Below are 144179 nucleotides of genomic sequence, written 5' to 3'. Positions count from 1 at the left end.
GCCCGAAACTGGCCCCAGAATTCTTGTTTCCGGTCCAGGGAAGACACGGCTTGGCAGTTCGGGCTGGACTGCTCCCATGAGGCACAGGGTCAAGACTGATTTGAATATGACTGTGTCTGAACTTGGGTGGCGAAGTGAGCTAAAGAACGATGATGGATTCAACCCAGATCTGTGACTGGGGGTGACTGTCTGAAAAGTTTCAGTGCTCTGTCCATCATCTCCTTGTGTTTCCTTTGTTCGCCCTAAGTTGGCAGAGTATGCCCAGACGTGGGTCCCTTGCTCGCTTTGCCAATGGATTCAAGCTAGCCTGGCTGATGATGATGCAGTTTTTGGTGTGATTTCTTTCAAGACTCTTTTTACATGTGTTTGATTTCTTGTACCTGTAGTTAAACGACACAGGCTGTTATGCAGCAATGAAACACAGGCTGTTATGCAGCAATGAAACACAGGCTGTTATGCAGCAATGAAACACAGGTCGTTATGCAGCAGTGAAACACAGGCTGTTATGCAGCAATGGAACACAGGCTGTTATGCAGCAATGGAACACAGGCTGTTATGCAGCAGTGAAACACAGGCTGTTATGCAGCAATGGAACACAGGCTGTTATGCAGCAATGGAACACAGGCTGTTATGCAGCAATGGAACACAGGCTGTTATGCAGCAATGGAACACAGGCTGTTATGCAGCAATGGAACACAGGCTGTTATGCAGCAGTGGAACACAGGCTGTTATGCAGCAATGGAACACAGGCTGTTATGCAGCAGTGGAACACAGGCTGTTATGCAGCAATGGATTTTCTCATAGGCACAGAGAAGATGTATTTAGCCCACAGAAAAACTAACCAAAATAAAGCACCTTTTCTAGAAGAACGACATTGGTGCGATTGGATTCACAAACCAGTAGAAGGGAAATTATTTTTTAAAATCTGAGAAAGCGGTTTGACAAGCAGGTTTTGTCCGAACCAGTCTGTAGTAATGTAGTCCAGGCTGGTAGATGTAGTTTAAGTAGGTTTATTCAAGTAGATAACAAGTAGTAGTTAAGCTCTGTAGAGCAGCCTCACCAGGAGCAGCCCGCTAGCTGTTCAGCCCTACCACTAACTGTCACCACTCACACCAGTCACTCAAGCATTCCACCCATGGCCAACACACCAGCATTCCACACCGAACACTCGCACTGGCTGAGCAGCTAGGAACAAGATAACATGGTACATAATAACACAACATGAAGATATTACAAGTCTCTCACAATTACCTCTCACAATATGCTCTCACAATTATGTCTCACAATAAGCTCTCACAATAAGCTCTCACAATAAGCTCTCACAATTACCTCTCACAATAAGCTCTCACAATAAGCTCTCACAATTACCTCTCACAATAAGTTCTCACAATTACCTCTCAAATAGCTCTCACAATAAGCTCTCATAAGCTCTCATAATTACCTCTCACAAGAAGTTCTCACAATAAGCTCTCACAATTACCTCTCACAATAAGCTCTCACAATTACCTCTCACAATAAGCTCTCACAATTACCTCTCACAGTAAGCTCTCACAATAAGCTCTCACAATTACCTCTCACAATAAGCTCTCATAAGCTCTCACAATTACCTCTTACAATAAGCTCTCACAATTACCTCTCACAATAAGCTCTCACAATAAGCTCTCACAATTACCTCTCACAATAAGCTCTCACAATTACCTCTCACAATAAGCTCTCACAATTACCTCTCACAGTAAGCTCTCACAATAAGCTCTCACAATTATCTCTCACAATGGGCTCTCACAATAAGCTCTCACAATTATCTCTCACAATTAACTCTCACAATAAGCAGGCTGGGTCAGGATTTTCTGAGGTGGGCTTCTCTGAGCAGGTGACTCCACTGAGGCCCATCTGCCAGCTGCTGTTGTTTTTGTCCTGGGGGGCTTACCCACCCTGCACAAGTGATCCCCCTTCATCAGTGGACGTGCCCTGACGAAAGAGCAGACCCTCGCGACCAGCCCACCGACACCTTGTAACTGGTCTGATGTTCTGTCCTCTGATTGCCGTCGGTCCGGGCGGCAGGAGATTTATTTTTCATCACGCCTGCTGCTTTTTATTGTATTTCTCGTGTTCCAATGGCTGCCCCTGTGATTGTCTGTCGCTTGGAACCACGAGCCGGGGACTTCAGCGCTTTATTCGTTTTATAGCTAGATAGGGCTACAGGCTGAGGAGGGCAGAGGGGAGCGGGAATGAGATACCAGGGGAGGCAACAGGCAGACTTCCATCACAGACGCACACAGGCACATGTATGACAGGCACATGCGAGGCAGCCCTCCGGCACCGGGGCATATTTACGGCGAAGCATCATTTCCATGTTTGGTGACTACATCCGTTAGACAACAATGACTCACACTGGATGCACCCAGGTGAACCCCAGGCCCTCGGCGCCCGTAACTTTGCGCCCAGCAGATTGCTTCATCTGGTTAACTGTCCTGGGGGTGAAGCCAAAGAGGCCCATCGATTTCCTGTTGGAACTTTGCTCATTTGTGGCAGAGAAACGCCAGCACTGATCCGTGGCACATCTCACAGCAGCCGGTTCAGGCGGTGTCAAAGGGCCGCTTGATTTAACGGTGTCAAAGCGGCAGCTGCGTTTGACGAAACAATCTCTTAAGAACTGGCAAAGGCGCACGTGTCCGCTTCTGGTTTTTTCATTACTGCCGCTTTATTGAGTTTTAGTATTTAGTTGAATTTACTGCACTTCTGGGTTTGTCGGAAAAGGTGCCTGGAAACAATATTTCCATCAGTGGTGGGATACAGCTAATGCATCAGTTTTTTTCTTTTCTTTTTTTTGTTTAAATTTTTTTTATTGATTTTAAAAACAAAATAACATTACAGATCATTAACTTGTCCCGCCCCCTCCCCCCACCCCCTAAACAAGGAGAGAGATGTGAGTCACACCGTGCGCGAATAAATATAAAGGCATACATAGCACCGGCTCACTTAAACAGCATAATGGGTACCATGGTTTCAAATGCATCTAAAATAAACTATTCTCGCGAGATCTTTACAGAAAGCAACACATAAAACGTGTCGTCACCTCTCGAATTGCACGTTTACTAAGGGCCTCTTTCTGTCAATAAATGAACATTTGGTGGGAATCGATTGAAAACTGAATTAAATTTGATACCAGAGTCAACACATCTGTGAAAGGGAGAATTGATTTCAGAGGGCTGGAGTTTCTATTCATAGACATTTCTGTCACCATCAATTTCGGACACATAAGGTTTCATTTTAGAAGTAGATGTGTACTCGTGGCCCTGTTCTATGGAGTTTGTAGAGTTCTGGAGGGAGATATTGACGAGGCTGACGAATTAAAATATGGAAGAAAAATGACCTGAAATGGTGCAGTTTGGTAAAAAGATCAATAAGTTAACACTGCTTGCTTTTGATGAACAAACTACAAAGCTAAGCGAGTTAAAAATAATGAAAGTTGATTTAAAGAACAATACAAAGTAATAGTGAGGGACGTGCAATACAGAAAGTGCACATCACAAGTGTGGAAAGTATTTCACTTGCTTTACACGCCCCCTTCAGGCCTTCGACATTCAATCAATCAATCATAAACTTTATTCGATTTGGCAAGCAAATCATAAAAGCAAATCAAAAACAACTCATTCATATAATGTTAATTCTGCGTTACTACAAACATTGCTCTTTTGGACAATGCACTGGGGCCGGGCTCTCAGAGGTGCAGCAGGTACAGTGGCACCGGGTCACAGAGGGGGGTGCCGCCTGTCCTGCACTAGCTGCAGGTAATTTAAAGGCCACCAGCTCTGACTTGCTTTATACACAGCGCCTGCTTGGTCCCCCCTCTATCTTACTCTTCAGGGAGGGTGGGCGAATGGGATTGGGGTGGTAGAGATTCAGGGAGAGATGGCGGGGAGGGAGAAAAAAGATGGAAGAAAAGTAGAGGGCAATAGACAGAAAAGAGAGGAGGTGAGGAAACCGTGATAGAATGGGACAAGGAGACAAAGATGAGAGGAGGAGGAAGGAGAAAACATGAGCAAAAGGGCAGTGGAACACAAAGAGAACGGGGCAAGAAACAAGGATATCATGGAGACAAAGGAGAACTCAGATAAGAGCACGTGTGATCCAGAAGAAGGTGTAGGGAGGAAAGAGTGAATGAAAGGAAAGGAAGCCAGTGAGAGAAGAGAGGGAGATGAAAGAAAGGAGTGATGGGAAGAGAGATAAAACGAGGAGCGTGAGGACCAATAAGCAGGCCCGTAGCAAGAAGTATATTTTGGGGGTGCACGGCCCTCAGCTATGACCAAACATTAAAGCTCTGCTCTGTAGGTGCATTCCTTCCCCAATACTGGTTGTGTAACTAAATATCGACCCCCAGAATCGTAGTACAAGAATATCGGCTACAGATCATTGAAAGGTAGGGATCGATTTACCATTCCTAACTCTTCATACCTCGAAGATGTATGTATCGTGTAGGTACATATATGTGGAGGTAGGCGTAGAAAAAACAATATTACCTTTCGGCATTTTAGATTTGTTGTGCTGTCCTCGATATTGTGTCCCTTCAATATTCAGGTGCACACCATGTGATGATGTGTGAAGGAATACGTGGCTTTTTGTAAGTTACGTATTGAAGCACGCTCAATCAACTTTTCATAATCCAACTTTAAGTTGTATCAATTAGAAGGGTGTAAAGTTGTAAGGTCGGCTGACTAGCGGCTTTGTATATTTTCTAAACAGTTCAAGCTTTGTGCAATGCAGAGCTTATCAGGTTCTTTAAAAAAAACAAATCAAGTTGGCCGCAGCTCAGAGCCCTCCCTCCCACTCTGCTGTGGTAGATGTCCATCCTCCACACTCACAACTGTTTTGCTGGAGGATGTCCTACCAGGGATATTCAACCTCAGGAAACCATCATACCTGGAACTCCCAAAAGGATAAACCTTAAATGTCATCTGATTCGTAAAGAGTGGAGTTTCCTAGTTCTGATGAAGTTCTGTGGTGACGTTTTAATATAACTTGTCACTAATTTAAACTAACTTTGCAGAGAGCTTAGAGCATATCCATCCAGAACGTTCTGGGAAACTAGTCGTGAACAGTGTGTTTTAAACATTTTAGGGTTGCAACAATGGTGGAAACTAAATAGAATATAAATGTAATTTTACAGGTGATGTTCGGAAGGTCCAATCGTGAATTTCACTATAAGGTTGTGACAAAAGATGGATAGTTCAATTATATTTGATCAAAAGCCCAAGTCAAAACTATATGGACTTGTAGCAGGCTCTGGCACTGGCATACACCTCTCATAGTTGCAGGCAGGTTGTGGGAAAGATGTTGTACAAAAGGAGACCTTCGTTAGACGTCCACGAGCGAGATAGGTGGGCACGGTAAAGGATGGATCACTGCGTGAGCCTGAGATGGGTCCATTTGTGGCCATCTGAGGACACTAGTTCCATCTTCAATTAGAGGAGCCATAGATTAGCGGGCAGCAGCATAATTATGGACATTATCTACTCATGCAGATGACGTCTTGCATAGAATCCTCAAGTAAGTTGCTAACATTGCTTGGAGGAGCATGCACTTTTTTGAGTGGTGAATGTAGAAAGCATGGGAGCCTGACATTTCTACTATAAATTGAAAATATTTCCTTGCAAAAATGTTGTTCTGCATTACTACAGGTGCAGATAAAGGTCCAACTCCATGCTGTGAAACTGAGATTTTTAAATGTACACTAGAAAGCCTTCTCCTTAAGAGAACCTGAACTTCTGAGCAAGTGGGCTGTCCTTCCCAGTGTCTAGAGCTGCAAATGTAGACGTGGCAGATTTGCATTAAAAGCGAAAGTGGCAACACTCCTCATCAAGAGCATATGGTAGCAAATAACAAAGGGGTGCCATTGTTAATCAATTCAAAAAAGAAATGCGGATCAAATAACAATGATTAGGCCTTATTAATATTTGAAAGACCAACAGACAAAGCGGTTCTTTGGATCTTACACTAAGATCCCTTCCAGAAAATAAAATGCAGAGGTGTGCTTTGAAATCACATTGGGCCAGGTGAATTGACCAACGCATGATAAACTATAAACTCCACTTACTATTTCTCTATGTGCACCTAGCTCGCCTTCGGCTCCTTTAGGCTCTCTTACTTTCTCTATTGTGTCCCAATCTCTGTCCCCATTGCCTCTCTCAACCTTTTCCGCACTATATCATTCTGATTGCGGCTTCATCTATCCTTCCATTCGCGTCTCTCATTCTCTCTCTTTTCTATTTACTCTCCTTTCTTTCCCTCAATCTTCTCTCCTTTTCTAGAACTTCGTCTCACTATCTTTTCTTCAATCTTCTTTGTACTTCTCAATATTTGTTAATCTCTCTCTTGCCCTCTTTTCCCTGGACCATGTATGTCAATTGAACTTTCTCTTTGCTGCTCATGGCTATTATCAGCACCTGCCACCTTTCTTTGACAACTGTGCTTTTCACTGTACCCCAATCCCAGAAGCCTACCATGTAGGCCTCCTGGAGCTGGGTAAGTTCCCCTGCAATCATGGAACAAATAAGTTAATGAAATGTTGCCATAATATTCCTGCAGCTGCAGCTGGTTGTCAATTCTTGCATGGATTTGTTCCATTTTAACTGCTTCAGGGCAGACAACGACCCGTTGATGTTCACCACACTACCTTCACAGTGCAGTGGACTTCATCAGGTCATCCACAGAACTGGGAAAGAAAATGCTTCTAGTAAAAACAGAAACATTTACTTTTCCAAAATCAAAGTCAGGATGCGAGAGAAATCCTTCCCTCAAGTCCTGAGTTTGATATATTGTTTTGCTGTATTGCATAGCACAGTCAAACAGCAATACAAAAATCAAAGCTGACTGCACTAATGGAGTCTGTGGGGATTTACAAATGCCCTACCACACAGCGTTCCTACACTTCTCCCAAAAACAATGGTACCCCACTTGTGTGACTGAGCTATCACCCGTGAAAGGAGAGGCTCTCAAAGGCCCCTAAAACACAAGGAAACCTAAAGATTCTGCTCTTAATATTGACCAATTTTGGTGATGTGGCTAGCTGCAGAATTTAGGCCAGGGCTCATGCTCCATCCAGGAAAACCCTCCAGGCCCAGACATTTCTGAAATCAAGGTGCCTAGGGGAGGTGTAGCTTGCATAGAGTCCACTACATTTTCTTACACAGAATGCCTTGCAAACACCAAACTTCAGCTAAATCTTAGACATTCCTATTACCCAGCATTCCACACTTCTCTCATTACAAATGCCACCCCAAATATTCACCAAATATTGTGCATGTAGTACATTACTTTTATAGGACTTCAAAACAACAATTTATTGGCTATGATCATGAATTAGATAAAGGTAAAGCAGACTTTCAAAGGATGAAATACATTCCAAAAAGCAGATCTCAAATTACAATATACAAAACTCACAAACTTTAGTCACTGTCCTGTAGAGATGTGCGGAGAAGTAAATTATAATACAAATGCTTTAGCCTCAAATGCCCTGATTATGGTTTCCACAATATTTGTTTCAAAGAGATAAATCCTCAGCATATTGACCCTGGCAGGCTATCTAGATATGAAACTATTTTCGAAAAATAGTCTGTTATAGCAGCTTATGTGACATGATAGGGTGTATTGGGTCAATTCAGATTCACTCTACTGCTAGTTAGGGTATTTCCCGTTTGCAGCAGGCACATTACCCTGAAAAACAATCGGGCTCCTGCAAACAAAATAATGATCTCTGGAGCAGATACATTATCTCACCAGGCTTTATTTAAATACAGCAAACACAAGAGGAAGATGAATGGAGTGTTGAAACTTTTCAGACACTCACCCCAGTCATAGATCTGGGTTGAATCCATCATCATTCTTTAGATCACATCGCCACCCCAGTTCAGACACAGCTATATGCAAATCAGTCTTGACACTGTGCCTCATGGGAACAGTCCAGCCTGGACTGCCAAGTCATGTCTTCCCTGGACCAGAAACAAGCATCCTGGGACCGGTTTTGGGTTAGCAGCCCACATAAGCCAGGCTAGCTTGAATCCATTGGCAAAGCGAGAAAGGGAGCCACGTCTGGGCATACTCTGCCCACTTAGGGCGAACAAAGCAAACACAAGGAGATGATGGACGGAGCGCTGAAATATTTTCAGACACTCACCCCCAGTCACAGATCTGGGTTGAATCCATCATAGTTCTTTAGCTCACTTTGAAACCCCCGTTCAGACAAAGCTATATGCAAATCAGTCTTGAGCCTGTGCCTCATGGGAACAGTCCAGCCCGAACTGCCAAGCCATCTTTTCCCTGGACAGGAAATAAGCATCCTGGGACCAAATTCAGGCTAGCAGCCCTCATCAGCAAGGCTAGCTTGAATCCAGTGGCAAAGAGAGCAAGGGACTCATGTCTGGGAATACTCTGCCAACTTAGGGCGAACAAAGCAAACACAAGGAGATGATGGACGGAGCGCTGAAACCTTTCAGACACTCACCCCCAGTCACAGATCTGGGTTGAATCCATCATCGTTCTTTAGCTCACTTCGGCACCCCAGTTCAGACATAGCTATATGCAACTCAGTCTTGACCCTGTGCCTCATGGGAACAGTCCAGCCCGAACTGCCAAGCTAAGTCTTCCCTGGACTGGAAACAAGCATCCTGGGACCGGTTTTGGCTAGCAGCCCTCATCTACCAGGCTAGCTTGGATCCAGTGTCAAAGCGAGCAAGGGACCCATGTCTGGGCATACTCTGCCAACTTAGGGCGAACAAAGCAAACACAAGGAGATGATGGACGGAGCGCTGAAACTTTTTCAGACCCTCACCCGAGTGACAGATCTGGGTTGAATCCATCATAGTTCTTTAGCTCACTTTGACACAACCGTTCAGACACAGCTAAATGCAAATCAGTCTTGATCCTGTGCCTCATGGGAACAGTCCAGCCCGAACTGCCAAGCCATGTCTTCCCTGGACTGGAAACAAGCATCCTGGGACTAGTTTCGGGCTAGCAGCCCTCATCAGCCAGGCTAGCTTGAATCCAGTGGCAAAGCGAGCAAGAGACCCATGTCTGGGCATACCCTGCAAACTTAGGGCGAACAAAGCAAAGACAAGGAGCTGATGGACGGAGCACTGACATTTTTCAGAGACTCACCCCCAGTCACAGACCTGGGTTGAATCCATCATCGTTCTTTAGCTCACTTCACCCTCCCAGTTCTGACATAGCTATATGCAAATCAGTCTTGACAATGTGCCTCATGGGAACAGTCCAGCCCGGACTGCCAAGTCATGTCTTCCCTGGACCGGAAACAAGCATCCTGGGACCGGTTTTGGGCTAGCAGCCCTCATCAGCCAGGCTAGCTTGAATCCATTGGCAAAGCGAGCAAGGGACCCACGTCTGGGCATACTCTGCTAACTTAGGGCGAACAAAGCAAACACAAGGAGATGGAGGACAGAGCACTGAAACTTTTCAGACAGTCACCCCCAGTCACAGATCTGGGTTGATTCCATCATCGTTCTTTAGCTCACTTCGCCACCCTAGTTCAGACACAGCCATATCCAAATCAGTCTTGACCCTGTGCCTCATGGGAGCAGTCCAGCCTGAACTCCATGTCTTCCCTGGACCCGAAACAAGAATCCTGGGACCAGTTTTGGGCTAGCAGCCCTCATCAGCCAGGCTAGCTTAAGTCCTGTGGCAAAGTGAACAAGGGACCCACGTCTGGGCATACTCTGCCAATTTAGGGCGAACAAAGCAAACACAAGGAGATGATGGATGGAGCGCTGAAACTTTTCAGACACTCACCCCCAGTCACAGATCTGAGTTGAATCCATCATCGTTCTTTAGCTCACTTTGCCACTCCAGTTCAGACACAGCTATGTGCAAATCAGTCTTGACCCTTTGCCTCATGGGAACAGTGCAGCCCGAACTGCCAAGCCATGTCTTCCCAGGACCAGAAACAATCATCCTGGGACCAGTTTCAGGTTAGCAGCCCTCATCAGCCAGGCTAGCTTGAATCCAGTGGCAAAAGTGAGCAAGGGACCCATGTCTGGGAATACTCAGCCAACTTAGGACGAACAAAGCAAACACAAGGAGATGATGGACGGAGCGCTGAAACCTTTCAGACACTCACCCCCAGTCACAGATCTGGGTTGAATCCATCATCGTTCTTTAGCTCATTTCACCACCCCAGTTCAGACATAGCTATATGGAAATCAGTATTGACCCTGTGCCTCATGGGAACAGTCCAGCCCAAACTGCCAAGTCATATCTTCCCTGGACTGAAAACAAGCATCCTGGGACCTGTTTTGACTAGCAGCCCTCATCTACCAGGCTAGCTTGGATAAAGTGTCAAAGCGAGCAAGGGACCCACGTCTGGGCATACTCTGCCAACTTAGGGCGAACAAAAACAAAGCAAACACAAGGAGATGATGGACGGAGCGCTGAAACTTTCTCAGACACTCACCCCCAGTCACAGATCTGGGTTGAATCCGTCATAGTTCTTTAGCTCACTTCGCGACCCCCGTTCAAACACAGCCATATGCAAATCAGTCTTGAGCCTGTGCCTCATGGGAACAGTGCAGCCCAAACTGCCAAGCCATGTCTTCCCTGGACTGGAAACAAGCATCCTGGGACCAGTTTCGGGCTAGCAGCCCTCATCAGCCAGGCTAGCTTGAATCCAGTGGCAAAGCGAGCAAGGGACCCACGTCTGGGCATACCCTGCCAACTTAGGGCGAACAAAGCAAACACAAGGAGATGATGGACGGAGTGCTGACATTTTTCATACACTCGCCCCCAGTCACAGATCTGTGTTGACTCCATCATCATTCTTTAGCTCACTTCACCTCCCCAGTTCAGACATAGCTATGTGCACATCAGTCTTGACACTGTGCCTCATGGGAACAGTCCAGCCCGGACTGCCAAGTCATGTCTTCCCTGGACCGGAAAAAAGCATCCTGGGACCGGTTTCGGGCTAGCAGCCCACTTCAGCCAGGCTAGCTTGAATCCATTGGCAAAGCGAGCAAGGGACCCACGTCTGGGCATACTCTGCCCACTTAGGGCGAACAAAGCAAACACAAGGAGATGACGGACGGAGCGCTGAAACTTTTCAGACAGTCACCCCCAGTCACAGATCTAGGTTAAGTCCATCATCGTTCTTTAGCTCCCTTTGCCACCCTTGAGACACAGCTACATGCAAATCAGTCTTGACCCTGTGCCTCATGGGAACAGTCCAGCCCAAACTGCCAATCCATGTCTTCCCTGAACTGGAAACAAGCATCCTGGGAACGGTTTTGGGCTAGCCGCCCCCATCAGCAGGCTAGCTTGAATCCAGTGGCAAAGTGAGCAAGGGACCCATGTCTGGGAATACTCTGCCAACTTAGGGCGAACAAAGCAAACACAAGGAGATGATGGATGGAGCGCTGAAACCTTTCAGACACTCAACCCCAGTCACAGATCTGGGTTGACTCCATCATCGTTCTTTAGTTCACTTCGCCACCCCAGTTCAGACATAGTTATATGCAACTCAGTCTTGGCCCTGTGCCTCATGAAAACAGTCCAGCCCGAACTCCCAAGCCATGTCTTCCCTGGACTGAAAACAAGCATCTGGGACCGGCTTTTGGCTAGCAGCCCTCATCAGCCAGGCTAGCTTTAATCCAGTGGCAAAGCGATCAAGGGACCCACGTCTGGTCATACTCTGCCAACTTAGGGCGAACAAAGCAAACACAAAGAGATGATGGACGGAGGACTGAAACTTTTCAGACACTCACCCCCAGTCGCAGATCTGGGTTTAATCCATCATCGTTCTTTAGCTCACTTCACCCCCCCCCCCCAGTTCAGACATAGCTATATGCAAATCAGTCTTGACACTGTGCCTCATGAGAACAGTCCAGCCCGAACTGCCAAGCCATGTCTTCCCCAGACTGGAAACAAGCATCCTGCGACCAGTTTCGGGCTAGCAGCCCTCATCAGCCAGGCTAGCTTGAATCCAGTGGCAAAGCGAGCAAGGGACCCACGTCTGGGCATACCCTGCCAACTTAGGGCGAACAAAGCAAACACAAGGAGATGATGGACGGAGTGCTGACATTTTTCATACACTCGCCCCCAGTCACAGATCTGTGTTGACTCCATCATCATTCTTTAGCTCACTTCACCTCCCCAGTTCAGACATAGCTATATGCACATCAGTCTTGACACTGTGCCTCATGGGAACAGTCCAGCCCGGACTGCCAAGTCATGTCTTCCCTGGACCGGAAAAAAGCATCCTGGGACCGGTTTCGGGCTAGCAGCCCACTTCAGCCAGGCTAGCTTGAATCCATTGGCAAAGCGAGCAAGGGACCCACGTCTGGGCATACTCTGCCCACTTAGGGCGAACAAAGCAAACACAAGGAGATGACGGACGGAGCGCTGAAACTTTTCAGACAGTCACCCCCAGTCACAGATCTAGGTTAAATCCATCATCGTTCTTTAGCTCCCTTTGCCACCCTTGAGACACAGCTACATGCAAATCAGTCTTGACCCTGTGCCTCATGGGAACAGTCCAGCCCAAACTGCCAATCCATGTCTTCCCTGAACTGGAAACAAGCATCCTGGGAACGGTTTTGGGCTAGCCGCCCCCATCAGCAGGCTAGCTTGAATCCAGTGGCAAAGTGAGCAAGGGACCCATGTCTGGGAATACTCTGCCAACTTAGGGCGAACAAAGCAAACACAAGGAGATGATGGATGGAGCGCTGAAACCTTTCAGACACTCAACCCCAGTCACAGATCTGGGTTGACTCCATCATCGTTCTTTAGCTCACTTCGCCACCCCAGTTCAGACATAGTTATATGCAACTCAGTCTTGGCCCTGTGCCTCATGGAAACAGTCCAGCCCGAACTCCCAAGCCATATCTTCCCTGGACTGAAAACAAGCATCTGGGACCGGCTTTTGGCTAGCAGCCCTCATCAGCCAGGCTAGCTTTAATCCAGTGGCAAAGCGATCAAGGGACCCACGTCTGGTCATACTCTGCCAACTTAGGGCGAACAAAGCAAACACAAAGAGATGATGGACGGAGGACTGAAACTTTTCAGACACTCACCCCCAGTCGCAGATCTGGGTTTAATCCATCATCGTTCTTTAGCTCACTTCACCCCCCCCCCAGTTCAGACATAGCTATATGCAAATCAGTCTTGACACTGTGCCTCATGAGAACAGTCCAGCCCGAACTGCCAAGCCATGTCTTCCCCAGACTGGAAACAAGCATCCTGCGACCAGTTTCGGGCTAGCAGCCCTCATCAGCCAGGCTAGCTTGAATCCAGTGGCAAAGCGAGCAAGGGACCCACGTCTGGGCATACCCTGCCAACTTAGGGTGAACAAAGGAAACACAAGGAGATGATGGACGTAGCGCTGACATTTTTCAGACACTCACCCCCAGTCACAGATCTGGGTTCAATCCATCATCGTTCTTTAGCTCACTTCACCCCCCCCCCCAGTTGAGACATAGCTAAATGCAAATCAGTCTTGACACTGTGCCTCATGAGAACAGTCCAGCTTGGACTGCCAAGTCATGTCTTCCCTGGACCGCAAAACAAGCATCCTGGGACCGGCTTCAGACTAGCAGCCCTCATCAGCCAGGCTAGCTTGAATCCATTGGCAAAGCGAGAAAGGGACCCACGTCTGGGCATACTCTGCCAACTTAGGGCAAACAAAGCAAACACAAGGAGATGATGGACGGAATGCTGAAACTTTTCAGACAGTCACCCCCAGTCACAGATCTGGGTTGAATCCATCATCATTCTTTCGCTCACTTCGCCACCCCAGTTCGGACACAGCTATATGCAAGTCAGTCTTGACCCTGTGCCTCATGGGAACAGTCCAGCCCGAACTGCCAAGCCATGTCTTCCCTGAACCGGAGACAAGCATCCTGGGACCAGTTTCAGGCTAGCAGCACTCATGAGCCAGGCTAGCTTGAATCCAGTGGCAATGTGAGCAAGGGACCCATGTCTGGCCATACTCTGCCAACTTAGGGCGAAAAAAGCAAACACAAGGAGATGATGGACGGAGCGCTGAAACGTTTCAGACATTCACCCCCAGTCACAGATCTGGGTTGAATCCATAATCTTTCTTTAGCTGACTTCGCCGCCCCAGTTCAGACATAGCTATATGCAACTCAGTCTTGACCCTTTATCTCATGGGAACAGTCCAGCTCAAACTGCCAAGCCATGTCTTCCCTGGACTCAAAACAAGCATCCTGGGACCGGTTTTGGGCTAGCAGCCCTCATCAGCCAGGCTAGCTTGGATCCAGTGGCAAAGCGAGCAAGGGACCCACGTCTGGGCATACTCTGCCAACTTAGGGCGAACAAAGCAAACACAAGGAGATGATGGAGAGAGCTCTGAAACTTTTCAGACACTCACCCCCAGTCACAGATCTGTGTTGAATCCATCATCGTTCTTTAGCGCACTTCGCCACCCCAGTTCAGACACAGCCATATGTAAATCAGTCTTGACCCTGTGCCTCATGGGAACAGTCCAGCCTGAACTGCCAAGCCATGTCTTCCCTGGCCCGGAAACAAGAATCCTGGGACCAGTTTCGGGCTAGCAGCCCTTATCAGCCAGGGTAGCTTGAATCCAGTGGCAAAGTGAGCAAGGGACCCACACCTGGGCATAACCAGCCAAATTAGGGCGAACAAAGCAAACACAAGGAGATGATGGATGGAGCACTGAAACCTTTCAGACACTCACCCCCAGTCACAGATCTGGGTTGAATCCATCATCATTCTTTCGCTCACTTCGCCACCCCAGTTCGGACACAGCTATATGCAAGTCAGTCTTGACCCTGTGCCTCATGGGAATAGATCAGCCCAAACTGCAAAGCCATGTCTTCCCTGGACCGGAAACAAGCATCCTGGGACCGGTTTTGGGCTTGCAGCCCTTATCAGCCAGGCTAGCTTGAATCCAGTGGCAAAGTGAGCAAGGGACCCACATATGGGCATACCCTGCCAACTTAGGACGAACAAATCAAACACAAGGAGATGAGGGACGGAGCGCTGAAACTTTTCAGACACTCACCCCCAGTCACAGATCTGGGTTGAATCCATCATCGTTCTTTAGCTCACTTCACCACCTCCGTTCAGACACAGCTACATGCAAATCAGTCTTGACCCTGTGCTTCATGGGAGCAGTCCAGCCCGAGCTGCCAAGCCATGTCTTCCCTGGACCGGAAAAAAGCATCCTGGGACCGGTTTTGGGCTTGCAGCCCTTATCAGCCACGCTAGCTTTAATCCAGTGGCATAGTGTGCAAGGGACCCACATCTGGGCATACCCTGCCAACTTAGGGCGAACAAAGTAAATACAAGGAGATGATGGATGGATCACTGAAACTTTTCAGACACTCACCTCCAATCACAGATCTGGGTTGAATCCTTCATCGTTCTGCAGCTCACTTCGCCACCCCAGTTCAGACACAGCTATATGCAACTCAGTCTTGACCCTGTGCCTCATGTTAACAGTCCAGCCCGAACAATCAAGCCATGTCTTCCCTGGACTGAAAACAACCATCCTGGGACCGGTTTTGGGCTAGCAGCCCTCATCAGCCAGGCTAGCTTGGATCAAGTGGCAAAGCGAGCAGAGGACCCACGTCTGGGCATACTCTGCCAACTTAGGGTAAACAAAGCAAACACAAGGAGATGATGGACGGAGCGCTGAACCTTTTCAGACACTCACCCCCAGTCACAGATCTGGGTTGAATCCATCATAGTTCTTTAGCTTACTTCGCCACCCCCATTCAGACACAGCTATATGCAAATCAATCTTGAGCCTGTGCCTCAGGGGAACAGTCCAGCCCGAACTGCCAAGCCATGTCTTCCCTGGACTGAAAACAATCATCCTGGGACCGGTTTTGGGCTAGCAGCCCTCTTCAGCCAGGCTAGCTTGGATCAAGTAGCAAAGCGTGCAGGGGACCCACGTCTGGGCATACTCTGCCAACTTAGGGCAAACAAAGCAAACCCAAGGAGATGATGGACGGAGCGCTGAAACTTTTCAGACACTCACCCCCAGTCACAGATCTGGGTTGAATCCATCATCGTTCTTTAGCTCACTTTGCCACCCCAGTTCAGACACAGCCATATGTAAATCAGTCTTGACCCTGTGCCTCATGGGAACAGTCCAGCCCGAACTGCCAAGCCAGGTCGTCTCTGAACCGGAAACAAGCATCCTGGGACCATTTTGGGGATAGCAGCCCTCATCAGCCAGGCTAGCTTGAATCCAGTGGCACAGGGTCAATACTAATTGCATATAGCTGGGGCTGAACTGTAGTGGCGAAGTGAGCTAAAGAATGATGATGGATTCAACCCAGATCGGTGACTGGGGGTGAGTGTCCATGCAACAGAACACATGACTCCAGTCTTGCAATCACTCCACTGGCTATCTATAACTAGAAGCGCAATATTCCAGGCTCTTTGCTTTGCTCACAGAGTCTCCAATAAAAAGGACCGCTGTACCTAGAAGCTAAATTCAAGCAATTTAAACAAATCAGGATATTGCGCTCCAGGCTTGCACCACTTATCATCATTCCACAAGATATCCGTAGGAGGCACTGCATTCTCAGAACAAGCTGCCAACCTTTGGAGCTCACTTCCAGCCAGCAGTAGAAACATCCAGGAGCCTATAAACTTCAGAAGACAGTTGAAAACAAGGATATTTCCAAGACAACAACACCATCCACATCCCAGCCACAGAATCTGAAAAGACAGGAACACTCTCAAGCTCAATCTTTTGGTTACAACCCTCAGGCTGGAAAAAATCCAACCAGCAAACTACTTTCAATAAGCAGGTAAGTTAAGAAGAGCTGACCAAAGCGGTAACCAGCAGGCAGACTATCATCATATACTACCATAGAGCTGTTCGTAGCTGGCAGTGTACTCAAAAAACGTAAACTGTGTGTCATCATCCACCACACTGCTACAAGCTGTGCCCTATAACACAATACCCGCACCTTGGAGGCCATCATGCATAGCATGGAATCACTTCCCACACAGGATCACAAAACAAAGACACCACCCTTCCAACCACACACCACCCTATGAGATGTAGCTTGCTGCCCATGTAGGTAAGCGCTTCACAGCCACATGAAGGGATATTAAGCACTGTATAAATAAAATACATTATTTATCTTTTGTGCATCACCACTATTTGTTTTGAGCCTATTAAAATATTTGTTTCCATAACACTTCAGAATTGTAAAACAAAATGTGCTTGAGTTGTGCATTCATAACTGCTGGTATATGTTGAAATACTTGTATAGTTAATTTGCAGGTGTTTTACAATTTTTGTGAGTTAGAAACAAAATGACAGCCTACAGTACTTTCTTTTGCACTCCATGTACAAAAAGTGACTAGAATTATGTGATTCTGTGGCATTTTACGCATAATTATGAATTTGCTGCATTTTCCACGTTACATCATCTGCTGTATAATCTGCAGATTTTAACGAAAGCAAGTTTTTTTCTAATTCAAACAGATCAAAAATGACTGACAACGCTATAACATGTGCTGCCTTCCCAAGAGTGTTGACTGGGCACCTTTTCATTATTTATAGCTGTATTTGGATGTGGAATTGCTATTAATGAAGTGAAATATGGGCCCAGACAGTGCTAACATTTGTAAAAATTCCAAAATAGTGAAACGAAACTATCCCAAAATGTATTGCGGTAAGCTGCATATTTTGTGTTTTCTTGCCACACAATTTAATAATTGCCGCATTATTTAGCCCCTTCCGCCATATAATTCCATTGGTCATGTCTGGGCCCCAGCAAGATTGTCACATAGTTCACTCTACAAAATCCTGTCAATTTGCTTAGGGAAAGAAAAGTAAACATCTCCACTTAACAGAATGGAAAGCAATTTTTCAGAAGACATGGGCTGACATTTAACCTATCTTGGAACATGCAGGACATGTAAAGGCAGCTTTATTGCTCAAACACCTTCTGAACTCCTGCACCTCTATACTGTGCCGCCTGCCTCAGTCGTTGGGGGGGGGGGGGCAAAGCTTAAATTGGTCCGGCCCAGTCCTCAAATGCCCCCCGTGGCAGGAGCACCGCTATCATTAGTGCAGCAGGTGCAGTGTCAGTAGAGTCCAGGGTGTCAGGGGGGCACTGCACATTGATTATGCCTGGATTTCAATACTGACCCAGTGGGGCGGGAGATTTTCCGTGCTAGCAGGGAGGGCTGAAGATGTGACAGCCCTGAGGGAGTGACCTCATGAGCCTGGCATGGCCCTGTGAGGTCCTCACCCTCTTAACGATGGGGAGTGTCATTGATAGAATCAGACCTGGAAGATTCAGGTTCAAGCCCTGAAGAGCCCAGGGCTGAGTGTCTATCAATGACACCTTGGCACAGAGTGGGGTCAGCTGGTCTCACTGACCACTCTCTATCCTGTGAGGAGTTAGGGAAGGTTCTCTCATTGGCTGACCCATGACAAAGCCAGCCAATGAGAGGAGGTGGCGGGGTCTTCCGCCTGCCCCTTCCTTCCCTGAAGCCTCCAGGAACCAGCCAGGCCTTTCTGCTTCTCCCTGTTGCCACACAGATTCGCTCCTGCAGTCCAGGAAGTGTTTGTTGTGAATCTGCAGTGTGTGCTGGGAATGGGTGTGTGCATGTGTATGTGCTTGTGAATGGTGGGTGTATGTGTGTATGTATGAATGTATGTGGATCTGCAGTGTGTGCTGGGAATGGGTGTGTGCATGTGTATGTGCTTGTGAATGGTGGGTTTATGTGTGTATGTATGAATGTATGTGAATCTGCAGTGTGTGCTGGGAATGGGTGTGTGCACATGTATGTGCTTGTGAATGGTAGGTGTATGTGTGTATGTATGAATGTATGTGGATCTGCAGTGTGTGCTGGGAATGGGTGTGTGCATGTGTATGTGCTTGTGAATGGTGGGTGTATGTGTGTATGTTTGAATGTATGTGAATCTTCAAGTGTGTGCTGGGAATGGGTGTGTGCATGTGTATGTGCTTGTGAATGGTGGGTGTATGTGTGTATGTATGAATGTATGTGAATCTGCAGTGTGTGCTGGGAATGGGTGTGTGCATGTGTATGTGCTTGTGAATGTTGGGTGTATGTGTGTATGTATGAATGTATGTGAATCTGCAAGTGTGTACTGGGAATAGGTGTGTGCATGTGTATGTGATTGTGAATGGTGGGTGTATGTGTGTATGTATGAATGTATGGGAATGGGTGTGTGCATGTGTATATGATTGTGAATGGTGGGTGTATGTGTGTATGTATGAATGTATGTGAATCTGCAATGTGTGCTGGGAATGGGTGTGTGCATGTGTATGTGATTGTGAATGGTGGGTGTATGTGTGTATGTATGAATGTATGGGAATGGGTGTGTGTATGTGTATATGATTGTGAATGGTGGGTGTATGTGTGTATGTATGAATGTATGTGAATCTGCAGTGTGTGCTGGGAATGGGTGTGTGCACGTGTATGTGCTTGTGAATGGTGGGTGTCTGTGTGCATGCTTGTAAACGGATGGGTGTGAGTGAGTGAGTGTGCATGTGGATGCGTGTAAGTATGAGTGTGCTTTTGTGAGTGGATGGCTGCAAGAGGGCATGCATGTGTGGGCCTGCCCCACTACTCATGCACATTGCGGCCCGCGACTGAATGGCCAGAGTCGCAGACAAGGCTTCTGAGTGGATTGCGGTTTCCTCTACGTCTCACCAGAACCGTTTCCATCAGCGAGACAGAATCAAACATCAGACTCTCGTGTGGGAGCCCAAGGCACCCGCCCTGCTCTGCTCTTCCTGCAGCCCCTGGTCCAATGTTGAGTTGGGGGTCCACACCCTCAAGCTCCCAGTGGGATGAAGGACCTGCCTGCTGGTGCCTGGGGGTGGCATGGCCCTCCTGCTGGGCTCCCACAGGAAAGGATAAGGTCTACCGCACGCACAACAAGTATTGATTGTTGCTTTTTGTATGTGTCTGAGTGTATGTGTGTGTACAAGTGTTAGCACAAGAGTGTGTGTTTGTGTGAGCATATATGCATATGAGAATGCGCACAAGTGTGTTTGACTGTGGATGTGAGTGGAAGTCTATTGGTGCTCCTAAGCGTATTTGTGCACACATGAAAGAGTGTGCGCAGGTGAGTGTGCACTTGAGTGAGTGTGCATCTCATTGTCCATATGAGTGTGCACATAGGTATGTGTGTGCAGGATTGTGGTACGTGTGCACATGAGTGTATGTGAGTGTTCGAGTTGTATTCGAATCTCGACAGCTCCACTCAGACTTCCATCCTTCTAAGTTGGGTAAGAGTAAAGATATGTGAGCAGATTCCCCAAAGTGCAAGTGTGTGCTTTTGCAAATACACGATGTGTGTGGGGGAAAAGAGTGTGTGGGTTTCAGTGCATGCATGTGTGTGTGTGGGAGCAGGTGTGTAAGTTCCTGTATCTGTTCCAATGGCTGGTGCAGCACTCAATAGTTCAGAACGGTGCACTGCCAAAACTGTTAGTTTGCAAGGTATGAGTGGCTACTCCACATAGGGAGCTAAGAGCATTGGCACCTGTGTGCCTGCATGGACTTGAACAGTATCAGACGCTGAATAGCAAAGCTCCTGGTAAGTCACTGAGACATGAGATGCAGCCCTACCCACAAGGCCTGCTTGTCTGATTGCAGGGTCCACATCATGAGTCACAAGTGATGAGTCCAGGGACTCCTGCCCAACGCACCTTACACTGTGGAAACCTCCAATGCTGCGTGAGTGAAGGAAAGCTATGGTGTGGAGCTGATCCAATGGTCCAAGTGACTGCATTAAGAAGGCACAGCCTGGCCCTGCCTGACATACTTACCTGCTGCCAAGGTCTTTTGACCAGGTTTGGCCCTTTCGGACCACACTTCCGATGTCAGGGCATCAGTCCAGTGGTGCACTAGACTGATGCCCCTTGCCCGCGCCTCTTCCTCCTCACTTTCCTCTCTTTGAGTCCTTTCGTCCTGCCTTCTTGGCCCTTTACCCTTTCCTTTTGTGCTCTCTTTTGGGACCTTTTACATGTTTGAGCCTTTGTTTTTATTTGTTGCACCTTCAGTCTCTTGCACACTTTCCTCTTGCACTGCCCACGTTTCCCTCACACTCTTCGCTCAAACCTCACTCCTCCCCTCCTTCCTTTAAACTTCTCTGACTCGGCTTACTCCTTCCCTCTCACTTTTTGCCCTGCTTCCTCCAGGGCTTTGCCTTTTCACCACTTTTTTCCTCCTTCTTGCCTCTTTCTGACTCCGCCTCTTTTGCTGCTTTCTTTCTCGTTTTTGCGTCTCTTGTGCAGTGTCGGACGCCACATACAAAAAGTGGTGAGTCGGGGGAGGGGACGAGGGACTTTAATATTAATAGATACATTTCAAAAAAGTTAAACGTACCTGTGCCGGCCGCCACCCGTGTCGCGCCTCGGTGCTGGGTCCTCCTTGTCCCAGCAGACAGTGAGACTACGTCACAGACTCCCTGTCCAATCCCTGTGCTGCAGAGCAGCGCGGAATTGGCCTGAGCGGGCTGAAAAGACGCTCTACACAGGTCAAGAAGTCTGTGGGGTTTCTCTAACCTGGCTGTTCAATACAGCCGGGTTAGAGAAACCTAAGTGAACATGTGTATTTAGCCGGCCTAACACACATCTGCACTTAGAGAATGCACATAACACTTCTCCTCTCCCCCTCCCATGCCGCATTCCTACCCCTCCCTGCACACGCTGGCTGAGCCAGCTGCTCAAAAATAAAACTATGATGAAGTATCATTTTATTTTCCTGCTGCTGGCCATTGCGGAGGAGCCGTCCCTGCTTTTGTGAGTCCTTTTGCATTTTGCCGGGTTTTCTTCTTTGTCTCTTTTTACCATCTTTTTACCCCTAGTGTCATGCACTCACATGCTGCTTCCCACTTACTGCATTCTTATCACGCTGCCCAATTTTGTCACACCCAGTCAAGGCCCACCCATCATCCCCAGCATGTCCTGGCCCCTCCTGGACCTTCATACCAATGGCTGCAGCATGGTTGCCCACAGCGGGTGCACTGCTGCAACACTGAAAGTGGAAGTCTCTGTGCCCACCCGTCCACTGCTCATGTCAAACGCTGGTGCTCTGCTCACCCACCCACCACAATCCCAGAAGCTATTTGGCCACTGACCTCCTTGCCCTGAATGTCGGACAATCTCCAGAGGCTGCACCCAAGCATCCTTGATTTGTACTGATGGAGCATTCTCCTGCACCACCTGCTACTTCTCCTGCACTCCCTTTGGGCCGCAGCCCCACTCCCACACCTCCTCACGTGTGCATGCGACCACATCTCCCACAACACCCCCACACACAACCCACCCCAAGCATGTAACCCCACCCCACACAGCACCTCTGCACACAACACGCATTCCACCCTGACTTGCTTCCTCCTCAACACTCGCTTCCTTGTCAGACACATCATCTAAACCTGGGACCTCCTGCATAAGTTCTCCCTGGACCTCCTCTTCCTGACCGAAACCTGGATCACACTGACCTCTCCCTCATAGGCTTGAACTTGCACCTTCACCAGCAAATCTGAACCCCACCCACTGAAACCACCTGATGCAACTGGATCCCCAAGGAAACCTGGACCACAAACCTTCAATCCCGCCACCAACTGCATCAAGATGACCTCTCCTGATTTATTACCAACATCAGTACCTGGATCACCTCCTGTGCAGACTCCCTGATCAAAATCATCACCACCCTGGGGCCCAGACCTCAAGCTAGCTGGTACAGAGAAGATCTGCGACTCTCCAAACCCCACTGCAAGCAGCTAGGGTGCCAGTGGAGATGCACCCACGTCAAAAATGACAGAAGCATCTACAGATCAGCCACCCAGATCTCCTACCAGAAACTCAGATCCCCCAAATGCGCAGCTCTAAATGAATGGACTGAGAACTGTTGCAATGATCGCCAACATTTTTTGATATAGTAAAAGACTTTGTCTCTCCCGCAGCTAGCTCCACTACCATCCCCCCATCACAGGATATCTGCACGCAGCTCTGCCACTACTTCAGCAACAAAATCAGCACCATATACTACAACTTTGATCCAGAACAGGGCCTATACACTCTCATCGCCATCCAACACATCCAATCTGATATGATTTGAAATTTATAAAGTGCCACAATTACCCTAAGGCATCAAGGCTCTAGAGACAGGCTGTCAAAAAATGGGAAGGAAAGGGAAAAGAGAGTGCAGATAGAAGCTAGACGGAGAGAAGCCAGGTCTTAAGAGCTTTTCTGAAGGGGAGCAGGAGGGGAATAGACCTAAGGGCAGGGGGTAGGGAGTGCCAAAGCTTGCTTGCTGCCACCGAGAATGCTCTGTCTCTGCACTTACTCTTCTTGGTTCTTGGTAACCAGTTGCATTTGGAGCGAAGAACGCAGGGTTCTGCTGGGGGAATACCAATTGAACATTGTCTTAAACCTTGATGGATATGGAGCATGCAGTGATTTATGAACCATACAGAGTGATTTAAAATTAATACATTTTTCAATGGGGAGCCAGTGCAGGAGCTCCAGTCCCTTCCTGGTGGATTGTTTCCTAGGAATGTCCAGAACCAGTCTTGCCAGTGCGTTCTGCAGCACCTGGAGTTTGCACTGCATACTCTTATTGGCAGCCAGATATAATGCGTTGCAGTCATCGAGTCTGGACATTACCAGGGCCAGTGCGGCCTGTATACGGGCTGGTCGTTGGATAAGAGTAAAGATTTTTTTTAACATCCTTATGAGCCAGGAGCATGTTGACGTGCGGTTCATTTGGATATTAAAGTTGAGTTCAATATCCATCAGAACTCCAAGGTTCTCAGCCTTTTTGCTCGGGGCAGGACAGCATCCTAAGGATTGAGGCCAGCAGTTACTGTTCCACTTAGAGGACCCTGATCCAAATATCATCACTTCGGTTTTCTCCCCATTGAGTTCAAGAAGTTGGTAGACCTCCATCCTGCCACTTAAGTCATGCATCCAGAAATATTTTCTGACGCTGAGCATGGCCCTTTAGGGATATTGAGTGTGACCATGATCTGTGTATCTTTTTTTTTTGCAGACTCTTATATAGCGCGAACTTGACCCGAATTGGGTATCAGAGCACTTTACATAGCACCAGTTACGTTACATGAGGACACACATTCATTTTTGTGAGGCGTGGGTAGATTAAGTGATTTGCCCAGAATCACAGGATGTTCAGCGTCATTGCCGAGACTCGAACCCAGTTCCCCAGACTCGAGGTCGACCACCCTTGCCGTTAGGCCAACTCCTCTCCCCAAATGCATCATCATATGCATCATCTGCATGTGACACCACCTCCAGTCCAAATGAGTGGATCACAGCTGCTAAGGCTGCCACATGCAGATTCAAAAGAGTAGCGCACAGAGACGATCCCCGTGGGACTCCACAGGGCAGAACATAGGAGTCTGAGTGAAAAGATTTTAGATTCACCCTTTAGGAACTCCCAGTCAGAAATGAGGACAGGAGGGCTAGTGCTCAATGAGAGATACCGAGACTCCGGAGTCTGTCCTGCAGCAGACTAGGTGAGATGGTATCAAATGCTGCTGACAGATGCAAGAGAATCAGCACTACCCCCTGCCCTTCATCCACAGTACGCCTAATATGGTCAGTGGCTGATATTAGAGCCGTTTCTGTTCCATGATGCCTCCTAAATCCAAACTGAGAATCATTGAGCCATAATTGTTGCTCTGCCGGAATCCAAGAAAAGGCCCTGGACTGGACCACCTCCTTCCTCTCTGGCAGAACACAGAGCATCCGCCTCCCCCGCTTCAGCTCCGAAGCCACCAAGATCATCTGCGGCGTACCCCAAGGCTCACCCCTCAGCCCAACGTTGTTCAACGTCTACATGGCACCGCTCGCCCACGTCGCACGATGGCACATCCTCAACATCATCTCCTACGCTGACGACACCCAGCTGATCCTCTCCCTCACCAAAGACCCCCACACCACCAAAACCAACCTCCACGAAGGAATGAAGGCTGTCGCCAACTGGATGAGAAACAGCTGACTGAAGCTGAACTCGGACAAGACGGAGGTCCTCATCCTCGGATCCACCCCCTCGGCCTGGGACAACTCCTGGTGGCCAACTGCACTAGGAGCACCTCCTACACCCACCGACCACGCACGCAACCTAGGAGTCTTCCTCGACTCCACCCTTTCCATGACGAAGCAGGTCAATGCCATCTCCTCCTCCTGCTTCAACACCCTCCGCATACTTCGCAGGATCTTCAAGTAGATCCCCACAGAAACAAGGACGGTCACCAAGGCCCTCGTCAGCAGTGGACTGGACTACGGAAACGCACTCTACGCAGGAGCCCCGGCCAAACTCCTGAAATGGCTCCAACGCATCCAGAACGCCTCTGCACGACTGATCCTCGACATCCCTCTCTGCAGCCACATCACACCCCACCTGAGAGCTCTGCACTGGCTCCCTATCAACAAGAGGATAACCTTCAAACTCCTCACCCACGCACACAAGGCACTCCACAATACCGGACCAGCGTACCTCAACAGCCGACTCAGCCTCTACACCCCCACCCACTAGCTCCGCTCCGCAGACCGTGCCCTCACCACCGTCACCCGCATCCGAAGAGTGACTGCCGGCGGCAGATCATTCTCCCACCTCGCCGCCAAGACATGAACACCCTCCCCATCTGCCTGCGGCAGACCGAAGACTAGGCCTGGGCAGTAAATTCCGTTCCGCTCGTGAAATTTGCGGAATCTGCGTAATTTCGTGTTCCACGGAGAACGCGAAATTGCCCAAAATTCTGCGTTCTGCGAAATTTTTTGCTTGTTTGAGTTCTAAAAATGCGTGTTCGCGAGATATTTCTCCCCGAGCATGCAAACAGCAATTGAGAACAGGAAAAAAGCATCGCGAACAAGCAATTCCGCGTGTTCGCGGAATTTCTGCGTGTTCGCGGAGATTTTTTACCGTTTCGCTGAGATTTGCGTAACGCGATTACGCAAATTCCGCCCACCCCTACCGAAGACCTTTTAACCTTCAGGAGACTTCTCAAGACCGGGCTCTTCGAACAGTAGCAGCTTCCCCCCCCAGTGCCTTGAGACCCTCTCGGGTATGTAGTGCGCTCTATAAATGCTATGATGGATTGATTGATTGATTGCAGTTTCCATGAGCTGCTTGTTAAGGTGGAGCTGCAGGATTTTTGCTGGGGCTGGAAGCAACAATATGGGACGGTAGTTCTTGCAGTCCCTTGGATCTAAGTTAGGTTTTTTTAGAAGTGGTCTAATGATGGCCTTTTTCCAACTCTGGGGATAGATTCCAGATAGAATGATATTATTTGTTAGTTTACAGAAGGGTTCTGCTATGATGTTAGCAGCCATATGAAGAATTGCTGGTGGACATACCTCCATGGGAGAACCCGCGTGCATTCTCAAAAGATATTGTACAACAAGAAGCGGCGTGAGATCTGAGAATTTCGAAAGACCTCTATTCTCGCTACAGGGCTCCAAAGGTGCCTCCTCGATAAGGCTGCTAAATACCGGTGTTATAATGGACACTCCAGGGTGTGGATCGAAGCCGGTATATATATCCATGATTTTAGTTTGAAAGAAAATGGCCAATTGGTCGCAGAATGCTTGTGAGGGTTCTGGTGCTATGACCTGGTGGTCCACTATTCCTGCAACAGAAATCACCACTACCATGGACTCCATCCACTCAGGAACCCCATTGCTCCCATTTTCACACCTCGTCTTCACCAAAGGACACTACATTCCGGCCCGGAGGCGGAGCTTCTGGCCCGGAGGCGGAGCTTCCGGCCCGGAGGTGGAGATTTCGACCATGGCTAAATCTCCGCCACCGGCCGGAATCCCCACCTCTGGCCCGGAAGCTCCGCCTCCGGGCCGGAAGACCCGCCTCCGGGCCGGAATTTCCGGCCCGAGTACGGACGTTAAGTTAGTAGTCGTAAATCCATTCTGTGAATACCAAAAGTAGTAAGTGCAGTCTGTGAATACCAAAAGTAGTAAGTGCATTCTGTGAATACCACAAAGTAGTAAGTTTAGGATTTGGTCTCAAGTTAATTCTGTGAATCGGGCCCTATGGGATTATCGTGTGACGAATCCTGCCCTGCAATGTATAATAATGAGGGGCGGATTTGGTTTTTGTAAGCCATTTGGATAATCCATGTAGATACTGAAAATATCGGAATTGCTTGTTACTCTGTTTGAACTGCTTACATAATGACAATAACTGTCCATACACCTTTCCTAGCTTTCCACCTTTCTTTGATTCTGCGTGTATCTTTTCTTTCATTACAAACTCGATACGATATAATGTGACAATACTCATCTCTGACACTACGTTAGGGGCACGTGAAACTCTAATGAGGGCACAGGATAATTCGGGTTGATGTTCTAGTTCCTGGCAAAATGTGTTACTAAATAGAACTTGTGGGTTGACAGTTACCGCTTCCGGTTCCCTTTCACTTGGGATACACTTCGGGACGTGCAGGCACACTCGTGTCGGTAAGTTGCTGGATATACCTAATGGACTTTTTAGCTTGGGACGGTTTTTGTTTTAATGGATATTAACGCAATAGAACATTTTGTGGTTATTAATGGGTTTTATCCCTCACCTTTTTTATTATAGTGACTTGAATAATTACCAGAAGGCTATTCGACCATTCTGTTTGACCTCGGGCACTCGGACTGTGAGCGCTTGGAGGATTAGAGAATCGGATCATAGAAACGCAGACCAGATATCTGTCTTAGTCGGAGGTAAGAGCGACCGCCTAAATGTAGAGGTGACTGCGGCACGTGGTTTTAAGACGACGTGAGCATTAGATACGTTTGAATAAACCTGTGATACTTACGATTGCCTAATAGGGTGGGATTTGTCTCTTTTTATATTTCAGACTGGAGAAAAAATGGTTATTCAATTAGAAAACAACTGCATACCCAGCCGGGTTGGAATTATCACCAGTGGAGAGGCGAGCAGTTGCTTTTGCAATAACTGTGTTTAGTGGATCAAGACTTATATATGAAAGTTGATCTTGAACATTCACTTCCCCTAACCGGTATTTTTATTAATTGTGGTTTTAGATTGGGAGTTTTTGATGTGGATACATATAAGGTAGGCAAGATAATAACATATCTTTAGGGAACTAGACCCGCTTTTAGTGTAGAGAATTAAAGTATAGAATTGTGAATGTATAGATTCTTGGTGATAGCACGGACAGCACTGGGGCCCATGTTCTGTTTGGATGTGCTATTATTATCGATACTATTCAGGACGACACTTTGGACGACATGTCACACAACACAGCTTCTGAAGATTCGTTTCCTGTTTAATCACGGGTGTTATGACTGCACGTTTCTTATAAAAGCACGGAGCAGGTTTGACCTGCCTTGAATACTGTCCGGTCACAGTATTCTGGATTATACGAGGAATAACCGCAAACAATTTGTGCCCTCTCCAAGATATTAAGTTTTAAGTCTTGAAATATCAATGATGTGATATTGTTGAATGGGTTTTCCTTTCTGTGGGTTTGGCTGTTTCTTTATATCACTATCGTCCTTCTGTTTTCATACTCTATGTTCACCAAATCACTATTGTCAATAGGAAAATGGGTTACACATCTGTGAGTGTAACTTTACAAGGGTGTATTTAAGATGCTATATACCCATAAGATTTTGTGTACAACAAGGTGATTTGCTTTATTTTCTGTATTGTTTCCCAGCCCTGAAGAAGTCAAGGGGTTATTGCCCACTGACGAAACGTGCGTTGGCTGGTCTCGCAAGGAAATCCATATTAAACAAACCACAAGACTTCCAAGACTAGTTTCTCATTTCTGAAACACAAGAACAGAGTCATAAATCTGCTTCACTGATTGCGTGTGCATAGGAATTTTATATATATATATATATACAATTGCAGGGAGTTGCGATGGGGGCATGCTTCTCCCCCAGCTACGCGTGTTTACACGTGGGCTGGTGGGAGGAGCATGTCCTACAGCAAGAACACAGGTCCGTGTGGAACAAACATGTCATTAGGTGGTGGCGTTATATCGATGACATTTTTGTCATTTGGCATGGTACACACGATGAGGCTGAGGATTTTGTTAACAAAATCAACTTGAACACCATCAATCTACAATTCACAGCCAACATAGACAATTCAGTCTGCAACTTTCTAGACATCAAAGTGTACATTGAGAACGATCACATAGAAACATGTTTGTATCGTAAACCATCAGCAGGTAACAGCATTTTACATGCCAAAAGTTTCCATCCGGCCCACACCATCACTAGTCTCCCATACGGCGAATATCTCCGTATTCGCCGAGCATGCAGCGACCCCAATGAGTTGAACCGACATCAACATGAGGCTACACAGAGGTTCTTAGAGAGAGGATATAATCCCCACAAACTCAAATCAGCCAGAGACAAGGCTAACAGCACAGACAGATTATCATTACTCAGCAACACATCGCATACATCCAACACATCCTCAGCAAATCCTACAGACGATTCCCAGTGCAATCAAGTGACATGCAGGCTCATCACCACATACAGCAGACAGGCTAAACAAATCAAGTCCATTATTAACAAACAATGGCCTATTGTTTTGACAGATTCCACGCTCAAACAAGTACTCCCGATGAGGCCTACCATTACTTTCCGGAAGGCATATTCTATGCACAACGACTTAGTGAGATCTAGTCCTGAAGTAACATCCAAAGCCAGTTGGTTATCTCCCAAGTCTGGATTTTACAGGTGCAGTTCCTGCCGTGCTTGCAAATTTGGAATAAATACAAACAGCTACACCTCGGCTTTTTCGTCGGAAAGTATTCCCATCAAAGGGCACTACTCCTGTAGAACGGAGTATGCCGTCTACATGTTACAATGCACTTGCGGACTGAAATATATCGGCAGCACCAAGTTACCGGTGCATGCTCGCATTCTCCAACATTTGCGAGCAATTGTCAATTCAGACCCCGCATATCCAGTGGCCAGACACTTTAAAATGACACATGCCAACAATCTCAATTGTCTACAATATTGCGTTCTAGACTCCGTACCCATTCTAAAAAGAGGAGGTAATCGTGAAAAGCAATTGCGACAATTGGAGTCTCGCTACATCATCGAGCTTGACACCAAAAGCCCCCATGGTCTCAATATTGGGGAGGACATGCACCATTTTCTGTAAGCTATGCCTGGCCAATCCATGAGATTCGGGCACCAGTTAGTTTTTGGGCTATTCCATCCCAGCTGTTCAATCCAGGTCCCAGAGTGTCAATTACTGTTAACTACTGATGCATTCCTTTTACATGCCCATGGTGAATCCGTCACTACCATACATGCCAATAACCTCCGACGATGTGTTTGGGTATTAATCTATGACCATACAATCCTCTACTTTGACAATGTCTAATCATTTAAATAGTTGTGCACTTCCATTTGGAGTTCCAATTGATCCACACAACATACAGGGTTGTTTTTTAAGGGGGATCCCTTTTGTCAGCATCAGGTATTCTTACCTTCTATATTAACACAGTGCCCGTTAATCCCTCTCCACTTTGGAGTCTGTGATTTTTCGGCTGTACTTAACCCAATTTTTTAACCACTAGCACTTTACACTTTATTACATTGGCACTTTAGCACTGAGCACTGGTTATTACTTTAGCATACTAACTGTGGCACTTTTGTGCACATACCTTAAAATTTGGATTTGACCACTTATATCAAAGGTTCCAAGGATGTTATCTTTGATGACCATCTTCAGTTTATCAGCATACCTACTCTCAAATACCATATGATTATTTAACCTGTGGAGTTACAAGACCTGTTTACATTTGAGTATTTGTACTCAGTAACAACAACTGCCAATTATATACAACAAATAGCATTGAATTGTTATGTATATTTCATGCATTTTTTTAAGTTTGGTAGTTTTTCAGGTTTACAGACTAACTGCCTATAAAAATAACTCCTTTTCCTGACAGATTGAATCTTTGCGTACAGCTGACAATGCTTATCATATATATGGTCCACACAGATAACGTGTCAGCAGAAACTCATTCATATTTTGTTGACAGTGTTTAAGTTCAAATTTACTACGTTGCAGAAGTATTTGTTGTGACCTTTTTAATCAATGTGACATCGTGTCGTCAATTCAATGAATTTACACGCAATAGTGTTTTTTCTATTTCCTTAGTTATGCTTTCAGATTGTTCACAGGTGCTAGTGGGTGATTTCACTTTAAATGTACTGTGATGCACGTAACGCGGTCATGTGAGCAAGGGCCGAGTGGCTCGAAACGCGTCATGGACTAGGCACGTAACTTTTTGAATAAACACCATTTTTTGAGCACTGGCGATTGAAGTTGTCCGTTCCTTTCGTTGTGCGAGACTGCACATCAGGGAAGTTTCTTTGATATATATATATATATATATATATATATATATATATATATATACATATAGACACCGTTCAATTCTTCTTTCCAAAAGATTGCGCCGAGCCCCAATTTGCTTTTTTAAGCGTGCTTTATTACATCAAGTTATGGCAAACAACTCCCGACACGTTTCGAAACCTGAAGGTTCCTTGGTCACGGGTCAATCCTGTGACCAAGGATTGACCCGTGACCAAGGAACCTCCAGGTTTCGAAACGCATATATATATATATATATATATATATATATATATATATATATATATATATATATATATATATATATATATATATATATATATATATATATATATATATATATATATATTCACTGAAAAAACCATAGGTTTCAGACATGTTATAGTTAGCGGAAATTTTACTGATAAAAAACCAATGAAATTCCCCCGTTATAGTTAGTGCAGGCAACTATAACTCACGCGACCGCAATCCTCTGCTGATGCTAATACTGTATTTAGACACTTATTTGCCCATGTCTTCTTCCATAAATTTTTAGCTATACATATATTAGAAATATTTTTTTTCCATAAAGACACATATGTCATCAGCAGAAGATTGCGGTCGCGTGAGTTATAGTTGCCTGCACTAACTATAACGGGGGAATTTCATTGGTTTTTTATCAGTAAAATTTCCGCTAACTATAACATGTCTGAAACCTATGGTTTTTTCAGTGAATTTGCAAGGTTTTTTAAATGCTAATTCCTAACTATAACGTGTGTGAAACCTATGGTTTTTTCAGTGAATTTGTACGGTTTTGTAAATGCTAAGTTACTTTACGCCATTCGTGGCGTGCACGCCCACTTAACGCAGTTCGTTCCGTGCGCGCACGGTGCGCTTCGCGCACCGTGCGCCCACTTTACGCAGTTAGTGCCGTACACGCAAGGTGGGCACGCAGTGCGCTACGCGCACCGCGTGCCCACGTTACGCACCGTGCGCACATGGAGGACATATTATGCGCTTCCTTGTGATAGGTAATCTGTTAAATTTTTTTGTAAGTGATGACAATAATATGCCATGCACAGAGAGTTTTTTTTTTTTATTAAAATTTTTAGCGTAAGCGCACCGTACGCGTACGGTAAGCGTAATCGGCGAAATTTTCAAAAAATAAAAATTTACCGTTTTTGGCCTTTGAGGACTCAACTAACATGGCTATGTGCATGGGCGCTGTCTAAACAGCCCCTTTATATGTTTTTCGCCTTTATTTACAGCCCCCCCCTCAGAGTGCGAGAGAGAAAATGGCGGCCGCCGCTTCCTGGTTTCGACCGATTCGAATGTTTACTTAGATGTAACAGCCAATCAGAATCGCGCTCGCGCACGCCACCGTACGCGTACGGTAAGCTTACGGTAAGCGTACCGTAAGCTGGCTCAGATATCTATATTGATTTAAAGGCTATTTTCTCAGAATCTACTGAACAGATTTACACCAAACCTACAAAAGGCACTTCCTTGACCTGAGGACTACCTCTCTGCCAAATTTCTAGTAATTCTGTTCAGCCGTTCGGGCTGTAGCCCTGTCTAAAGGTCCTATGGAAAAATGCATGGGAAAAACGCGTTTTGGGACCCCCCTTTTATCTCAGCCCCTGCTTGACGAATCCCCCCGAGACTTTCAGGGTAGGAGCGGAGCGTAGCGCCCCACCTATTTTGAGAAATTCGCGAGGATTCGTCGACCGGCGCCAAAGTTATTCAAAATAGAATGTTGCGGATTTCCTATGGAAAAGGGGTCCTAACTATAACTACCTACTGGCGACCGCCAGTAGGTAATATATATATATATATATTGTATTCACTAAAAAAACAAAGTGCACAGAGTTATTATCAATGTTGTAGCTTCAGATGCCACTGGGGATGGTACAAGCAATGCATGGCGAGGGTGCGAGTTATAGTTAATTAAGAGCATGAGTTACAGTTGCTTGAAATAACTAGTGGTTCTGCTAGTTTAAAGCATTATGTTTTAACTGACATTTTCACCTAACTATAATGTCCTTTTAACCTTTGGTAACTTCAGTGATTTGCTAAGGTTTTGTTTTAATGCATCCAACTCCCCACTGGCACCCAATCCCTCTGACGCACACAGCCTTTCACTGCACACATCTTAGGGTTGGATCAAGGGCCTGCACCCAACTCCCCACTGGCGCCCAACCCTCTGCCACATACAGCCTTTAACTGCACACAACTTAGGGTTGGATGAAGGGCCTGCACCCAACTCCCCCCTGGTGCCAACCCTCTGCAATACACATCCTTTGACTGTACTTAGCATCGGGTTGGGTGCTGGGCCAGGCCTGTGGGCAGGACCTGTGCATAAACCCCCATGGGCACCCAACCCTTTTATTTTATGTTTTTGTGGTGCCACAGAGTCACCACAATTCCCCAGACCGTCACCCTGGGAAATGTGGTGAAGCCGCATATCCCTGGAATTGCAAACAAAAATTAACATTTATATTGACCAAAGGATTTTTAATATAAATTAAGATATTACAATTCCTAACTACATTTGAATTTTTCATTGAATTTTTACTTTTTTTTTTAACATAAAGTACGAGGCCTGTCACTGTGCACAAGCAACTCCCCTCTAGGGCCTATCACATCAGCCCAGTAGTGCACGATTGGCCACTCGATGCGCCAGATTTCAGTGTGATGGCGCAGTCAGCAGCATGTTTTCAGCAACGTTGTACCCATTGTCCGGCCTGTTAAATGGTAGCGGCAGTTTCAGTCGGTATCCTTTCAAGTATTTGCCCGGCGGTAATCGCCTCTCATACCACTCGATAATTTACCAATAAAAGAGGCAGGCGCCGGAGACTGGAAGGCAGGAAACAAAGTTTTATTCCGTCGGAGCAGAACACATCAGATCAGACAGCAAGGTATCGTCACGAGGTGCTCTAACTGCATCTCTGAGACCTGGTCTCTTATACACTGGTTTATTGCTTTATTATACATAGTACATTCTTGAGATTCCCTTGATGTGCGGGGGAAATATCCCCTGAAGCCCCGGTTCAGATCCGATCCCACACATAGATACAGTAGAAGTTCCCACCCCACCCACAGCAGGAGATGGCTATTGCGCAGCAGGGTATTCCGCCAATTCCTGGGGGGGGTGTGACCGGTCGGGTCTCAGGGAGTAGGGGCTTTGATCTACTGTAATCTCTTTGATGTGGGGTGTTTCCCTTACAGTAGGGGCAATAAACTGCATCCGCAGGGCTAGGTGATGGCCCGGGACCAGTTCAGACAATGGGGCGCAGAGGAAGGGGGTTATCTAAGGAGAGGCATGACCATGTATGGGTTGTCGGTCGGAAGTGGTTCCGTAGCAGGGTCGCGCAGAAAGAGAGGGTTTATGGCCTGTATGAGAGAGCGGGGGTGGCCAGCGCGCGGGGGATGCTCGCAGCGCCAAGGGGACCGCGCTGGCGATTGACAATGAGTGGGGAGAGAGTGGGGTGCCTAAAATGGCGGCCGTGCATTCGCTGTGCGTGGCGCTGGGGAGAGGCAAGATGGCGCAGATAATGTTCAGTTTGCAAGCTAAATTTCCACAGTCCTCCCTTTTAACATATCTCGCCAGCTTGTCCGGCCAATATTCACCTTTGTTAGCCTTTCAGTTACAGTATCGTCAATGTTCGTCATACATTTAAAGATACAGAGTCTTTAGGGTAGGCAGGAGTAATCTGACACATTTGTACATTGTCTCATACAGTTTGATAAAGTAGGCGAGGAGGAAGTACATTCAAAGTTGCAGTATAGTCGTGTACATGGCTGGTGTTGTATGAATGTTACTATACAAAGTTACATTTTCTTAACTTCTCAGTGTACAGTCGGAAGTGATTGATGCAACATCATGAAAACTTGATAAGAAGATAGTTAATATAATAAGGTGGTTGGGAGAGGATTTTCAACTTTGACATGGGTTCTTCTTTCCAGTGTCCTTGTTTTATAAAGAGCTATCACTGGTAAGCTCTCATTGTTGTTCTTCTTTCGTTGGCACTGTTGAGCACCGGCGGTGGAGCTAAGGTCCAGCTCAAATCCGATTTCTCACGTGGCAGGGTGTGACCATTCACTGTTCTTTGATCACAGTCCTGTTCCTTAACACAGTTCACCACAGGTACTTTGAGACAGAGTGCCGGCCTTTTGTTCCTCGGTAGTAGGTCAAAGTCATAGTCCAAATGAAAGAGGAAGAGAGAATGGGGTGGCGTGGGATCGGATCAAAAATGCGGACCAAGGAGAGCAGAATCTTTCAGCACTGGGCCCATCAATCGGGCCCGACGGGTTGAGACTTCAGGCACGCTGGTCAGTGAGCAGGGGCCTCGATGTAGCCCTTCGCGCTTATCGTTCTGATAATGGTGTCTCGTCTCACACCCTTTTTGCTTCGTCGCTTCCCCCTTGGTCGATGTCATAGATGCTTTATGATCCGCAGCCAGACTGTGCGTCACGTCCGACCCCTCTCTTCCGATGGCTGCAGGTTATCCTTGAATAGGTTTTAAAAAACGAAAGTCTTAGAGATTTTGGCAGGGAAGACATTTACATACTTCATTCTCTCTCCCAACCACTGAGTAGTTGCGGAAATGCTCTTATCTGTTACTATATGATTGGTGTCTATTAACTCTGATGTTAATGTGCGTGTTACTAATCTATTAATTACTGCTGTGGTGCAGGGTTCTGTGGGTGTCCCTGTCCATCGTCTGGCCTTCTAGGTGTCAGTTTCTGCGCCCTATAATACAAGGTTTGGTAATACCCGTAAGTGCGAGGTGCTACGGTCATGCGTTCACGAGTATCCTTTTCATGCAGTAGGTGACCCTTTATCAGTTTAAAACAGGGCCATCAGCTGTTTCGTTCGGGATACTCTGAGACGGCTAGTATAGGGCTGGAGTTATCTTTGGGAGAACAGGGTGCTTTAGACATTCTATTTCGGGCTAATTGGTCAGGGGTAATTCTGGGCGGTGGAGATGGTGTCCTTTAAGAACAAAAACCACTGACATATAGTCCCCGTGTTGAGGGTCAGATTGGGAGACATCAGTCGTCTTACCTGTCCTTTCCTTCTCAGCCGATTAGGTTTAACGTTCGCAAAAAGGAGAGGTAGTAACGTGGTAAAGTATGGTCGTTTTTGTTTCTGTCAATTTGTTCGAACACCACCGTGTTCAGGCCAATTATACACTTACCAAAGAGGTGTATGTCGTTAATTTATTCAAGAAGAAAGAGGGCAAGAAAGAGCCTTTTGCGAGGGAGGGGGAGAGAGAGTGAGAGAGAGAGAGAGAGAGAGAGAGAGAGAGAGAGAGATGGGTAAGATAATAGGCCACTTGGTGCACACACAACATGGAGTAGCATGGGTCTGTTCCATGTAAGAAAACACAAGCGGGGAAAAGACATAAATTCGGTGATCACGTACACACAAATGCCGGATAGGGTGTAACAGTACATGCATCAAGACGGAGACTCAGGGCTGCGTTGAGCACGGGGACCTCTCCTTTCCTGTCCTCTATTCCTATGCATGCTGCGTACCTTTAGTATTTTGTAGTTTATCTTATGGGTTGTCTGACCCTTTATTCTCCTCCCTTTGATCGGTGGACGAGCACTTCAATCATACAATGACGCTCTCTTCAAGTGACCCAAACATGAAATGCATACACATTCATATCGTATAATCGTAGTACACACGCACAATCATATCATACAGTTTTTCATGTTCCCAATGATGGTCTGTAATTTTACGCACTATCTCACAACGTTTGTCTATGTTTTCCCTGATATTGAACTTGGTGCGGTCCATGTCCACTCCACTTTTCAGTCGGAACTTCGTCGTGACCTATAGAGGGGAAAATAAGAGGGAAGGGGAGGTGCAGTATTCAAAATACCCCAGCGCGCGCAGACACGAAAGGTTCTACCTACCATGTACCAGGCTAGCCGCAGGGGTGGGTAATACCACGGACCTATTATTCTTTAGTTCGAGGCAAAGATGCTCTAGTTCATTCATCTCCTAAATTCGGGTTCCCTGGTCGTGCATGTATTTCTCAATTGGTCGTGTATTATGGTGCAGGATACCATACCTTGCGTGCGACATATACCTTAAGTTATAGTTCATTATTGATTTGACAATTCTTGGAAAAAGGGGCAGGCGTGATGGGTACAAATTCCGTTAAACAAAAATATTTTAGGCAAATTGAGTCCGTATTATCTGTATGCTTTCGCTTAGGAGTGACAATCTTTTATTTAAAAGAGAAACCTTCAACAACCCAGATGATTAGTCATGACACTGATTCCGTAATTCCTTTTTAAGAAGCCCTTTATTTAAAACAATGTCAGTGTAGAAATACGGGCCTACAGCCGCTATAGGCCGGCCACGGTGCGAGAGGCGTCGAGCAACATGAGCAACACTAGATTAACATAAAAATCGGTTCCCCCCCTCTCCCCCACCATCATGTGTGAAAGCATCGTATACATATATATATATATCTCTTTTTAACACAAATGTCACGTGACTGGAACGCCACAAGGAGTTGTAGGCCACTCCTACATCAGCGCCATCTTAGGGCGGGGTCGGGCCAGTGCACAGTCTAAGTCTTTCCATGAATTAGCAGTTGAACCAGAATTCCTTTCGGTAGTTCGAGAACTTTCGTTGGCGTCAACTTTGCGTCAGCATGGCGTCACTGCAACCTTGTAGCAATGCCATGGTTCGTTCTTAGGGCGGGGCGGCAGGCGGGTTCTTCCGCCGACGTTTTACTTTTTCACTGCACCAAGCAGAGGCAAGGTGGCCGTCGCCCGGGGGGGCAAAAGAGCAATGGCGGTGGTTTTGTCCTTACCGGAAGTCCGCAGGAGTCGAATGTCAAATGACTCCAACCAATTCTGCAAGGCTGAGGGGAGCGTTCTGTCAAGGGTGGGGCCCATGCCCTAGCAAACAAGCTTTCGAGTCCAGAATTGTCTCACGGTGGGCCAGGCCTGGAACCGGAGGGGTCAACCGCCGGAGTTCAAGGGCAGCAGTAGCAGCAGCTCTTCGGTACGGCTATCGGAGAGGGGCCAACAGCAGCTACAGCGGCAGTTCAGATGGTATTGCCACCGGAGTGGTTCCAGTAGCAGCGACAACAGCAGTTCGGATGGTATCACCACCGGAGTGGGCACCTGCTTACTTGGCTGCGGGGGCCCACTCCCCGCGTCGGGTGCTAGCGGCAGTCCTTGTGAACCCTGTGCTTGGGTGGTTTGCCTGGCGGCCGCGTGCAGGGGTGCCGGCTCAGCCGAACGGCGAATGAAGTGGCAGGGCGCAACTCAGCTGGCTGACGTGTGAAAGATGCGGTTGGGGTGCCCTCATCTGCTGGCGAGCCTCCACCTGGGGAGGTGGGGGAGGCCCGTCCGCGTCGCCTTCCCCCGCCAGGGCACCCTCCGTTATTGAAGGAAGAAGTGAATGGGAAGATCCGCACAGCGTGCCAGGGTGAAATTCAGCAGGCCGATGAAAAAGATGGCTGGGTGCAGCTTAGCTGGCCGGCGAGTCAAAGACGGTTGGGTGCAGCTTAGCTGGCCGGTGAGTCAAAGACGGTTGGGGTGCCCGGCGAGCCTCCACCTGGGGAGGTGGGGGAGGTCCGTCCGCGTCGCCTCCCCCCGCCAGGGCATCAGCCCTTATTGAAGAAAGAAGAAAGAAGGCGGGTAGGCCCATACAGCATGGCGGGCTCCGCCTTGGTGTTGCCCGAACTTCGGCGCTTCGTATAGCCTCCGGCCTATTCGCACAGTCGCCCGCCACTGTTGTCAAGGGATTTTTGCATGGCTTTTATAGCCCAAAGTCAACTAAAAGGGACCGCCCAAAACAGGCCAATGTTGCAACTTCGAGGAAGGAGAGGCGAGGACGGTGTCACGTGGACGTAAATGCTTTGGGATGCAGGTCGCAGCAGACTGTCATGTAAATAGTTGTTTAAAACATGTTCTAACCTGTTCATTTTGCCGGAATGTTGTTATACTTATAAGTTATTAAAAAAGTTTGACCATACTACTTTGCTGGAGCGTTGTACGTATCAGCGATCTAGTTAGCGTATTCGGAAAATGGCGTTGTTCGATTGCACGTGATCCTAATCAAGTGTGGTGACGTTGATGGTGGGTATCAACAAACTTCCTGTTGTGCCCATTGGGGTCCTTATTTTTGTTCAGTTCCAAAAGGACCGGGCACTGGGATTTCCAGTGTCCGAACCCTCTACAGAACGCACATTGATTCCCATCTAAGTCTCTTCGTCCGTTGTAGGGTGTAGGTGTATGGTCTCTAGGGGGTGGCTTTCTAGGGGCGGTTGGTTGGTAATTCTCTTTCGGGGGTTCCCTTCCCATGGTCACCCCTTGCAACTGTGCTATCATTACCCTCTCCTTTAATTCCTTTTTCTTCTTCTCTGACGCCCTATCATTCTCGTTCTTCTGGTTTTCGTAGTATTGGGCCATCTGGAGAATTGCTGCGGGTTTGGAGGCTGCCCAACTACTCTCGCTGGTCTGTAGTTTCTGGGAAACTTCTGGCGACAGACCCTTTACATAATTCTGGACAAAAAGGTGATGTCCGGTTGCGGTGGTCATGTCTTGGCCACTGTAATCGGAGAACACAGTCTCGAATCGGGAGAAATATTCAGACACATCCTCCTGGGGTTTCTGGCGGCAAGCCGTCACTATCGACCAGTCTACCTTTCTTTCTGGGATTAGAGTCTTCAGCTTTTGTACAATCTTGTCTGGGAGCTCTAAGATGGCCTTCGGGGGTTTCTGTCCTGGTTCTCGCTGTTTATCTATGGTATCGAGTTGTACCCAGGTATATCCGAACGGCTCAGCGTGGTCGACTTTCCGGATTTGTTTCCACACATCAGCCGGCAGGCATAGCCCAAAGAACAAGTCGATATCTGCTAACGTCATTATCGTTGAGCCTAAGGCTGTACCCAATTCAGTGTAGAAGGCAGTCGGGTTCTTTCTCAAGTCGGGTAGAGTCTTTCTAAAGGTCAAAATATCTTGCCGGTCCCACGGCTGGTAGACCCAGTTATATACAACCCTTCCCTTCGCATCTTGGTGGTTGATGTCGTCGTGTGTTCCCTGACCCCGTGGGGGGACCCAGTAGGGGGCAGCTTCTTTAATGGGCATCATGGCATCGGACCTTCCTCCCTGGGGCTTAGTTGCTATGGGGGTTTCTGTTTTGGTGGTCTGTCCATGTTCTTTAAGGTGTCGGTAGACCTCGAGTGTACGAGTGAAGAGGTTCGCTACATCGCCCTCTCTTTCTTCCCCAATGTCTACCTTCCTATATAGGGCCGCTAAGCCTTCGGGATCTTTATCGTGGTACCTATCCTCATATGCATTCAGGGCGTGATAACAGAGCCGTACGACGAAGTGTCGTCTGTGGCTGTCGGCATACGAGTTATACACGTCTGTTATATACTCCTCACTTTCTTTTCGCTCCACCAGCGTCCCTACTATCTTGTCAATTCCTGCTCGTTCATCCTTAGTTAATCGATTCATTCTGGTGGACTCTTTCTTTCCTATCTCATGGTCGTCTGGCGTTGTAGTCGACGTTGGGTTCGGCACAAGAGGCTCAGCCGGCGCGGAGGCCGTGAGGGCCGAGGCCCCTGTACTGCTTTCGCTCGTGTTCGGGGGTTGTGGGTGTTGCACTATTGATTGGGAGGGTGCATACGGAGGGGGCATGTAAATGATCGGGGGACCTAACAGTAATTCGTCATTCGTTCGCTGCTTGGAGGACAACTCAGGGTAGAGCAAAGAAGGGGTCCTAACAGCGTACTGGCCTGAGGTTTCGGGCTCCTGTCTTAGTTTAGTTTCCCTTCTCTCCTTTATGTCTTCTTCTAACTTTCTAGCGGCAAGGTGAGCTGCCTTTCGTAATTCCTTTTCTGCTTTTACTTCTTCCCTCTTTTTCCGTTGCGTCGCTTCTTTGCGCCACATGCCGATACTGTCAAGCATAGTAGGCGTCGTCTTATTGCTACGCAGAGCTATTTCTAGCGCTTCTATCTTATGGTCGTCGAAGGATCCCATCAGTGGCCACTGACTTTCGGGGTCCTTCTTGGTATATTTATGCCACAGCTTGCTATAGGCTACGGCGACTAGTCCATATTTAGTGAACATGTCCTTATTAGGGGTGCCTTCCAGTGGAGCCGGGTGGTTCACCTCTAATAAGCGGTCCGGGCAGAACCAACTACCAATCAGTGGGGAGAAGATAGGCATGACGGGTTTCAACGGGGACAAAAGTCAGCACTACCTATCTTTTCACTGCTTGCAAAGACTAGACAGAATATCTCTATTCTTCGTTATTTGTAAGCAGAGAATACCTCCAAAGAACCAATATCGAACAACTAGTGTTTGGACAATCAATCAATCAATCAATGGGGAGATAAAGATAGGCACGACGGGTTTCAACGGGGACAAAAGTCTGCGTTACCTACCCTTCACTATTTGCAAAGACTAGACAGAATATTCCTATTCTACGTTATTTGCAAACAGAGAATATCTCAAAAAGCACTATTCTTCAAAACAATCAATGTTCGGACAATCAATCAATGGGGAGATAAAGATAGGCACGACGGGTTTCAACGGGGACAAAAGTCTGCGTTACCTACCCTTCACTATCTGCAAAGGGAGAGAGAGAGAGAGAGTATTTCTACTCCTCCCCGTTTGTAGACAGCGAATATCTCAAAAAGAACAATCAATGAGCAATACTAGAATTTCCAAAGCTTCAAACAATCAATCAATTATTTCTCAATTTGTCGTGTATCACGACCTTACCCGGACCGCGTGGACAGTTTCTCGTCTTCCGCCTCCAGCGCCCGATCGTCCTCTACTCTCCGTATTTGCCGCGGCACTCCTGATGGTTCCCAGTCAGGACCGTAGATCACTCGAGAGAGGTCTGCTCGGAACCAGTGAAGTTCGGATGATCGGCTGCCAGACGAGGGTCTATTGGGCAGGAGCTCTCCCGATCGTTGCAGTCGTTCACTCTGTCGTCGGGACCTCTCTCACTGGATCCACGTGTCGCTGATGGGCCCCACGTTTGGGACGCCAATTGTTAAATGGTAGCGGCAGTTTCAGTCGGTATCCTTTCAAGTATTTGCCCGGCGGTAATCGCCTCTCATACCACTCGATAATTTACCAATAAAAGAGGCAGGCGCCGGAGACTGGAAGGCAGGAAACAAAGTTTTATTCCGTCGGAGCAGAACACATCAGATCAGACAGCAAGGTATCGTCACAAGGTGCTCTAACTGCATCTCTGAGACCTGGTCTCTTATACACTGGTTTATTGCTTTATTACACATAGTACATTCTTGAGATTCCCTTGATGCACGGGGGAATATCCCCTGAAGCCCCGGTTCAGATCCGATCCCACACATAGATACAGTAGAAGTTCCCACCCCACCCACAGCAGGAGATGGCTATTGCGCAGCAGGGTATTCCGCCAATTCCTGGGGGGTGTGTGACCGGTCGGGTCTCAGGGAGTAGGGGCTTTGATCTACTGTAATCTCTTTGATGTGGGGTGTTTCCCTTACAGTAGGGGCAATAAACTGCATCCGCAGGGCTAGGTGATGGCCCGGGACCAGTTCAGACAATGGGGCGCAGAGGAAGGGGGTTATCAAAGGAGAGGCATGACCATGTATGGGTTGTCGGTCGGAAGTGGTTCCGTAGCAGGGTCGCGCAGAAAGAGAGGGTTTATGGCCTGTATGAGAGAGCGGGGGTGGCCAGCGCGCGGGGGATGCTCGCAGCGCCAAGGGGACCGCGCTGGCGATTGACAATGAGTGGGGAGAGAGTGGGGTGCCTAAAATGGCGGCCGTGCATTCGCTGTGCGTGGCGCTGGGGAGAGGCAAGATGGCGCAGATAATGTTCAGTTTGCAAGCTAAATTTCCACAGGCCTGCTGCCAGCATGTGGGAGAAGTGGCGCTACATGTAACATACACACGCCACCAGGATTTGCGGGCCCCGGGCCAAAAGGGAATGAGCGAGACTCCTCTAATTTACATAGGGTGACACAGCTCAGGAACCTGCTTTGTGAAGACTCCTCCTGGGCCATAGCTCCTCCTCCCAGCCTCCTACTATAACCTCTTTTACAGCTCCTATGGGGCTGAAGGTGTGAGAATTGCGTGTGGGCTGAAAGTTAAAACCGTGGGTGCGCTAAAATGCTGGACAATGGGCGTCCCACAGTGTCTCTGAATGGTCTCCTTGCAATTGGGACAAGAGGAAGTGTCTCCCTCCCCTAGGCTTCCTGACAAGGCCCGTAGAGAGAGGGGGCCCTCCCATGGACCCTAAATGCAAGGAGACACCTTTCTTTCAGTTGGACCTGCAGGGAAACAAGAGGACACTCCACCGTGTGGGGCCCCATGCCAGTGGGCTGAGTGCGAAGCCCTGGGTAGCTGCCAACACTGCCCATGCCTAATGCCGGTCCTGCATGCCACCACCTCCTCCCCATCAAAAATATAGTAAGGAAGTCACTCCCTGCAGGTGTACAGTGTCACTCCATCAGGAGTGCGTCTTTGTCTGCCTTTGCCATGACTTGTGGGTGCAGGGTGGCAAAGGAAAACAAAAAAGTAGACAGGCAAGCAAGCAAATAAAAAATAAAAACAAAGGCATGGAAACAAGGCACAAAGTAAAAATAAAGTAAACAAGCATTGGCATAGCTAATAGGCCTCCCTTTTGGGACCTTATAAGTATCTAGTTTTGCAGCACAATATCCTTGGTGCAACAACATCAGCTGTTACATGGCTAAACCTTGTACCTTATAAGTGTTTAGCCATGCAACAGTTGATGTTGTTGCACCAAGGATATTGTGCTGCATAACTAAATACTTATAAGGTCCCAAAAGCAAGACCTATTGGCAATGCTAATGCTTGTTTTAAATGGATTGTCTCTCTGCAGGTTTATGTTATGTAGGCCTGTATAATGCTCTCTTGTAGCCTTAACTGATGGAATGAGCTTTGCATGTGGTGGTTAAACTGTTGCACTTTCAAACATTTTGATACGTGTGGGATAATGGGCTGCAGATCGCTCAATTAATTTTAAGATATTTTAATTTATATACCATTTTATATTTGTTTTAGGTTGGTGTTCTGTGTTTGCTGTATTGATTTAATTATTTGCTATTTATTGTAGATTTTTATGACATTTGTACTTGCTTATGTCAATGAATTGAATAATGTGCAATATTTCTGTAAGAATGCATTTCTTGGAAATAAAGAGTCCGATCTGATTATACATGTGTGCATTCATATATAGCAAACATATATTCCTGTTCTGCTGAGGCCACCCTCTTGACTGACTATAAAGATGGTTCTATATATTGAATGAGGCCATACAAATTGCACAGAAAGGTATACTTTGCAAAAGTCTATGAAATTTGTTGCAGCTTCACAAAAGCTTGCAATCTTTGTTACGTCACTATGAAAATCATGAAATGTGGGGAAATATATGTCATCAGCAAGTCCCGTAGTGGTTGCAGGCAGCAAAGAAGACACGGGCACAGACCAGGCTACGTGCAAGTAGCAGCTTTTTAGGCAGGTAACTGAGTTGCATTGCATTAGGCGTCACGAGATGCGTGTGTTTTACGGTGAACGTGAAATATAATGACAGTGCAAACTGATTAACTGTAATTTTACTGCAGAGCATGACATGCACAATCACAACAATGCCCCAAATCGTGGATAGATATCCGATGCCGAAACGGGAGAGGTTCCGAGGACAGTGAAAGGAGTAAAGAAATTAGAGTGGCGGCACAGTGGGGGAATAAAAATATGAAGGAGATGCGTGAACTAGCCTACGTTCGCATTAAAGTCTGACAAGCGTGGGAGCTAAACGCCATAAAGACGGTGAGATGGGAGTGCGATCTCAATGAAAGATAGGGCTTATAGCCTAATCACAGTTCAGTGACTGTTAGGGGAATCCCATAGGTAAAGCACAGTGGCTTGCATGGACAGGCTGACGCGCAATGTAACCCCACAAACTCGTCCCAACTGTATGTAGTCCAAACAGAAACCCCAACAGTAGACGGGGCAACTAGTGTGAAAACAGCTACGCAGGGGTGGAGGAAGTTAATACAACTGGATGCTAATTGTAACAAATTAAACAATTAAACAATGAACTCAAAAACGGGCACTGTGCAACAAGTTTCCGTATAGTGAAAAAGATCTAAGAGTGCTTAATGGTGTAACGTTATATACAGTTATCATTAGGGGTGGGCGGAATTTGCGTAATCGCGTTACGCAAGTCTCCGCGAAACAGTAAAAAATCTCCGCGAACATGCAGAAATTCCGCGAACACGCGGAATTGCTTGTTCACGATGATTTTTTCCTGTTCACAGTTGCTGTTTGCGTGCTCGGGGAGAAATATCTCGTGAACACGAATTTTGAGTACGCGAACAAGAAAAAATTTCGCGAAGTCGCGGAAAGCAGAATTTTGGGCAATTTCGCGTTCTCCGCGGAACGCGAAAATACCGAAATTCCGCAAATTCCACGAGCGGAACGGAATTTACCGCCCAGGCCTAGTTATCATATGCCAAATGCGACTTAAAGAAACACACAACAAGCACTAGTAAATGTCTACTGTCTGAGGCGGCATTGGCTTAGTCGGAAGTGAATTGCTCCTTGAAGAATTCACATCAGATGCTTCCGAAGTTAAGAATAACACGCTAACGAGAAGGGAGGGGGAGAAAGGAGGGGGGAGAAGGGAGAGGGGTAGTGAGAGCAGACAGCAAGGGGGTGGAGGAGGCTTAATGAGTCATGACAGAAAGGCAGATGGCGGCTGCGGGCATGCACGCTCACGTGCACTCAAGCTTTAGGCCACCAAAAGCCTCTGGTGGCACTTTTAAAAGCCACTTACTAAATGTCTCGAAGAGACAGCATGCGCTGTCTCAGGCGAGACCTAAAAAGGAGACAGGAGAATAGGAGAAGGGTTGAACTGGACTGGAAACGATAGAGATGAGGCAGGCGTGAGCAGGGTCTGCACACCCGTCCAAAAGGTCGCTCCCTTTAGCGTCATCGCGTGTGCTTTCCCCCTAGTTTTAGTGCAAAATGCAGTCTCTTGCCCATTTTGGACGTAAGGTGCCAAAATGGCATGTATGTAATAATAATGCATAATTTTCACATTTTGTTTTATCATTTTGCTTAATTTCCGACATTACACGACTTTCACGCGGGCTTTATAGGAACTGAGAGAGGAAGGTAGAGAAAAAAAGAGAAAGAAATAGGGAGGAAAGAAAAGCAGAGAGTGAGAGTGAATTGGTAAACAACTGAGGTGTATATTCACAAGAACGTGTGATAACTACCGCAAGAGTAGCTTAACGCAACTCCCAACATCGCAGCCCATCATGGGAAAATAACCTGGTGACAACGTGGAATTCACAACAAGGCGGTAGCATACGATCGTCCGCCGAAAACGCAGCCAATGTCCACGATACAACCACCCCGATGGAGATAAAAACACAAACCACAACACCAGAAAACTTGCGATGAACCCATCCGCGATGAGGAAAGCAGGGATAAGCACCGCCAGGACTGCGAAACACACAGCAGGCGGGAATAAGCACAACAAAAGCCTGAAAAACTAAAACAGACCAAACAGAAAAAAACAGCCAACCACAATGGAGGCAACCCGAGCCAGCAGACAACCCCACCAAACCCATTGGCAACAAAACATTGTAGATGGCAGGCTAACTTGGACAAGATGAATGCAGCCTGAGAGCGGAGGAGGACAATGGCAGAAAAGTAGAACAGAAATACGCAGAAACACGCTACCAACCAGAAGGCAGCAATGCACACCGGAGGTGGGAGTCCAGCGCCACACCAGGAGCTGGATGACATGGAGGAAATGGTCTCCACCACATCAGTCTGGAGATGGTGGCAGGACTCGGGGAGCGGAAACTGCACCAAACAACAGACACAACAGCAACAGGGAGAGGAACCAGCAGGGACGGGGGACGGGGGAGAGGGGCACAATGGCACACATGCACAATTAAGCACAGCACAACTGCAGACAAGCCATGCCCAAGAGTAACAACACCAACCAGGAGCACAAGTCACACAACCCGGCAATGTCACACCACTGAACAAGCACAGAAGTGAAGGCAACACCACCTGAAAGGGAGAAGGGTGAGCCAAATCAGAGCTGAAGGGACATCTCACACACAATGCAGCACACACACATAGGAAGCGGAGCATCCCAACTTCCAACACAATGTGGTACAAACTCCAACTTGTGCACAACCAAACACAGGACACAAGTGCACCCGCCTGTGGCTGGTAAATGGCCAAACGCATCTGGCATCATACAAAACAGGGACATGATAATGCACAAGTACAAACACACAGTCCTGATGGGGTAGTAATGCACGGATGGCAGGGAGCCAGGGAGTCCGTGACACACACATTGGCATACAAATCAAGACACAACACAGTTGGAGACAAGTGAAAGTGCGGAAACTTTATCAACAAGTGCGAGTAATTACGGCCAAGCGAAGTGTCACGATATGCAGACAAATGCAGCAACATGTCTGAATGAGGAACGTAGGAAAGCGCCCATGTCCACCTCGGGGGAGTCCCTCACCAACACAAGTCAGTGCCAACCCGCGTTGGTTGTTCGCGCATGGAACATGAGTCCTGGCCAATGCAGCCATATCCACTGTCGTCTCAGGACCTGTGACCATATCCACAACATGCAACCATGTGTCGTGACAAGTGCAATGGCTCACATCCATTTGTGGCTGCAGGTTCCTTGTCACTTGTCTATGAACACAAGTGCAGCTGCGTAGGCCAACATCTTCAATGAGCGATCGTCGTCCACCACATCTGACATGTCGTCGACGTAATCCATCAGCTGACCCAGACAGATGTGCTGACTTCACCCACTGGACCCAATGTGTACCAAAGCCCAATCGGATAGTGGCTCAATGTGCTCACTGCACACTACGACTCGTGCATTCTCCCAGGTCCAGTTTCCAGCCTGCATGCCAAACATCCATGCGGTCATCCTGGTGACACTCCTGGTCGTGGACTGACAGGGGGCACACACACACACGTTGAATTCCAGGTCAGCTACCGTTATGTTGGAGAGGCAGACACCCATGGACCACTTGAATATGCACGAGCGACAATGCCACACAGGCTGCACGCAGGTGACGTGCGCAAGGCGGAAGCTCAGCCGGTAACTGATCTGCAGCACTGCCAACGGTAGTGCCCCCAGTAAATGCAGCAGACGTGCATGATACAGCTCCACTTGACTGGAGTAGACCATGTGTCCGGTATGGTCTTCCATTGCTTCAGTGGCTCTGCTTGAAGCGGCACTGGCTTGCCCTGAGACAGTCCTGTGGATGAAATGGCACAGCTCGGTGCAATGAGCAGTGTCCGTGTGCAACGGTTGCAGGCCTTGGGTGGGGTGGGAGTACATGTGAAGGCCATATCATGCATGCCAACTACGACCAAGGACTACTGCGTGTGGGATGTGTACATGTTGGTCTCAGGCCGGGCGGTGCGTAGAGTGGGAGTCGCAAGCAAATGCTATCTTATCTGTCAGGGGGTGCTGGGCACATGCAAGTACCTGCTCAGAGCTGATAGCACAGACAAAGGACCTTTCATCCCTACAGTAACTTCACCAGCTGCATAAATACAGGAGATGTACAGAGGTCGGGCGTGGGTGTGGTGGGACGTCTGCGACCCTGGGAATCATGGATGTTATGCCGAGCACGATGCACATGAGCGGACTCAGTGTGTGTCACGTTGCCACACAGCTGCTCATCCCTGCCACGGGCACCCACACTTGTGTGCTATGCACGGTTGCATCATGTACACTCCTACGGGACACCATTCTAATGCATGTCCACGCATGTCCAGCTCCATGCCAACAACACCGCGACGCTGGCCTTCGAAGGTGTGCGTCCACTTGGGTGTAGGTTAATGGTTCGGACAGGGCGGACACAGGTGTCCAGCCCATGGCTGGCTGGGATCGCGCTAAGAATGAGGCCAGGCAACAGACTCATGCATCCGCAAGACTGATACACATCACACCTGGCATGCATGTGCCAAGACCCCGAGCGTCCTTGCGCTCCTACATGTCCCCGTACCGGCAGGCCCGCCCTCCTGGTACATGCCACATTGCAACATTGTGTACTGTGGCCCTGGTGAAGACAACACCCCAAAACAGAGACAGATTTACCTCACTTCCTGCACAGTGCCAGGTCCGGACCATGCCCTGCCCCCCCTGCCGAACCAGCACACGCAGCCTGTGCATACAGAAGGCCAGGTGCAGGGCTATATGTCCAGGGTCACTGCCAACGCTGAGGTGACATTCAACGTCCGCAGAAGACAGCACACTGTGATGTTGCAGGGCCCGTGCCCATCAAGCTAACACAATGAACACACGGACACACTTGCTCAGATGGTGTGAATGGGTACGGGCACGTGCGCACGGCCACATTTATTATCAGGCACACTTACCGAGTGACGTCTGTGTTGGATGTGTGTGCACACCTTCCGGCAAGGGCTGCCTGATGCAGTCAGAAATCAACAACAGTGTACATCGTAAAGGACACAACTATACAACCATAAAGGCCCCATGATCTGTGCTGCACAGAGTTAGTAGCCCCGGATGCACAGCATCCTGCACGGGCCTGCTGCCACGGGCCGCTGACTTGCGGTGCACTGGGGCAGGGTCACGGGTGCAGCGCAGGTTCAAGGGATGACAAAGGGCCTTGTGGTGGAGTGTCTTTATAGACAGTGGAAGGTGTACCCCCAGGGCAGGATGCAGAGGGCAGGCCCATGCTGATACAGTCACTATGGTGGAGATAAATGGAACAGACACATGTCAGACACCAAGTCCGGTCCAGCTAGAAAAAGATGTAGAAAACCACCAGGCCATAGGCTCTGACACCACCAAGGTCCAACCAGATAGTGCCCATGACTCATTGCGCACAGAGTTAGTGGCATCAGTGCCATTAGGGGATGCTGCCTGTGATGAGGCATGTCCAATGGTGTGGATTCCTCCACATCTTACCCAAAACACAGTTCCACATGTGTGACCTACTGGACCGCAGTGTAGGCCTGAGTTAGCAGTCAGCACGGGCCATTCACAGAGTGTTGCCGGCATAGGTGGGATGGCCCCACCGGCCTGCGTAGTTCAGGTTCAGTGGCACCACGGGACGCAGACTTGCGATGAACAGGGTTGATGGCACCAGGTCAGTTGTTGATAGTGTTCGGTCACCTTTGTGACTGTGACCCGGCTTTCATTCGGACTGAGCCGCATCTTCCTCTTACTCATCTCCGTGCGACCACTGGTGTGGACTCTGCCATTCGTGATTCGCGACTAGGTGCTGGATGTGGGACCTACTGGTCCACAGGGTAGTCCAGGTCCCTCATCCATGTGTTGCCGGTTGGCGTTGAACAGGGTTAGTGGCACCACGTGTCGCCAGCTTGCGTTGAACTGGGTTAGTGGCACCACATGTCGCAAGAGGCCCATATGGAACTATGCCTCACTGATTGGGGGGGTCTGGTGCTGTGGCCGCTGCCCCGGCTTTGGGGTTACTGCCATTCAGGACTCAGGACACAGTTTCACATATGGGCACCTACTGGGCCGAAGAGGACGCCGGTGTGGTATGTGAATGAGGAAGGAGTAATGTGGGCCAGTGTCGGGGGTCCAGCGATGGTCTGCGGAGGCTGCAGAGGCCACAAAACTGGTGTTTAGAGCTTGCACAGGCACGTGGTGGACCCTCCTTGACACACGCCGGTCTCGGAAGGTGATCAGTGTGGCCTGGCTGCGAGGGGCTGGCCTGACTGGCTCGGGGTCCAGCGGACCGGGGTACGGCAGGCGCGCAGGATCACAGGCAACTCCGCTCACGAGGACGGCGTCAGCCTCGTGGCGTGGTGAGAGGCGCTTCCCTGGAAAAGATCTTGGGCTTTCCGGAAGAGGGCCACACCCAGGGCTACATGCTTTTTATTCACACCCCTACGCTGGCCTGGCGTATGCTGGGCCATCCCACTCCGCTGACGCTTACGGGGGGGGGTGACAGGCAACATTTCCGCGAACTCCTCCACTGGCCGGGGTGACATGATTGCGTCCACTGTCCACTACACTGCATACACCAGAGGTATATGTCGCCATGAATATGGGTGTGTTTGGCATACTGCGGTCTGTCCAGCACATCTCCGCCACTCTTGACATTGTGTGCTTTCCCAGTCATGGTTCTCCTGCCTCCTTCACACATGCCTGGTTGCCACCTCTCCCCACATTGGGCTAGTGTATTGCTGAGGTGCCATGCTGTTGATGGCTCATGTTCACGGCTTGCCCAGGTTACCATTGTGAGTTGTTCTGTCGTGTCTGGTGGGTGGGCATGTTGTTTAGCATGTTGGTTTTGATTTTGTGGCGTGTGCATTGCCAGAGTTGTGAGTTGCATGTTTGTGGAGTTGAGGTGAGTGGGGTGTTCATTTGGAACTGGCCAAGGGGCTGTGCACCCTTGTTGCCATCCTGGGGACGCTGGTTGCTGATGGCCTGTCGGAGGATGGAGGAATCGTGGACAGTGGCTGGGTATTTGGAGGCGAGATTGGTGGAGGTTCCATGGTGTTCGGTTGTTGCCTGCACATTGATGTGAGACGTGTGCTTTCTGTTGCAGTGATTGTGTTCTGTGTCGGCAGGGGATACGGGTATGACATGTGTGCTGTGGATTGCCCCCGACACGTGCGTACATCCAGCTATGGAGTATGGGACTTGCTTGGTGTCCAGCGGATCCTGCACATTGTGTTATACATATAGGGACTGGAGTAACAGTCTGATGGTGATGTCCAGGACAGGAGTGAGGGACTTGGATGTGGCTGGCTGTGGTACTCCTCCGACTGTGGTGGGTGTTGGTTGGGGGGGTACCAGGGGCCAACAGGTGCAGCACAGCCAGCAGCTTTGTGTGGGGTGGGATGTTGGTTGTCCGCTGTGATGGGCCATCGGCTTGTTGGGCGTTTTTGGTCAGGATGCGTACGATGGTTGTCCTTTTGAGCCTGTAGTGGGCAATGACATTGTCAGGTGTTGGATCTGTGTGGCTGGTGCGTTTCCTGGGGGTCCTCTGTCTTTGTCTGCGCTGCCTCTGTGGTGGTCCGGGGGGGGGGGGTTCTGGGTGGGGGTTGGGGTCCTGGGGTGCTGGCGGTAGGTGTTGTGGCCCTCTTGTGTGTCCGAGCTGCATGACCAGTGGCTCCATGGCATCTGTTGCTCTTCCGATGTAGCTGTGGGCTCTGCTCCCTTTTGTGTTGCAGGCTGTGGTCTGACTTTGCACCAGGTCAGAGAAGGTGTTATTTTCCTGCTGCTAACGCACCTTATCACCTGTTTTGTGTTCTTATCGCAGTTCTGGCTGGTCGCTGTGAATGTTGTGGAGTGGTGTTGTCGCGGGTTTGGGCACGGGAACGCCTACTCTGCATCTCATTAGCGATAGTTGCGGGGGTCTTCTGTGGCGATGATGTTTGCGGCTGCTATCGCGGGTAAGCTGGTGCTGTGGGCTGTTAACACCAGCTTGTGAATGGGGCGATCAATTTATCGCAACTTTGGCTGCGATAAAGTGCCGTTAACTCGGCGATAGCTCCTTGTGAATATCCCCCTGAGAGTGCAAGAAAAAGGGAAGGAGAAAGGAGGACTGGAAGTGTGAAATAGGCAAAAAGAAAGAGATAAAGCGATAGAAAGGATGAAAGTATTTTCATTACATATATTTTTATTTAAATAAAAAAATTCTACCAGAAACGCTGCAAACTGTGACAAGGCCGCACGGTGCTAATGCTACATACATGCATAGGCGCTTTGAAGGTTACACAGAGAGCGTGAGAGAGACATGAATAAACCGAGAGAGTGAGACAGACAGAGAGGAGAAAGAGACGGGGGAGCAGAGACAAACACGGAAGCAGGGGCAGGGAGTCACAGAGAGGTAATGGGGAGAGGGGGCTGCGGAGACGGATTTGAGGCGATGGATGGGGACAGGCAGATATGTTTCCAGTAGCCGCCGTCAGCCAATCTCCCGGATCACCCTAAACAGCGCAGAGAAGTGAGATGAAAAGAAAATGTGAAAAAAGCATCGCAGATATTGCTGCGAGAGGTGTACGTGAGCAGAAGTGACAGCTCGCGTCCGGGGGGCATCTCATACCTGGGATCTCAGAAAAGCCATTTCACGGCGGGTCCCTTCGGAGAGCAGACGGCGCGGCCGCGCAACCTGCGCGCCGTCCCGGGGTCACGCGCATCGAGTGCGCAAGACACCAGCAGCGTGCAAACCTCTTTCGACAAGCAGGGATGAAACAACTAAATATGCACGCAACATGTATTCAGGTATAATTGTTTCTGTTTGGTGCAGCGCGAGGCTGGCTCCCAGAATCAGCGAGGCACTTGGATAACGCACAGCGCGCCCTGTACACAGCTCTTCCTTTAATAACATCTGAAGCATGACTGCTGATAACCCCACGCTCAATGCTCCTTGTTTTGTTGTCCTTGGAAGGATGATGGTCCAAGGTTGGCCCTGCCCATATTCATCATTGAGACCCGCAGGTCGCACACAGGCCTCTGCAGTCAGCAGTGACGAGCCTCAGTATTTTGGATATGGGATTGCACAGCGCCTTGCAAACCTTTTAAAAGAAGTTGGCACTTGAGTGTCAGTCTTGAGCATATTTACTGAGTGTGCTCCAAATAACAGTGACCTACTGGGTAGTGGCTGCTCCTCGATGCCGGAAAACCAAAGAATTGCCACAGACTCCAGGCCTCCGAGTACCAGCAGCAGGGCTCTCAGGATGCCGATGACGGGCATCACCTATGTGAGAAATCTTGCACCCGCCTATATATTCCACCCAGTGATTTACACTCTCTCCAGAGATCTGTCTGTAACCTACGTCACTCAACTGTTTATCTTTTGTAGGGGATGAAAGCTTGTTCCAGTCTGCCCTGCTGAATCTGATCTGTGGGTGACAGAGGCTTGCACTGCTCGGCCGTGCTGAATCTGATCTGTGGGTGACGGAAGCTTGCACTGTTGGGCCCTGATGAATCAGATCTGTGGGTGATGGAAGCTTGCACTGCCCAGACCCTGCTGAATCAGATCTGTGAGTGACAAAAGCTTGCACTGCTCGGCCCTGCTGAATCTGATCTGTGGGTGATGGAAGCTTACACTGCTCGGCCCTGCTGAATCTGATCTGTGGGTGATGGAAGTTTGCACTGCTCGGCCCTGCTGAATCTGATCTGTGGGTGACGGAAGCTTGCACGGCTCAGCCCTGCTGAATCTGATCTGTGGGTGACGGAAACCTGCACTGCTCGGCCCTGCTGAATCTGATCTGTGGGTGACAGAAGCTTGCACGGCTCAGCCCTGCTGAATCTGATCTGTGGGTGACGGAAGCTTGCACAGCTCAGCCCTGATGAATCTAATCTCTGGGTGACGGAAGCTTGCACTGCTGGGCCCTGCTGAATCAGATCTGTGAGTGACAGAAGCTTGCACTGCTGGGCCCTGCTGAATCTCATCTGTGGGTGACGGAAGCTTGCACAGCTCAGCCCTGCTGAATCTGATCAGTGGGTGATGGAAGCTTGCACGGCTCGGCCCTGCTGAATCAGATCTGTGACTGACAGAAGCTTACAGTGCTTGGCCCTGCTGTATCAGATCTGTGAGTGACAGAAGCTTGCACAGCTCAGCCCTGATGAATCTAATCTCTGGGTGACGGAAGCTTGCACTGCTGGGCCCTGCTGAATCAGATCTGTGAGTGACAGAAGCTTGCACTGCTGGGCCCTGCTGAATCAGATCTCTGGGTGATGGAAACTTGCACTGCTCAACCCTGCTGAATCTGGTCTGTGGGTGACGGAAGCTTGCACTGCTCGGCCCTGCTGAATCTGATCTGTGGGTGACGGAAGATTGCACTGCTCGGCCCTGCTGAATCTGATCTGTGGGTGACGGAAGCTTGCACGCGCATTGAGTGCACAAGACACCAGCAGCGTGCAAACCTCTTTCGACAAGCAGGGATGAAACAACTAAATATACACGCAACATGAATTCAGGTATAATTGTTTCTGTTTGGTGCAGCGCGAGACTGGCTCCCAGAATCAGCGAGGCACTTGGATAACGCACAGCGCGCCCTGTACACAGCTCTTCCTTTAATAACATCTGAAGCATGACTGCTGATAACACCACGCTCAATGCTCCTTGTTTTGTTGTCCTTGGAAGGATGATGGTCCAAGTTTGGCCCTGTCCATATTCATCATTGAGACCCGCAGGTCGCACACAGGCCTCTGCAGTCAGCATTGACGAGCCTCAGTATTTTGGATATGGGATTGCACAGCGCCTTGCAAACCTTTTAAAAGAAGTTGGCACTTGAGTGTCAGTCTTGAGCATATCTACAGAGTGTGCTCCAAATAACAGTGACCTACTGGGTAGTGGCTGCTCCTTGATGCCGGAAAACCAAAGAATTGCCACAGACTCCAGGCCTCCGAGTACCAGCAGCAGGGCTCTCAGGATGCCGATGACGGGTATCACCTATGTGAGAAATCTTGCACCCGCCTATATATTCCACCCAGTGATTTATACTCTTTCCAGAGATCTGTCTGTAACCTACGTCACTCAAGTGTTTATCTTTTGTTGTGGATGAAAGTTTGTTCCAGTCTGCCCTGCTGAATCAGATCTGTGGGTGACAGAGGCTTGCACTGCTCGGCCATGCTGAATCTGATCTGTGGCTGACGGAAGCTTACACTGCTGGGCCCTGATTAATCAGATCTGTGGGTGATGGAAGCTTGCACTGCTCAGCCCTGCTGAATAAGATCTGTGAGTGACAGAAGCATGCACTGCTCAGCCCTGCTGAATCTGATCTGTGGGAGCCGGAAGCTTGCACGGCTCAGCCCTGCTGAATCAGATCTGTGAGTGACAGAAGCTTGCACTGCTCGGCCCTGCTGAATCTGATCTGTGGGTGACGGAAGTTTGCACTGCTCAGCCCTGCTGAATCTGATCTGTGGGTGACGGAAGCTTGCACAGCTCAGCCCTGATGAATCTGATCTGTGGGTGACGGAAGCTTGCACAGCTCAGCCCTGCTAAAACTGATCTGTGGGTGACAGAAGCTTGCACAGCTCAGCCCCGATGAATCGGATCTGTGGGTGACGGAAGCTTGCACGGCTCAGCCCTGCTGAATCTGATCTGTGGGAGCCGGAAGCTTGCACTGCTCAGCCCTGCTGAATCTGATCTGTGGACGATGGAAGCTTGCACTGCTCGGCCCTGCTGAATCTGATCTGTGGGCGACGGAAGCTTGCACTGCTCAGCCCTGCTAAATTTGATCTGTGTGTGACAGAAGCTTGCACTGCTCAGCCCTGCTGAATGTGATCTGTGGGTGATGGAAGCTTGCACTGCTCAGCGCTGATGAATCTGGTCTGTGGGCGATGGAAGCTTGCACTGCTCAGCCCTGCTAAATCTGATCTGTGGGTGACGGAAGCTTGCACTGCTCGGCCCTGCTGAATCTGGTCTGTGGACGATGGAAGCTTGCACTGCTCGGCCCTGCTGAATCTGATCTGTGGGCGACGGAAGCTTGCACTGCTCAGCCCTGCTAAATTTGATCTGTGGGTGACAGAAGCTTGCACTGCTCAGCCCTGCTGAATGTGATCTGTGGGTGATGGAAGCTTGCACTGCTCAGCCCTGATGAATCTGATCTGTGGGCGATGGAAGCTTGCACTGCTCAGCCCTGCTAAATCTGATCTGTGGGTGACGGAAGCTTGCACTGCTCAGCCCTGCTGAATGTGATCTGTGGGTAATGGAAGCTTGCACTGCTCGGACCTGCTGAATCCGATCTGTGGGTGAAGGAAGCTTACACGGCTCAGCCCTGCTAAATCTGATCTTAGGGTGACGGAAGCTTGCACTGCTCAGCTCTGATTAAACTGATCTGTGGGCGATGGAAGCTTGCACTGCTCAGCTCTGATGAATGTGATCTGTGGGTGATGGAAGCTTGCACTGCTCAGCTCTGCTGAATGTGATCTGTGAGTGATGGAAGCTTGCACTGCTCGGCCCTGCTGAATCTGATCTGTGGGAGCCGGAAGCTTGCACTGCTCGGCCCTGCTAAATCTGATCTCTGGGTGACGGAAGCTTGCACTGCTCGGCCCTGCTGAATCTGACCTGTGGGTGACAGAAGCTTGCACAGCTCAGCCCTGATGAATCTAATCTGTGGGAGACGGAAGCTTGCACGGCTCAGCCCTGCTGAATCAGATCTGTGAGTGACAGAGGCTTGCACTGCTCGGCCCTGCTGAATCTGATCTGTGGGTGACGGAAGCTTTCACTGCTCGGCCCTGCTGAATCAGATCTGTGAGTGACAGAAGCTTGCACTGCTGGGCCCTGCTAAATCTGATCTGTGGGAGACGGAAGCTTGCACTGCTCAGCCCTGATGAATGTGATCTGTGGGCAATGGAAGCTTGCACTGCTCAGCCCTGCTAAATCCTTTCTGCGGTCGATGGAAGCTTGCACGGCTCAGTCCTGCTGAATGTGATCTGTGGGTGATGGAAGCTTGCACTGCTCGGCCCTGCTAAATCCTTTCAGTGGTCAATGGAAGCTTGCACAGATCAGCCCTGCTGAATGTGATCTGTGGGTGATGGAAGCTTGCACGGCTCAGCCCTGCTGAATCTGATCTGTGGGTGACAGAAGCTTGCATTGCTTGGCCCTGCTGAATCGGATCTGTGGGTGATTGAAGCTTGCACTGCTGAGCCCTGCTAAATCCTTTCAGTGGGTGATGGAAGCTTGCACTGCTCATCCTTGCTAAATGTGATCTGTGGGTGATGGACGCTTGCACTGCTCGACCCTGTTGAATCTGATCTGTGGGTGATGGAAGCTTGCACTGCTCAGCCCTGCTGAATGTGATCTGTAGGTGATGGAAGCTTGCACTGCTCAGCCCCACTGAATCTGTTCTGTGGGTGACTTTTTAAGCAGTGATACAGAGTCCTTCAGCGAGACTTGCTTTAAGTGATTGTGTTACAAATATTGGTGTTGTGTTTTCCGGCCTTCTCCTCCCCTCAGACTATCTTTCTCACACACAGCTCGGTGTCTGCCTCCTCCCTCCCCCATCACTCCTGTTAAGCAGTCATGTGCACTCCCTCAGCGAGGCCTGATGTTAAGAGATTGTGTTACAGATATTGTTGGTGTGTGTGCAGGCCACCTCTTCCTCTCACACTCAGTGGCGGCTTCTCCACTCTGGCGGAGGAACATCTCCCACTGCTTTCAAGCCATGCGAGAAGCAAAAACATGAAAATATAATAACTTTCAGTTATTATCATTTTATGTTTGTGCTGCTTTGCGGGCTGGCGGGTGGGTGGGGCTGCTCTGCTATCACAGCAGGGCAGGGGAGTAGTAGTTTGCCCGCTCCTAAGTGTGAAATAACTGTTTGGTCAGGCCCCTCAGGAGGCGCAAACCACCCTGCACACTTTCCCCGTTCTCCATGCGGGCTGCATCACAGCCTGCATGCAGAACATGACCCCCCCCTCCAGCCCCTGGCTGAGCACTGTCTGTGTCACGGTGCCCAGGCCAATCACAATGCTGCATTGCTGCCTTGTGATTGGCTTAGGGGAAGGAGCCTGGCTGCCTGCTTCCTGTTCCTGAAGTCGGAGGCAGGAGAGCAGGAGCGGAGATGTGTGACCCGGCGGCAAGGTAACTTATTTATTTGTTTATTTATTTTCTATTTTGCCCCCTTTCACAATCGTGACTCCCCCAGACCCCCAACGCACCCCCCCACAACCCCCTTCACCCGCGAGCCATGACGGCCTCCACTACTCACACGGTGCTAACACACAGCTCAGTTTCTGCCCACTCTCTCTCCTCTCACTCTAGTTAAGCAGTGATACACGCTCCCTCAGCGAGGCCTGTTGTTAAGTGATCGTGTTACAGATATTGTTGTTGTGTGTTCCGCCCTCCTCCCCCTCCCTTCTCACACTGTCCTGACAGCTCGGTGTCTCCTTCCTCCCTCCCCCTCACCCTTGTTAAGCAGTGATGCACACTCCCTCAACAAGGCCTGTTGTTAAGTGATTGTGTTACAGATATTGTTGTTGTGTGTTCTGACCTCATCCTCCCCTCGCACTGACCCCACATAGCAGCTCAGTGTCTGCCTCCCCCTCACACTTGTAAAGCAGTGATGCACACTCCCTCTGGGAGGTCTGATGTTGAGTGATTGTGTTACAGATATAGGTGGTGTGTGTGCAGACCTCCTCCTCCCCTCACACTGTCCTCCTCACACACAGCTCAGTGTCTGCCTCCTCTCTCTCCCCTCACAATTGTTAGGGAGTGATACACACTCCCCAGCGAGGCCTGCTGTTGGAGTGATTGTGTTACAGATATTGTTGGTATGTGTGTAGGCCTCCTCCTCTCTGTACCCTCACACTGTGCTCCTCTCACACAGCTCGGTGTCTCCCACCTCCCTCACACTTGTTAAGCAGTGATACACACTCCCCAGCGAGGCCTGTTGTTAAGTGATTGTGTTACAGATATTGTTGTGTGTTCCGGCCTCCTCCTCCCCTCGCACTGTCCTCACATAGCAGCTCAGTGTCTGCCTCCCCCTCACATTTGTAAAGCAGTGATTCACACACCCTCTGGGAGGTCTGATGTTGAGTGATTGTGTTACAGATGTTGCTGGTGTGTGTGCAGGCCTCCTCCTCCCCTCACACTGTCCTCCTCACACACAGCTCAGTGTCTGCCTCCTCTCTCTCCCCTCACAATTGTTAGGGAGTGATACACGCTTCCCAGCAAGGCCTGTTGTTAAGTGATCGTGTTACAGATATTGTTGTTGTGTGTTCCGCCCTCCTCCCCCTCCCTTCTCACACTGTCCTGACAGCTCGGTGTCTCCTTCCTCCCTCCCCCTCACCCTTGTTAAGCAGTGATGCACACTCCCTCAACAAGGCCTGTTGTTAAGTGATTGTGTTACAGATATTGTTGTTGTGTGTTCTGACCTCATCCTCCCCTCGCACTGTCCCCACATAGCAGCTCAGTGTCTGCCTCCCCCTCACACTTGTAAAGCAGTGATGCACACTCCCTCTGGGAGGTCTGATGTTGAGTGATTGTGTTACAGATATAGGTGGTGTGTGTGCAGACCTCCTCCTCCCCTCACACTGTCCTCCTCACACACAGCTCAGTGTCTGCCTCCTCTCTCTCCCCTCACAATTGTTAGGGAGTGATACACACTCCCCAGCGAGGCCTGCTGTTGGAGTGATTGTGTTACAGATATTGTTTGTATGTGTGTAGGCCTCCTCCTCTCTGTACCCTCACACTGTGCTCCTCACACACAGCTCGGTGTCTCCCTCCTCCCTCTCCCTCACACTTGTTAAGCAGTGATACACACTCCCCAGCGAGGCCTGTTGTTAAGTGCTTGTGTTACAGATATTGTTGTGTGTTCCGGCCTCCTCCTCCCCTCGCACTGTCCTCACATAGCAGCTCAGTGTCTGCCTCCCCCTCACACTTGTAAAGCAGTGATGCACACTCCCTCTGGGAGGTCTGATGTTGAGTGATTGTGTTACAGATATTGTTGTGTGTTCCGGCCTCCTCCTCCTCCCCTCGCACTGTCCTCACATAGCAGCTCAGTGTCTGCCTCCCCCTCACATTTGTAAAGCAGTGACTCACACACCCTCTGGGAGGTCTGATGTTGAGTGATTGTGTTACGGATGTTGGTGGTGTGTGTGCAGGCCTCCTCTTCCCCTCATTCTGTCCTCCTCACACACAACTCAGTGTCTGCCTCCCCCTCACACTTGTAAAGCAGTGACTCACACTCCCTCTGGGAGGTCTGATGTTGAGTGATTGTGTTACAGATGTTGGTGGTGTGTGTGCAGACCTCCACCTCCCCTCACACTGTGCTCCTCACACACAGCTCAGCGTCTCCCTCCTCCCTCACCCTTGTTAATCAGTGATACACACTCCCCAGCGAGGCCTGCGGTTAAGTGATTGTGTTACAGATGTTGTTTGTGTGTAGGTCTCCTCTCTGTCCCCTCACACTGTCCACCTCATACACAGCTCAGCGTCTCCCTCCTCCCTCACCCTTGTTAATCAGTGATACACACTCCTCAGGCAGGATCTGATGTGAAGTGCTTGTGTTACAGATATTGTTTGTGTGTGTGCAGGCCTCCTCCTCCTCCCCTCACACTGTGCTCCTCACACACAGCTCAGCGTCTCCCTCCTCCCTCACCCTTGTTAATCAGTGATACACACGCCTCAGGCAGGATCTGATGTGAAGTGCTTGTGTTACAGATATTGTTTGTGTGTGTGCAGGCCTCCTCCTCCTCCCCTCACACTGTGCTCCTCACACACAGCTCAGCGTCTCCCTCCTCCCTCACCCTTGTTAATCAGTGATACACACTCCTCAGGCAGGATCTGATGTGAAGTGCTTGTGTTACAGATATTGTTTGTGTGTGTGCAGGCCTCCTCCTCCTCCCCTCACACTGTGCTCCTCACACACAGCTCAGCGTCTCCCTCCTCCCTCACCCTTGTTAATCAGTGATACACACGCCTCAGGCAGGATCTGATGTGAAGTGCTTGTGTTACAGATATTGTTTGTGTGTGTGCAGGCCTCCTCCTCCTCCCCTCACACTGTGCTCCTCACACACAGCTCAGCGTCTCCCTCCTCCCTCACCCTTGTTAATCAGTGATACACACTCCTCAGGCAGGATCTGATGTGAAGTGATTGTGTTCCAGACACCGATGCTGTGTACACAGCCGCTCGCTCCATCACTCTTCCTATACCCACCCCCTGCCTCCCTCCTGAGCTCTCCCAGTAAACGCCCAATTAGAGCTTGTCTATAACTCGGTAATAGCCCTCGATTTATCCTCGTGGGCGCAGAGAGCGCGTGCCAGGCCCCGCGCGGGGTGGGAACTCGAGGCAGCTGCTCACCTGTGCTAACGAGGGCTGGGGACATCTGCTTTGGAGCACAGACCTGTGCTCTGCCCGGGGGGTGGGAAAACGGGCTCCAGCAGAAAAAGCTGCTGTTCTGGCGGAATAAAGCACCTTCTCTGTGAAGCCCCGTGCGTTTATTCAGTGACTCTAATTTTGGATGTTAGGTGTGATCCGAGACACAAAAATAGAGCGAGATGCCAAGATCACACAGTGTGTCGAGAGGGGTAGCCAGGATGATGTCCTATGCCATGGGGTGTGGATACCCCATATCAGGTTTCCATTCAATCTTTGCCTGTAAATCAAACCGACATCACAATAATAATATCACACAGGTGTTGGACTGGGTCCTTTTCTGCAGGGGCATCCCTGAAACCTTTGCCTTCCTCCTAGTCTTTTTTTCTGACCTGGTGTTGGTGGTTTTAGGACTCTGGGCACTTTAGCACTGCTGTCTAGTGTAAAGTGTGTGTCCTCTGTTTGGTAAACATTGTAAGATTGGTCTACACCTGTTTGACGTATTTAATTTACCTATCAGTCCCCAGTAATGTGGTATCTCCCATACCCGGGGCCAGTAAATTAAATGCTACTGGTGGGCTTGCAGGGCTGATTGCGCCATCCAACGAAGTAGCCGTTCAAACCTGTCTCAGGCCTCTGCCATTGCAGGGCCTCTGCGCGCAGTTTACTGCCGCTGTGACATGGCACATAAGTTGGGTGCCACGTCTGGGACTCCCCTTTTACTACTTATCAGTCACCCCTAATGTAGGCCCTAGCTAGCCCTATGGGCAGGGTGCATTGTAGGTAAAAGGTAGGACATGTGCCTTAACTGTGTGGCATGTCCTGGTAGTGACAAACAGCCATTTTGGTTTCTCACTGCTGTGAGGCTGCCCTCCCATAGGAATGCACTGGGGATTCCCTGATAAGTGTTTCAGTGGTAATTCCTGATATGAGAGGGGCAGCGTGCTCAAGTTTGGTATGTTTGGAATTGTGATAATAAATACTGCATAATGGTGTCTGCAGATTTATTGTCACTATTTTAGAAATGACACTTTTAGAAGTTGGGATTTCTGTGTGCTATGTGTCTTTGTGCCTGCCTGATGTGTATTGCATGTCTGGCTCTGGAGTGACAGGGGCTGGGGAGATGCCGTGGCTCCAGATGTGCTGGATGAGTCGGCGCTAGGCTGAATAGTCAGATCTGCATTTGGAGTAGTGGGAGGAGTAGCCCCTGACCCTGAATATGTCTGTGCCTGTCTTGTACAATGCTGGCTCCACCCCCCTGTGGTGTGTCTGGGGCCAGGACCTGCAATGTCAAAGGGGATTGTTGTGCACTGTAAATAAAATATTGCGTGCCCCTCAGAACTGGTTTTGACTGGATCCCCAAGCCCTGTGCCAGGGCAGAACAAAGACATGGCTAGTTTAAATATTGGGGCTGTGACCCCATGTAAAAGTACCTGTTTGGGATCGGAACGACTGCTGGGTGCCAGGAGGAACCACTGTGGGACCCAGTTGCTGTCTCCTGGGGGTCCCTACATGCTGACCTGCCTGTGCCCAGCTCTGCCCTATGGAACCTCTAACCCAGCGTGAGGTGCTTACTGGTTTCATCCCACTGCATTGAGAGGGCTAGGCACCATTGCATTGAGAGGAGCATTCTGGCCTGGCTGTGCCCCTCAGCGCTGTGCACAAGCATCAGGAGCGCGTGATGGGCACTTTTTTATTTGCTTGATTCAGGCCAAGAGAAGGGCTTGTGGGGCAGGATTGCTCGACCGGCGCAGAACAAAGAGTCACATCATCTTCGCCGAAAACTCCACTGAGGAAGCAGGCGGAAGTTAGGTAGAGTCTGACTGTGGGCGGGGCTGGAGGAAACGTGAGGCAGAGACCGCAAGGGAGCCAGGGTCGACAGATGCTTCGCTCCGTGTGTGCTCCAGACGAGGCAGCCAGGTCAGAGCTGTGCCTCGGGGTGGGCGGGAGCCACCCCGTGTCCTTGTGTGTCCAGGGCCCCCAACTGCCAAGCCAGGTCCTCCCTGGACTGGAAACAAGCATCCTAAGACCCGTCCATCATTTGTGTGTCTTTTGCTTTCTCGCCCTAAGTGACCCAGGTATGCCCAGACGTGGGTCCTGGGCTCACTGTGCCACTGGAATCAAGCTATCCTGGCTGAAGAGGGGTGAAACCCCGAAACCGGTCCTAGGATGCTTGTTTCCGGTCCAGGTAGGACCTGGCTTGGCAGTTCAGGCTGGACTGTTCCCATGAGGCACAGGGTCAAGACTGATTTGCATATGGTCAGGTCTAAACTGGGGTGGCATGGTGAGCAAAAGAATGATGGATTTAACCCAGATCTCTTGATTGGGGGTGAATGTTTTGGTTTGTTCTGCATTCCGTCCATCACTTGTGTGTCTTTTGCTTTCTCGCCCCAAGTGCGCCAGGTATGCCCAGACGTTGGTCCTGGGCTCACTGTGCCACTGGAATCAAGCTATCCTGGCTGAAGAGGGGTGAAACCCCAAAACTGGTCCTAGGATGCTTGTTTCCGGTCCAGGGAGGACCTGGCTTGGCAGTTCGGGCTGGACTGTTCCCATGAGGCACCGGGTCAAGTTTGATTTGCATATGGCCAGGTCTAAACTGGGGTGGCTTGGTGAGCAAAAGAATGATGGATTTAACCCAGATCTCTTGACTGGGGGTGAATGTTTTGATTTGTTCTGCATTCCATCCATCACTTGTGTGTCTTTTGCTATTCAAGCCCGGCATCAAATCTGGTTGTGCCACTGGGATGCGGAGGCTGCCCAAAAAGCGTTGCTGATGAAGATCCTATTCTCAGGGACAAAGCTGTTCGGGTTATCTTTGGAGGACATGGTGAAGAAGTTAACTGAGGACTGGAAGCTGCTGGCTCCCATCAGGTCTTCCAAGGGCCGCTTCCCTGGCCCCAAGAGGGGATTTTCCACCTTGTCTACGACTAGGTGCAGTGGGCCCTTTCGAGGTAGGGGTTGTGGCCGGGGCTTCCCTTTCTTCGCAAAATTCCCGGTCTCAGCCAGCAGCTTCCACCTCCACTCCCAAATCTTGACTATATGCTGGTCCAGCCCGGGGGTGTCCCGGTGGGCGGGCGCCTCCGCCACTTCCTTCCGGTGTGGGAATCCTCTGTCTCGGAGCTTTGGGCCCTAAGGATCATGAGAGAAGGTCTGTCCATCACCTTCAGCTCCCCTCCTCCACATGCCTTCCTCGTTACCCCACTGCCTTCCTCTCCGGTCAAAAGGGTTGCCTTGCTAGCCGGCATCCAGGATCTACTCGTCAAGGGGGCCATCCAGCCTGTTCCACCGTAGCAGAGAGGATGCGGTGTCTATTCCATCCTGTTCCTGTTAAGGAAGGTGTCTGGGTATTTTCGGCCTGTCTTGGACACGAAGCGGGTGAATTCTTTCATTCCCCATACTAAGTTCAGGATGCTTTCTCTGCAGGAGATTCTGCCACTGCTGGTCCAGGGGTAGGTGATTGCTTCTCTGGACCTGCTGGATGCCTACGTCCATGTGCCTGTTCATCTGGCTTCCCAGCGTTTCCTATGGTTCTGCGTGGAGGAGAACCACTACCAGTTCTAGGTACTTCTTTTTGGTTTATCATCTGCCCCGAGGGTGTTCACCAAGATCCTGGCCCCCTTGGTGGGCATTCTCTACCGGGAAGGGACCAGGGTGTTTCCATACCTGGATGACTGGCTAATATCTGCCTCTTCTTTTCAAAGGGGATGCTGCACATCAGGAGGGTCTGCAAGGTTCTCTCTGCCCATGGCTTCCTGATCAACCTGAGGAAGTCCCACCTGTCACCCACCCAGGACTTGGTCTTCATTGGGGGTCATTTGGACAAGGTCCTGGGGAAGGTGTTCTTGCCCCTGGCATGCCAGAACGTCTTGTGGTGGGATCTGGGGGCTCTTCTGGGTCAGGATTCCGCTCCTGTGAGTCTGTGAGTCTGTGGTTGAGGGTTCGGGGTTAATGTCAGCCACCGTCAATGTTTCACCCTGGGCTCGCCTCCACCTGTACCCGTTGGTCAATCACCTTCTGTCTCTCTGGGATCACTGCTCGGGGGACTACAAGGCCCCGGGCCTGGTGTCCCCTCAGATTCGGTCCAACCTGGGCTGGTGGTTGGTGGAGCACCACCTCTCAGAGGGTCTTCCATTCCTGGTCTCACCATCCCGGATGGTCATGACCGATGCCAGTCGCCTCGGCTGGGAGGCAACCGTGGGGTCTTGGCCGGTTCAGGGTCATTGGGACCCTCTTCTGTCACAGTGCTCCTCCAACTTCCGCGAAATGAAGGCCATCCTTCTGGCTTGCCAGGAGTTTGCTCCCTCTCTCCAAGGTCAGCATGTCTTGGTTCGGACAGACAACCAGGTGGTGAGGGGTAAGATCAACCACCAGGGGTGTTGCCGGGTGCGCTCCCTTTGGGTGTTGTCCCGGAAACTGTTGTCCTGGGCAGAGGCGAAGGTCTTGTCTCTCAGGGCGGTTTATATCCCGGGGCCGGAGAATGTGCTGGCGGACCATCTCAGTCGGGTGTTTCCTCCATTGTCTGCCCTCTCCCTGACGCCTTCTGTCTTTTGGTGCCTGGTGGATCTCTTTGGCCTTCCCTGGGTGGACCTGTTCGCGGAGATGGGCAATGGTCTCCTGCCTTGCTTCTGTGCTCTCCATCCATGTCCGGGGGTTTGGAGGGGTGGGTGCTCTATCTTTCGCTTGGGCTGGGGTCTCCTGTATGCCTTTCCCCCCTTTCCCTTGACTTCTTGCATCCTCTGCAAAATATGTCTGGACAATGCCTTGGTGCTCTTGGTGGTTCCCGATTGGGTTCGCCGCTCCTGGTATCCTCTACTGTGCGAGCTGGTGGTTCGGGACTGTTGACTGATTCCAGATCACCCGTTCCCATTGCGGGGCCCTCCGCTCCCCAGGTCGCTGTTGCGCCGGCTCCATCTGCAGGCTTGGCTGGTGAGCGGGTGACCTTGGTGGCCCAGGGGTGTTCTCCGGGGGTGGTGGATTTGCTACAGGGTTTCCGGAGGTCTTCAACCTTGCTGTCTTATTCCCGCCACTGGTCCTCTTTTTCCCGTTGATGCGGGCTGCAGGGTTTTTACCCTGTGTCGGTGGATACCATGAGGGTTCTGGATTTCCTGGTGGAATGTTTTTCCCTGGAATTAGCCCCCTCCACATTGAGGGCGCAATGGGCTGCCCTACGGGTTTTCCGCAGTCCGGACCTGAATAGGTTAGATTCCTTGGTGGCTCACTTGCTGCAGAGCTATTTCCTGCGGCGGCCTTGTGCTGTTTGCCTGGCTTCGCCTTGGGATCTGCCTTTGGTCTTGCACTCCCTGCAGGGTCCCCCCTTTGAGCCCCTACAACTGTGGATCTTAAGTTCCTCACCTTCAAGGTGGTTTTCTTGGTGGCCAGTGTCTCTGCTGGCAGGATGGGCGAGCTGGGGTCTTTTCTTTGGTCTCCTCCCTTCTTGCGGGTTCTGCCGGACCGTCTGGTCCTGCGGCATGACCCTCGTTTTCTGCCCAAGATCCCCTCCCTTGTTAAACATTCTTAGGAGGTGTCCTTGCCTTCTTTTTCCCCCTGAGGTGGATGCCTCTCTGTCCTTGCTGGATGTCCGTCATGCGGTGGAGGTTTACCTGGCCCGCACGTCCTCTTTTAGTCACTGTGACAGTTTGTTCATGACCTTTGGGCTGGTTTGTTCTGAGCACAAGCCCTCTGTGTCCACTTTGAGTCGGTGGCTGAAGCAGGCAATCCTGCGGCTCCCAAGTCCCTGGCTTCTGAGCTACCGGGGGATGTTCAGGGTCGTTCCACTCGGAGGGTGTCAGTGTCGTGGGCCTCTTTTAAGGGTCTGTCCACTGAAGAGATCTGCAAGGCTGCGACTTGGTCGTCTCCGTACATGTTCATGGAGCACTACCGGCTGGTCCTGGGTGGCTCTCCTCCTGGGGGTTTCGCAGAGGCTGTTTTGGGTGCGGGGTCTGCCATCCCTTGATTAGTCCCTTGGCTGGGCTGTGTTTTATTCTGTTGTTCTTGTACACTGAATTAAAGCTGTGTTTTGTTATCATGGTCCTCCTTGCTGGTGGTTTCTTGTGTTACATGAAGCCTATTGGCTTGGGCATTTGTTCACTTTGTTGGTCATGTGGGGAGGAAGACTTATGAGGAGGTAATGTCGCGGTTACTTACTGGTAATCTTCATTACTCCAAGAATAGTCTTCCTCGCCACATGAGTTCCCATCTCTCCCTCCCTGTCTGGTTATTGGCTTCATGTTTAGGCATGGTAGTTTCAGGCTGAAGAGGTGGGCCGACCCGCCTCTTATAGATGTCATGAGTGATAAGGGTCGGCCATATTGGGAAGGTTTGGGAGGCGAGGAAGACTATACTCGGAGTAATGAAGATTACCGGTAAGTAACCCGGGCATGTATGCCGGACAGGTTCAAGGATTGCACACTGTGCAAATAGTTTCCATTTGTAGTTGTTCTATCTGGCCTGTTTTGTTTCAGGTTCAAGGTAACTCAGAACTAGTTTTATTTTATTTTCTGTCATACGTCTTGTGTTAAGTTTTACATTTTACTTTCTTTTTTTGTGAGCTTCTGACGTCTTCCTTATTTTGTTTCAGGTTCAAGTTAACTCATAACAAATGTTATTTTATTTCCTATCATAAATGTTGTGATATGTTTTAAACTTTACTTTCTTTTTTGTGTTTGTGACATCTTCATTGTTACTTTTGTTTCAAATTCAAGTTGTCATAACTATTTTTTTTTACATTTTCTGTTATAAGTGTTGTGTTAATTTACACTTTACTTTCTTTTTTCTTTTTTTGTGTTTCTGACAGTTTCCTTGTTTTGTTTCAGGTTCAAGTTATTTCATAACTAGTTTTATTTTCTTTGCTGTCATATATGTTGTACAAGTTTTACACTTTACTTTCTTTTTGCTTTTTGTGTGTCAGACATCTTCTTCAAGTTAGAGATGTGTATTGTCCTAGAATGCTTGCTTGTGGAGCGTTTCTGCAAGTTCTCTATGCTGGAGTGTGGTCTGGAGAGTCCAAGGGATGTAGTCCCTAATGCGGTGAAGGAGGTGGTGTTTGTGTCTCTGTGGAGCTTGAAATCATATGACCTGTTTCCATGGTTGTGGCTTGGACTTTATACCTGCCCTGTATGTAGAAAATAAGCTGGCCTTACCCTGCCTGTTCTTTGTGTGTGGGGCGTCTTAAGTGCTACTGTGTGTGAAAGGCTTGTTTTGTGTGGCACCCACACTTACCCTCCTACCAGCTATGTTGAAGCGTTCTGTGTGTGGGGAGCATGCACAGTTGTGATGCAGGCTGTATGTATTGTGCACAGGACGGATTGTCACAGGCCTCCTGTTAACAATTCTTTCAGTTTGTGTAGGCTTCTGCAGAAGTCGTGCCATCCTCATCTTACCCCGAGGTTCTGCTTTGTGCTGTTTGTGCCAGGCTGGCAGAGGCCTGGGTAAGCCCCCCAGCTCTGAATGGCTGACAGTGTCTGAGGGCACTGGCAGCCAGCAGTGTTTGTTCTGTTTGTTAAGCTTCACTCAGTGGTGATTGGCACAGCATGTGGTTCCTTGTGGGTTTATCTTAGTGGGTTTCATGTCAGGATATCGATTACAGAAATATCATCCGACAAGAGTATTGTAGCAAACATATCGACAACCCAAGTATTGAGAAGGTAAGTATGTATTTGAAACAATAGTTTTGCTTTTCCTAATTCCGCACCTACACACCTTGAGTTTATGTAAATTATCAAGGCACATATAAGTCAGGCCCACTGAAATTATGTGGCATACAGTGACACACTTTGTACCAATATTATTTTGTTATTTTGTAATTTTACACTTGTTAATGCTGTCTGGGCAAACATTTCACCTCATTAGTACCAGTTTAATTCACAAATATAGCAATAAGAACGATAAGGGTGACCAGCTAGCCTTTGTAAAGGACCTTTGGTGGACATGGCCCTTTTTAGGGGAATTTACCTCACAACGTTTCACTTCTTCCTCTTAGTCTTTGCCGACTCTCTCAGCCTGACCTTAGGAATCAGGGCACATTCCCATCGGGGCGCATTCCCCTCCCACTGTACTGCCAACCTCGCCTGCATTGAACAGGGGGTGCGCAGTTATGCACTTGATAAGTTTAGGTGTCGTACCTCTGAGTACCCCTGCTGGAAGTGGCACTTTCGGGTTGGCTGAAGGGATGCCCCCAGTCAGGCAGAACCTACCACTCCCGTCAAGGGTGCGTGATTTCACTCGCCGTATAACCTATGCTCACCCTAGGGTAGCTTGGCACTGAGCAGTCAGGCTTTCCTCGGAGGCAATGTGGAAAGCAAAGACACAGCAATCACACACTATAAATACACTGAACGTCACAAAAGATAGTTCACACAGGATGGGCCCGATTCACAAAAGTAATCTGAGACAAAATCCTAACTTGACGACTTTCGGTATTCACAAAAAGCATTTAGAAGTAGTAACGTTAGGATTCCTAACTTTTCTTCTCCTAAACTGAGAAAAATCCTAACTTTACGACTTTCGGTATTCACAAAAGGCATTTAGGAGTAATAAATGTAGAAATCCTAGAGTGCTCCATACGGACTGCGCTGGCACTTGTTGCATCTTGTAGTGGTGTGGAGTGAGTGTGTGAGTGGGAGTGATAGTCAGCGGGTCTTTGTGATTTAGGACACTGAACGGTGGTGCCAATTTGTATGTTGATTTTATGCCAAAAGAACAATACATTTGACATTGGGTTTACCCGCATTTGTACGGCCTGCGGGGCTGCTAAAAAGTATTCTAATTTCATGTATATACATATCTTTGATATTGTTGTGACCTGGGGTGTACCCTATAACTGTGCGGGACAGTATTATCATGATTGCTTGGGTGGTCCTGGGGTGGACAGCGTGTCGCACAGCATAAGGGTGCTCTCTCTCTCTCTTTCTCTCTCTCTCCCTCTCTCTCTCTCTCTCTCTCTCTTGCTCTCTCTCTCTGTGAGGGGGATTAGATTAGTAATTGTCCACACTGTGTATATTATTGATTTCAAAACAATACGAGTGGGCCTAGTACTGCTAGTAACATTTTCACAAGTGATTTATGCACAAAAGTATATGATATTCAAGTTATAAGGTTTGAATATGTGTGTTGAACATAAACGTTATTTGCATCCATCCGGTGTGAAGTCTCTTTTGTGATGCTTAGTGCATTTATCGTAAGTGATTGCTGTCCCTTTGCTTTACACTTTTTCCTCTGAGGAAAGCCTGACTGCTCAGTGCTAACCTACCCAAGGGTGAGCACAGGTGCTAGAACCAGCAGTTTCTGGTTGGCTGAAGGGAGCCCCCAGCCAGGTAGATCTACTGCTCCTGTTAAAGGCAGGTGCTTGCGCTCGCTGTATAACCCGTGTTCACCTTTTGGTATCTTGGCTCTGAGCAGTCAGCCGCACCACAGAGGCAATATGTAAAGCAAAGACACAGCAGCCATTTGTGATAAATACACTGAGAGTCACAAACGGGACTTGACACCGGATGTATGTCTAAACCTTTATGTTTAACATATATTCAGTCATTACAACAAGACCATTATATGCTTTTTGTGCAAAACGCACATTCGGAAATATTACTAGCTGTATTAGGCCAACTTGTATTGTTATGATATCACTATTATGCACACTATGGAGAATTCCTAATGTAACCCCCCCTACAATTGAGAGAGTGTGGCACACAATATCAACATTATACACATACACGAAAACTGAACACGTTTTAGCAGCACCGCGAGACGGTCAAACCCAATGTCAAAAGTTAGTGTTTTTTTGGGAACAATCAAAATATAATGCGCCACTGCCGGCCAGTATCGTGAATCAGAGTTGGCTCACACAAGATCGCTCCCACCCGCACACACTCACTCCGCACGACTACGCTGTGCAATGGTTATCATCAACCAGTCTGTACAGCACGCTCTTCCACACACACATATGTACTGAGCAACCTAATGCAGTACCACTTGCACCCAGTGGGCCAACGGGTCACACTCTGCAGACTCTGTGGCCCAAGCCTCCCTCCACCCTCTAGCTCACCCTGATTGTCCTATACCCCCGGATTGAAGATAGCCAACCCCACCCCCAGGACACTGGGCTACACGCGGATGAAGCCACACTGTCTGGGTCTTCGGGATGCAGGTGGGAATATGTAACAGCTTTAATTAGGAGGTAGACGTAAAAAAGGAAGATGTTAGAAGCCACTCGGGAAGTTCACCCGCTGATCTCAAAACACAAAGGAGTAACGCATTCTCTTGAACCGCTTTCAAACTGTCTCAGAAGCATTTCTTCAACCCAGTCAATCTCTCTCGCTACTACCTGGTGCAAAGATGTGTTTGGGGGGGGCCAGGTGTGGGGAGGGCAGTTGCTCCACCGCGATGAGGGTCACAAGTGAACAACCGATGAAAGGGGTGTAACACAAGAGAGCCTCTTGAAAGGATGAGGAACCCCGATTGGTACACGATGATCTAGGGAGTGCCCAGGTAATCTGGACACAGCACTTCATGCGTATTGGGATGAGTCGCACCAAGCACTTCAGATTTCAAGCACAATGAATTACAAATTCCACTCTTCCCGGGAAAGGAAGCACAATGACCGGTGCACATTGAGATGGATTGCACCAGGCAATTCCAGTCAGACACAATAAAGAGATGCAATTTAGTACCTCCCTGGAAAGGAGGCACCACGTCCAGTGCAAGATGATACAGCTGCACCACCCTAGTCCAGTCACAAAGGTTTAGCAGAGCCACATGAGGTAGAAAGAGGATTTACTCCAGGTACACCCCCACCTCTGAGGGTCACACCCTATGAATCAGGCATCGCCACGCAATAAGCATGCAGTCGGTGTGTCGCATGAGAGAGATGCAGCACGATCGATGAAAAGGGCTACGTGGGGTCCCTCAACCGGTGAATCTGCTCACCATCAACTAGAGTTGGGTCCCTGCTTTACCGGAACCACCGGTTTTAGCTGCGGGCACGATTTCTGGGGCTCCTCAGTAGGCATTTAGGTCTCCAGACAAAAGTCTTAGTTTCACGCTGTCACCACACTACCAGTTGAGATTCAGTAGCCTAGGTCACAGGTAGATGGTGTAGGTCCGTCATGGTAGATCTTTTATGTCCCGGAGATTTCCGAGAGACCAGGAAGCCCACAGTTGAGCCCTTGGACAGCACACATCAGACCGCCACACTTCCGCACGTCCTCCACCTAGGCCATCCTCTATTTGGACAGTTATCCTTCATGTGCACAACTGAGTCTTCTGACAATGTGCACCACACAGTCCGGGTTCTCCGGTCCCACGTCCCCACAAGCGTATATCACCTCTTGCTGAAGGATGGCAACCGTAGTTATACTGCTGTGTGTCTTTGAAGTTCGGGTGGTTTAGGGTTTTCCCTTTGAACCACAGATGTTGCCCCTAAATTGTAGGCCTGTCTGCTTTGGGGCCATGAAATGCAAACCTTAATGTTTAATGGGGCCATAATCCAGCCCTTAGAGGCCAAGCTCATTGAGGCACCAGTGTATCACCTTTATTGATGCACCGACATCACAATAGGCTACCCTTATATTTACAAGGCCATGTTTTTTGTGGAGTTTTATATAGAGCTACTAGACCCGCAGGTATCAGAGTGCTTTACATGAGCTCCAGTTCCGTTACATTTGGTCACATTTATTTTTTTTAGGCACGGGGAGATTACGTGATTTGCCCAGAATCACAGAATGCTGAACGCCCTGCCGAGACTCGAACCTGGTTCCCCAGCTCCGAGGTCGACCGCCCTAGCCGCTAACTCACCCTGCTTCGCTTTTCATGGCCTTGTAAATATGTTTCTTTTTCATGCATAACTCAGCATGAAAGGGGCGTTTCATGGGTGTTGCTGTGGGTGTTCCCATGCAACATCCATGGAACGTGATGTATTCCCAGATTTGCAAAATTTTGTAAACTTGGGAATGTGTGAGAATCTTACGCCTCCCTACGGAAGGCATAAGGAGGTGCAAGAAGGAAAAGTACTTATATTTCTCCTCGTTTTTTCTGCGGTCTAAGCACGCTTCATTCTTGCAGCACGCATTGAAAGAGGAAAATGCCTTGAATGATAGTTGTTGTGTAGGAAGGCGTCCCTTCCTGCATAAAAACAATCATCCCCTCAGCGCAGATACTCTTGCAAATGACGCAAGGGTGTCTGATCTGGCCCACAGATGCTGTTGTGCACCGGCACAGTGGAGAAGGACAGGAACGCGTCATATCTTGTAGATAAGCCTCATTCCTGCCCTTTTATTTTGAAACACGGAAGTGCAGAAGGAAGGCTTACAGTTCTGCTCTGGTCAAATATTGCAAATGAGGCCCTTCGTGTCGCAACCTCTAGCTTCAATCTATCCCACTCGTTCTCTAATGGCAGAGGTCTGCCGTTCCCGTGGGACACCCATAGCTCATTGCTGTCATGGGGAATGCACAGATGTGCTCCCCCGACCCCTGGTGTCCACTGGAGCCAGACACCATGGTCATCGAGACTCTCAGAGCATAGAAATGTCCGTATTCTATAAGTAGCATTTCTAAGCGAGTTATGCCAAACCCCCCTTTACCAATGGAAAGGGTTTGGAACAGTGAAGCCATCAATATGAAACACCATGAGGCTTCTCGACTGCAGTCCACGATTGAAGTCCCAAGTAATGTCAACCCCTCACCCATGTAAATCTATGGGAATAGCAGGACTCATAGGTAGGGAAAACACACACAGGTATTCATCATTATCTGTACGCACATGCGCTATTGTGCACACTGACCTGCGATGGCAGCAGTGGTGGCATGGTTCGCTGGTGGCGGGGCAGGTGCAGGTGTGCGGAGGTGTGTAGAGAGGTTGTGGGGGGGAAACGGTGCGCACTAAAATAAATTATATTAACATAAACATTTATCTTGCCGCGCCGGGTCCAGCATCTCTGCTCTCCTCGTCAGACACGCACAGGAAGTACAGCCAGGCTCCTCTGACCAATCACAGCGCTGTAATGCAGCGTTTTGTTTGGTAAGCACCCAGACTCCCAGGTTCGAAGCTCAACCAGGGAATGAGGGCCTTGGCTTGTTTTCCACACAGGCTGTAATCCAGCCTGGATGGAGAACAGGGAAAGTGCTCAAAACTGGTTTGGGTGGCCCAAGAGGGCAGACCAAACAGTCATTGTGACCTTAGGAGTGGGCAAACACTCCTCCCCTGACCTGCTCTGAGAGCAAAGCAGCCCCGCCCACATGCCCGACCGCAAAGAGGCTGGAAACATAACATAATAATAACTCTAAGTTATTATCATTCATGTTTCTTCTTCTCAATGCTTAAACGCAGTGGGGCGAAGCTCCTCCACCCTAGTGGAGGAGCAGCCCCTGGATGGCAGGAGGAACACATAGTTCCCAGCACCAGTGGTGCAAGTGCGCCCTCCTGAGTCTGCAAAGAAGAATGGGCACAGGTTTAACTAATGTATGTGTCTGTGCGCATGCACAAGCCTTTGTTGGCAGGTGGCACAGGCAATCATGGGCACCAAAGGTGTGGGTGCATACTCACAGCAGCCTACAATGGCATACTACCCATAAGTTTACTCACGATAGATACCAGTGCGCACCCACCGGTCTTCAATGACAGATCAGCCTGTGTTTCAGGACATGGAATCAGCGCCTCTTCCCAACACTGATAGGAAGGGCGCAAATGCTTACATGTGGCAAGGAAACGCCGGGCATAGGGTTTACACAGGTCATAGCACATTCGGTACAAGTGTGCATACTCCACCCTGCTCGGACCAGCCAGACATGATTTGAACCCCTTAAGGGTGCAATTGCACACTCCCAGCAAGCAACGGTGGACCGGGCACCTTGCAGTTAGCACCATGGATGCAAACGTGCAGACCCAGGCAGGCCTGACCCACAGGTTAAAACACCCGGATGAAGGTATACACTCATCAGCCCACAATGGCAGGCTGGGATCCTATCCAAAATATGCGCCAGGTGGATGCCTGGCGTCCCTCTGGTGCACACCTGAATTGATCCGTGAAGGAGTAAAATAAGGTAATCCGATTTTAGTTGCATTGTTTCTCCAAAATGTTTTACACAAAGCTGCTTGATGCGTGGTCAAAAGTACTTTTTATTCAATTGTAACATCAAAGTAAATTCCACTCTTTAGTAGAAACGAAGAGTATAATCGATTAGATGAAGTAGCAAATATAATGATCCCAATGCATTTCGAGTCATTCAGACTCTTCATCAGGGGATAAGGTCCTAGAAATAAAAAAGGTAATCACTACCAAGACATGAGACCACACGGATCCATTCAGGTGTGCACCAGAGGGACACCCATGTTCCGGAACAGCGTGTCAACATCCCTTTCTAATCTGTAGACGAAGACAAACGCACTTCCATACAGCCTTGTCAGTGAGGATGTGTTCTAGGCCCTGAGGCCACTCCAGAGAATTGGCAACACCCCAGGAGTATCCATGGATAGAGCCGAACTCTGAGGTAAGGAAAACCCCCTTTGGCATGTTCCTCACTACCTGGACGGGGCACATCCATTTGTGCCCACCGAACCTATAGCCTACCACCCCCTTGGTGCCCGTCAGTGCTTCCCTTATAGGGGTGCCCTCGTGGTATGGGATGACCCACTCAGAGATGGCTGAGGCCTAAGCGATGCCAACCTAAGCAGGGGTGCAATATCACTCCACAGACCTGTAATGGCACCCTCAGTGCAATTTCCCACTGCTAGCCAGTGCCATACCTGCCCCAGGTATGTGGTTTGCCTGTTTACGGGGCACTCAGTGGTACAGCACCTAAACCCCATCATATATGCACCCCCAGGCCAATGTAGGCATACAGGGGGAAGGTGCCCAGTTTCCCAAGGTTACGCAGAGAAAGTCAGCAAAGACTAGGAGGAAAAAGGAAAAGATTTTAGGGAACTTTCCCAGAAGGATGCCATGTCCAACAACAGGTATTACGGTGAGTGTAATCACCCGCCCTTGACAGGTGCTTTAGGTTCTGCCTGGCTTGGAGGATCCCTTCAGCCAAGCAGAAGTGCCGGTTCCAACAGCCTTTCACTCCGCAGCAACACATCTTGCGACATTTTTTGTTACTTTTGTTCTGTTTGACATAGAAACAACGATTTTTTGTTATAATCTGCAGATTCTGCAGCAGATGGTGACTTATGTGGCAAATGAGGCAAATTCATAATAATGCGAAAAACACCAGAGCTGCTAAATTGCATGATTCCAGTCGCCCTCAGTTAAGTATAGGATGCCGGTTAACGTCAGCACCCACATTATTGGAGGTGTTGCAGGTGACTCTCTTTGTGGACACTGGACAGTACCTGGGGTTCCAGATAGATAACTTCTTGTTATTACTTTGGGAAAGAATGAGCCACATTGACCAATTTGCCTTGCAGCACAACAGCCAACGCTGCTGCACTGGGTGAAAGGGGGAGAGCAGGAAAGCGTCTTAGTTACTGAGATGTGGCACCGTATTCTCTCCTCCTGCACTGGTGCGCATTGGGCACAAGTAAAGCTGGTAAAGTTTGGAGAAAATAAAATGTTCCCTAATGCTATACTTGCCTTGAGGAGGCTTACATTTTTGGGAAAATGCCCGTCTGCCTTTTTTAGTAGATAGGGTAAAATCTCTTGGTGGTTGCAGGGGACCAACCGTGTACCACCCCTAGAATTCACCCTTGGCACAAAGTAGTGCAAACTAGCGCGTAGCACTACTTTGTGATACTTTAAGGCTACTTTCCACACATTACAAGTTTTGAGAAGGAAAGTAAATCCCAATTCTACACGTTACACTGTAAATAAGGCAGGAAGTGTTAGTATATCTGGGCCGATGTATCTTAAATGTACCTAAATTATAAAAACAGTCAAAAGGAGGAACAGCAGCGAAAAGCAATAGTATCTTGAAAAACACAAAGTTATAATACAATAACTGTGTTAAGGCTAGATTTAGAGCTTGCCAGATAAGTTACCATGGTGCAAGGGTGCCTGCGATGCAGGAAGGATTGTTTTGTGCAGGAATGGACACCTTCCTGCACAAAAACAATCGTCAGTGGCATATTCCTCTTTCTACGTGTGCCGCAGAATGCTTCACATGTTGAAAGAGGACAAAATGAGGAGAAGTAAAGATATTTATTCCAGGTCTACCACTAAATGGTAAATCAGGGAATGGGCCAAGATCCATGGGTGGGAGCCCTCATGCCCCACCCGTGCAACGCTTCCCTGGGGCAGTGCAACGCAAGGCAGTGATTTGCGCTGCCTGGCGGTACTCCAGGTTTATTAAGCTATATAGGGCCAGGCACGGTGGCCGTGCGTGGATTGATAAATCTCACTTACGTTTTGCATCGCCCTTGCGCCCCCTTGCATGGCACAAGGGCAATGCCAAACCCTAATAAATCTGGCCCTAAGAGTCTACAATATAAAATCATCATATTATTTTGAAGACTGCCTTGACTGCCGCTCTTCCCTACCCTGCCCTCAGCCGTGACAGCGGCATCAGGACTGGACCACGGGTAAGCTCCACCAGGGTCGAAAGCTTACAAATCTCAGGGGCAGATTTACAAGCCCCTTGCGCCACATTTGCGTCACTTTTCCCATGTTAAAAGTGACGTAAAAGTGGCGCAGGGGGGCTTGTAAATCTGCCCCTCAGTTTCTAACGTTCGCAGTCATTCTTTTCTGGTACCTCTGGGGTCTCTCTGGAGCTGCTGTCCTTGTGCTTGCGGTGGGGGTGATCAAACACAGAAACTGACCCATATCTCTTAGGGTCCCTCTTTTGGGAAGCATTACTTTTGTTTCATTTCTTTGGGATTAAGTTTTATTTTGTAGATTGCTCATTGGTCTATTCTCTCTCTGAGTCGTAAACAACTAAGGTGTGTCGTTCCATTGATCCATCAACACTACACTGATGTCACTGGAGTCCTGCGCAGTAAAAAGGGCATTCTGCATAGGTTGCACTGATACTCACCCACTGAAGTGGCATGCTTCATCATCGGGATGTGACCCTTGCTGGGTGGGCCCCACAATTTCCAATGGGCCACTCTTGGGGGCTCTTTGCTGGAGATTTTTTATTCACTCTGACTGCTGTTGGCCAGACAGCTGAGTGATGCCCTTCGTTAAATTCAGGAGGGAGTGGGCTAGATCGGGAAGGTGATTGGACTAAATTTTGCTATGGTTTGCCTAAAATGCCAAATTTGTGATGTCAAAGGTAACTCATGACAAGATTAAAATGACCCGCGCAATGATCTGTGAACCAGTAGGGGAATGATGAACCCTACCTTTAGTGAACCGGTCAACATGTTTCTTGCCTGATGCTTCCCAATGTAGCCGCATCTCTTCCTGCAGAAGCATCGGGCACTCACCTACCCGCCCCCATGGCCTCCAGAGACCAGTGGTCAGTGTAGGAGGACGTGTGCCGCACCGCCCAATCTGCCCTCCATCCCCTCCTGTATTTGCGGACTCATTTTTTGGGGACCAGCAATTATTTTCCCTCAACAGACATTGGTCCAGAGCAAGAGAGAGAACATAGAAAAGGAGGAAGTGAAAGATGGAAAAAAAGGGACAAATGCAGAAAGCAAAGAAGGAAAAGAACCTGAAAGAGTGAGATAAAAAGCAGGGGGTGTCTGGTGAGGTACTAAGGAGGCATGAGGTGGGATCAGAACTGCTCAGCTTGTTATTCGGCACCCCAAATATGATAGCACCGGCCATGAGCCTCTGAGCAAAGCTTTGGAATGAACCCCTCTGGTGGAATGAACCCCCCTGGTGGAATGAACCCCCCTGGTGGAATGAACCCCCCTGGTGGAATGAATCCCCCTGGTGGAATGAATCCCCCTGGTGGAATGAACCCCCCGGTGGAATGAACCCCCCTGGTGGAATGAATCCCCCTGGTGGAATGAACCCCCCCCCGTGGAATGAATCCCCCTGGTGGAATGAATCCCCCCGGTGGAATGAACCCCCCTGGTGGAATGAATCTCCCATGTGGAATGAACCCCCCGGTGGAATGAACCCCCCCCCCCTGGTGGAATGAACCCCCCTGGTGGAATGAATCCCCCTGGTGGAATGAACCCCCCGGTGGAATGAACCCCCCTGGTGGAATGAATCCCCCTGGTGGAATGAAACCCCCCCCCCCCCGTGGAATGAATCCCCCTGGTGGAATGAATCCCCCTGGTGGAATGAACCCCCCGGTGGAATGAACCCCCCTGGTGGAATGAATCCCCCTGGTGGAATGAACCCCCCCTGGTGGAATGAATCCCCCTGATGGAATGAATCCCCCTGGTGGAATGAATCCCCCGGTGGAATGAATCTCCCATGTGGAATGAACCCTCCCGGTGGAATGAACCCCCCGGTGGAATGAATCCTCCTGATGGAATGAATCCCCCTGGTGGAATGAACCCCCCCCCGTGGAATGAATCCCCCTGGTGGAATGAATCCCCCTGGTGGAATGAACCCCCCTGGTGGAATGAACCCCCCCCGTGGAATGAATCCCCCTGGTGGAATGAACCCCCCCTGGTGGAATGAATCCCCCTGATGGAATGAATCCCCCTGGTGGAATGAATCCCCCGGTGGAATGAATCTCCCATGTGGAATGAACCCTCCCGGTGGAATGAACCCCCCGGTGGAATGAATCCCCCTGATGGAATGAATCCCCCTGGTGGAATGAATCCCCCGGTGGAATGAATCCCCCTGGTGGAATGAATCCCCCTGGTGGAATGAATCCCCCGGTGGAATGAATCCCCCTGGTGGAATGAACCCCCCTGGTGGAATGAATCCCCCTGGTGGAATGAATCCCCCGGTGGAATGAATCCCCCTGGTGGAATGAACCCCCCTGGTGGAATGAACCCCCCTGGTGGAATGAATCTCCCTGGTGGAATGAATCCCCCGGTGGAATGAATCCCCCGGTGGAATGAACCCCCCCTGGTGGAATGAATCCCCCTGGTGGAATGAACCCCCCGGTGGAATGAACCCCCCTGGTGGAATGAACCCCCGGTGGAATGAACCCCCCTGGTGGAATGAATCCACCTGGTGGAATGAATCCCCCTGGTGGAATGAACCCCCCTGGTGGAATGAATCCCCCTGCTGGAATGAACCCCCCTGGTGGAATGAACCCCCCGGTGGAATGAACCCCCCTGGTGGAATGAATCCACCTGGTGGAATGAATCCCCCTGGTGGAATGAACCCCCCTGGTGGAATGAACCCCCCCCCCCCGGTGGAATGAGCCCCCCTGGTGGAATGAACCCCCCCGGTGGAATGAACCCCCCCTGGTGGAACGAACCCCCCCCCCCCCCCCCGGTGGAATGAATCTCCCTGGTGGAATGAATCTCCCTGGTGGAATGAATCCCCCTGGTGGAATGAATCCCCCCGGTGGAATGAATCCCCCCTGGTGGAACGAACCCCCCCCCCCCCCCGGTGGAATGAATCTCCCTGGTGGAATGAATCCCCCTGGTGGAATTCACCCCCCTGGTGGAGGTCCAGACGTGCCGGGGGCCCTCACAGGTTAGAATGTTTTAGGCAGTAACCTGTGCAAACCCAGGAGCCAGCGTAGAGGAGGGGGGGATGTGGGGGGGCACTGGACTGCAGACCTGACAAGCGAGAAGGGAGGGGGTCTGAGGTGCTGTATCAAATGTAAATCAATAACTAGCCAACGGCAACGAAAACAATAATGATTCGGAGAACATAATGCACAGATCCACCTTTCATTACAGCGTATCTCAGGAGAAGTCAAGCAATGTCTCTATCAAAGAGAAGTGGGGTGGAAAAAAGGTACAAGGAGGTCGAAGGAAGGGAACCCCTGAGCCTGCTTGGAGCCTGGACACATTTACTCTTAAAACAAGAAAAGTGCGGCACTTCTACGCAAAGTGTCAAAGATTCCGCGAGTGTCAGGCGAGCCCTCAATGCTGCCCGCACCCCGCGCCTTAGATGGGATTTTATAGACAATTTCCACTAAAGAGTCAAAAGGAAACACACATAAAAGCTGCCAAAACTTAGAGAGAATCACGGGTCACAGGTTTCTCATCTGAAGAGCACAAAACCGACCCTGAGAAAAAGATACAAGAGCAGTCACTTCTGGACGCTGAGGTAAGACATCTAAACCTTGGCTTTGATGCAAAGTATGAAAATGAGGCTGAACACCAGAGGCGAGGAAGCTTGAGCACCAGAGTTTAGCCCATGTGCCCCAGGGCACACATGGCGTCAGCTGCGGCGGTGTCTTTCAAGCAGTTGTGTGTGACTTTATAAGTCTTCTCTGTGGAGCAAGTTTGCCATGTCAATCCAGTGGTCACATGCTTTGCATCGTCATCTTCACGGCACTTTTCAATATCATATCCATAACTGCGACCCGTGCTCTCATTGGCTGGATCCAGCTAGGGCTGAACCTTTGTTATTGTTGAGACGATGAACAGCACACAAAAAAGCATATGAATATGGGGATAAGATTAAAATTATGAGTATAATTTCAGTTATCTTCAGCCATCACCCTCCAAAAATTCCCTTCAACCATGGCCAAATTCATTCCCATCTACGCTAAAAACTTTGGGGCAGATTTACAAGCCCCTTACGCCACTTTTACGTCACTTTTAACATGGGAAAAGTGACGCAAAAGTGGCGCAAGGGGCTTGTAAATAAGCCCCTTCATTGATTGCATGCAATGCTTTGATTCTCTCTCTAATGTGCTCTATTTACTGATGAACTCTCAGAAAAACATTTGGGGAATCATTTATGAGGTTTTGACGTAGGGCAGCGGCGCAAGGAATCTTGCTGCACTGCCCAGCGTCAAAAGGAAAGTGCAGGAATGCGCGTATCTATGCGATGCAGAGCATTCCTGTCCCTTTCCCCTGTGCACAATTGTGCAAGGGGGGCTGCGTTGTAGGGGTGATTGCTTTCTTGCAGGAAGGGACAACTTCCTGCACAAAAAAATGAAGAGAGGCGTTTTCCTCTTTCTATGTGTGCTTCAGAATGAGAAAAACATGGAGACATAAGGATATTTCGCGACGTTGCGCCTCCTTCACTCCACCCCTGAGGTAGGATCTGACGCATTTCTAGGTTTACGATTCCTCGTAAGTCTGGAATGCTTCTGTTTCCATGGGTGTTTCGTGGGAACATCCAGAGCGACACCCATGGAACGTCCCTTTAATGCAGGGTTCTGTGTGGAAGGGGCATATATATACAAGCCCATGAAACGCCACGTAAAGTGGCTGTGCATTGCCTTGTAAATATGCTGTGGCCCGTTGCGCCAACGGAGCATCAAAAAAGTGCCACTCTGGCGGTGCAAAAGTGCCATCTAGTTTACTTTGAGCATACAGTCCAGCAGATACTAATTAGTAGTAAACAAAGACTGATGTGTTGAAGTCAAGAAAGGCTCTGACATGGGACAAACAATCACTTGGTCGTAGGGAGGCCCTTCCATTGTGTCAGTCTCAGCTCAAACATTGGACAGAGCAGGCAAGATGTCCAGGTTCAGGGATAATGCTCTGATTGGGATAGCAGACTTTTGCGTCTACATTCCTCGGTGAAGAGCCCATGTACAACTAAATGCATAATTCCTCCCAATCCTCCAAAACTGCAATCCAGGGAACACCTCAGTCTGCATCAGTGGGGGAATGAAAGCAAATCAAGCAGATGAAAGATCCAGATCTTGGTAGTGTCACCCCAGCAGCTTCAGGAACATGTGCTCACTGTAGATTGGATGTTGATTCTGCAAGTGGGCACTACTGGTGCCCACCGCACTCTCCCTCAACATAGCATCATACTAAGCTGAAAAGAACAAGGGTGAAAATGAACTCTGTAGGCCAGACCCACTGAGGGATGGTGGGCCAGAAAGATGCCACGGCTGGAGGTGGTCGCGTTGAGGTGGGGTGGTCGCGTGATGTGGGCTCCGCAGCAGTAGCCCTCCCTGTAGGTACGACGTGTCCTGGTTTATTGAAGAAGAGATTGAAACAGTAGGTGGAGCAGAGCGATTCGCAGGTGCAGGAGGGATGAGGTTCAGAGACTCAGTTGTTTTACAATGAGAAGAATGTACCAAATAAGCAGTGGCCACTGCCAGCAGGGAAAAGTGGGGGGGGCAGTGCGGGGGACAATAATACATTAAAATGAAAACGTACCTGCCGCCTCGCTGTCTTGGTTCTTTTCTGCTCCCAATCACAGGCTCCCAGACATCCCTGTGCCAATCCAGACGCTGCTCTCATGCAGGTAATAGTATTACCCAGCATGAGATCACCTCTGGGATTGGGCGGAGCAGGCTGGATTTATGCTCCCAGAGGGACTGTGTGCCCAAGCCTGCGTTCTCCATGCAATAGCCTGGCGATATCTAAGTGCGCATGATGGTTTGGCCACTCGCAGACATCCGGCAGTGATCATTACTCCTCCTCCATGCTGCTGTCAGATGGCCCCACCCTGAAGACACTGCTCCGGCTCCCTCCTGAAAAATAAAATGATAATAAAACTGCTTTATTATCATTATATTTGACATGTTTGTCTCTGCTGGCTGATGCAGTGGGGCAATGCTCCTCCACCATAATGAAGGAACCGCCACTGCAAATAAGGGTCCCTCGGCACTTCACAGCAGGGTTCACAGGGCCTGGTTCACAAAGTGCCTCTGCTCTTGTGACGAACACCCCACAGTCATGGGGGATTCTCTGCACTTGAACCAGAATCTCCACCATGAGAATTCCCATGGTGGAGATTACACCTCGAGTGCAGAGACCCTCTGGCAGACGCTCCACAGTCGTGGTGGATTCTCCACACTCCAGGTGGAATCTCCACCTTCAGAATTCTCATGGCGGAGATTGCACCCTGAGTGCTGGGACCCCCCGCCCTCCACGACATGCACACCTTCTCCATGAGTGCAGAGGCCCTTTGTAAATCAGGCCCATCATGAGCAGAACACGGCTGAGACTCTTCTACGTGGGATACGGAGCAGAGCTTTACAGATGCACTTGGACATGGACTCAATTGTGTCAGGCTTCAGATAGTAGAATTCTAACTTTTTATTTACTCCGTCGGTGCTTGTAATCTTATATATCTGTTTCTGTCTAATGATTGTCGCAGCAAATATGTTTTATACTAGAATGACGCTGGTTTCAATAATGTTGTCAAAATGCGCAGATCCTATGTATTATTAGGAACTACATGACAGAATGTGCAGATGCCAGAGGGAGGGAGAATATGTGGCTTAGCCATCCTGGAGGTTGGTTTAGTCAGCTCTAGCCTCTCTGCTGGGACCTCAGCCATATTGAATTTTGGAGAAATAGTGCTTTCTTGGACATCATTGTGCCACACTTTGGAGGAAATGGTCATGCTCTGGGGTGTTGTCCTGCACCTCATTGGACAGGAGAACCCTCTTGTGTGACCTCAGAGAACACTGAGTAAGTATCTGAGAGGGGAAGTGCATCTCAGATCTGCTGCTTGAAACTACAGAAGAAGGAGAAGGGTCCATGCTGGAAGTTTGATTTGCACCAACCAGGCTCTGCACTCGGACTCACTGCGCCTGCTGCACAATCTGGAACTACAGCCCATATGGATCAAACCTGCTTCAAAAGGACTAAAGATTGGACTCCCTGCAAGCTACAGGCTAGCAGAGCTCTCCTGGGCCATCACCACCAAGAAACCCCAACCTGGAGTACCACCAGTGGATTTGTAAGGGTTGTGCCTGGTTGGATTGTGGGAATTGAAGTCTCAAACTTTCAAGTACCATCTTGGAGCTTCCAGACCCTTGGAGTAAGTTTTGGACACCTTGGGACCCTCAAAGGAACTTCAGGAAGAAGCTCCAGAAGTTGGAAGAAGTTTGGAACAACTTTGGAGAAAAATTCCATAAATGGACAGACTCAACCTGGCCAGTCAATCCGGCGACCCTCAACCACAAGCCAGTCTGCCGTCCAGGTTTGTCCTGCTGAAAAGCTTCAGAGGTCCAACTTCCAGAGTTTGACCAGGAGTTAGTGGAAACCTAAGCCAGCAAACCCTAACCAAATCTGGCCTGGTGAAGAGCAATAAGGGACCCCGGGAGAAATAGCTCCATAAAAGTTTCTATGTCTGAATGTAGAAATGGTGACCAGGACCAACTGCGAGAGTCAAGGCACCCACCTTCAACCGTGAGCCTGCCTGGATCTCTGAAATGTCCTGCTGGAAAGCTCCACAGGTCTGACTTCCATAAGTTTGACCGGGAGCTTGTCGCAAGGTAAGCCGGTGAACCCTCACCTAATAAGGACTGGCTGAGAACTTTGAGGGAAGCTGGAAAGAAAAGTTTAGAAACGGTTTTAAGTTAGAAGGTAAAAACTTTGACCGAGACCTACTGTGAGGGGTAGCCACGCAAGGCTACATTGTGGTTGGCCTGAAACTTTGACTGTGTACTGGTCTAGCGCGAACAGATGTCCCAATAGGCGCAATATGTTTCTATGTGCTATACAGTGCTAAATCTTTAAAAAATCATATCTCCGGTTCCCTACATTGGATTTTTTTTTTGTTTTGATGTCATTTTAAAAATAAAATATTTCCTATTTGTATAAATTGGTGTTGGATTTTTATTGTGAGTTGTGTCTTAATTATTCACTGAATTGGTGTTTTTAAATGCTTTACATACCTCTCTTTGAAATTCAGACTGCCTGCTCACAGCCAAGCTACCAAGGATTGAGCCTGGGAATAATTTTTTAAGATCTATTCTGAGCCCTATACTGTGGTAGTGACCTTATTGCCAGTGGCAGATGCGTATTTTCTACTACTAATATCCCACTATACAACACACCCCAACAGCATATCCAACCCATTCATGGAAATACAGAGTAAAAGCCTTAGTAAGTCAACGTGTGCTTCACTCGTGGTAAATCCTTCTCTGCCTGAGTCCACTGCAAAGACTCTGGGCTATTCCTTTTAGCATAAATGTGTAGGGCTCTTACCATGAAAGAAAGTCCCATTATACACTGCCCCACAGTAACCCTATTTAACAGAAACTTTGCAGATCTGGGAGACTTTGCCTGGGCGAGATAACTTACTGGTGTCTTTGATTCAGTCTGCAGACAAATAGTGCTCTCCAGAGGAGATGTCATGCTCTAGATATCAAAAACACGGAAAGCAAAATTTTAATCTCTCTCTCGAAGCCTCTTGCCCTTTCTTATCTAGTTCAGTGAGCAAATACATTGAGCCTATCTTGTATTCGTCTTGATTGGAAGAAGCAAATAACAAATCACATACATATTGCGAAAAGACTAGAGCATCAAGAGCTCTCTTTAAAGTTTTGGAAAAGATGTAAGGAAACTCTGTGAAATCCCCTGTGGAAGTCTCCACCATGTCATCTGGCCTCCCCAATACTGGAAAGTAAAGAGAAATTGCCCATCCTTGTGCATGTGAATAGAAAAGAAGGTGGAAGATAAATCTACAACTGTAAAACCCTTAGCAGTAGCTGGTATGTCAGAAAGTATGGAAGCAGATTGGGCTCCGCTGGGAAAATAGTAAAATGACAATATTCATCGCATGGAGGTCTTGAATGAAGTGATACCCGTTCTTTTATGCTTTTTTCATACGAAAAATAGGGAAATTGCAGACGCTAATGGTAGGTACCACAACACTTTGCTTTAACAAATCGGTGATGACAGGTCAAATTCCAGCCTTGGTTGCGAAATATGAGGTAGTTTTGATTATGAGGTTAATTTTGATCTTGAGAGGCTCGATACAACAAACATTATTTGCTTGCTCAGACTACAGAGTAGAGGGAAATTGTTTCAGTAATTTATCAGAAGATTCAATCACTTGATGCCAAGGGTTAGCATTCTTTTTATTGGATTCACAAAAACAGCTACAACTTAATTTTCATTATTCATAAGTCACACCCCATCAGTTGTACAATAGTTGTACAACTTTCAAGTACCATCTTGGAGCTTCCAGACCCTTGGAGTAAGTTTTGGACACCTTGGGACCCTCAAAGGAACTTCAGGAAGAAGCTCCAGAAGTTGGAAGACGTTTGGAACAACTTTGGAGAAAAATTCCATAAATGGACAGACTCAACCTGGCCAGTCAATCCGGCCACCCTCAACCACAAGCCAGTCTGCTGTCCAGGTTTGTCCTGCTGAAAAGCTTCAGAGGTCCGACTTCCAGAGTTTGACCAGGAGTTAGTGGAAACCTAAGCCAGCAAACCCTAACCAAGTCTGGCCTGGTGAAGAGCAATAAGGGACCCCGGGAGAAATAGCTCCATAAAAGTTTCTATGTCTGAATGTAGAAATGGTGACCAGGACCAACTGCGAGAGTCAAGGCACCCACCTTCAACCGTGAGCCTGCCTGGATCTCTGAAATGTCCTGCTGGAAAGCTCCACAGGTCTGACTTCCATAAGTTTGACCGGGAGCTTGTCGCAAGGTAAGCCGGTGAACCCTCACCTAATAAGGACTGGCTGAGAACTTGGAGGGACACTGGAAAGAAAAGTTTAGAAACGTTTTTAAGTTAGAAGGTAAAAACTTTGACCGAGACCTACTGTGAGGGGTAGCCACGCAAGGCTACATCGTGGTTGGCCTGAAACTTTGACTGTGTACTGGTCTAGCGCGAACAGATGTCCCAATAGGCGCAATATGTTTCTATGTGCTATACAGTGCTAAATCCTTAAAAAATCATATCTCCGGTTCCCTACATTGGATTTTTTTTTTGTTTTGATGTCATTTTAAAAATAAAATATTTCCTATTTTTATAAATTGGTGTTGGATTTTTATTGTGAGTTGTGTCTTAATTATTCACTGAATTGGTGTTTTTAAATGCTTTACATACCTCTCTTTGAAATTCAGACTGCCTGCTCACAGCCAAGCTACCAAGGATTGAGCCTGGGAATAATTTTTTAAGATCTATTCTGAGCCCTAGAATAGGATCTATGTCTATGCTCAGACTACAGAGTACAGGGAAATTGTTTCAGTAATTTATCAGAAGATTCAATCACTTGATGCCAAGGGTTAGCATTCTTTTTATTGGATTCACAAAAACAGCTAAAACTTAATTTTCATTATTCATAAGTCACACCCCATCAGTTGTACAATAGACTCTGCACAAGCTGAAACAACACATCTCCTGCAAAGAAACGGGCAGGTGAAGTGAGGCTCAACAAGAAGTCACGCAGGTCAGATAAAGGACCTGTGTTGATAGAAACAGGGTTAGTGATGTAATGAGGATCTTTTGACATTGGAATGCTGACTACATCAAAGGGTGAGCCTGACAGAGGTACGGGTGGAAATTTGCGTGCTTTCAGATCAGATCGCTAGCCCCAGTATCAATAAGACAAGACCTAGGTTTACCGTTAACCATGCACTGCACACATGGACCATTTGATAACTTATATTAAAGTATTACCTCATAGTGGTCTCTCTTTGGTTCTCCTACTATTTTGGATACCTATTCTGTGAGATTTGGGTGAATTCGGAAGGACTGTCATGCTTTGTATAGCAGATGTTAAATTTGGACAGTCACCCTTCCAGTGTCTTAAATGTCCACAATTCAGCTGGGATTCACCTGGAAGGATTGTTCGTTCTTTCACCTCTTTTGGTTTTGACCTGCCCACCTTCCCCCAGTCCACCCCTGTTTCCCGTCCGACTCATCCCTCACGCCCCCCTCCCTTTTACTGTTTTTGGGATGGTTGCATTTACAAGGCCATCTGCTTAGTTTCATTGAATTCCTTTTTCAGTTCTGACACCACCACCCAGTGGTAAGTGACTGTGACGAGTTTAGCTAAACTTCTAATCTGCCAACCAATGCAATAGCGTGCAATTGTTCCTCCATTTTAGGTACCGGTCCTTGGGCAAAACACAGCACCACAGTCTCCTGAGTCTGCTCCACAGACTGAGAGATATCTGAATAGCTCTAACTCATCCTGGGGTTCTCCTTTATTTTGAGTACACTTCTAAACTTTTGTCCAAATCCATATTGACTGGACTTCCTTTCACTATTGCATTTAACAATTCACCCTTAGCCGATCCCAAAGCAGCAGCATCTGCAGGGGCAAGTCACGGCCAACCACTTGCACTTCACTTGGCACCACCAATCTCAAGAACTGTCTGCCCTACTCAGTTTATAACATTCACTGTTGGCAATAGAAAAACCTCACGAAATCTCAAAAGTAGGCCTGTGCGAAATTTTAATTATGCCAGAGTAATCGGAGAAATTTGCATTACCCCTTTGATGCAAAATTACTGAAAAGTAGATGATTACAGTAGCTCGTAAAATTATGAGTAATTTTGCACAAAGATCTTATAGCACAAGCACAGAAACAACGAATTTAGCGAGCGCGAGCGGCAGCTGCTGCTGCTATTCATGTTGTTTTTGCACAGGAACAGTGAACTTAGCGAGCGCGAGCGGCTTCTGCTTCTGCTATTCATGTTGTTTTTGCACAGGAACAGTGAACTTAGCGAGCGCGAGCGGCTTCTGCTTCTGCTATTCATGTTGTTTTTGCACAGGAACAGTGAACTTAGCGAGCGTGAGCGGCTGCTGCTCCTGCTATTCATGTTGTTTTTGCACAGGAAAAGTGAACTTAGCGAGCGTGAGCGGCAGCTGCTGCTGCTATTCATGTTGTTTTTGCACAGGAACAGTGAACTTAGCGAGCGCGAGCGGCTTCTGCTATTCATTTTGTTTTTGCACAGGAACAGTGAACTTAGCGAGCGCGAGCGGCTGCTGCTCCTGCTATTCATGTTGTTTTTGCATAGGAAAAGTGAACTTAGCGAGCATGAGCGGCTGCAGGCTCCTGCTATTCATATTGTTTTTGCACAGAAACAGTGAACTTAGCGAGCGCGAGCGGCTTCTGCTTCTGCTATTCATATTGTTTTTGCACAGGAACAGTGAACTTAGCGAGCGGGAGCGGCTTCTGCTTCTTCTATTCATGTTGTTTTTGCACAGGAACAGTGAACTTAGCGAGCGCAAGCGGCTTCTGCTCCTGCTATTCATGTTGTTTTTGCACAGCAACAGTGAACTTAGCGAGCGCGAGCGGCTGCTGCTGCTGCTATTCATGTTGTTTTTGCACAGGAAAAGTTAACTTAGTGAGCGCGAGCGGCTGCTGCTATTCATGTTGTTTTTGCACAGTAACAGTGAACTTAGCGAGCGCGAGCGGCTGCTGCTCCTGCTATTCATGTTGTTTTTGCACAGGAACAGTGAACTTAGCGAGCACGAGCGTCTACTGTACCTGCTATTCATGTTGTTTTTGCACAGGAATAGTGAACTTAGCGAGCGCGAGCGGCTGCTGCTCCTGCTATTCATGTTGTTTTTGCATCCTCAGGTTCATCTTGGACACAAGAGTGTATTTTGTGCCGCAAAAATAGCACTGAATGCTGGCTATGCTCCTCGTGTAATTCTACGTAATTTTGTACAATTTTGCGTAATTATGTCAAAGCAAATTAAACAAGTTATGTCCACCCCTACTCAAAAGTTTTTAAGGAATATTGGGGAATTGTTTCTTACTATTGTCTAAATCATTTTTGATATTGAAGGCTTTTGTGGGCCTGCTCCATCCCGCAGACTTGTGCCTTATGTTTCCATTTGATTGCTTTCTCCTACCAATGGAAAAATGCTGGTTGTCTTATTTTTAGGGTTTTACTGCTGCCTTCTCAAACTAGGTAAACACTCCTGATCAACGTACCTTCCTCCAGAAAGGACTTCTTTCCATTTTGGTTAGTGAGTCATACTTACAACACATACATGTGGCTGCCAGTCTTGTGCTGCAGCTCATCCCCGAGATAGAGGGGTAGAAACGGAAAATGAGGATTGGGAGGGTCCTTACAGTAATTCCTGTAACTGGTCTTGCAGAGTGAAGCAGGAAAGTACCTTCCGCTTACTCACACTGACCCCCTTGATTTTGAACTTTCTCCAGGCAGAGCAGTGAAGCTAGTGGCGAATCTGGAGCAGCGGGATCTTTGAGCCTCTTTCGTACGCACATTCATCCTCAGAGAATCTGTGTTTGGGTCCAGGCACTCTCGGCTCTCTTAAGAGAATCTATGCTTCGGTCCCGGCACTTTCGGCTCTCTTCAGAGAATCTGTGCTTGGGTCCCGGCACTCCTGCCGCTCTTCAGAGAACTGTGCTTGGGCCCCGGCACTACAGACTCTCTTAGGAGAATCTGTACTAAGGTTGTGACACTCCCTTCCCTCTCTTCATAGAATCTGTGCTTGGGTCCCGGCACTCCTGCCGCTCTTCAGAGAACTGTGCTTGTGTCCAGGCACTCCTGCTGCTCTTCAGAGAATCTGTGCTTGGGTCCCAGCACTCCGGCCGCTCTTCAGAGAACTGTGCTTGAGTCCAGGCACTCCGGCCTCTAGACTGAGAATCTGTACATGGGAACAGGACCTCCTGCAGATCTTCAGAGAATCTGTGCTTGGGTTCGAGCCCTCCTTCCTCTCTTCAGAGAATCTGTGCTTGGGTCCCGACATTACCGCCTCTCTTCAGAAAATCTGTGCTTGGGTCCTGGCACTCTCGGCTCTCTTCAGAGAATCTGTGCTTGGGGCCTGGCATTTCGGCCTCTTTACCGAGAATCTGTGCTCGGGTCCCGGCACTCCTGCCTCTCTTCAGAGAATCTGTGCTTGGGTCCCGACATTTCCGCCTCTCTTCAGAAAATCTGTGCTTTTGTCCTGGCACTCTCTGCTCTCTTCAGAGAATCTGTGCTTGGGTCCTGGTACTCCTGCCTCTCTTCAGAGAATCTGTGCTTGGGTCCCGGAACTCCTGCCTCTCTTCAGAGAATCTGTGCTTGAGTCCTGATATTCCTGGCTCTCTAAATAGAATCTTAGCTTAGGTCCCAGCACTCCCGCCTCTCTTCAGAGAATCCGTGCTTGGGGCCCGGCACTTGACGCCTCTCTTCAGAAAATCTGTACTTGGATCCCGGCACTCCTGCCTCTCTTCAGAGACTCTGTGTTTGAAGCCTGGCACTCCTTCCTCTCTTCAGAGGATCTGTACTTGGGTTCCGGTGCTACCGATCCTCTTAGGAGAATCTGTACTGGGGTTGTAGCACTCCCCACCCTCTCTTCAGAGAATCTGTGCTTGGGTCCCAGCACTCCTGCCTCTTCAGAGAATCTGTGCTTATTTTCTGGCACTCCTGCCTATCTCTTCACAGAATCCGTGTTTGAGTCCCAGCACTCCTGCCTCTCTTCAGAGAATCTGTGCTGGGCCCTGGCACTCCTGCCTCTCTTCACAGAATCTGTGTTTGAGTCCCAGCACTCCTGCCTCTCTTCTGAGAATCTGTGCTTCGATCCCGGAACTCCTGCCTCTCTTCAGAGAATCTGTACTTCCGGCCCAGCACTCCTGCCTCTCTTCAAAGAATATGTGCTTGAGTCCTGGCACTCTTGCCTCTCTTCAGAGAATCTGTGCTTGGGGCCCGGCACTCCTGCCTCTCTTCAGAGAATCTGTGCCTTGGTCCCAGCACTCCTTCCTGTCTTCAGAGAATCTGTGCTTGGGTTCTGACACTTCTGCCTCTCTTCTGAGAATCTGTGCTTGATTCCTGGCACTCCTGCCTCTCTTCAGAGAATCTGTGCTTGGGTCCCTGAACTCCTGCCTCTCTTCAGAGAATCTGTACCTGGGTCCCGGCACTCTTGCCTCTTTCAGAGAATCTGTACTTCCGGCCCAGCACTCCTGCCTCTCTTCAGAGAATCTGTGCTTGAGTCCTGGCACTCTTGCCTCTCTTAAGAGAATCTGTGCTTGGGGCCCGGCACTCCTGCCTCTCTTCAGAGAATCTGTGCTTGGGTTCTGACACTTCTGCCTCTCTTCTGAGAATCTGTGCTTGATTCCTGGCACTCCTGCCTCTCTTCAGAGAATCTGTGCTTCGATCCCGGAACTCCTGCCTCTCTTCAGTGAATCTGTGCTTCGATCCCGGAACTCCTGCCTCTCTTCAGAGAATCTGTACCTGGGTCCCGGCACTCTTGCCTCTTTCAGAGAATCTGTACTTGGGGCCCCGCACTCTTGCTTCTTCAGAGAATCTGTGCTTATGTTCTGGCACTCCTGCCTCTCTCTTCACAGAATCCGTGTTTGTGTCCCAGTACTCCTGCCTCTCTTCAGAGAATCTGTGCTTTGATCCCAGAACTCCTGCCTCTCTTCAGAGAATCTGTACTTCCGGCCCGGCACTCCTGCCTCTCTTCAGAGAATCTGTACTTGGGTTCTGACACTTCTGCCTCTCTTCTGAGAATCTTTGCTTGGATCCCAGATCTCTGCCTCTCTTCAGAGGATCTGCGCTTGAGTCCCAGCACTCCTGCCTCTCTTCAGAGAATCTGTACTTGAGTCCCGGCTCTCCTGTCTCTCTTCAGAGAATCTGTACGTGGGTTCTGACACTTCTGCCTCTCTTCTGAGAATCTGTGCTTGAATCCCAAAATTCCTGCCTCTCTTCAGAGAATCCGTGCTTGGGTCCCGACATTCCTGCCTCTCTTAAGAGAATCTTAGCTTGGGTCCCAGCACTCACGCCTTTCTTCAGCGAATCCGTGCTTGGGGACCGGCACTTGTCGCCTCTCTTCAGAAAATCTGTACTTGGATCCCAGCACTCCTACCTCTCTTCAGAGAATCTGTGCTTCCCTTCGGTCCCAGCACTCCTGCCTCTCTTCAGAGAATCTGTGCTTTGGTCCCGGCACTCCTGTCTCTCTTCAGAGAATCTGTGCTTGGGGCCCGGCACTTCTGCCTCTCTTCAGAGACTCTCTGCTTCAGTCCCGGCACTCCTCCCTCTCTTCAGAGACTCTGTGCCTTGGTCCCAGCACTCCGTCCTGTCTTCAGAGAATCTGTGCTTGGGTTCTGACACTTCTGCCTCTCTTCAGAGAATCTGTGCTTGAGTCCTGGCACTCTCGCCTCTCTGCAGAGAATCTTTGCTTGGATCCCAGAATTCCTGCCTCTCTTCAGAGGATCTGCGCTTGAGTACCAGCACTCCTGCCTCTCTTCAGAGAATCTGTACTTGGGTTCTAACACTTCTGCCTCTCTTCTGAGAATCTGTGCTTGGATCCCAGAGTTCTTGCCTCTCTTCAAAGAATCTGTGCTTGAGTTCCGGCACTGCTGCCTCTCTTCAGAGAATCTGTACTTGGGGCCCCGCACTCTTGCCTCTTCAGAGAATCTGTGCTTATGTTCTGGCACTCCTGCCTCTCTCTTCACAGAATCCATGTTTGTGTCCCAGTACTCCTGCTTTTCTTCAGAGAATCTGTGCTTGGGTCCCGACATTTCCGCCTCTCTTCAGAAAATCTGTGCTTGGGTCCTGGCACTCTCGCCTCTCTGCAGAGAATCTGTGCTTGGGTCCCGGCACTCCTGCCTCTCTTCACAGAATCTGTGTTTGAGTACCAGTACTCCTGCCTCTCTTCAGAGAATCTGTGCTTCAATCCCGGAACTCCTGCCTCTCTCCAGAGAATCTGTACTTCCGGCCCAGCACTCCTGCCTCTCTTCAGGGAATCTGTGCTTGGGTCCTGGCACTCCTGCCTCTCTTCAGGGAATCTGTACTTGGGTTCTGACACTTCTGCCTCTCTGCTGAGAATCTGTGCTTGGATCCCAGAATTCCTGCCTCTCTTCAGAGACTCTGTGCTTGGGGCCCGGCACTCCTGCTTCTCTTCAGAGACTCTCTGCTTCTGTCCCAGCACTCCTTCCTCTCTTCAGAGACTCTGTGCTGTGGTCCCAGCACTCCTGCTTCTCTTCAGAGTCTCTGTGCTTGGGGCCCGGCACTCCTGCCTCTCTTCAGAGACTCTGTGCTTCGGTCCCGGCACTCCTGCCTCTCTTCAGAGACTCTGTGCTTCTGTCCCAGCACTCCTTCCTCTCTTCAGAGACTCTGTGCTTCTGTCCCAGCACTCTTTCCTCTCTTCAGAGACTCTGTGCTTCGGTCCCAGCACTCCTGCTTCTCTTCAGAGACTCTGTGCTTCTGTCCCAGCACTCCTTCCTCTCTTCAGAGACTCTGTGCTTCGGTCCCAGGACTCCTTCCTCTCTTCAGAGACTCTGTGCTTCGGTCCCAGCACTCCTGCTTCTCTTCAGAGACTCTGTGCTTCTGTCCCGGCACTCCTGCCTCTCTTCAGAGACTCTGTGCTTCGGTCCCGGCACTCCTGCCTCTCTTCAGAGACTCTGTGCTTCAGTCCCAGCACTCCTGCCTCTCTTCAGAGACTCTGTGCTTCAGTCCCAGCACTCCTGCCTCTCTTCAGAGACTCTGTGCTTTGGTCCCGGCACTCCTTCCTCTCTTCAGAGACTCTGTGCTTCGGTCCCGGCACTCCTGCTTCTCTTCAGAGTCTCTGTGCTTGGGGCCCGGCACTCCTGCCTCTCTTCAGAGAATCTGTGCTTCCCTTCGGTCCCAACACTCCTGCCTCTCTTCAGAGACTCTGTGCTTTGGTCCCGGCACTCCTCCTCTCTTCAGAGAATCTGTGCTTCAGTCCCAGCACTCCTTCCTCTCTTCAGAGACTCTGTGCTTCTGTCCCAGCACTCCTGCCTCTCTTCAGAAACTCTGTGCTTCGGTCCCAGCACTCCTACCTCTATTCAGAGACTCTGTGCTTCAGTCCCGGCACTCCTGCCTCTCTTCAGAGACTCTGTGCTTTGGTCCCAGCACTCCTTCCTCTCTTCAGAGACTCTGTGCTTCGGTCCTGGCACTCCTCCTCACTTCAGAGAATCTGTGCTTCAGTCCCAGCACTCCTGCCTCTCTTCAGAGACTCTGTGCTTTGGTCCCGGCACTCCTCCTCTCTTCAGAGAATCTGTGCTTCAGTCCCAGCACTCCTTCCTCTCTTCAGAGACTCTGTGCTTCTGTCCCAGCACTCCTTCCTCTCTTCAGAGACTCTGTGCTTCGGTCCCAGGACTCCTTCCTCTCTTCAGAGACTCTGTGCTTCGGTCCCAGCACTCCTGCTTCTCTTCAGAGACTCTGTGCTTCTGTCCTAGCACTCCTTCCTCTCTTCAGAGACTCTGTGCTTCGGTCCCGGCACTCCTGCTTCTCTTCAGAGTCTCTGTGCTTGGGGCCCGGCACTCCTGCCTCTCTTCAGAGAACCTGTGCTTCCCTTCGGTCCCAACACTCCTGCCTCTCTTCAGAGACTCTGTGCTTTGGTCCCGGCACTCCTCCTCTCTTCAGAGAATCTGTGCTTCAGTCCCAGCACTCCTTCCTCTCTTCAGAGACTCTGTGCTTCTGTCCCAGCACTCCTGCCTCTCTTCAGAAACTCTGTGCTTCGGTCCCAGCACTCCTACCTCTATTCAGAGACTCTGTGCTTCAGTCCCGGCACTCCTGCCTCTCTTCAGAGACTCTGTGCTTTGGTCCCAGCACTCCTTCCTCTCTTCAGAGACTCTGTGCTTCGGTCCTGGCACTCCTCCTCACTTCAGAGAATCTGTGCTTCAGTCCCAGCACTCCTGCCTCTCTTCAGAGACTCTGTGCTTTGGTCCCGGCACTCCTCCTCTCTTCAGAGAATCTGTGCTTCAGTCCCAGCACTCCTTCCTCTCTTCAGAGACTCTGTGCTTCTGTCCCAGCACTCCTGCCTCTCTTCAGAAACTCTGTGCTTCGGTCCCAGCACTCCTTCCTCTCTTCAGAGACTCTGTGCTTCGGTCCCAGCACTCCTGCCTCTCTCCAGAGACTCTGTGCTTCGGTCCCAGCACTCCTGCCTCTCTTCAGAGAATCTGTACTTCATTCCCGGCACTCCTTCCTCTCTTCAGAGACTCCGTGCTTCGGTCCCGGCACTCCTGCCTCTCTTCAGAGACTCTGTACTTCGGTCCCCGCACCCCTGCCTCTCTCCAGAGACTCTGTGCTTCGGTCCCAGCACTCCTGCCTCTCTCCAGAGACTCTGTGCTTCGGTCCCAGCACTGCTACCTCTCTTCAGAGACACTGTGCTTCGGTCCCGGCACTCCTGCCTCTCTTCAGAGACTCTGTGCTTTGGTCCCAGCACTCCTTCCTCTCTTCAGAGACTCTGTGCTTCGGTCCCGGCACTCCTCCTCACTTCAGAGAATCTGTGCTTCGGTCCCAGTACTCCTGCCTCTCCCCAGAGACTCTGTGCTTCGGTCCCAGCACTGCTACCTGTCTTCAGAGACACTGTGCTTCGGTCCCAGCACTCCTGCCTCTCTTCAAAGACTCTGTGCTTTGGTCCCAGCACTCCTTCCTCTCTTCAGAGACTCTGTGCTTCGGTCCCGGCACTCCTCCTCTCTTCAAAGAATCTGTGCTTCAGTCCCAGCACTCCTTCCTCTCTTCAGAGACTCTGTGCTTCTGTCCCAGCACTCCTGCCTCTCTTCAGAGAATCTGTGCTTCCCTTCGGTCCCAACACTCCTGCCTCTCTTCAGAAACTCTGTGCTTCGGTCCCAGCACTCCTGCCTCTCTCCAGAGACTCTGTGCTTCGGTCCCAGCACTCCTGCCTCTCTCCAGAGACTCTGTGCTTCGGTCCCAGCACTCCTGCCTCTCTTCAGAGACTCTGTGCTTCGGTCACAGCACTCCTGCCTCTCTTCAGAGACTCTGTGCTTCGGTCACAGCACTCCTTCCTCTCTTCAGAGACTCTGTGCTTCGGTCCCAACACTCCTGCCTCTCTTCAGAGACTCTGTGCTTCGGTCCCAGCACTCAATCCTCTCTTCAGAGACTCTGTGCTTGGGGCCCGGCACTCCTGCCTCTCTTCAGAGAGTCTGTGCTTGGGGCCCGGGACTCCTTCCTCTCTTCAGAGACTCTGTGCTTCAGTCCCAGCACTCCTGCCTCTCTTCAGAGACTCTGTGCTTCAGTCCCAGCACTCCTGCCTCTCTTCAGAGACTCTGTGCTTTGGTCCCGGCACTCCTTCCTCTCTTCAGAGACTCTGTGCTTCGGTCCCGGCACTCCTGCTTCTCTTCAGAGTCTCTGTGCTTGGGGCCCGGCACTCCTGCCTCTCTTCAGAGAATCTGTGCTTCCCTTCGGTCCCAACATTCCTGCCTCTCTTCAGAGACTCTGTGCTTTGGTCCCGGCACTCCTCCTCTCTTCAGAGAATCTGTGCTTCAGTCCCAGCACTCCTTCCTCTCTTCAGAGACTCTGTGCTTCTGTCCCAGCACTCCTGCCTCTCTTCAGAAACTCTGTGCTTCGGTCCCAGCACTCCTACCTCTATTCAGAGACTCTGTGCTTCAGTCCCGGCACTCCTGCCTCTCTTCAGAGACTCTGTGCTTTGGTCCCAGCACTCCTTCCTCTCTTCAGAGACTCTGTGCTTCGGTCCTGGCACTCCTCCTCACTTCAGAGAATCTGTGCTTCAGTCCCAGCACTCTTGCCTCTCTTCAGAGACTCTGTGCTTTGGTCCCGGCACTCCTCCTCTCTTCAGAGAATCTGTGCTTCAGTCCCAGCACTCCTTCCTCTCTTCAGAGACTCTGTGCTTCTGTCCCAGCACTCCTTCCTCTCTTCAGAGACTCTGTGCTTCGGTCCCAGGACTCCTTCCTCTCTTCAGAGACTCTGTGCTTCGGTCCCAGCACTCCTGCTTCTCTTCAGAGACTCTGTGCTTCTGTCCTAGCACTCCTTCCTCTCTTCAGAGACTCTGTGCTTCGGTCCCGGCACTCCTGCTTCTCTTCAGAGTCTCTGTGCTTGGGGCCCGGCACTCCTGCCTCTCTTCAGAGAACCTGTGCTTCCCTTCGGTCCCAACACTCCTGCCTCTCTTCAGAGACTCTGTGCTTTGGTCCCGGCACTCCTCCTCTCTTCAGAGAATCTGTGCTTCAGTCCCAGCACTCCTTCCTCTCTTCAGAGACTCTGTGCTTCTGTCCCAGCACTCCTGCCTCTCTTCAGAAACTCTGTGCTTCGGTCCCAGCACTCCTACCTCTATTCAGAGACTCTGTGCTTCAGTCCCGGCACTCCTGCCTCTCTTCAGAGACTCTGTGCTTTGGTCCCAGCACTCCTTCCTCTCTTCAGAGACTCTGTGCTTCGGTCCTGGCACTCCTCCTCACTTCAGAGAATCTGTGCTTCAGTCCCAGCACTCCTGCCTCTCTTCAGAGACTCTGTGCTTTGGTCCCGGCACTCCTCCTCTCTTCAGAGAATCTGTGCTTCAGTCCCAGCACTCCTTCCTCTCTTCAGAGACTCTGTGCTTCTGTCCCAGCACTCCTGCCTCTCTTCAGAAACTCTGTGCTTCGGTCCCAGCACTCCTTCCTCTCTTCAGAGACTCTGTGCTTCGGTCCCAGCACTCCTGCCTCTCTCCAGAGACTCTGTGCTTCGGTCCCAGCACTCCTGCCTCTCTTCAGAGAATCTGTACTTCATTCCCGGCACTCCTTCCTCTCTTCAGAGACTCCGTGCTTCGGTCCCGGCACTCCTGCCTCTCTTCAGAGACTCTGTACTTCAGTCCCCGCACCCCTGCCTCTCTCCAGAGACTCTGTGCTTCGGTCCCAGCACTCCTGCCTCTCTCCAGAGACTCTGTGCTTCGGTCCCAGCACTGCTACCTCTCTTCAGAGACACTGTGCTTCGGTCCCGGCACTCCTGCCTCTCTTCAGAGACTCTGTGCTTTGGTCCCAGCACTCCTTCCTCTCTTCAGAGACTCTGTGCTTCGGTCCCGGCACTCCTCCTCACTTCAGAGAATCTGTGCTTCGGTCCCAGTACTCCTGCCTCTCCCCAGAGACTCTGTGCTTCGGTCCCAGCACTGCTACCTGTCTTCAGAGACACTGTGCTTCGGTCCCAGCACTCCTGCCTCTCTTCAGAGACTCTGTGCTTTGGTCCCAGCACTCCTTCCTCTCTTCAGAGACTCTGTGCTTCGGTCCCGGCACTCCTCCTCTCTTCAAAGAATCTGTGCTTCAGTCCCAGCACTCCTTCCTCTCTTCAGAGACTCTGTGCTTCTGTCCCAGCACTCCTGCCTCTCTTCAGAGAATCTGTGCTTCCCTTCGGTCCCAACACTCCTGCCTCTCTTCAGAAACTCTGTGCTTCGGTCCCAGCACTCCTGCCTCTCTCCAGAGACTCTGTGCTTCGGTCCCAGCACTCCTGCCTCTCTCCAGAGACTCTGTGCTTCGGTCCCAGCACTCCTGCCTCTCTTCAGAGACTCTGTGCTTCGGTCACAGCACTCCTGCCTCTCTTCAGAGACTCTGTGCTTCGGTCACAGCACTCCTTCCTCTCTTCAGAGACTCTGTGCTTCGGTCCCAACACTCCTGCCTCTCTTCAGAGACTCTGTGCTTCGGTCCCAGCACTCAATCCTCTCTTCAGAGACTCTGTGCTTGGGGCCCGGCACTCCCGCCTCTCTTCAGAGAGTCTGTGCTTGGGGCCCGGGACTCCTTCCTCTCTTCAGAGACTCTGTGCTTCTGTCCCAGCACTCCTGCCTCTCTTCAGAAACTCTGTGCTTCGGTCCCAGCACTCCTTCCTCTCTTCAGAGACTCTGTGCTTGGGGCCCGGCACTCCTGCCTCTCTTCAGAGAATCTGTGCTTGGGGTCCGGCACTCCTGCCTCTCTTCAGAGACTCTGTGCTTCGGTCCCAACACTCCTGCCTCTCTTCAGAGACTCTGTGCTTTGGTCCCGGCACTCCTCCTCTCTTCAGAGACTCTGTGCTTGGGGCCCGGCACTCCTGCCTCTCTTCAGAGAATCTGTGCTTCGGTCCCAACACTCCTGCCTCTCTTCAGAGACTCTGTGCTTCGGTCCCAACACTCCTGCCTCTCTTCAGAGACTCTGTGCTTTGGTCCTGGCACTCCTCCTCTCTTCAGAGACTCTGTGCTTGGGGCCCGGCACTCCTGCCTCTCTTCAGAGAATCTGTGCTTCGGTCCCAACACTCCTGCCTCTCTTCAGAGACTCTGTGCTTCGGTCCCAACACTCCTGCCTCTCTTCAGAGACTCTGTGCTTTGGTCCCGGCACTCCTCCTCTCTTCAGAGACTCTGTGCTTGGGGCCCGGCACTACTGCCTCTCTTCAGAGAATCTGTGCTTCGGTCCCAGCACTCCTGCCTCTCTTCAGAGACTCTGTGCTTCGGTCCCAACACTCCTGCCTCTCTTCAGAGACTCTGTACTTGGGGCCCGGCACTCCTGCCTCTCTTCAGAGACTCTGTGCTTGGGGCCCGGCACTCCTGCCTCTCTTCAGAGACTCTGTGCTTCGGTCACAGCACTCCTGCCTCTCTTCAGAGACTCTGTGCTTCGGTCCCAGCACTCCTTCCTCTCTTCAGAGACTCTGTGCTTGGTGCCCGGCACTCCTGCCTCTCTTCAGAGACTCTGTGCTTCGGTCCCAGCACTGCTACCTCTCTTCAGAGACACTGTGCTTCGGTCCCGGCACTCCTGCCTCTCTTCAGAGACTCTGTGCTTTGGTCCCAGCACTCCTTCCTCTCTTCAGAGACTCTGTGCTTCGGTCCCGGCACTCCTCCTCTCTTCAGAGAATCTGTGCTTCAGTCCCAGCACTCCTTCCTCTCTTCAGAGACTCTGTGCTTCTGTCCCAGCACTCCTGCCTCTCTTCAGAGAATCTGTGCTTCCCTTCGGTCCCAACACTCCTGCCTCTCTTCAGAAACTCTGTGCTTCGGTCCCAGCACTCCTGCCTCTCTCCAGAGACTCTGTGCTTCGGTCCCAGCACTCCTGCCTCTCTCCAGAGACTCTGTGCTTCGGTCCCAGCACTCCTGCCTCTCTTCAGAGACTCTGTGCTTCGGTCACAGCACTCCTGCCTCTCTTCAGAGACTCTGTGCTTCGGTCACAGCACTCCTTCCTCTCTTCAGAGACTCTGTGCTTCGGTCCCAACACTCCTGCCTCTCTTCAGAGACTCTGTGCTTCGGTCCCAGCACTCAATCCTCTCTTCAGAGACTCTGTGCTTGGGGCCCGGCACTCCTGCCTCTCTTCAGAGAGTCTGTGCTTGGGGCCGGGACTCCTTCCTCTCTTCAGAGACTCTGTGCTTCTGTCCCAGCACTCCTGCCTCTCTTCAGAAACTCTGTGCTTCGGTCCCAGCACTCCTTCCTCTCTTCAGAGACTCTGTGCTTGGGGCCCGGCACTCCTGCCTCTCTTCAGAGAATCTGTGCTTGGGGTCCGGCACTCCTGCCTCTCTTCAGAGACTCTGTGCTTCGGTCCCAACACTCCTGCCTCTCTTCAGAGACTCTGTGCTTTGATCCCGGCACTCCTCCTCTCTTCAGAGACTCTGTGCTTGGGGCCCGGCACTCCTGCCTCTCTTCAGAGAATCTGTGCTTCGGTCCCAACACTCCTGCCTCTCTTCAGAGACTCTGTGCTTCGGTCCCAACACTCCTGCCTCTCTTCAGAGTCTCTGTGCTTTGGTCCCGGCACTCCTCCTCTCTTCAGAGACTCTGTGCTTGGGGCCCGGCACTCCTGCCTCTCTTCAGAGAATCTGTGCTTCGGTCCCAACACTCCTGCCTCTCTTCAGAGACTCTGTGCTTCGGTCCCAACACTCCTGCCTCTCTTCAGAGACTCTGTGCTTTGGTCCCGGCACTCCTCCTCTCTTCAGAGACTCTGTGCTTGGGGCCCGGCACTACTGCCTCTCTTCAGAGAATCTGTGCTTCGGTCCCAGCACTCCTGCCTCTCTTCAGAGACTCTGTGCTTCGGTCCCAACACTCCTGCCTCTCTTCAGAGACTCTGTACTTGGGGCCCGGCACTCCTGCCTCTCTTCAGAGACTCTGTGCTTCGGTCACAGCACTCCTGCCTCTCTTCAGAGACTCTGTGCTTCGGTCCCAGCACTCCTTCCTCTCTTCAGAGACTCTGTGCTTGGTGCCCGGCACTCCTGCCTCTCTTCAGAGACTCTGTGCTTCGGTCCCAGCACTCCTTCCTCTCTTCAGAGACTCTGTGCTTCGGTCCCAACACTCCTGCCTCTCTTCAGAGAATCTGTGCTTGGGTCCCGGCACTCCTGCCTCTCTTCAGAGAATCTGTGCTTCGGTCCCGGCACTCCTTCCTCTCTTCAGCGACTCTGTGCTTCGGTCCCGGCACTCCTGCCTCTCTTCAGAGAATCTGTGCTTGGGTCCCGGCACTCCTGCCTCTCTTCAGAGAATCTGTGCTTGGGGCCCGGCACTTTTGCCGCTCTTCCACTTTTGCACTTATTCAATGGTCCCTTCCGGCCTGATGAGCGTGAATATCTGTCAGATATTGGAGTCACAGGAACCCCTCGACGCTTTCTGCAACCATTGGGAAGTGTCATTTTACTTTACACCACTCCCCGCCGGCAGGCAGTGACTCGACCCTAAAAAAGGCCCTCCGAAACCAGGGGTTTATATGAGAAATCGAGATGGCAATGAGTTAACACATGTGCTCTTTATTTATGACAAGCTCATACCTATCAATAAAAAGAGCATACATGAAAGGGTTAAAAGGAATATCTCATTTCACCGCAGGCCCGGTTCTAGCAGGAGGGCGGGGTGGGCCAGTGCCACCCAAACATGACCTTTGTCCCACCCAATCATGGCAGAAGAGGCCATGGAGAAGGAACCAGTTAAGTGCTTCCTCCATCTCAACGTTGGAAAGTTGTAAAATTTTTTCACTGTCTTCAAAACTGAAATTGGGCGGTTTGTTTTGGGGGGTAGAGCTGGGCGAGCCAACAAGTTCACAGGGAGAGCCCCAGGGCCGAGCTAAGGCTCTGGCTTGACTCTTAGAGCCCATGCACAAGCCGAGCCCTGAAAATGTTTGCTATGTAAAACATAAAACAAACATCACATATAATATGGTACAGTCTCCTCAAAATCCAAAAAAGTGTATTTCTTTACACACATGGACGCTTTGACATTAATATGTCACAATATAGAAGTGCAATGGGAAGTATTTATTAAAAGTGATAGGGGCAAATTATCAAGGGCAATATCGCCGCTTTAGCGGCACTTTTTGCCGCTAAAGCGGCGATATTTTTATCCCCCTATTAGCAAGCTGTCGGTTTACTGGCAATAGCGCCCGTTTTTTTGCCGCTTTGCATGTCAGAGATGAATATCGCGAATGACATGCAAAGTAGGCGTTCCCTTACATCTCTCCGTGGAAATCCGCGTTGACACGGCAGCGCAATATTAGCAAGTCTCGAGCAAACCTGCGAAGCAATAAAAGAAACCGCGCTAATGGTGGTTATCGCGGGTTTGCAACACCTGCTTTGAAACTGACTTAGCCATACTTATCATGGCAGGTGGATTGCACAGCTGAGACAACGGGGCATATTATTAAGGAAACACGATAAATATCGCATTTCCCAATTCGCACGATTCTGTTTGACACCACTATCACAGGATTTCATCGCCGTGGAGATATGCGTTGATAATAATGCAATATCTTGGCGATTGAATCCTGCAATACACTGCGTTAAACAGAATCGCACAAAGCAGGAAATGCAATATTTATCGCGTTTCCTTGATAATATGCACCATAATTTTTAAGCATGAGCCTAGAGTCCTTCCTGCCCCTGGCCTCACACTGGCGACTGCGCCATTTGTGAACCTACAAGAAAGACAGTTTTCTCGTGGCCCCTGTATGCGGCCCAGGTTATTATAGAGCAACATTAGCCTATTAAATCAAACACAATCGGTTTTTCTATAGTTTTTTTTCTGATTCATGTATTTGAACACGCCTTCAAATATGAAGAAAGACGAGTTTTAGTGAATTACAATACGTGCCCAAGATCACAGAATTTAAGTGGGGAAGCTGCAATTTTTCCAAGTTTTATGTTTCCACTTTGTACAAATCAGCCACTAAAAGGCTATCTGTTTGTTTCTCTTTTTTATGTTCTGCAGTTTTCTACAGTTTTTATTTAGTGGGAACTCAACCTAGAGGTATTGAAGTGCTTTATATGAACACCAGTTACATTACACAGGGTCATATCTATTATTTGAGGCACTGGAAATTTACCCAGAATCACAGGATGTTGAGCCAACACCGAGACTCAGACTTAGCTTGCTCAGTTCCATAATTGAAAGCACTCTCTGTAATTCCACATCCTGGGTAGATTGAGGGTGGCAGGTAGAAAGTCCACGAAAGCTCGGCTTGTTCTGGGCTCGAAGTTCCAAGAGCACCTCGAGCTGAGCCAGAGCCAGGCTTCAGGCACAGGCACGGATCAGGCTTTCAGTGGGTCCCACATCTCTAGTTGGAAAGGCTTTCCTGCCAATGATGCAGCAGGTACAGTGACACCAGGGCCAAGGCCTGTGAATGGCCTTCTGCACTTCAATTTTGGTCTGTCTGGCGGTTCTGAGAGTGTTTATGTATTTTAGCTTTTGTAAGATGCATGCAGTAATATACTGTAGGATGGGACATGCATTATACTAATCAGGTAGTAGCAGTGCGTGCCTCATTGGATGAGCAGCCACCAGGGCGAGGGAATCATAAATGTACCCCAAGAATGAATGTGGAATTACAATTTCTAATAGAGAAAGGACCTGATTCACAAGGTAAATGTACACTCTTGTGTAAGAGTACTAGCTTTTTATATTCACGAACTATGGGCCCGATTCACAGAACTAATCTCAGCCAAAATCCTAAACTTACTACTTTTGGTATTCACAGAAGGCACTTACTACTTTTGGTTAAACAACTACTTTTGGTATTCACAGAAGGCATTTAGTAGTAGTAACTTAGGACTCCTAACTTTACTACTACTAAATGCCTTCTGTGAATACCAAAAGTAGTAGGTTTAGGATTCGGTCTCAGATTAGTTCTGTGAATCGGGCCCAATGAGTTTATTTTTGCTAACATTAATTTTCAGACTCCAGGGAGGCTGCAGTCGGGGTGGAGAGCTCCACACATAAAAAGATAGGACAGGCCTAACTTTTTATGTGTGGAATATCTGCCACAAGTGCGCCATCTCCACAGTCGTAAAATTACTATTCGTAAAATTAAACTTGTAGTTTATGAACATCAAAAAATTGTAAACTTCCTCAAAAGTTTAAATTTACCTTTTGAATCAGGTGCTAAGCGTGTCTGTCTGTTTTCTGCCAGATGCTGAAGTGAAGTAAATAACTGTTATCTCAAGTAAGATATTGTGTTGGGCTGAATTTATTCTCACCAGTATGGCAGAGTTAAATATATGAGCATTTCATATTCTGATATCTTGTTACAGTACATTACACATTCGCAGGCAATTTTATGGCTGTGGTGTTTTCCACAAAATTATAGATTTGTTGCATTTGCCACATAATCTATCATCTGCTGCATAATCTGTTGAGTTAAATAATAATCCTAGCTCAAAGAGATCAAGACTTTAAAAACAATGCTGCAATGTGTGTTGTAGCGCAGTTGAAGACCCTTTGCAAAGGTTGACTGTTCACCTTTCAGTTGCTTATTGTTTTACTGCGTTGTTAAACTTGTAATAAAGAGGTGCAACCTAGGCCCAGACAGTGTTAACAAAAAGAACAAAAAAATTACGTAATACTGTCGCAAAATGTTCTTGCTCCATAAATTAGTCAACTCTGCTGCATAATTTGGTCCGCCCCTCCCACTTAAATTCAGTGTCCCTGGTGATACTCTCTCTAACCACAGCTACTCGCAGTGGGACTGATCATAATTCATTTCAATAAAGGACTACAACAGGTTATGCAATGTGAGATGATAGACACACAGCGACATCAATGCTAATTATCGAGATGTACCTCAGAACTAAATAACCCAAGCCAAGAAGCTTCGGATCATCCTTGACTGCAAACTCAACATCACCGCCCAAGTCAACGCCATCAGTGCCTTCTGCTTCCACAGACAGAAGATGCTGAGCAAGGTTTTCAAATGGCTCCCAGTAAACATGCAGAAAATCATCACGCACACCCTTGCCACCAGCAACCTCGACTTCAAGAACACTCTCTACACCGGGATAAACACGCATCTCATCGGGAGGCTGCAGAACATCCAGAACTCGGCAGCCAGAATCACTCCCAGCATCCCACGACACTCACACCTCTCACCTCACCTCAAAGAGCTGCACTGGCTACTCGTACCAAAATAATCACATTTCAAAGGCCTCAGCGAAATCTAAGGCACTCTGCTCCAGCAACTTCCCAGACACCTCAACTCGGGAAGACTGCTCCTTGCTCACAACCAGCTCATGTGGAAAACCAGATCCGCCGGTTCAGCCTTCTCCTACATCACTCCTGAGGCATGAAGTGATGTGCCGTTTCAATCCAAGCCGCCTCTTCATTTCTTGAATTCTAGAAGAAGCTGAAGACCTGGCTTTTCGAGTAACCTCATTAGGCCCCAGGTTTGGATAATCTCACCCCTGCTAAGCACCAGGATACCCTCCTGGGTGAGAGTGCGCTTTACAAACTAACATGACAGGACATGACCCAAGAGAAGCAAATGCACTTTATGGACCATTCGGCTCAAACTGGTACAAAACCTCACCATGGCGGAGTATTCTGTTAGTCTGGATGATTGCTTTTGTTTCCCACAATTTGTGCCTGTTTGCCTCTGCGCCTGTGTCCATAATATGGATGGGCTAAGAGGCAAAACGATTCTCTAGTTTGCGTGGGGCCATGCACCAAGCAAATGAGGAAACACCCTCTGAAGAAAGCACTGGCTGTACACGCATGCCAGCGCCTGTTGCCCCTTCTGTAACCGGGTCACTCTGTTTAATATGGCCCCAGAAGGTTACCTGTTTGACTGCAATTAATGATTTTACACTTCTCAGGCATGAAAACTGCTCTTAGTTGTCAACAATACTGCTTTCATTTTTCCCAAATGTGTTGCTGTTTTTTAAACTTTTTTATCAATGAAAGTACAGCACAAAAGAATGACATGAAAATTAAACAGTCACAAAGTTCACAGTATGCGCAGAAACAGATGTGGTGCAAATTGCAAGGCGTAGATAGCCAGTGTTCTTGGTGCGAAATGTCAAGGCCTAGGTGTGGTAACAGGGACCTCCTTAACCTTGAACCGCTCTTAGAATCTGCTTTGAATCCAGGTGCTTCTGTTGAGGTCTGGTCTGCTGGAAATGATAAGGGCGGGGCTCCTGACTATAGACATCGGCTCTAACTCATTTAACTCCCTAGATGCACTGTATGTACAATATGATGCAATCTTGGGCTTGTAGACTACCTTCACAATTGACAAAGATTGAGTCCACACTGGCCCACCCAAAAGTACCCTTGGCCCATACAGGTGAACATTCCTGGAACCCGACCTGTTTCAGAGCGAAACAGAAATTGATGAACTAAGGGGCATATATGCGAGCCCCTATCGCCACCACAAGGTCACTTTTACAGATGCCCCTTTTCACGCTATGCTTAGTGTGAAAGGGTGGGGAGTGGGGGTTGTGGTGGGTGTTCCACTGCAACACTCATTGATTTTGACGCTGCCCCCTATGTACAAGGGTGGTGTACATAGGAGGCAGTGCCAAAATTAAGACCAGGGAAAGCCTGGTCTTAAGTAGGTGAAATGAAGAGTAATGCATTATTTCTCCTCGTTTTTGCATTTCCATGTGTGCTGCCTTGTGCACCACACATGGAAAAAGTCAAATGCCATGGAGTGGTTTATGTACAGGAAGTTGTCCCTTCCTGTACATAAACAATCCTTTTTAAAATAAATGCCATTTTGTGACTTTCATGTGTGCTGAAGGAAGCAGCACACATGACAGTGGCAAAATGGCATTTTAGGGTTGTTGTCCCTTCCTACACATAAAACAATCCTCGCCTGCATGCAGACCTGCATTGGCACTACGCTGCTAAGTATAGTGCCATCGTAGGGGGAAACGCAAGGCTGTACCACATTCTTGTAAATATGGTGCAGCCTTGACTTTCAGAAGTGGAGGAGACAGGCGTTAAGCCTGGAAGGCTAACACCTCACTCCGCCACTTCCTTGTACATATCCCCCTAAGAATCTAAGCCATGCATCTGATGAAATTAATAATATCTTTGCTGCAGCGCCAGGAGGGCCTAGAGTACCACTAGAGCCCCCCGGCGCCAAAACATGGACCGGCTGAGAACATTCTGAGATTAAAGTGTGAACATCAGGAACTTGTACAAATGAACAATCTCCCGCTTACAATATCAGCGCATTCATCTTACAATCTATGCATTGATCAATCCATCACTGATGGCCCACATCCCGTGAATGATTTATGTCTTCACTTACTTAAAACACCGGTGTCAATCCATCCAACCCTAGCAGGGCAAGAAGCGGCAAACGAGACGCAGGCAGAGCTGGAGTGCCCAGAAGCCGGAGAGTCCAAGAATGGCGCTACGGCATATGGGTGCACTGTTAGGTTGTGTCGTTGTCAACATGCACACGCAGTGACGCTTCCGTTTATGGTGAAGTCATGTACTATTGTCGCTGTAGGGTGTGTGCAGCAGTGAAATGGTTATAGTGATGTTACTACTAGTTTAGCGTGACCAGACGTCCTGGTTTTCCCCGGACGGTCCCGGTTTTCGCAGCAGTTTCCCGGTGTCCCGACAGTTTGCTTCAAATTACAGAAATGTCCCAGTTTTTGTGCAGTGCCCAGGTTAAACAGAGAAATGCCCCGGTTTTTGTGCAGTGCCCAGGTTAAACAGAGAAATGTCCCAGTTTTTGTGCAGTGCCCAGGTTAAACAGAGAAATGCCCCGGTTTTCGAGACACTATTTAAAAACTGGGACATTTCTCTGCTTACTTCTTACTGGTGCGGAGACGGGTCTCTATTGGGCTTTCCATTTTTGCCCTCAGGATGAAAAAAAAATCTCACCGCTGCAGCAATACCACCCTTCACTGCCTTCAAAGAGACCCGTTATAGTGCTTACACAGTCTCATCATTCCTGAACTGAAACATTTCAATGTTATGTACAACTAATCCAAAGTTGTTGCTTATTTATCTTATGCAACTAACAATAACTGACAAAGCTAATAGTCCTGACTTGTTGTGGCTGTAATGTTACATGTTTACATTATTATGTTAACATTTTTCGGGAAGGACACTATAGTAAGCATAGTTTTTTTAGCTCATGTGTTTTAAGCCACGCCCTTAATTATATCGGCCACGCCCCTTTGAGAGACCCCCACCCAGTTTTTTCATCCCACTTAAAGCCTGGGTACTTCTGTCATGTCACCTGGTCTTTGTAGAGCGATGCAGACTTCAGCACGCTGCCTTGTTTGCGAGTGCTGGGAGGGTACAGGGTGCATGAGTGGTTGAAGGAAGTGTGGGGGGAATCGTCGGGTGTCGTGCGCGAATGGTTATGTGGTTAAGTTACTGCAGCCTCCAAGCCTGCTACATCTGAAGGCCCTGTGAGACGTAGAAGCGCTGAGACGTCTGCGGGTGCAGTTGTCTCATGGGACATGGTTGGGTGAGATACACAGGGTCAGAGGCAAGCTCTGCTTGCTGTGACCTACAACACGTCTGTGCTATAGTACCCTTCTCCGCACTACTCAGACCACCTACCTGAGAGGAAGCTGGGATCTGGACGCTTCTACCAGACGACCAGAAATGCTGGCTAGTAAATGGACAGTAACTGCGCCCTGAAGAAAGGCACCCTCCAAAATGCACTCTGGGAAATGTTTTTGAGCACTACGATGTCATGGGTTTTATCAAAGCAAGGAATGGATGCGTACACAGTGCATAGAGGTGTTTTTAAAGCTGCTCAACAGGAGACACTTATGTATGACAGCAGCGTACACAGAGCGGACATCACCAGTAACATACTGTATCTATTTTAGAGTTAGCCTTGTACCTGAGAAATGCCACAGTCCCCGTCCCACCCTCATCTCAGAGGCACAGACAGTCCTATAGTCACAGCTCATCCCACACCTCAGAAGCACAGACAGGCCTTCTCTCAGCTCTTGTCTCATCTCTGAGGTACAGACAGGCCTTTTCTCATCCCTCATCTCATCTCCGAGACACAGACAGGCCTACCTCCTCAGCCTTTTCCGCATCATATTACCTTTTGTTTCCCTTTCTCTTTCTTCTTTCCCTTCCCCTTCTCAACTTCAGGCTTGGGGCAAGCTTTTTAGCCATTTTTGCAAGTTAGTTGCTTGGAAGCAGTTCTTGGCATTGTTAAAGCAAAATCCCAACATCCTATTATGCACATGCTGATAGCTTAAAAATCAATTTCTGTCTGTGTCACACATCTGATTTGTTGTCTGTAACTCTTCATCTGTGTCTGTGGAGGCTGCTGTCATTGTAGTCCCTTTTCTATGTCTATGACAGCTGTCAAATAGTCCTACTTTTATGTCAACGGTTACTGCAAACTGTAGTCCTACTTCTATGTCTATGAACTGTCCCTGTTTTTTGTTTGGAGAATCTGGTCACCCTATACTAGTTTCATTGTATGGCGTGTGCAGTTGTTCACCTGTGAATTGTTTATGTGATGTTACTACTAGTATCACAGGATATCGTGAGCACCAGTGACTTGTTTATGGTGATGTTACTACTAGTTTCACAGTGCAGCATGTGTAGATGTGCACCAGTGAATTGTTTATTGTGATTCTACAGGTTTCACAGCATTGGATGTGCAGTTGTACACCAGTGAATTGTTTATGATGATGTTGCAACTAATGTTAGGATATGATGTGTACAGTAGTGCACCAGTGAATTATTTACAGTGATGTTACTATGAATATCACAGTATGGTGTATGCAACAATTGTTTTCTGGTGGTTGCTTTCAAAATCCTTACCCTGTGTCCTGATGATGACCTTATAAATTGATACGGTCGAAACGCATTTGACATTCCCTTTGGCAACTAGCAGGACACAATCATTGTATTATTGATCTTGTGATATATCGGACATTTTGAGTATTATTCCTCTGCCATTGTGTTTATTTCTTGGTTTAAACTGTAATATGATTTTTGTTTGTTTGTTGTGTGTAACTTCATAGGCACCACTTTTATAAGTTTGTATTATTGTATATACTTTATCTTTTAGAACAAGTTAACTCAATAACAAAAAGCTTTTTCAAGAAGGTTTTTCTGTGGGTACCTTTCCATATTTATTCTCACTTTTTCAAGTGTTATTCCATTTTGCAGGGTGATTAGATACACTCTTTTAATGCAAATGTCCCCCTGAACCATTGTAACTGTTTTATTGTTACTACTCATGTCACTGTACGACATGTACAGTTGTACACTAGTGAATTGCTTATGGTGACTTTACGTAGTAGTGTCACAGGAAGGTATGTGCAAAAGTGAATTATTTATGGTGATGTTACTACTCGTGTCACTGTATGGCATGTGCAGTTGTGCACCAGTGAATTGTTTAAGGTAGTGTTACTACTCGTGTCACTGTATGGCATGTGCAGTTGTGCACCAGTGAATTGTTTAAGGTAGTGTTACTACTCGTGTCACAGTATGGCATGTGCAGCTGTGCAACAGTAAATTGCTTATGATGGCGTTACGCAGTAGTGTGCCGGTTGTGACATATGCACCAGTGAATTGTTAATGGTGATGTTGCTACAAGTGTCCTAGTACAGCATGTGCTGTTGTGCACAAGAGAATATTTTAATGTAATGTTGCTACTAGTATCCCAGCAGAGTGTGTGCAGCTGTGCATTGCTAATGGTGATGTTGCTACTAGTATCGCAGTGGAGTGTGCGCAGCTGTGGATTGCTAATGGTGATGTTGCTACTAGTATCCCAGCGGAGTGTGCGCAGCTGTGCATTGCTAATGGTGATGTTGCTACTAGTATCCCAGCGGAGTGTGTGTAGCTGTGCATTGCTAATGGTGATGTTGCTACTAGTATCCCAGCGGAGTGTGCGCAGCTGTGCATTGCTAATGGTGATGTTGCTACTAGTATCCCAGCGGAGTGTGCGCAGCTGTGCATTGCTAATGGTGATGTTGCTACTAGTATCCCAGCGGAGTGTGTGCAGCTGTGCATTGCTAATGGTGATGTTGCTACTAGTATCCCAGCAGAGTGTGTGCAGCTGTGCATTGCTAATGGTGATGTTGCTACTAGTATCCCAGCGGAGTGTGCGCAGCTGTGGATTGCTAATGGTGATGCTGCTACTAGTATCCCAGCGGAGTGTGCGCAGCTGTGGATTGCTAATGGTGATGTTGCTACTAGTATCGCAGTGGAGTGTGCGCAGCTGTGGATTGCCAATGGTGATGTTGCTACTAGTATCGCAGTGGAGTGTGCGCAGCTGTGGATTGCTACTGGTGATGTTGCTCCTAGCATCACAGTATAGTGTGAGCTCCAGTGAATTGCTAATGGTGATGGTATCTGGGTTTGAGCAAACAGTATCTTACATTCACCATAGAGTCTGCCACCACGCAGGTCCTACTGCGTGTGTGTTGGCGTCACAGTATTGGCACTAGTGAATCTTTCACCATGGTCATGTTCTATGTTGCTCGGTAGTTTCACTGTAGGTGTGTTTGTGTTGGTATTTAGTGCCACTGTCAGTGTGTCAGTCGCTGCCAGTCTCTACTGGTGCCCTCGCATCTTTGTGTGAAATGCAGCGTTTCTGATCCAGGTGTGGGCGTGGCTGTGACGACACTGCTGCAGTAATCCATACAACACCCACCACGGCGCGTGCGACTGTGGGCTGGGCCTCTTCTTCTATGTGGGGCATAAACTGGTACAAAAAAGAACTGTTCCAAGAAAAACCATAAATGTGTTACCCTTCTTGGCATGGTGGCCAACTACAAACAAGTCCTCCTCAGAGAGAGCATGGCAGCCTAACAAGTCCCCCTCAGAGAGAGCATGGCAGCCTAACAAGTCCCCCTCAGAGAGAGCATGGCAGCCTAACAAGTCCCCCTCAGAGAGAGCCTGGCAGCCTAACAAGTCCCCCTCAGAGAGAGCATGGCAGCCTAACAAGTCCCCCTCAGAGAGAGCATGGCCGCCTAACAAGTCCCCCTCAGAGAGAGCCTGGCAGCCTAACAAGTCCCCCTCAGATTTAGCATGCAGCCTAACAAGTCCCCCTCAGAGCGAGCAGAGAGAGCATGGCAGCCTAACAAGTGCCCCTCAGAGAGAGCATGGCAGCCTAACATGTCCCCCTCAGAGAGAGCATGCAGCCTAACAAGTCCCCCTCAGAGAGAGCATGGCAGCCTAACAAGTGCCCCTCAGAGCGAGCATGGCAGCCTAACAGGTTCCCCTCAGAGCGAGCAGAGAGAGCATGGCAGCCTAACAAGTGCCCCTCAGAGCGAGCATGGCAGCCTAACAAGTCCCCCTCAGAGAGAGCCTGGCAGCCTAACAAGTCCCCCTCAGAGAGAGCATGGCAGCCTAACAAGTCCCCCTCAGAGAGAGCATGGCAGCTTAACAAGTCCCCCTCAGAGAGAGCATGGCAGCCTAACAAGTCCCCCTCAGAGAGAGCATGGCAGCCTAACATGTCCCCCTCAGAGAGAGCATGGCAGCCTAACATGTTCCCCTCAGAGAGAGCATGGCAGCCTAACAAGTGCCCCTCAGAGAGAGCAGAGAGAGCATGGCAGCCTAACAAGTCCCCCTCAGAGAGAGCCTGGCAGCCTAACAAGTCCCCCTCAGAGAGAGCATGGCAGCCTAACAAGTCCCCCTCAGAGAGAGCATGGCAACCTAACAAGTCCCCCTCCGAGAGAGCCTGGCAGCCTAACAAGTCCCCCTCAGATTTAGCATGCAGCCTAACAAGTCCCCTCAGAGAGAGCATGGCAGCCTGGAAGCCTAACAAGTCCCCCTCAGAGAGAGCAGAGAGAGCATAGCAGCCGAACAAGTGCCCCTCAGAGAGAGCAGAGAGAGCATAGCAGCCTAACAAGTCCCCCTCAGAGCGAGCATGGCAGCCTAACAAGTCCCCCTCAGAGAGAGCATGGCAGCCTAACATGTCCCCCTCAGAGAGAGCATGGCAGCCTAACATGTCTCCCTCAGAGTGAGCATGGCAGCCTAACAAGTCCCCCTCAGAGAGAGCATGGCAGCCTAACATGTCCCCCTCAGAGAGAGCATGGCAGCCTAAGAAGTCCCCCTCAGAGAGAGCATGGCAGCCTAACAAGTCCTCTTCAGAGAGAGCATGGCAGCCTAACAAGTCCCCCTCAGAGCGAGCATGGCAGCCTAACAAGTGCCCCTCAGAGAGAGCATGGCAGCCTAACAAGTCCTCTTCAGAGAGAGCATGGCAGCCTAACAAGTCCCCCTCAGAGAGAGCATGGCAGCCTAACAAGTCCTCTTCAGAGAGAGCATGGCAGCCTAACAAGTCCCCCCTCAGAGAGAGCATGGCAGCCTAACAAGTCCTCTTCAGAGAGAGCATGGCAGCCTAACAAGTTCCCCTCAGAGAGAGCATGGCAGCTTAACAAGTCCCCCTCAGAGAGAGCATGGCAGCCTAACAAGTCCCCCTCAGAGAGAGCATGGCAGCCTAACAAGTCCCCTCAGAGAGAGCATGGCAGCCTAACAAGTCCCCCTCAGAGAGAGCATGGCAGCCTAACAAGTCCCCTCAGAGAGAGCATGGCAGCCTAACAAGTCACCCTCAGAAAGAGCAGAGAGAGCATGGCAGCCTAACAAGTCCCCCTCAGAGAGAGCATGGCAGCCGAACAAGTCCCCCTCAGAGAGAGCATGGCAGCCTAACAAGTCCCCCTCAGAGAGAGCAGAGAGAGCATAACAGCCAAACAAGTCCCCCTCAGAGAGAGCATGGCAGCCTAACCTTTGTGTGAAACAGCCCCTGCTCTCTAGAGCACTGTAGGACTTTGGTGTAAATGTGTGGGAGTTAAAAGGCCAGTTCACTGGTGGCTTCTGCCCATTCCGGATCATGTTAATCATATTTATAGTGGTGCAGCTCCACGTGAGATCAGTCTTTACAGTTCATTTCTGCTCAATGCACACTCAATGCACGCTCAATGCACGGTCTAGGCATATTCAATGCACATTTAATGCACACTCAATGCAAGCTCAATGCACGCTCAATGCTCACTCAATACATGCTCAGGGCACACTCAATGCATGTCTGGTGCATGCTCAATTCACACTCAATGCGCGCTCATTGCATGCTCGGTGCACGCTCAATGCATGTTCAATGCGTGCTCAATGTATGCTCAATGCGTACTCAAGGCCAGTACATAAGGAAGAACTGGAACTTTTTATTACTCCCAATGATATTCACCCAGTTGACATTAAGCTATTTTCTTTCCATTCTCTTCTCTTTCTGTCTAGTTACCACTTTGCTATGACAATCTTTGTGTTGTCGTTAACCCTTTGTCTCTTTATTTGTGCTTGCCCTTGTCCGGCCCTGGGCATTCTGTTTTTAAAGCTGCACATTTGGGGCACACGTTCCTGTTGGTAGACTATCCTCCTGTTGGAAGCATTGTTCACCCAGTGGTGAGTGCCTGCTTCCTGTGTGCAAGTCCCTTGTGGGTACACACATTGTGCCTTTTTAGTCATTTCTGTCGCCCCCTGAAGCAGAGTGGAGAGACAGGGCGGTAAAGTGTGCAGGCTCCCTTGTTTCTGCCACACGGCCTGCCCTGTATCGTGTACGTAGAAGTCCCTGCACACCTGTTTGTGTTACACATGAAGCCATGAAACCTCTTCTCTGTGATGGCACTGGTAGTTGGAAGAGACTATACTCTGAAATGGAGGTTCTTTGAGAGGCACTGCACGGTGGGGGGGTGTTTCCGCCACTTTGCTCTGAGACAGCATCATCCGGGTACTAAAGGGAGAGAGAAGGGGGACCTTTTCAGGGCCATTCTTCACTCTGTCCCTTTCCACCCAGCCCACCGAGTCCTCTCTGAGCTAAGAGTGACCATTCCATGGATGAACGATTCATTGTGACCCTGACTCTGTGGATGGATGGATGGATGGATGGATGAAGGGTTCATTCAGACCCTGACTCTCTGGATGGATGGATGAAGGGTTCATTCAGACCTTGACTCTCTGGATGGATGGATGGATGGATGAAGGGTTCATTCAGACCCTGACTCTCTGGATGGATGGATGGATGGATGGATGGATGGATGGATGGATGAAGGGTTCATTCAGACCCTGACTCTCTGGATGGATGGATGGATGTCATAATATCGCTTGACAGTATATCGTCGAGCAGGAACACTCAGGGCCTGACTCACAAAGGTAAACTCACACTTTTGCGATTGCGTCTAATCACAAAGGTGTACTCCAAGTAGTATCTTTACGAATGTGTAGTCTCCACAATGAAAAGATAGGACAGTACTATCTTTTTGTGTGCGTACACTCTGTAGTAGTAAAGATACTACAAACAATTGTAAACGTACACAAACGTGTACGGTCACCTTTGTGGATCAGGCCCTGTGTGTAGACTATAGACCACCACTATCTTATCAAGGAAAATATTAGTAGGGAAGTGTAGATGTACGATTCACATATGTGTACCCCGAACATATCTGTATTGTCATGATACATGTATGTGGAGTTAAGTGCAGTACATTTATACGTACCTAGTTATATTTACATTGACGATATGGTGATAGCTGACATTCTACAACACACTGCTGCGGGAGGATGTTAAACATTCAGTATTGAAGTACCACGCGTAGGCTGAGCTGTGTTATTGTTATATCTGCTTGCTTGTGGGCCTTGCAGTGCAGGGGTGCATCTCTGTGGATTGATCAGTTTCTTGATTGGTAGGACTGTGTGAGCATTGGTGAGTCACCCGCTGTGGGCTTCACCTCTGCTGTGTATGTTACTGCCATTGTGCGAGCATTAGTGAACATACGGTTTCAGTGAACTTATCACTGCACTGTATGTGTCTTACTGTCACAGTGTCCTTTCGTGACTGTCTCATCGCTTGTCTCTCCTCTTTCTGAAGGAAGTGCTAATCCAGCTGATACCCCTGGCAGTGAGATTCCTGAGCACTAAAAAGTATTGTGCAGGACATTTCAGGTGTGGGCTGGGCTCCAGGTTCAGACCCCCAGGGAGAGCCGAGCCTTGTCTGAGCCAGGAGTCGGGTCAACCCAAGAGCCGAAGCGTGAGCCATCAACAGGCCCATGTAAACTGTGCAATGGCATGTACAATTATGGTGAGACTCTCTATTGAACTATATATTAACTCAGTTACTTATGCTGTGAACTCTAGACTGATTCACTTCTTTGTGGAGAAAAGTGATGTGCAGTGTCTGCCAGGGGCAAAAAGAGCAGATGGTGGACAGAATGCTGAACAAATTAAACATTCACCCCCAGTCACAGATCTGGGTTAACTCCATCCTTTTTTTGCTCTCCATGCCATTCCAGTTATGTTATGTTATATATTTATACAGCACACGAATACCAGCAGTGTCTTGGCGCTAGCAGAACGAGTAGAAGCGAGCCGGAGCACTATTCAACGAACAGCCAGGTCTTAATGGCCTTCCTGAACAATGTCAAGCAGGAAAGATTTCTGATGGTAAGGGGGAGGGAGTTCCAGAGCCTTGTAGCTCCCACCACAAAGCCTCTACCACCCCAGTTTGATTTAAAACATCTCTGAGAAAGTATCACTTTTGCCCCTTGTGATATAAGGCATCTGTTTGGAGAGTACCAGTAGAGTGACTGTTTCAAGAACTGAGGATCGGTCCCGTGAAGTGCCTTGTATGTGATAAATAGGGTTTTAAACTTGATACGACTTTCCATTGGCAGCCAATGCAGACTCTGGAGGTGTTTTCCCACGGACTGAAATTTGGGAGTCCCCAGGAGTCATCTTGCAGCCGCATTTTGGATCATCTGGAGCCTTCGTAATTGCTTTATGGGTATACCAAGATATGACCTGTTACAATAATCCAGTTTGGAAAGGACTAAGGATGTAACTACAGTTTTCCTGCTTTCTGTTGGAATCAGAGGTAGGATGTTCTTGATTGCTTTAAGAATGAAGAAACTTGATGATGAAACTGTCTTGACTTGGGCTTCAAAGTTCAGTCTCTGATTTATCATCACACCCAGAGTTTTTGCTTTGGGGACTGGGATTGATGCTGTTCCCAGGTCATCTGGCCACCAGATCTGAGACCAGGAGGGGAAATAGTTGCCGAACAGAATCACCTCAGTTTTCCCGGAATTTAGCCTAAGCCAGTGCAAACTAATCCATGAGCTGACTGCTGTCATACAGTCCCTAAATCTTTTTACTGGTGATTGGGTATTTTTACTGACGGTTACCACAATTTGGGTGTCATCTGCGTAGGATGTTAGTGCCATCCCAAAAGATCTCATTACTAATGCCAGCTCAGAAACATATTGTAGGACTTGGCCTTTTTGGCTAAATTTCCCTAAACTTTTTGTTTTCCCCCTAGACCATTTTTCTGACATATAGTTGCCAATTTAGATGCTTTGGGTACTTTGCCACTGCTGATCAGTGTCAAAGTACAAGTATTCCCTGTGTAAAGTGCAATGATAATTGGTTGGCCATGATTGGTATGTTGGCCTTACTAGTAAAGTCCCTAGTGATGTGCACTGTGTGTGCCAGGGCAAGTAGTGCAAAGGTGCGCAGAGGTGGGAACTCAGGCCTGCGGTGTGTGCTATGTCCTGACAGTGAAAAACACTCCATTTTGTTTTTGACTGGTGAAAGGCCATCCTGCCCATAGGACAGAATGGGGAGGCTGGGTATTGTGTTTGCTAGCCTAGTTTCCCATAAGTTTAAAATGGAGAGGTGAAGTTTAGTATGTATGAACTCACAGTATCATAACACATCTTTCTATGAAAGTGGTTTTGTCACTGTGTGTTCAGTAACCACTCTTTTAGAAAGTGGCTGAGTTTTGGGGATTGACTGTCTGGATCTGAGAGGTGAGAGGAGCTGGGGGAGGTCTTGACCCAGGGAGGGGTTGAGATGGCACCAGGCTGACCTGCATCTGGAGAGTGGTGGAGGAGAAGCCCCGGGAGGTGAAGAATCCTGGGTTGCTTCTATGAAACAATTGACCTATCTCCTGCTGAGTGATTAAGGATCCAGACCTTCAGTATCAAAGGGAGGAAGGTGACACTGGGAGGGAGACACCCAGATCTGATTTGCGCAGGGGTCAGAGGCCCCTGAGCACAACAAAATTCAAAGACATTTAGGGATATAATTATGAGAGCGGAGACCCCTGAACATTGGAATAGAAATAGATTGAGACTGAAAAGGCTTGGGCCCATTTTGTGATCAAGAGGAACCTCTGCTAAAGAAGGAACAACTGAAGAGACTGCTGGGAAGGACCGACCATTGCTTTGTGATCTGGGGCTGGTCTGCAGTTTGCTGTTTTAACCAAGGAAGAGGCTGTTGGGACTGTGCTTTGTGCGCTGTGTCCCACTGCTTGAAGAAGACTGTGCTTTGTGCTGTGTCTTGTTACCCCAAGGGCCCGAGGTGAGCTGGCTCCTTGTTTGGAAACACAGGAACATAAAAGTTTCCGGAGAAGTTTCAAGCGACGCGGTGGGCGTGTGTTGTGGCAGCTTGAGACCCTCGGAAGGTGTGCCCTGTGATCTTGGAAACACGGAGTAGAAGTGAGACTCGGATGCGCTGGGTGCGTGTTGTGGTGCACAGGAGGCGTTGGTGAAGAGCGCCTGGTTAGCGTGTGCATCAAAGGTGAAGTGAGTCTCGGACACGCTGGGTGTGTGTTATGGTGCACCACAGGCATTGGTGAAGAGTGCCTGGTGAGCGTGTGCATCGGAGGTGAAGTGAGACTCGGACACGCAGGGTGCGTGTTGTGGTGCACCGCAGGTGCTGGTGAAGAGCGCCTGGTCAACATGTGCATCGGAGGTGAAGGGAATCTCGGACACGCAGGGTGCGTGTCCGGGTGCACTGGAGGCACTGGTGAAGAGCTCCTGGTCATCGGGTGCACTGGAGGAGAAGTGAGGCTCGGACATGGTGAGTGTGTCGGGGTGCAGCCGAAGGCGTTGGAGAAGAGCGCCTGGATATCGGGGCACCGGAGTTGGAGTAAGTCTCAGTGAAGCAATGTGCGTGCTTTGGTGCAACCTGGGACTGTGGAGGTGATCGGCTGATCAGCGTGTGTATCGGAAAAAAGTGAGTCTCTGCAGCATGGTGTGCGTGTCTTGGTGCCAACTGAGACCGCCGTAAGGAGTGCCTGGTGAACGTGCACTTGGAGTCGACATGAAGTCCCATCAGCGTTGTGTGTGTGGCTTCATGCCAGAGGAGACCCGGAGGGTGCTGCGATGAATGTGCACCCGGAGTAACGTAATTTCAGAGGTGTGGGGTACGTGTGCCCTGCGGCCACCTGAGACCTTCTTAACAGTTGCAACCCAGCAGCCCCGGAGGAGCTGGGCTGCCAGGCCGAGTCTCTGAGGCCCATTGAGAAAGTTCTGTATGGAAGGCCCAGTTCGGTGAAGGCAGAGAGGAGAGTGGGGTCGCGCCCCCAGGTAACATGGATCAGGGTGCGGGCTCAGAGGGACACTCTCTCGGCCTCTCAGTCTTTCTGGCGACATGAGCCTTTGATTCGGCTCAGATTGGGGCCCGTACTGACCAAAGGAGTGGCAGTACTGGGGACAGAGTGAGAAGCTGTGCTTTATGTCATTGTTGATACGTGTGGGGGGCAACTGTTATCGAAGAGGCTGACTGTCATAATACACATTGCCAATATTGCTGCTAACGAACTGCCGGACTGTCTTATGACGCCTGACATTAATTCTGCATAACGAAGTACACGATTGTAGCGCTACGCATTGCATTAATTCTCTATTGCAAAGTACAGGATTGTAGCAGCTCGCAGTGCATTATTTCTTCATTGCAAATTCCTTGATTTTACCTACGCATTGCAACATTCCTTAATTGTAAAGTACATGATTGTAGCGGTGCGCATTGCATTATTTCTTCATTGAAAGTACGTGATTGGGGTGTGACGCATTGCATTATTCCTTCATTGCGCAGTGCATGATTGCAGCGGTACGCATTGCATTATTTCTCCCATTGCAAGGTACCGGGGTGTATCATTACACATTGTATTATCTCTCCTTTGCCCAGCACAGTATTGTATCATTACGCAGAACACTATTGTTTGTCCATTGCAATGTCTGATTCTAGCATTTGCGACCAGTATAGCACTGTGAAAGCGGTGGCTGGGATTTGAACCTACCAGCCAGCCGAAACGAATATTACCCTTTATTATATGTTGGCTTTTGTATTGTGTGGTCTGATCATACATCTTTTTATATGAAGTTTATACTTGTTTTATCAAACTCGTGTGGAGTCCATTTGTGGTGTCACCAGTGGGTTGTTGTGAGTGTGGTTGCACATACTGTACACTTGTGCCTTGGAGATAAGCCTGGCTGCTCGTGCCAAGCTACTAAGGGGGTGAGCAGGGCTATCTCAAACGGTGTCCTTACTTGGCCTAATGTTGAGTGAGGAGTCCCGGGTCTTGTATTGGGTGACAGTGGTGCGGGACTGGGACTCCGGCTTCTAACACATATACATTGAAGAGTGTAGGACTCAAAGAGGAACCCTGTGGAACTCCACATGGGAGTGTGAAGGTCGGGGAAGTGAAATTACTCAGGGCAACTGATTGTATCATATTGGCTAGAAAGGAGGAGACCAATGCCAGTGCCTTTTCAGAAATGCCAAGGTTAAGCAGGGTTTTATGGTCTACCGTGTTGAAGCCCGCTGACAGATCAAGCAGGACAAGAGCCGCAGCGCCCGCTGCGTCCATTACTGCTCTTATTTCCTCGGTGGCCTTTATTAGCGCTGTTTCGGTGCTATGCTCTGCCCTAAATCCAAATTAAGACTCATTTAGCAAGTTACGTTCATATAGATATGATGTGAGCTGGTTGTTCATAATCTTTTCTGCCAATTTAGCTGGAACTGGAAGTCACGAGATAGGCCTATAGTTGCCTGGGTCAAGTGCATCCAGGTTGGATTTTTTCAGAAAGGGTAGAATCGAGGCCCTCTTCAAATAGAGGGAAATACACCTTCTGTGAACATTGAGTTAAAATGGAGGTTAGCCTTAGTTTGTACCCAATCATATGCAAATCAGTCTTGATCCTGTTCCTCATGGGAACAGTCCAGTCCAAACAGCCAAGCCAGGCCCTCTCTGGACTGGAAAAAAGCATCCTGGGACGGGTGTCAGGGTAACACCCCTCATCAGCCAGGCTAGCTTGACTCTGGTGGCGTAGCGAGCACGGGACCCACATCTGGGCATATCCTTTCCAATTAGGGTGACACATGCAAAAAAGGCTGTGCAGTTTAGCACTGTCTGGAAGTTGGATTTCAGCCCAGGAGTCCGGTCACACCATTTGAAATGCTGTCACTACATTTACACGAAAGAACAATAGGTTTTTATTCAAGACCTAAATTTGTGAAATAAGCTCAACGTGTTCATTTAAATTGATTTAGAAATTATATAATAAACACACTTGGGACTAAATACGCAATCTTTCTAGAAACAAGTTGGACATATCGAGTGTGATGTAATTGCGAAAGATTATCTCTAAATTTGGTAAACATTACTCTATCAAACTATATAGAAATAAAATCGCGTCTAATGCAGATTACCAATGCATAAGGTCCTAGACGGTAGCATGGAGAGTGTTCTCAGATAACAGTGGACAATGCAAAGTTTGTGGCTGCAGTCTGTTAGATATCTTTGAAATCATTTCTCTGCATTTTTAAAACAGGTTTGCCCTCTTGTGTTTAGGAGAGACTGGAAGGTTCAGGCCGGTGGAGTTCAGTGCATGTCCCTGCACATCTTTCCTAATGGTATTGATAAGGAATTGAGGGTCAGGTTGTGGAAGGCTCTGAATGTTAAGCAACAGGGCTTGACTTGAGCTCTTTGTCGTTTCGGGAGCCAGTGAAGTTCTTTTAGGGCCAGAGAGCATGAGACCACCGTGGCATTACAACGAGACAAGCTCCCTCCTTTAAATGACAAGAAGCCTCTAGGAGGTGGTGACAGGCAGCCCTAAATAGACAGAATTTGCATAATCTAATCTTGGCTGGGTAGTGGCCACTGACACAGGTGTAAGGGATACTTGTGGTAGCAGAAGTGAGAATTTCCTGATGGAGTTGAAAAGGAAGGCTCAGCTCGAAGTAATGGCGCCCATCCGGGCTGCCAGGGTAAGATGGCTGTCCACCCCTACCCCCAGGATTTTGACTGAGGATTTGGGAGTAAGAGGCATACCCAATTTAGCAGGGCAGTAGGTGTAGTTTCTATGTGTGGTAGTGTAAGTGATGTGTATTTTTTTATGCTCATTGATGTACGTCTCTGTGTTATTGGGTCGCTCAGTGTTTCTGTGTCTGCCGATGTGGACACTTGTGCATATCAGTGTTTATTTTTTTCAATGTTGTATCTCTCACAGTGTTTCTGTGAATGCTTGTGTTGCATTGTTTGTTTATATTCACAGTTATATCTTTGTGTTTTACTGTGTCTCTCTGTGTTTCTGTGTGCGGTGGTTGGTAGTGTTGGTGGTGTGTGTTTTGATGTTCATTAATGTATCTCTCAGGTTTACTTTGTTTCTCAACGTTTCTGTGTGTGGTGGTGTTTTTTGATTGTTCGCTGGTGTATCTCTTAGTTTTACTCTGTTTCTCAGTGTTTTTGTGTTTGGTGGTGGTGCGTGTGTGTATTTTGATGTTCATTGATGTAACTTTCAGTTTTACTCTGTTTCACAGTGTTTCTGTGTGTGGTGGTGGTGGTGTGTGTGCAGTTTGATGTTCATTGATGTATCTCTCAGTTTCACTCTGTTTCACAGTGTTTCTGGGCCTGATTCACAGAACTAACTTAAGACAAAATCCTAAACTTACTACCATTTTGGTATTAACAGAAGGCACTTACTCATTTTGGTATTCACAGAAGGCACTTACTCATTTCGGTATTCACAGAAGTTAGGACTCCTAACTTTAGGACTCCTAAATGCCTTCTGTGAATACCGAAAGCCTTAAAATTAGGATTTTTCTCAGTTTAGTAGTAGTATAGTTAGGACTCCTAACTTTAGGACTCCTAAATGCCTTCTGTGAATACCGAAAGTCTTAAAATTAGGATTTTTCTCAATTTAGTAGTCCTAAGTTTAGATTTAGGACTACTAAATTGAGAAAAATCCTAATTTTAAGACTTTCGGTATTCACAGAAGGCATTTAGGAGTCCTAAAGTTAGGAGTTGACGTGCTTGACCGTGTGTCCTGCTATGTTGCTTGTTGCGGTGACTTGTTGCTTGCGTCTGATGTTGGGGTCCTTCCCCAGGAGGGGGTGGTGTTTTGGTCACTGGGGTTGTCCAGGTGGAACTTGAGTTCACTGATTAGGATGTCGTCAGTGGATGGCCCGGGGGTCCTGCACATGAGGGTGCCACAGAGGATGTGCTTGGGGTTGGCCTGGATCTGGTAGTTGAGGTGGTCCATGATTGCTTTTGGGTCATTAGAGTGCATGGTGAGTCGGAGTGTGCTTCTGTAGGTGATGGCAATGCCTCCTCCTTGACGGTCGGGGTGGTCCTTGTGGGTGATACTGCAGTCGTCAGTGATGGCGATGGCGATGCTCGGTCCGGAGCAGAGGTTGGTCCTGGCAGGCGAGGTGGCGTCCAGGGTTGATGGCTGGCATCGTAGCGGTGCAGTGTCCAAGAGGAAGAGTCCTTGGTGCTAAGTAATTCCGTCCATCAATTGTGTGTCTTTTGCTTGAGCGCGGTCCAGGGGAAGACGGACGCAGACGGGCTTGCCTATGGCTTGCCTTTGGCACGGGAGATGTCCATTACAATGCAGGCATTATATCGTTAACAACACAACTCTGACAACAGGTGCCTTCACATCACATTCGATTACATTGTATTGTGAGGTCAGTAATGGGGTAATTTTAAGTTTCTCGGTGGGTTTGGGTTTTGGATGTCAGGTTTGAAATTTGGGGTGTATTCTGGGGTAATATTTGAAAATTGGGGTGTGTTTTGGGGTCAGTTATGAAAATGCGCATGTGCATTTGGGTCAAATGTGATTTTTAGGGTGTTTTTTGGGGGCTCCAAAAGGAATTTAAAGGGTTCACAGTTTGGTTTGGGGTGCAAAGGTTAGTTTTCGGGTTGCACCCACTGAAGTGGGAATAGTAATTTTTACGTCTCCGCTATGCAACACCTTCCCTACTGTTGCAATATGCCTAGTATTAGTGTGCATTGGAATGGAATGCGATGTAATGGCATGCGTCATAACCACGTATGTACCTTTGGCACACAAGTGGTATGCCCGCTGCCCATGGGCTCACAGCAGCCACCATTGAGAAGTGCTGGAGTGGGGCTGGATAGCTGGGAGGTGGTAAACGCCGCAGAGGATACTGGATCGGGCGTGGACATGGGGGTGTGTGTGTGAGCGGGTGTTGTAAATATTTTAATGAGGGAAGTCTTACCTCGAAGCTGGGTCCCGTATCTTTGTTGCTCCTGCTCTCCTAAGTCTGCATCCAGGAACAGGAAGTAGGCAGCCAGGCTCCCTCCCCTGAGCCAATCACAATGCTGCGATGCGGTGGTGGGATTGGTAATTGATAACAGGACACGGCATTCAGCCAGGGGCTGGAGGGGTGGGCATGTTTTCCATGCAGGCTGTCTTGCAGCCTGCATTACGAACAGGGAAATGCTCATGACTGCTTTGGGCGGCCAGAGTGGGCCGTCCAAACAGTCATTGTACACTTGAGTGGGCATGCCAATCCGCCCATGCCCTGTTCCATTTTCGGAACAGTCCAAGCCACCCGCAAAGGAAACATGGCACGATTACATCAGTAAGTTATCATCATGTGATGATTGTTCCTCCTCTGCACTGCTTGAAAACAGTGGGAAGATACTCTTCTGCCATAGCGGATGAGCCGGCACTGGGGGTGCGTCATCTACGTGTGCTAGGCCTGGGCGACTCGACCCCCAGGCGCCCTGCGCTACGCTTCCCACCTTCTCCTTACCTAGACATTGTCACCGTGGTGCAATCCGCTGCACTCTCTCCGAATCTGTGACTCAGCCAGCAGGAGCCTCAGCCAGGTGGGATTTCACAAGTGTGGGTACAGCAGTCGCCGCCAAGTCTGCTTGTGAACCTCCCGATGCAGGTGATGCAGCAGCGCCCCCTTAGGCGTGAAGTTTCAGCGCTCCCACCACACAAGTTCGGCGCAGCTCAGGGGCCTCACCCTCCACAGTATCCAGCCAACCAAACATCACCTGGCCTATGATGCAGAGAGGCGGCACCCACTGTAGATAATCACCTCTGTGCACCCAGGTGTAGTGGTAGATTGTAGTATGCAATGCAGACCTCCCTATGTTGGTGCACAGGGGAACCTTTACCATTCACAGCTCCAAGGGGTGCAAGGCGGTCTTCTCACACAGGTCAGCAACATGTCTCTATGCGACCGGCCAGACAACACCACCAGGTACAGGCGATCGCCGCACCTCAATGTCTCCCACAACAGCTCATCTACTCCACAGCTCCTCCGCATCCCACTCTAGGCTCCAGATGCAGGTGCAGTGAGACATTCAGGCTCCAGATGTAGGTTCAGCGAGGCATCCAGGCTCCAGATGCAGGTGCAGTGAGGCATCCAGGCTCCAGACGCAGGTCCAGTGACGCATCCAGGCTCCAGACACAGGTCCAGCGATGCATCCAGGCTCCAGGCGCAGGTCCAGTGACGCATCCAGGCTCCAGACGCAGGTCCAGCGACGCATCCAGGCTCCAGACGCAGGTCCAGCAACTCATCCAGGCTCCCATCCTGGTCATCCTGGATGTTGGGTAGCTTGAAGGGGTTGTTGATGTTGTGAGAACTTGGCCTGATATATGCTGTCCACTAGTTCTAGTGGGCACCTTGTATCAGTCCAAACAACCCCTTATGGTGATAGGTTAAAGACAACCTTTAATGAAACTATCCTAGTGGTAGCTATGGAGAATAGCCTTCAGGCTAAGTCTTGAAGGAATGTAAAGCAGCTTGTCTTACCAGTCTATAATCTCTTGAATGATCAAATGAAAGGACAACCACACCAGGTATATATTCAAAATATATGTATTTAAGATAAAACACACCCCTCTAGTCTCTTTATGAGTCTAGCGTTCGAAGTACTAAGTTTACAAGTGAGCAAGCATCAGTAATAGCACAAATACACGTTTGGGCCCTAGGGGCGTACCAAAGCATATACCAAAAAAGTGGTATAAGAACCACGACTAAACTAGACACAAGGCCTAGAGCCTGTAGAATCGCTGGGACCCCAAGGAACCACCCAAGGTAGTGACACAGGGGACCCACGGGGACTGTTTGCAGTGTGTGAACACAATCGCGGGTTCCCGTTAGCTTCTATGGGCAATGCCGCGGTTGGAAATTTAAAGATTACGAGAGCACTGGAGTACTCGAGTTACCTCACCCAGGAAAGCCGGGTGCATAGGTGTCTTTTGGTGTCGGGTCGCGTTGTCCATTCCAATGGAAGCCTGTAAAGAACTGCTGCTGCCATGAAGAGAAGTGTCCGAAGAGGTCCAAGCCTGGATCTAGGATGTAAGGAACCTGAAAGCAGAGGGGACAGAGTCTGGGTCAGTAGCCAGTGACCGAGGGCAGGATGGACCAATGCCCACAGAGGTCGGGTGCTTCAGGTGAGTTGATGGGTGTCTTGACTCTTCAGACATGAGGTCCAGGAGATGTCGACAAAGTCCACGAGCCGGATTCGAGCTGTCCCACAAAGTCTGTCGAGTGCTGCAGTGTCGGCGACCAGATTGGACCCAACAAGCCTTGGCAACAGCAAGTCACTGGAATTCAGAGAAAGGACTGTGGTGCAGACCAGCAAGGTCTGAGCGACTCACCCAGCGAGGGTAAGTCGGGGCACATATGGAGCAACTAGGAAAGCCCAAGAAGAAGAGGAGTTGCCTTCTTGGGGACCTGCTAGCTAATGGGCTAGTGATCGCAAAGGAGCCTCAAGAGGTCGCACTTGAAACGGGCCCACGGGTCACTCGTGGAGTGGAGGCCCACAATCTTCGGTGCAGGAGATGCTCAAGGCTGGGGCTACTCGGAGTCCAAAGCACAACTTCGGGGAGGACCAGGAAGATAGTGTTGCTGCAAAAGTCCATGTTGTCCAGGGGTCACGGTTCCACGTCACCCACAAGAGCCACGGGACTCAGCTTTGCTGTGAACTCAGGGTAGCCTTGGGGAAGTCTGGAAGTCCTCCTCTGGTGATGCAAAGACTTCGGCGTCCGGCAGGAGCTTCAGCGATGCAGACCGGTCAGTTGCTTCTTTGGTGCCTGCCAAACAGGGGGGTCACTCCTTGACCCCAAGGGAGATTTCTGCAGTCTTCTAAATAAAGTAGAATGTCGAAGGTCCAGGACATATGTTGCAGAGTTTAGTCCAGGGTAATCTAAAGTCCTGGGGACTGGATTCCTATACTTATAGTAAGTTTAGGGGATGGACTAACTCTAAGGCCTCACCTATGGGTGGGCTTGGAAAGAGGGGTGGTTACACCCATTTCCTTTGTCCAGTTTCGCACCAGAGCAGGGGCAGGTAGCTCCTGTAACCGGTTTGAACTGGACTATGCACAGGGACACCAAATGTGCCCCCAGTGCAGGACTTCAAGCACCAGAGAGTGCTCCCGCCCAGCCCCCAATACACATCAGCCTGTCTGGAAAGTTGGTTACACCTCCCCTCGACAGGAAACCTATTGTCCAGGCCTCCTTTGCCGGAGTTTCTGTCAGCAGCAGGAGGCCAGACCCGTGTCTGTGGCAGAGGCATCCATTTTGTGATGCCAGGGCTCAGGAAAGTCCTACCGGGTTTGACCAGTGTGAACATGTCTCTCCCTCTAGAAGCGTGGAATGCTACCCCCGCCACCAGGACTGGCGGGGGGTGGGTAGTGTTCCAAGATGTTTGACACCAAACACGGCATGTTTTGATGCAGCCATTCCAAAGTTAGCATTTACCGTGAGGTTATAATGCACTTAAGTGTATATGGAATGGCTGTATCACAGAACAGCCATAAGGAAGTATTTCTGAAAGCTGCAGAGGGGCTCATCTCATGCTTGGGCACCCTCTCACACAAAACCAAGCACTCTGCCTTCAGCCTTGTCAAGGCCTGCCATAGGAGGGGCTTATAGGTTTATATGTGTCTGTATATAGGTGTGGATATAGGTAGCCTATACCACTGTAAGGGGTGCAAGCACACACTTACCCAGGCTGCAGTAGCAGACCTGTGGTGCCATTTTGGAGTGCTTCCCAGGGGTGGCATAATACATGGTGCAGCCCCTGGTAGGCCTCTGAGGTACCTATGCCCTAGGTACATAGTATACCATATACTAGGGGCGTATAAGGCACTCCAGAATCCAATTAGATATGTACCTAATGTACATGGAAACCATTTTAGAGAGGAAGCAGCTAGGCTGTGGTCCTGATTAGCAGGGCCACCACCAGACTAAGGTCGAAAAACAGTGAAACACCAGCAAAAAGTGGGGGTACCCATGTGAAGCAGATCCTACTCTCCTACAGATGTGTGCTGCACTTGGCCCTGGCCACTCCATTCTGCATTTCATTGTTTTTTTGCCTATTTTCTATTGGAGGTCGACTGGTATTTTTTCCATTAGAGACAAAAAACTCACGTTAGGTTGACTAACGTGCGCTTTTTTGCCACTAATGGGCCTATCGTTGGTTTTCACCTGCTAACGCTGGAATTTCTATTGCCATCACGCTAATGTTAGTGGTAGTTTCACCACTGATCCCTGAAACTATTGCCATGTAGCGACGTCTTGTACATACGTCGCTAACAAGGCAATAGTTTTCAGCGGTACACAGCAGTAAGAACACTGCCGCTAACTAGCGTTAGCAGTAGTTTTCACCAGTCCTTGTACATATGTCCCTCAGTGTTTTCATGTGTGTATTTGTGTCACTGTGCAGGTGTGTGTGATCATGTTCATTAGTGCGGCTCTCAGTAGTCTTGTGTCTTTCAGTGTTTCCATGTCAGTGTTTCAGTGTGTTTTTTGGTGTCCGTGGGTGCATGTTAATAATAAATGTTGTAGCTGCAAGTGTATCTGATTCTGTCAATCACTCTGTGTGTGTTAGTGTTTTGTGTGTTCATGTTAATTGAAGTGCTTGTACATTTTTCTGGGCAATGCATCAGAATTTTTCAGGTTTTTTTGTTTATCTTGGTGTGCCTGTGTTCACATTGATTGCTCTATCTGTTCGTTTTTCTTTTTGCTTCTATGTTTCAGTGTTACTGTGAAGGTTAACAGTGTGCGCCTTTCAGTGTTTCAATGTTTCTTGATGTTGTTGTGATGAATGCTCATATTGATTGCTGTACCTGGTAGTTTTTTTGTTTATTTGTATGTCTCAGTGTATAGTGTGTGTTAACATTGTGAGTCAGTCAGTGTTTCAATATTTGTTGTTTTTGTTGTGCCTGTGTTCATAGTGATAGATGTACCTGGTTGTTGTTCTGTTTGTTTGTAAGTCTAAATGTTTTTGTGCTTGTTAACGTTGTGCACTTCTCATGCTTCAGTGTTTGTTGTTGTTGTTGTGCCTGTGTTCCTATGGATTGCTGTACTTGTTTATTTTTCTGTTTGTTTGTATATCTGGGCTATTTTATGTGTTTGTTGATGTCCTTGTGCCTGTGTTCACATTGCTTGCGGTTACCTGTCTGGTAGCTTTTCTTTTTGTTTGTATGTCTTAGTGTTACTCTGTGTATTAATATCATGCACCTCTCAGTTTCTCCGTGTTTGTTGATGTTGTTGTGTGTTTATTCATATTTATTGCTGTTACTGCCTGATTGCTTTTCTCTTTCTTTGTATTTTTCAGTGTTATTTTATGTGTTAATGTTGTGTGCCTCTCAGTGTATCAGTGCTTGTTGATACTGTGATGCCTGTGTTCCTATTAATTGTTGTACCTTTTTTCTGTTTGTTTGCATGACTCAGTGTTATTTTGTGTGTTAATGTTGTGTGTCTGTCAGTTTCTCAGTGTTTGTTGATGCTGGGATGCCTGTGTTCATATTGATTGCTGTACCTGTTAGTTTTTCTGTTTCTTTGTACGTCTCAGTGTTATTGTGTGTGTTAACGCCGTAAGACTGTCAATGTCTGTGTTTGTGGATGTTATTGCACTTGTTTTTATATTGATTGCTCTGAAACATGTAAAAGGTGATGGGAGGCTGCTTGCTATAAGTATACCCACTGGCAATCGCTTAGGGTAGCAAGCCGACCCATCCTTCTTTTGCTTGCCATGCTACTTCAGTTTGGTCCCTGACATATGCAAATCAAATGTGACCCTGCTCCCCATGGCAACAGTCCAGCCCAAACTGCCAAGCCAGGTCCTCCCTGAACCGGTACACAAGCAACCCAGGACCGGTTTTGCCCTAGTCATGGGCTCATCAGCCAGGTACCGCTTGGTTGCAGTGACACAATGAGCATGGGACCTATGTCTTGGCATACCCTAATATGAAACACAAAACAGGTGCTGGGAGGCTGCTTGCAATAAGTCTAAACACAGGCAATAGCTCGGGGTAGCACTCAAACCCACCGGTCATTTCCTCACTGTGAGAAGTTGGCCTGATATGTAGTGCTCACTATTCTAGTGATCACTGTGTATCATTCCAAACGACCCTTATTGATGATTGGTTGTAAGTCAACCTTATAGACCAGCTATCCTAGTAGCATGGACAAGAGCAGTCTTTAGGCTAAACTCTAGAGGGCGTGTTAAGCCGGCTGTTTTACCTCCACATTTACCCCTTGAACACCACGTGAAAGGACACCACACAAGTTGTTATGAAAATAAAGGATATTTATTTATAACAAGACTACCCTGGCTCTTTATGAGTCAGGGAGCGAAGCACACTACAAAACTCTTAAGAAAATACTTCAAGTCGCACAATTTACACAAATGCCCGAGGGGCATGAAACACCATCTACACTAACAGTGGGATGCAAATGGTTAGAGTCTGGAGTTACTGATTCCGGAGTGATCCGATCAGTGGGACTAAACGAAAAAGGAGCTGGACACTTGGAGAGCGAACCTGCGATGGAGCACCGAAATGCTCGAGTTACCTAGCCCAGAGGCTGCGGCTGCGTGAGGTTCGGCAAGATGTCGGGAGTCCTCGTTGTAGTCTCAGGAGCCTGAAAGAAGAAGTTGCTGGCAGGCGACCAGTGTCGATATTCAGCGAGATCCAAGCCTGGATCGGTGATGAAGGAAACCTGAAAGCAGAGGGGACTCAGTTCTCACCCGCTAGCCAGCGATCGTGTGGGCACCAGGAGGGTACCGGATGAAGTCACCTCGACCAGGTGAGTGGGTGACGTCGGACTCGGCTGTTCCTCGGACCAGGAGGCGTGGCGGCGACCAGGATGGAGGGCGAGCTGTCCCACGCAGGTGTCTGCTGTCGATGATGCTGGGCCCAGGAGTGGGGCAGCAGGTCTTGGCAGTGGCAAGCCCACGCGGTGGAGTCAAGACGGCGTCTGAAGTGGACCAGGAGGGTCCGGGGTACTCCTCTGTTGGAGGGAAGCAAGAGCCAGTCTGGAGCAACCAGACCAGTGATGAAAAACTATTGTGGTGCGTCGTGAAGAGGGCCACAAGCCGGTCGGCGAGTGGCCGGACAACGCGGTGAACAGCAAGGAGCGGAAGGGCCCCCACGCAGATCTCGGGGATGCTGGGGAGGCAGACTTCGGTGCTGGAGCTGCTTAGGGTTAGGGCTTCTCAAACCCTAGGTGCACTCACTCGAGGGTCCCTCGGTGGGTGTGCTAGATAAGCGTCGTGCAGGTTCTGAAGATAGCCGGTCCCGCAGGTCTCGTCACACCTACGACTCTCAGCTGGGCTGACGATGTAGGTAGAGGTCAGAGATGGCAGGGAACTCGGGTCTCGTCGAGCTGGGCAGTCTTGATCCGTAGGAGAGACGTACAGCAAACCGCAAGCGCTTAGGTGGTGCCTGCTGGTGCAGGGTGGCTACTCCTTAGCCACAAGGGAGAGTCTTCAGAAACAGTCAAGAGTTCCTTTCGTGGAAAGTAGTTCAAGATTCAGAATTATCCAATTTGGGAAGGGGACTCGCTCCTACCTTTATTCTAAGAAAAGGGGCTGGCCCGTGACTAGGTCCTACCTATGGGTGGGGCCAGGAGGGGGGTGGTTACACCCCTATCCTTTGTCCGGCGTCGCCCCAGCTCAGGGGCAGGGTTGCCCCCGAAACTGGTTTGAGCCGGGCTATGCACAGTGAGCACCGGGGTGCCACTTGCAATCACCTTCCTTTCAGCCCTGCCTACCTGGGATACACAAACCCTGTCTGGGATGGTGCTAACACCGCCCTCGACAGGAAACCCTTTGTCCAAGCTCCCTCCGCTGGAAGGTCTCCCAGCAGCAGGAGGTCAGACTTGTGTCTGGTGGCAGCATCCATTTTGTGATGCTGAGGCTTGAGTCAACTTTTAACCGGGGTTCAAGGTTACTTCCATGTCGTGCCCCTCTAAAAGGGGGGAATGCTAACCCCGTCGCCAGAATTGGCGAGGGGTTCGTATTCCAATTCGTATGACACCTTACTCGACATGTGTAGGTGATGCGATGCCAAAGTTAGCAAATAACCGCAAGGATTATAATGCATTTTAAAGTAGTTGGCCCGCGTCACCATGGAACGGCTATTAGGACTTGGTTCCGCAAGCCGTCGACGGGCTCAGCTCGCGCCAGAGCACCATCCCACATGATTCCCTGCACTCTGCCTTCAGGATTGATAAGGCCTGCCATAGGAGTGACTGATAGGAATCCATGTGTCCATTTTAGGGTTAGGTGTAGGAATACTACACCTACAGCAACGGGTGATTACACCACCTTGCCCCAGCTGTCGTGCAGCCAGTTGTGTCAGATTTGGGCGGCCATCCAGGGGTGGCATAATACATGCTGCAGCCCCTGGTAGGCCCTGGGTACACCGATGCCCTGGATACCTGTGGTATGCTGAGACAGGGACTGACAAGGCGGCCCAGTTCCAATTAGTGGATGCACCTAATGTACATGTGTGTGTTCTGCTTGGGTTTTCGGATCAGATAGAACCCGCTCATCAGAGCCTCACTAACCCAGCCAGAACGTTACCCCCTCCCTAGGGCCTATTTACAATAGTGCAACCACATATATCTACCACCTAAGGACAGGGAATTCCTACTATACATACCAGGACCTCTTATAATCGGCGGCCTCACGATCCCATACGGATCCAGACCTCTCTGCCCATACGACAGTATCACAAGTGGCGGCCTCGCGATCCCATACGAATCCAGACCTCTCTGCCCATACGACAGTATCACAAGTGGCGGCCTCGCGATCCCATACGAATCCAGAACTCTCTGCCCATACGACAGTATCACAAGTGGCGGCCTCGCGATCCCATACGAATCCAGACCTCTCTGCCCATACGACAGTATCACAAGTGGCGGCCTCGCGATCCCATACGAATCCAGACCTCTCTACCCAGACGGCAGTCTCAGTACAATCGGCGGCCTCGCGATCCCATACGAATCCAGACCTCTCTGCCCATACGACAGTATCACAAGTGGCGGCCTCGCGATCCCATACGAATCCAGACCTCTCTACCCAGACGGCAGTCTCAGCACAATCGGCGGCCTCGCGATCCCATACGAATCCAGACCTCTCTGCCCATACGACAGTATCACAAGTGGCGGCCTCGCGATCCCATACGAATCCAGACCTCTCTGCCCATACGACAGTATCACAAGTGGCGGCCTCGCGATCCCATACGAATCCAGACCTCTCTACCCAGACGGCAGTCTCAGCACAATCGGCGGCCTCGCGATCCCATACGAATCCAGACCTCTCTGCCCATACGACAGTATCACAAGTGGCGGCCTCGCGATCCCATGCGAATCCAGACCTCTCTACCCAGACGGCAGTCTCAGACAGTTCATCCTATGATCACCATAACATACAAAAGGGAATCAGTCTCACTATTTATCAGATCACACAAGGACTGCCAGTTCGAGCATAGCCTGTTCTCCGGTTCGAGGGGCTCCTCTTTCCCTTATTCAGTTACCACTTACCTGATCAGGGTTAACATCTGTTCATGTAGCCGCAGCTGACTAGAAGAATAGGCTACCCTCTCATACAAGAACACGCAGCACATGTTGGTTCACTACAAACTGGGTACTTTATTACTCATTACATACGCAATCACATAACATTACAATATAACACATAACCTGCAAAGAAAAGTGAAAGATTAAGTTGTACACTCTAATAAGAAAGGGTCGACATCACCTTAGTAGTGTGTAGCCTGCACTCAGTGGTCATCTAGGTTCCCTTCTCGTCTGTGCCTCGGCTCGCCTGGAAGTCACACCTCCGCAGTCACCCTTCTCCGAGTCACCGGGACCTCTTCCTTATCGGCTACTCTCTCCTCTCTGGCTATTCTGCTAGGAGAGCATCTGTCTCTCGGTTCTTCTCCGCCTTCAAGATGGCGTCTGTCTTCCCTGGAATAAGTAGTAGCTTTACTGCTAACGGCTAGATGCCGCCTACGGACTGAACATGTAACTGCCTCAGACTTTCACTAATATAGAGGTGCGTTTCCTCATGGAAAAGTCCGGCCCGTAACCTGCCGCCCACCAAATTCTTGTACCTCCCCATACCAAGGACACTTTCCCAGCCGGCCGGCCTGATGTAGTGTCTTCGGCATGAAGAAAAATACAATCCTTCGATAAGGGCCGGCCTGAACCGGTTCTCTCCAAGCGAATAACACCTCATAACTAAAACATTACATTTGACCTAGAAGCATCCCAAGCTGCCGGAGCAGAAAGAAAGATGGAGTTTCTCCCGTTTGAGGCCTACCAGGCCTGAATTCAGCACGGCTCCATGAAATACCCTCACTACAGGACAGGTTATCCCTGATACTAACGAATCTATCCCCTAGGCTATGTGTGCAAGCCCTGATCTATGGGGAAGAGCACAGGATCATGTCGAAGTGCCTAGTAAATAGGCTCCATTCACTACTCTAACCCTTAGACTTGAATGGTAAGAGACTGAAGTCACATTCAATTACTTTTCAACACAAGAAGGCCGGGAAAATCGAGCAGAACATTTCACCCATGACTTCAGTCTATTATACATTCATTAAACAGAACTAATATCTGTGGAAGAATAATATGAAACAAGACTAACTGATCTATGTCTAGTACCAGGTGTGCAGAATTGAAATAGTGAAGGAATACACTGAATAAAGCAACAGATAGAAATCAAAATGCCGATAGTAATCAGAATACCTCCTAATATCTGACGTAACATATGCAAATCAGGTAACCAATTAAAGAGCCAGTCAAACCAGCCCTGGTCAATGTGTTTTCTAACTTCTTCTGTCAAGTCATGTAGTTTATCAATGTGAGCTTGAATGGATTTTGTATGATCCGACAAGTTAAAACAACAAAGACCCTCAAAATCAGAACAATCGTGTCCATGTTTAAGCAAAAGATAATCAATGGCCGCTCGATTTTGCAAGATAGCTCTACGTTCACCCTGGGCGTCTAATAGCATGTCAGACAGGACTGTAGAAGTATGATTAATGGATTTTACCATCCAGCAGGCCATTTTCCCAATAGATTTGGCATTATAAACTGCCAAAGCAGGAACACCAACAATTGAAATAGCCAGGCTAAGGTATTCAGACTTGGAATATAAATGCAAAGATGAATCACAATCCTCCTGTAACCTCACTGTATCTCGAATCACACGAGAGTTGGCATTCGGATGTGATGAAAACATCAACAAGCTCAGTCTAGTAATGGCACAAGGGCCTCCAGAAATATTTGCGGGGATATATGGCCAGGAAGTATTAACACATGAGAAAAGCCATCCGGCAGGTAGTAACATCGTGCGATAATGACTGGCGGTAACTGCCAAACTCTTGCAAGTCATGTTATTCTGAACAGAAGTACATGTTTTCGGTGTCCTTTGAAGGCACAAAGTACGTTCATGAGCGGTGAATGAAGTGGCACCTTTCAATCTTAAACGCATACATTCAGAAATCGCACTAGGATCACAAGTAAGGAAAAAACACAAATCACCCTGTGTGATATTATAGGTAACTATTTGGGACTGGATGGGGGGTATCGGGTCTGACAGTACAGTACACAAGGGGCAATACTCATGGGTAGCAAAATTGCCCAGAAGAACATTGGGGCGAGCATTCGATATATTAAAAATATGAGTCAAAGTCTCCAATGAAGCAGGGACAGCAACTAAACAAGTCGCTAGAATGTCAGTCACCGATCTCATCGGTGTCAAGCAGAAATGAGGGGCGTTAGTCACTCGTTTGGCTAACGTAATCCAAAAGTTCGACGACGAATCCCACGCAGCGACGGAACGCGACACTCGGGTTCTCAACTCAGCCCGGGTTGATGGGATCCCTCCTCTCTCGTCGTACCAGCCCAAAAGGAGTCCAACGCCGACACATCCTGCAGCAACAGTCCAAAGAATGATCTGAAAGAGAATCAAATACAGGCATTATTCATTCTCGTAAGTAACATTTGTCAGCCGGGACTGCTTCCCAGCTATCTTTCCCTGGTCTCATAACTAAAATGGTGTTGTCTTGACCGGTTGCAATGACTTCTGCTTGTTCAGGGGGATTCTTAGGCGACTGCACCCAAACTCTGGCCCCAGGATTATCTGTGGAGCCAAAACCTTTCTGGCCTCGTACAGTTAGCAACGTTGGGGCAGTGCCTTTTGTGATCTCACCACTGAAAACAGGCATTATTAGCAATTGAGCCACTCGGTCAGTTTGAAGTATCAGTAAGTCAACCTCACTGCTATTCAGCAGGAGCACCTTAATCTCTCCCTGATAATCACTATCAATGATTCCTCCAAGCACCTGAATGCCTTTTACAGCCAGCCCCGATCTAGGGGCGATTAATCCGAAATTCCCAGTTGGTATATGAACACCAACACCAGTTTCAATGATGACTCGATCCTTACTTTTTATAATGGTGTCATCCATGGCATGCAAGTCTAAACCTGCCGACCCTGGGGTCGCTCTACATGGAGCCAAAGCTCCGGGAGTAATCTCCCAGTACATCACAGTCTCTCTGATTTCATTGGGTTTAGCATCAACATTCGGAGGAAACAAACGCATAAGTGGGGATTCAGCATTTAGGAAAGGACGGTTATTCAAAATCAATAGCGCTTGAGGCAAAAAGTCTCGCCAATTCTTATACTTGTCATCTGTTAATTTACGTAACTGATCTTTCAACAGGCCATTCAACCTCTCCACAAGACCCGAGGCCTGTGGATAATATGGTATATGAAACACCCATTCAATATTGTTTTCCACACAGAATTCCTGTACCAATCTTCCACGAAAATGGGATGCATTATCAGATTGAATTTGGAATGGCACACCATAATACATCATAATCAATTCCACTGTTTTAATAGTATTCAATTGGGTAGCTTGCTTACAGGGAAGGGCCACCAACAGGCCACTGTATGTTTCAACAATAGTGCAAACATATTGACAATTCCTACTCATAGGAAGTGGACCGATGTAATCAATCTGCCAAATTTGAGCGGGCAATTTCCCGCGATGTAAATGACCTTTAACAATTTGGGGCACTTTGCGCTGCCTGATATGCTGACAAATGGGACAATGTAGAATAACATTTTTGATTAAATCTAGGGGAATATAAATTCCTCGATCAGCAGCCCACCTGCTAGTGGCTTTCTCTCCAAAGTGTCCTGCTTTCTGGTGGGCCCATTTCGCCAATCCCGCAATATCAGAATCTTGCCTGTCCACCACTGCCTCAGCAATTTTAGATTTCTCATCTGCAATGTTATGAAAGAATTTGTCAAGAGAGTCTATCGGGGTATGAGCATCCACATGGAAGATTGTAACAGTACTCTGTGGGAGCATTTCCCAAATCTCCTGCCATAATTCTTTTCCCCACAGTTCTTTTGAATGGATTTTCCAACTATGGGAATGCCAAGTCCGTAACCAAACTGCCAGTCCATTGGCAGTAGACCAAGAATCGGTGAAAATATGACATGTGCCAGGTAACTCTTGTTTCAGAACTTGATAAACAGCATAGAGTTCAGCAAATTGACTGCTCTTACCCTCACCAGTTGTGCTCAGCAATTTTTGTGTGATCGGATTATAGGACACCGCCTTCCAATGCCGTTTCGTCCCTATGAACCTTGCTGAACCATCCGTAAACCAGACATGGTTTCTGTCCTCCGTCGACAAATCATCAAAAGGTCTACCCCACTTAACAGGAGACTCCTGTACTAAAGGTACGGAACATTCACTCTCAGTCTCAGTCGATGGCGCCCGCGCCACCTGCTCATGCAAAGATGCAACTCCTTTTTGTCCCACACGTGCCCTGTCTTGTATATACCATTTCCATTTAATCACACTCGCCTCTTGAGCGTGTCCAATTCGGTGAGTTTTCGGCGAACTCATAACCCACTGCATGATAGGAATTTCAGGTCGCAAAACTATATCATGTCCCAAAGTCAATTGCTCGGTATCCACCAGAGCCCAATAACATGCAAGTAACTGTTTCTCAAAAGGTGTATAACGCTCACCAGCATCAGGTAACTTTTTGGTCCAGAAACCTAACGGTACTCTACTCTTGCCTTGTTTCTGCCACAAACTCCAATTCGCATAAAGGCCTTGTACAGACACATTCAAATCCACATCACCATCACATACAGGCCATAAATCCAGAGCATGCTGAATTGCTTCTTTTGCCAGACTGAACGCATCTTGTTGTAGTTTATCCCATTCAAATGCATTCTTTTTACGAGTGACATGGTACAAAGGGGCCAATATTTGACTCAAATGAGGAATATGCTGGCGCCAAAAACCAAACAAACCAATGAAGCTTTGGGCTTCTTTCCTATTCCTCGGAACTGCAAAATCAAGAATTTTCTGTTTAACCTGAGGGATCACTTCTCGGTGCCCCTCATGCCAATTAATACCCAAAAATTTCACAGCCTGGGACGGACCTTGTAATTTATCCGGGTTGATTTCCCAACCTTTCTCACGCAGGCACTCAATGACTCTGTCCAATTGGGTCTGAACTTCCTCTTGTGTTTCGCCTTGGATCAAAATATCATCAATATAGTGACATATCTGAATTTGCGGATGAACCGGTACCTCAGTCAAATGCTCTGCCACCAGCCGGTGACATATCGTAGGACTATGCACATAGCCCTGAGGAAGACTTCTAAACGTCATCTGATGCCCGTTCCACGTAAAACTGAATTGTTCCTGACACTCAGGGGCAATCGGAATTGAAAAGAAAGCATTAGCAATATCAATGGACGCATACCATGTACCTGGATGTTTTTGGATTCTTTCAATTAGGGTAATAATATACGGTACTGCAACAGTCAAAGAGGGTGTGTGTCTATTCAATTCTCGATAATCAACAGTCATGCGCCAAGAATTATCACTCTTACGTACAGGCCAAACAGGATTATTCCAAGCAGAAGTAACTGGGGTTATAACTCCTGCATCCACCAACTCCTGAATAGTGGTACTAATCTCTTCATGACCACCTGGAATACGATACTGCTTCTGACGAACCACTTTTGTCGCCTGGGGAACTTTTATGGGGGGCATTCTTAAACGACCAACCCGTACAGGCCTGGACGATATATAATGTTTAGTTCCAAATTGGTAACATCCATCATCTAAGTGCAAAGTCATTCCTTTCAAAATATCAATTCCAATTATGAATTCTAAGAGTGGTACCACTAATACAGAGTATTCTTTTCTAGGAATTCTACCTATTCTCATTTCAAGTAAAGTTTGAACTGCGGGAGTTTCCTTTCCACCTAATCCGGTAATTGTAAAAGGCTGACCTTTAAACTTCTTTGATTTTCCATGAATAAGAGTGGCCTCCGCTCCTGTATCTACCAATGCTCGGGCCCTTTGGACATTACGATGTCTCCAATAAATATCAATATCTACATAGGGTCTATTATCTCTGTGAGCCCATCTGTGTACTGGAGCTTGACCTATGTCCTAGTCATTTTTACTGCGTTCTGTGTACCAGGATAAATCAGGATAAAGACTCTCACGTTTCCCAGGTATCGATACCTCCTGTTCATATCCATCTCCATTACGAAATGGATTCCTGTTCTCTGCATTGTACTGCGGATTTCGATCGGCCAATCTGTGTCGATCCTCTCTCCTTCTCAACTCAGGGGATTGATCCCTATCATCTCTACGTCTGCTGTTAACATAATCCTCTCTCCCCCTTTCTCTTTCCCCCTCTCTCTCTCTGTCTCTCTCACGACGGGGGGACAAATCACGTACATAACGTCGATCATCACGACGATCAGAGCGCCCACGGCGGTCGTCATCACCGCTACCGTCAGAAAAACCACGATCACACTCAGTCGTCCGAACACGCCGGGCACCCTCCTTTCGATCCAAGCCACGTTTGCGAAACATTTCCCACAAACGAGAAGTAGTCTCACCGTCAATGTCCTCCTTCCGCACACCATCGGCCATAAGACCAAAAAACATATCACGTCTAGTAAGTTTATTGTCACCAGGAGTACGAGTGTCGGGCCGGGATTGCCGTTCAGGTTTAAACCATTCACCCAACTCACCGAGTTGGCGTACCGATTCCAGCACCATAGACAATATGTTACCAGTCTGATTAATCAATAAAGTCATCATGACCTGCTTATAAGCAACAGAGGAAGAACGAATAATACGATTCCGCACAGAGGATGTCAACAAACCATCAAGCAACCTGTCAGCAGCATTCAGAAAAATTGCCGTTTTCATCACCTCCTCTTTGAGACGTTGTGCAGCATCGCGCAAAGTATACCACAGTTTGTCATTCACAGGCCAGTCAGACTCAGTAGGATATTTTTGATTACAACCCTCAGTCGCCAATTGAAGCGAAGAAATTTGACCACCAACATTAAAGTTACGAAAATGATCCTGTACAGTAGAATCCGAACTCAAGGAACAAAACTTCAAACAATCGCCAGCATCCAACATAATGCCAGCAGCGCCCAGTTCATAAAGGCGCACCATCCATGTGAGTAAGGTCTCACCAGCTCGCTGCCGAAATCGCTGCAAAATATCACTCATTTCTTGTTGAGTAAAATCCTCCAAAGAGTCTAAAGCAATACCATTCGGAGCACCGGGAGCCTGCTGCAACTTCCGCCGAAAAACTGGATGCACCGAGACCGCGGGACGAGCATCACAAGGAGCTCGACCAGTACACGTAGAGGAACAATCAGTGTAAGAAGCATCGACCCCGCTCGAAGGACGAGCGCAATCACGGGGTGCACCATCAGAGGCGCAAGAAGCAGACTTACAATCACGGCCGGAGCGAGAGGACTCGCGCTTGGCAGACTCCTCACCCGAGGAAGGAGAATCACTCGAGTTCCAGATATTACCATCCCATTCATCAGGATTCCAATCCAGTCCGGCTTTCGCCACGACCAGACGCACCTTCCGCGTCGAAACCCGACCACGCCGATTCTTGTATTTATAACGAGCAATTCGCACAGCCGCCCTCTCGGCAATAGTTTGGTACGTCTCAAGTTTGTCAGCAAGCAACTTATTTTGACACCGCAACAAAGTATGAGCATTCTGAATCTCAACAAAGTTCGCTTCCACATCCTTATGCAATTTCTGTA

The sequence above is a fragment of the Triturus cristatus genome, chromosome 7 (genome assembly GCF_964204655.1).
Source record: "Triturus cristatus chromosome 7, aTriCri1.1, whole genome shotgun sequence".
NCBI classification, from domain to species: domain Eukaryota; kingdom Metazoa; phylum Chordata; class Amphibia; order Caudata; family Salamandridae; genus Triturus; species Triturus cristatus.
This window is presented reverse-complemented; position numbering follows the sequence as displayed.